The sequence below is a fragment of the Podarcis raffonei genome, chromosome Z, assembly GCF_027172205.1.
Source record: "Podarcis raffonei isolate rPodRaf1 chromosome Z, rPodRaf1.pri, whole genome shotgun sequence".
Taxonomy (NCBI): domain Eukaryota; kingdom Metazoa; phylum Chordata; class Lepidosauria; order Squamata; family Lacertidae; genus Podarcis; species Podarcis raffonei.
The window spans coordinates 10,548,036-10,661,551 of record NC_070621.1 but is presented as its reverse complement, the minus strand read 5'-3'; the positions used below and the strand labels follow the sequence as shown (position 1 = coordinate 10,661,551).

General features: G+C 43.3%; 2 protein-coding genes across 3 annotated transcripts; both read left to right on the top strand.

The window, feature by feature from the left end:
* The first annotated feature begins 525 nt into the window (after window positions 1–525).
* On the top strand, window positions 526–72,066 carry C5 (complement C5). 2 transcript variants are annotated; one of them, XM_053374005.1, is made up of 41 exons: window positions 527–866; window positions 5,702–5,894; window positions 6,802–6,970; window positions 8,162–8,232; window positions 9,317–9,408; window positions 15,150–15,232; window positions 16,552–16,642; window positions 17,615–17,720; window positions 21,664–21,790; window positions 22,495–22,610; window positions 25,062–25,262; window positions 26,012–26,215; window positions 27,438–27,647; window positions 28,188–28,337; window positions 29,617–29,746; window positions 29,900–29,965; window positions 31,163–31,366; window positions 33,356–33,440; window positions 34,035–34,111; window positions 34,935–35,074; window positions 36,335–36,562; window positions 37,567–37,627; window positions 38,970–39,059; window positions 41,215–41,427; window positions 41,682–41,757; window positions 42,647–42,806; window positions 43,152–43,247; window positions 44,468–44,639; window positions 45,916–46,121; window positions 48,962–49,114; window positions 52,749–52,811; window positions 55,443–55,524; window positions 55,951–56,023; window positions 58,123–58,225; window positions 59,084–59,158; window positions 63,250–63,355; window positions 64,941–65,027; window positions 65,905–65,994; window positions 69,363–69,446; window positions 70,567–70,705; window positions 71,685–72,066. In XM_053374005.1, exons 1-41 carry the CDS (start codon window positions 802–804, stop codon window positions 71,812–71,814), a joined length of 5,067 nt encoding a protein of 1,688 aa, XP_053229980.1. In that variant the 5' UTR covers window positions 527–801; the 3' UTR covers window positions 71,815–72,066. The 2 variants fall into 2 exon arrangements, with proteins under 2 accessions (XP_053229981.1, XP_053229980.1); XM_053374006.1 differs by lacking the exons at window positions 45,916–46,121; window positions 52,749–52,811; window positions 55,443–55,524; ... (7 more) ...; window positions 70,567–70,705; window positions 71,685–72,066 and having other exon boundaries at window positions 526–866; window positions 48,962–49,079.
* Window positions 72,067–97,394: 25,328 nt separating this feature from the next.
* TRAF1 (TNF receptor associated factor 1) lies at window positions 97,395–106,558 on the top strand. The gene is made up of 6 exons (XM_053374850.1): window positions 97,395–97,413; window positions 97,676–97,776; window positions 99,336–99,746; window positions 100,303–100,486; window positions 102,448–102,584; window positions 106,340–106,558. The coding sequence occupies exons 1-6, from the start codon at window positions 97,395–97,397 to the stop codon at window positions 106,556–106,558; spliced, it is 1,071 nt and encodes a 356-aa protein (XP_053230825.1).
* The last annotated feature ends 6,958 nt before the right edge of the window (window positions 106,559–113,516 follow it).

Here is a 113,516-nt window from a genome sequence, read left to right as displayed (position 1 = left end):
TCTCCTTTTGATGGATTGAGAAATGAAATAAGGAGGTTATCAAAGTGGCTTTCCTAGTTTTAAATAAACAAGCAAATTCTAAAAAGGCATATACATAAAATAACAATGAATAAAAGATGTTAAGCAACTGTGTTGTTGTTTTAAAAAAACATGTTTAGTGTTTTTAAAAACATATGTCTAGTGTGGTACTATTAGACAGTTCAATAATTGTGTAATCTTTATTTATACAGTGAGTTTATCCTGAGACATATTTTCTAACTTTAAAAAAACACAGTTGTCAACTATTAGACAGTTCAATAATTGTGTAATCTTTATTTATCTTTATTTATACAGTGAGTTTATCCTGAGACATATTTTATAACTTTTAAAAAACGCTGTTGCCTCAACATCAAGCTAGACATAGAAAAGATAAACCAAAATGAAGCATCATGTTCCAGCCAATCTCTGCAAACCTTTCAAAAGAGGAAGGTCTTGCATTACTTCCTAAAAGGTTTGTATTCTCTGGGGAGGAAGGAGTGTCTCCCTTGACAATATCTTCCTCTGTATGCACAAGATTAAAGACATACAGAAATGAAATCTCCGAATTAGGTGCTCCTGTTTGACCCAGCCAACTTAATTTTTTTTCTGGAATAGAGAAGGGGAATTTTTCTGTGATGAAATGAAAATCCTCTTCAGATACCAGAGATCTGATGAATGATTAACTTAGAGAAATTTTGCTAGCAAATTCCATTTACAGACTTGCAGGCAACCAGAACACCAAAAGGCTTGTCTCCCCATCAGTCTCAGCTGCTCAGGGCAAACATGAATCTTCTTGGTATTTTCTTATTTCTGGCCTTTTGTGGAAGAGGTTTGACTCAGGAGCAAACGTAAGTAAGGGTTGCTTGTGTCTGTTGTTGTGTTAAAATGGGGCAGATGCAGAATGGGGCTGTCGGGTTGCTAACTATGACAAGATTGCAAAGAATTCTCCAAGAGTATTGCTGGATTCCATTTACTATTGCTGATGCAAAAGTGGTGCTTTTGATTTTGGAAGCCTTAGGTAATATGGACCCTTTGCACTTCAAAAAGCCTCTTCTTCCATAGCTTTGTACTGATAGTATAAGGCCAACAGTAGGTGGTCAGACGCGGGAGGCGCTGTGGGTTAAACCACAGAGCCTAGGACTTGCTGATCAGAAAGTTGGCGGTTCGAATCCCCACAACAGGGTGAGCTCCAGTTGCTCGGTCCCTGCTCCTGCCCACCTAGCAGTTCGAAAGCATGTCAAAGTGCAAGTAGATAAATAGGTACCACTCTAGTGGGAAGGTAAACGGCATTTCCGTGCACTGCTCTGGTTCGCCAGAAGCGGCTTAGTCATGCTGGCCACATGACCCAGAAGCTGTACGCCGGCTCCCTCGGCCAATAAAGCGAGATGAGCACTGCAACCCCAGAGTCGGTCACGACTGGACCTAATGGTCAGGGGTCCCTTTGCCTTTACCTTTAGGTGGTCAGAGCCAATGGTTGAAAGCAACAAGGCAGGCAAATGGGGGCTGGCTGAGAACAGGCTGAAGGTAGTGTGGCGGTACCCCATTTGTTCTTATGGACTAGTCTCCGCTGCTGCTGCTGCCATAACCTGAGACCCTGCCTCAGGTAAGCAGCACCTTTTGAGTGGTAGCACCCTTATGCCTGAGCTCCTTGCCCAAATATGCCCACCAACTAGCCTGTCATGGTACAAAAAGGCATTTGGAGATGTGACGCTCAAATTATACGCAGTTCTGAGTCCTGGGTAGTTTACTTCTTGCTTGTTTTCTCTTCAGCTGCTTTCTCATCAGACCTCCCTCTCCCTCTCAAGATCCTTCCCCTCCCAGCAAGGGAACAACTATAGGGTCTTGTTTTTTTTCCAGAAGTGGAGAATCCTTTTCCCCACACAGGGCCACATATCCTGATGAGCAACCTTCTGGGTGTCAGAGGCAGAAAAGTGGATGGAGTAATATATGCAATGCTTATGTTTATACTATTGCTTGTTTGTTTTATTTAATTATTAATTAATTTGTATTCTACCCTTCCTCCCAAAAGAAGCCAGGCTGGCAAACACATACACAACTTAAAACAAAGACAGAAATATTTTAAAACAGTTAAAACATTTTAAAAACAATTATAATTTAAAACATCTAAAAGCAGTTTACAGTAACAAACATTCTCCGAAATAGTGTTTCCAGGGTTGCCAGGATCAGGATTATTTGGTTTGCAATTCCCTGGGTGAACAGCAATGTTTTCAAACTCCTCCTGAAAGTTATTAATGATGGAGACTGTTAAGTTGTGGGCGAACATAGCAGACGACACAGCGATTTCTCCAAAGCAGCTCTTTATTTTGTAAGCTGCTACAGAAACTGAACAGCAAACAGCTCAGCCGGCCTGCTTTTATAGGCAGCCAGCTATCAACATTGTAGCAACAACAACCCAGGGTTTCCCGCCTAAAATAACTGACGTGGACCTGAGTGAAAACTATCTACAGTATCCCCCTGCTGGCCCAGGGTGAGAACTTCAGTACATAACAGAGACAGATGCACCTCATCAGGGAGAGCAGTCTACAAATGGGGGGGCCACCACAGAAAAGGCCTGTCAGGGATCAGGGCCTACCAGAAAAGGCCTGTCAGGGATCAGGGCCAACCAATAAGGCCATACCTGCGAATTGTAGGATTTGAGATAGTTGGTAGAGGGGAAGTCACCCTTTTAAGTATTTGGGTCCCAAGCCAATTAGGGTTTTAGAGCTCCCATTGCTTGCTCCCAGCTCCTGCCCACCTAGTAGTTCGAAAGCACGTCAAAGTGCAAGTAGATAAATAGGTACCACTCCGGCAGGAAGGTAAACGGCATTTCCATGCGCTGCTCTGGTTCGCCAGAAGTGGCTTAGTCATGCTGGCCACATGACCCGGAAGCTGTCTGCGGACAAATGCCAGCTCCCTCAGCCTATAGAGTAAGATGAGCGCACAACCCCAGAGTCGTCCACGACTGGATGTAATGGTCAGGGGTACCTTTACCTTTAACTAACACCTTGCATTGTGCCTGGTAGCTCATGCGCAGCCAGTGCAGTGCATTCAGGACAGTGTCACGTGGTCCCATAAGGCTGCTCCACTTATCAATCTAGCATCTGCATTCTGCAGTAGCTGCAGTCTCTGGACCATCTTTAAGGGCAGCACCACATAGTCCAAGTGGGAGTTCACAGGAGTATGGACAACTGACCCTGGGCATAAGCACTCTTAACTGCAGAAGCAATTTGAGAATTGAGTGGCAGCTGGAATCCAAGAGCAGCTTCAGACCACAACCCTGATTCTCCAGGGGGTGATTCAATCCCTCCCTACATTCCAGGCTACATCCCAGCAAGACGAAACTCAGATCTTCACGCAAGCAAGCAAACTAGGCTGTGCCAACGCCATATCTTTAAAGCACCGCCCCCCCGAAAAACCCCATAGGAAGTGTACTTTACCCCCTTCAAAGCTACAGTTTCCTGCACCCATAACAAACAACGGTTCACAGGATTCTTTTTTTTTGGGGGGGTGTATGTGCTTTTAAAGGTATGGTGCATACTGAACCACAAAGGCATTGTTGCAGCTGAAGTCAATTAAATGCATGGAGCAATGCCAGTGATGGCCTAGGGAGAAAGCGTGACCTGGATAGTGTCGCAAGGGCCAGATAGAGTGGTCTGGAGGGGCCACATCCATCCCTAAGGCCTGAAGTTCCCCATCTCTACCACATCTGGGGCTGGGAAAAACAGTAGCTGGAGAGAAAATAGTTAAGAACCCATCTGCACAATATGTTCTCCTTTCTTTGGGTGGGTGGGGGGGAGTTGCTTCAGTCAGCCTTCACAGTTATGTTCCTCTTCCTTTTAACCAACCTCAGGCAGGGGAAACCTGCACAGGACTCTATGTCACTTGTATTTTCAGCTGTGTTTTCAGATACTCTTTCGATCCACCTGTGACATTTTAATATTGCTGTCAGACTGGTTCTGTTTGTCTTATTTATTTAAATGATTATGGGCTGACGGTGTTGTTTACGTGATTTGTGTAATTCACCTTGAGGGCTCCTTTCATGCCAAAAGCCAGGTAAGAAAGAATAATAAAGAGGATAAGGTCAGATACACAGTGGCAGCCAGCCAGCCAGGGTAAGATCAGGAAGACGATATGCTGATTGCAATATGCTGACTTATCTGACAACCCTCATGGAAACAATGGCCATGTGATTTTGGGCAGGAATTCAGCTCTGCAAAGCCTGCAGCACTTAAGGATATGGGGCACCTTATTTCCAATATTTCTTTCTGGTTGTGGATATTCAAGTTTGGTGCAAGTACATTTTGGTGAGAGAACCCCAGCAGAGATTTGAAATCACAAAATATGCAGCAAAGCAAAGTATGGAAATATAGGCTGTAAGACCTTTAAAATATGCACTTCAAATTGAGTTCCAAAGGTTCCCTATTCCCCTAGCATAGAAAAAAAAGACTACATGTTTGGTAAGTTTAAAAATGTGCTTTCCTTTCTTTTTTCGTAATTATTTTTATTAAAGTTTTCACAATACAATAAAATAATATCTAGAACAGATAGAATTGAAAAGACATGAGTGGAGAGAGAGAAAGGGGAAAAGAAAACAAAAGGAAAAAAGAAAGGAAGGAACGGGGAGAGAACAGAGAGATAAGAAACATTAAAGATAAAGAGAGGTGGTTCACTATCATGTTGTGCAGGCATGGCAACTCTAGGGGGCAACTCAGCACCACTGATCACTTCCTTTCGCACCACTTTTCCCAGGCACAGGTCTGTGTCTCAGTGGTTTTTCTTTTGTCCTGCAACTTTCCCCAGGAAAACTCACATTTCACCATTCAGCAGTAAAACACAGTTTCGCCTGGGGAAAGCGGGGAAGCTTGGATACAGAGCTTTAAAGCCCAGCACAAAAGGCAGTCTGGATGAGCCCTAAGTGGCAGTCTGCCCTCTCTTCTGAGCTACAGCTTAGGGTTGGCGTGCCATCCCTGAAGAACCTTTACAATGATCTCCTTGCTATGGATCCAGCCTAATGTCCTTTGTTGTTTAGGATCAGAATAGCGGTTGGGAAGGTACAACCTGAGCCACCTTAAATAGCTCAGTCGTGGAGCAGATTTCCTGTAGCAGCTGTGAGCGTGGTTTTATTTTGAGAGTATTTTCTCAGCTGCTATAAAGTGAGATGTGAATAAACTCAGTGCAGAAGTGAATACCTATAACTAGGATTGCACCTTTTCAACTTGCCTGCATAACTGCTCCTCTATTAGCAGTGGTGGCTGGCAGCATTTGGGATGGAAGGCCTGTGCCCTGCTTGCTCTAAAGTCACCACAGTCAGTTCGGGTTTCTCTAGGGGAGCCAGAAGTTCTTACCTACCCCAATTCAGTAACTAATAGATGCAGAAGAAGAAAAAAGTGCTTGAGGGGTATTCACAAGGATGTGGTGAAGTATTACCTGCCTGGAGAAGAACAGGAAGAGGAAGTTCTGAGCAAAAAGAAGGTGTTTTTATAGGATTTGGTCAGTTTGTTTTACATATGGCAACTGAGCACAGTTTATCCTTATATAAACTGAGTACATGGGCCCCCTGCTGTTGACTGTCATTTAAGTACTTAATAAACCTACCCCACCCCCATTTTTCAGACAGTACTTTATTAGCTTTCCTTGGAATCCATAAAAATAAAATAAAAAATGATGCCCCTTTCTCTTACAGTTATGTCGTTTCTTCACCCAAAATGTTACGCGTTGGGGCCTCTGAGATGGTGGTGATTCAAGCCTTTGGATATGAACAAGAGTTTCCAGTCACAATATCTGTGAAAAGCTTCCCAGATAAGCAAACTACTTTTGCCTCTGGTCGTGTTCAGTTAACACCTGCCAATAAGTTTCAAGGAGCTGTAACCTTAACGGTATGTAGTACAGCATTTCTGATACATGTATGTGCTTGGTTTATAACAATGTTGGGGAACTTCAGGCCCTCCAGGCCTCTCTATGTGGCCTTCAGAACTCACCACAGACCTTACCCACCACTGGCCCTGCTTTGTACTTTAAAGCGTTTTTGTCTGGCTTGAATGTGCCTTTGAACTCTAATAATGCCTCTTGCTTGCCTGGTTGGAGGACAAAGAAGGGTTATTTGTGTATAGAAAGTCACCTACTGTACAAAAATACATCCATTGCTCCATCCACTTTTGCCTCTGGTCATGCCCACCATTGCAGGGGTGGCCCATCCCATAGATTCATAGTTGAGTGGGAATTTGAACCCTGGTCTCCTAGGTCCTGGTGTTATGTATTGAAGTTCTCACCCTGGCCACCAGGAGTATCGTGTATATAGTTTTCACTCAGGTCCATGTCAGTTATTTTAGGCGGGGAAACCCTGGGTTGTTGTTGCTACAATGTTGACAGCCGGCTGCCTATAAAAGCAGGCCGGCTGAGCTGTTTGCTGTTCAGTTCTGTTCCAGCTTACAAATAAAGAGCTGCTTTGCAGAAATCGCTGTGTCGTCTGCTATGTCTACCCACTATTTAACACCTAGTACATCAACCTAATCATAAGTCCATACTAGCTCTCTTATACTCTTTTGATTATTTTTTGTTTGTATTTTTGATTACATGTGCTTGCATGTGTATTTAATATAGTTTCTTTATGTTCGTGTGAAGGCTTTGCCCAAAAACATTTTAAAATGTTTAAATAAATAAATCATGACTTAACATATGCAGGGCAATACCCTTGCAACCACAAAATGCTATCTGTCACTGTTTTCCTCCAATGGGTTACTCTGGCATGCATGTTTTTAAAACTATTCTCTATCACATTTCTAGATTCAGCCAAAAGATTTGTCAAGCAGAGACCAAAAGAATTCAATTGGGCATGTGTATTTGGAAGCCATTTCTCCACACTTTACAAGAGAGAAGAAAATGCCTATTACATATGAGAATGGTTTTCTCTTTATTCAGACTGACAAACCTGTTTACACCCCGGATCAGTCAGGTAAAGTCAGCTTTCCTTTTGCTAAACACTTGGTGGCAATTCACATTATCCTGATCTTGTTTTATTTAAAAGTCCCAAACATTTTTAACCTATAGCACTGAATCAATTAATAATTCAACTTGTGGTCTTCCAAACTTCTTGTGTGTGCTCTGCTATGCGTCATTGACACAATAGCACAATAATAGTGCAGTAGTAGTAGGTCTCTGTTGCAGAAAAGCAAATACTGTAAATTTCCTTCTCTTGAGTTTGTAGTTACTGCATGTGTTACTTTAAACCACACAAGACACTGTTACAGATAGGTAGCCGTGTTGGTCTGCCATAGTCAAAACAAAAATTTTTTTTCCTTCCAGTAGCACCTTAAAGACCAAGTTGGTCTTTAAGGTGCTACTGGAAGGAAATTTTTTTTTTTTGTTTTCACACAAGACACTGTTTGTCCAGTGATCTAGCCAATGATCTCTGTCAAAGTTAACTCCACTCCTACAAGCTTAGCTATTTTGTTGTTTTTTCCAACTTATTGAGACAAGATGTCAGCTACTTTCTCTCTTGCATCTCCTCTCATCCTGTAAGTCGTTCCAACATGAATATATCCTTTGAACTCCAGAAACTGCAAGTGATTATTCCAATATAATTCATCCAAGCTACAAGGTCTGCTAACAGTCCCATATTGTGGCCATTTCCTCCTTATTAGCCTTCCACCAGCAGGCTAAAACCTTCCTATTGAGATAATTGCTGGTTCTAAATGTGTTTTGATGTATTTTAACGATTGCATTTAACTTTCTTTCTTTCTTTCTTTAATTGATGTTTTTAAATTTTGGAAGTTGTCTTGAATCTCATCTTGGGAGTAAGGCAAGATATAAATAAAAAAATAGAATCCACACACAGAAATGCAAAGTTTATGCATGGTGACGTCCTGCTACTTAGGTGATACCTAAGTGTGCACCCTGACTCCCCACCCCCCGAAAATGCCATGAGTGTAATCTGTCTGGTGATTAATTATAGTTAACATTGGTTGCTGTTGATTGCCATTGCACTGCTGCTGTGGCTGTGTGTGTTTCTTTTGCTATTGGTTGATGGTTTTCTTGTGCTTATGATTTTGTCGGTAGCTGCCTTGGGAGGCCCTAATGGGACTGAAAGTGAGGGAAAGATTTCCTTATAAATAAAGTAAGTTAAATAAGCATTTTTACATTACAGTGAAGGTCAGGGTCTATTCTTTGAATGAAGAACTGAAGCCAGCACGAAGATCTGCCACCTTAACATTTGTGGTGAGTCTAACATGCAGCTAGACACATTTTGTGCCGTGTCAAAAAATATTAATTTTTGCAGTGTGAAATTAGCTTTTGTGCACTTGTGCTTATGAGATTTATTAAGGAGCTAGGCAGCTTATTTTTAAAAGGGGCAGATGAGAAAAGATGAAAAAGAAGAAGAAGATGGTAAAACCAGTTCTCTTGAAGTATTTGTAAGCTTTTATTAATATTGTATTATGGAACTAATTACTTGACTAGTCAAAGGAGTTTATTGACTCATATTGAACTCTAAAGCATATATGTAGGTGTTTGATTGTTACAAGCAATTAGAAAACAAGCAGTTATGCCATAGTGCATGTGAAAAATTCTTTCCTCACATTATCCTGTGTGCATGTGAAAAATTCTTCTGTTTCGAATTGAGGCGGGGCTCAGCTTCATCATTATGCCATGTGGAGTATGGGAGTGATTTTAGCAGGCACCAACAAGTGTATGGGGAAGGTGCCTGCTTGATTTCAATAGGCAGGGAGTTCCAAAGTACACACACTGCCACACTTTGCCGTTCAAAGCAGTCAAGGAGCACCAGGAATAGTAAGGAACACCAGGTGTCCTTATGTGGCCTGGAATAATCATTTCCATCAAGACCTTGAATTAGCAGCTTTCACTGAGCAGCTAGGGGAATGCTCAAGCTCTTCATGGAATATAATTGTGCTCTTTCGTTGCTTCATTACAGTCACACCTTGCATTGAAAGCACATGGCTCACCCCAAAGCATCTTGGGAACTGTAGTTTGTTAAGGGTGCTGGGAGCTGCAGCTCTTGTAATAGGTAAGTTACAGTTCCCAGATTCCTTTGTGGGAAGCCATGTGTTTTAAAGTTCATTACAGGTAGTTTAAACATATGGTGTGGGTGTGATAGCCTCGTCCAGTTCAAAAATATCCTAAGTTGGAGATAATTCATTTAAAAAATTGGTAAAAAGATTCAAAAGAGCATACATCCTTTGTGGATTTCTGTACTTGATTATCCTAAGACATATATGCTATCTTACTCATTTGGATAATTAACATTGCGCCATAGCTGTAAAAGCTGTTTTTATTTTCTGTAAAGGATCCTGATGGAGTAGAAGTGGATATTATCGAAGAAGAGGACGTCACTGGGATTTTATCTTTCCCTGACTTCAAAATCCCACCATATCCTAAGTAGATCTGTTCATATTTTAAATGTTATGGGTTGAATGAAACCTTTCCTTTATTTAGTATGAGGGATGTGTGCTCAGTCAGCTTTAAAATCTTTTTAATATAGCCTGAATATAGTGGATTGATCAGGACTTATCCCATGGTGCAGCGAATATTTGTCACTACTGTCAAATAATTTTGGAGCCTTGACATGGTGGAGGGGGATGGGGGTTTCAGTATCATTTTACAAATCCATTCATTAGATAAAACCTCTCAAAACTGGAGATCAAATATTGAGTGGAAGGGAAAGGAAGAAGGCTTGTCTCCACTAGTGGTTGATATGATGGGGCAGAGGCACTTATCTGACCACCTGACAGGTGAGTTGCTGCTCATTTCTGGGAGGGTGAGGGGTAAGGTGGTGACAAGCTCAGCATGGTGCAAACACGATGGCTGAGCCCATCCAGCACTCCTGTTGATACTTCTGCACCCTAAAACCCTCCTGACTGCCTTACTCCATCCCATCCCAAAATTATTATGATTAATAATTTTATTATTTATACGCCGCCCATCTGGCTCAGTTTCCCCAGCCACTCGGGGCAGCTTACAGCATATATAAAACATAGTAAAACATCAAACATTAACAACATCCTGATACAAGGCTGCCTTCAAGGGCTCCCAGTAAGAGACAGTGATCCACCTGCTGGACTGTCAGGCAGGGGTGGACTTTGGTCTTTCAAATCTCAGCAGCACCCTCTGCAAGTCCAGAATTCGATGTTCCATTGCCTCTTGCATTCTGCTCAATTCACTACATCATAGTTGTAGTACCCACCCACCCCCAGGCTCTGTACCCAGGGAGGCAGAACTGGTTAAAGGTAACCACCCCCTGACCATTAGGACCAGTCGTGGCCAACTCTGGGGTTGCGGCGCTCATCTCGCTTTATTGGCCGAGGGAGCCGGTGTACAGCTTCCGGGTCATGTGGCCAGGATGACTAAGCCACTTTTGGCGAACCAGAGCAGCGCACGGAAACGCCGTTTAGCTTCCCGCCAGAGTGGTACCTATTTATCTACTTACACTTTGCCGTTCTTTCGAACTGCTAGGTTGGCAGGAGCAGGGACCAAGCAACAGGAGCTCTTCCCTAAATCTGCCTCTGTGTTAGATAAGAACTTCAGCCCCACCATGACGTCTGCTGCTAGGCTTCTCTGTGGTATAGGCTGAATAAATTTAGTTTCCTGGCTATAAAAATCCGCTTGTGGTGTGGTGATGAGCAACAGTGGAAATGCAATTGTGGGGCAGGGGAGATGGACCATTTCTCCCAACAAAGTCCCAGCAAAATCTCCCCTGAGCCATTCTTTGCACTGCAAGGGGCTTCTGTCCAGTGTCCTGTTCTCTCAATGGTAAACCAGGTGCCTATGGGGAAACCAGGAAGCAGGACCCAAGCACAAGAACACTTTCCCCTCCTCTGGTTTCAAGAAATGGTATTCAGAAGCCCTGCTGCCTTCAGCTGTGGTGTTTACAGAGCAGAGGTTTCCAACCTTTTTGAGTCCATGGCTCCCTTGACCAGCTACATTTTTTCTGTGACGCACCATATGGGGAAACATGCACGAGCCTCAGATGCCCTGTTATGTCACCCCTTGCCTGCAGAGCTGGCACCCCCTCATTCCTTTTTGAACACCCTCCCTTGGGGAGTGTTCCCTCAGCCTCCTCCCTTCTTCTTGCCAGTCTTCCGGGCAGCTCCCACAGCTGCTCCTGGTCTCTGAGCCATGCCCCCTGCCCCAAAGAGAGGTGCCTCCTCACACTGACCCACTTTATTCTGAGGCCACCTCAGCTCCTGGCAACCAGCACCCCCTGACCAGCCCCAGAGGCACCATGTGCCTGGGGAGCTTGTTGCTAGAGCCACTGTAAGCCTCTGGGAGACAGAGAAGCAAGAGGGCATCAGAGGAGGGAGGGAAGGAAAGAGGGATGGAGATCCGTGTTGCTCGCAGCACACCTGACCATCATTCAAGGTGCCCCAGGGTGCTACAACACACTAGTTGAAAACCACTGAGAGCATAGCTATCATGGCTAGTCGCCACTGATAGGCCTCTCCTCTTATGAATTCGTTTAATTCTTTTTAGAAGCCATCTTGTTTGGTGGCCCTTACTACAAGTTCCATAGTTTAACAATGCATAAATAGCAGCTTCAGTGGAGATTGTTCCATTAGGGGAATGGGAACATCAGTCTACCTGCCCTTACCCTGCCTTACCTGTTTACCTTAAAAGTAAAGGTAAAGGGACCCCTGACCGTTAGGTCCAGTCGCGGACAACTCTGGGGTTGTGGCGCTCATCTCGCTTTACTGTCAACCAATCCAGAGAACAGCATTGTCTGTCAGCTCCCTCCTCCTTAGTGTTATCCCTTGAGGAATTCCACATGGAGGAGGATGGAGACAAAACTAGAATTAGTTGACACATTGGCTCTAGCAATACCTACTTTTGCCCCCCCCCTTTCCACCTGCTTTCCACCCTACCAGTCCCACAGAAAAGTTTTAAGGGGAGGGACTCTGGTTGGAACTACAGCTGTGAGGAAAATACAGTGGTACCTCAGGTTACATATGCTTCAGGTTACATACGCTTCAGGTTACAGACTCTGCTAACCCAGAAATAGTGCTTCAGGTTAAGAACTTTGCTTCAGGATGAGAACAGAAATCGTGCAGCAGTGGCACAGTGGCAGCAGGAAGCCCCATTAGCTAAAGTGGTGCTTCAGGTTAAGAACAGTTTCAGGTTAAGTACGGACCTCTGGAACGAATTAAGTACTTAACCTGAGGTACCACTGTACTTTGATTCTTCTTCCCTGACCACTGTGGTCTTCCTGGAACTCCAGCTCCACCTTGATTGCTTTTTAGATTTTTTTTTTAAACCATGCATTTTAATGTCACCTGTGCAGTTAACATCACATCACATCTTGTTCGGCCCTTACAAAATCCCTTAAAGATACAATAAAGGGGATGTGCAGCACTCTCAATGTACAGTGGTACCTCGGGTTAAGTACTTAATTCGTTCTGGAGGTCTGTTCTTAACCTGAAACTGTTCTTAACCTGAAGCACCACTTTAGGTAATGGGCCTCCTGCTGCCGCCGCGCCACCAGAGCACGATTTCTGTTCTCATCCTGAAGCAAAGTTCTTAACTCGAAGTACTATTTCTGGGTTAGAGGAGTCTGTAACCTGAAGCATATGTAACCTGAAGCGTATGTAACCTGAGGTACCACTGTATTTGAAAGGGTGCAAAACATGTTTCCCTTTAGCCCTCTAGGGGGTGCTGGAAACTCATTTGGTGTTTGAAAGCAAGGAGCAACATAACTGGTTTCTTCCTTAAGGAAAAGATGACAGCTCTGTTTTTTTAATGCTGTCCGCCAGCCCTCTCTAGTCGCATGCTACATTGCACTGTTTCAGTGTGGTGGCTCAGACTTGACTGACTGCAGTCATAGAATCATAGAATTGTTGTAAGCTTCATTGTGCAGACCCTCCCAAGTGTCCCTATTTTCCAGGGACGTCCCTGATTTAGAGAAGCTGTCCTGGTTTCTGACTTGATCCCGGAATGTCCCGCTTTTCCTTAGGATGTCCCTATTTTCATTGGAGAAATGTTGGAGGGTATGGAGTTATCTGACCCCTGAGCCGTCTGAAGGCAATCCTGTATAGGGAGGTTTTTTTTTTAAAAAAAGTTTAATGTTTTGTTATTCTTTTATATATGTTGGAAGCTGCCCAGAGTGGCTGGGGCAACCCAGTAAAATGTGCGGGGTATAAATAGTAAAATTATTATTCTGGAATGGGATGTCCCTATTTTCATCGGAGAAATGTTGGCGGGTATGAATGGGCACAATTTCCAAAAGAGAGCTACTAACACTCACAGACCCCATCTATACATTTAAAGCAGTTTCAAAGCACATGACACAGTCATTACCTCCCCTCACACAATCCTGGGAACTGTAGTTTATTCAGGGTGCTGAGACCGCTATCCCCATCAAACAGCTACAATACTCAGAGTGATTTAACTATCAATCTGTTCCCAGCTTTGAGAGGGGATTGGGGTCTCCCAAGAACTCTCTCACACTTAACAACACCAATGTGGTTCGGTGACTAGATCAGGGTTGCTGAGGTTTTTAGGTCCCACAGCACATTTAGATTTTGGAGCGAGTGGTGTGGGTGCCACCCCCCTGGCAAACCTTTTGCTCCCCCATTCTGCCTGCCATTGCCCTTCCCCAAAACAAAAAGAAATGAAATGCGTGCACACAGACTACATTTTCCAAGCAATCAATGCACAAGCCAGGTCCTGTAGAATTAATCCCAGTGCTGAAAAGCACACAGAGTTGAAAGAGGAAGTGGGCAAGAGAGTCACCCTTCTAATTTCCTTCTTAAGCTCTGTGTAAATTTCAAAGGATTAAAAAAAAATAACTTTCACCATCTCAAAGGAGCTGTGTCTCTCAGTGTGTGGTGAATCAGGTTTTGTGAGTGCAAGGTGAAGACCTCAAGGCAGACCCTCCAAGTATTCCTATTTTTCAGGGACAGTCATGGATTTACAGAAGCCATCATCCCAGTTTCTGATTTGATCCCAGAATGCCCTGCTTTTCCTTAGGCTGTCCTAATTTTAATCAGAGAAATGTTGAAGGGTATGGTAGGACTTCCCTATTTTCATCAGAGAAATGTTGAAGGGTATGACAAGGGCGTCGTAGGGTCCATGGTAGGGTTGCCACTTTTGGTTGGGCAAAATAAAGGACAGGTCAGGCAAAATACGGGATGGGTTGGGGGGGGGGAATTGGAGGCTAAAAATTACTTGGTGCAGAAACGACTTCAAAGCAATCCATTACAATGGCACACACAGTTAACAGCGGTTTATTCAATAGAAAAAGCAAAAAACAAAAGCACTATAATTTACAACTATAAGAAAAATATTGCATATTACATGCCATAGTTGAGCTTTGTAATGCTAATTGGTTTGATACAAACCAGCTTGAAACATCACAGTTGCATAGTGTTCAGCCCAATCAATTGCAAGCTATTTGTAACCTCAAACAATACTGGAAGGGAATTAAGCAAAATTAACATCTTGCCAGTCAGCTAGTCATTCTGTTTTGAGAATATAGTCCCCCCCTCTCTCTTTTTCTCTATTTCACCTTCCTTGTCTACTTTCTGTCACTTCTTGCTGCATTAAGCAGTGGTTTGCCTTCAAATATAATAGGGAATGGAGTTGGGATTTTGCCACAAGACAGGGGAACATATAGTTTGTTGGAGTTTTGGCACATAGGGGCATGGCAGGAGAAGCACACTGGCTACTACACGCGCAGCAGAGCTCTGCTTGGTAAAACTTTGTAAAGCTATTTGCTTAGAGGCAAGCCTGGAAGGAACTTCACAGTAACAATTCCCCCAATTTCTTGGAACCGATCTGAAACCACAAACATTTGTAAAACGTTACTGAAAGGAAATAAAGCGAAATTAACATCTTCGTTTCTGTAGGTCACCCTCTGTCTGTGCAGTTTTGCAGAGGAGGAGGAACTAAAATACAGAAAAAAAGGTGTTGAAGTCTAAAACAGCACAGAGGACACTTTTCTGCAAAAAGGAAAAGGAAAAGAAAAAGAAAAAGATGCTCTAGCCTAGCCCATGGGCACAACTTTAGTGGTTAGAGGCTTGACCAGGGAAACTGGGTCCAAATTCCTGCTCAGCCAAGAAGTTCAGTGTGTGGCTTTAAGGCTCCCTTTCCCCACTTTTTTTTTAAAAAAATTCTCTTTTTCCCCATAGATTTGGTTATTGGACAATAAAAGCCAAGTATCAAAAGGATTTCACAACCTCTGCCAAAACAGGGTTTCAAGTTAAAGAATATGGTAATGTGGATATTTATATAGATACTATAAAGCCAATTCACTAATTCTCTTTTTGGGGGAGGTATATTATAATATTCTTTGAACTGGTAATGAGTAAGATGGACATATTTATTTGTTAACTGTTTTTAGATATCCTTAGATGTTTGTAAATGTTTTGTTTTGTTTTTAATTGTATTGTTTTGTTGCTCATGGTTTGCTGCCCTAGGCTCCTTTGGCGGGGGGCGGGGGCGGGAAGAGTGGGATATAAATTTAATGAATTTCATCAGTGGATTAATTTCATGAATGGTTAGGCAGTTGAGGGCTACCATACCTAATTATCTGTTTAAAGTACTAAATGACTTGTGCCCCAAATATCTGAGAGATAACGTCCTACCTTACAATCCCTCTCAGGTGTTAAGATCAGCAGAGGGAGCCATCTTGGTAGTTCTGCTGCCCTCAGAAGTATGGAGGTTGGTGGCCCAAAATAGGGCCTTCTCTGTGACAGCCCCTAAGGCATAGAATTCCCTCCCCACAGAGGTGTATTTGGCACCCTTGTTATGTAGTTTCTGTTTTTTGCTGAAGTCAGACATCTTCACCCTGGCCTTTAACACCGTATAGATATACAAATATATAGATTAGCACCCACCTTATCCCCTTGACTATAATGTGTTTCAAACTGTTTTCATTATGTATTTTTTAATTGCTGTAACCAGCCCTGGGTGAGTAAGAAATCTAATTAATAATAAGCTCATTGGAAGCATGTTCTACAATTATGCAAGGAAAACTTCCAGCTGGTTATTAGCATGGAGAGAACTGAGAGAGGACATGATAGCACCCATTAGGACATGATAGCACCCACTGGGTGCTATCTCTCCTAATATGCACATTTTTATAAGCAGATTTGCCTGATATCCAGATATTTGAAAAGCAGCTTCCCGTATTTTTGTATGTTATGTTCACTAATGACTGCATTAATATGCATACTTTACCCTAATATATGCATCTTTGTATGCATTACTTAATTTGAGAACTGTGTTGCAAAATTCAGAGTAGTGCCAGTTTTTGAAGGGTGATTGTGCTTCAGTTCACATATTGTTTCAAAAAGTGAGAATCAGGCAAGTTTGCTTCTAAATTTGAACTGAATCAAATTTCTCCCCCTTTCCTGCTCTTAAGCAAGGAGCTGGTCTAAGCACATGCCTCCAAACTCTGGAAGGAAGGCTGGTGAAAACAGGTGCTAGCCCTAAGCAGTGAATGTTCTGCAGAAATAGATTTGATCTCTTTTATACAGTACTTAAAAGTAAAAGGGTTTAACTGAGCTTTCTTCCACTTCACATTTCAAGCATTGCCAAGCTTCTCTGTCATGATAGAACCAGAAAAGAATTTTATAAGCTCTCAGCAATTTGAACAATTCAGGATCATTATTAAAGCGAGGTAAGGCGCGCTTGTGCATATTGCATCCTTCTTCTTTGTCTTTGGGTTTGCTTTTTAAAAGCAATTATTTTTAATGGGGAGGGGGGCGGGATTTGCAATGTGAGAGTATTGTTTTGTATCCTCTGCAAAGCTGTAGTGGATTCTGGAATGTAAAACATGGTTTTCTTCCTCTTAATTGTTTGTACTCTTGTTTTCTGCTATAATTGGTTGAAGTTGTTTATCTAACAAAATGTACCGGTATATACCACGTAATTGTAAATAAAAGGTTATGTTCATCTAACTTCTACTTTGAATGGACACATTGAAATTTCTAGATCTAAGTTAGTAACGAGCATTAATTTCAGTGGGTCCTTTTAGAATAGGACTAGCAATGGATACAACATAAAACCTCTTAGCGGTTTACATACAATATAAAATATACATTAAAATTGTCAATAAAAATCAAAGTTAAAGAGCTTACAAACCCCCAAAATAGAACTATAATGAATCGTTAAAACATATATTGAAGCTAAAATTATAGCTCAAAATACATGTTAATCTAACTAAGTTCTACTCAGAGTAGACCCACTGAAATTAATCAACCTAAATTACTCTTCCAGTTAATTTCAGTGGGCCTACTCCAAGTAGGACTAATGTGACAGAACCCAGCGCTTCTGAAATTTAATTCTTTACCTCATTGTGATACATTTTTTAAACAAAGCAACAAAACCCTTCTTGTCTGAAATAAATCAGTTACTGCTATAAGTTTAGCTCATAGTTTTCTGTGAAACAGTGTCAATAACTGGTGGAGTGGTTTTGTTTTGAACTGTTTTTAATATTGTCTTTTAAATTGTAGTATCTCACCCTGTGGTGTTATGATAAAGGGTGGGTACTAAATTGAAATAATAATAATAGTAGTAGTAGTAGTAGTAGTAGCAGCAATAGTAATAGTAGTGATAATAATAATACTTCTACTTTGCTGTTATTTTCAAGATATTTTTACAACAAGAGATTGGCTAATGCTCAAGTTTATGTCCGTTTTGGAATAATTCAAGGAGCTGAAAAAAAGATGCTTCCCAGAGCATTGCAACGCATTGAGGTAAGATTGGATCAAAAATAATTACATCAGGCCTCCTGTCACAGTTCCCAGTGTAGCTTCTGAGGTTTAGATCTGTCTCCAGGTTTACCCTGACAGTTACTGAGTGTCAGCATTCCAATTTTAAACTAGTACTATCAAGGGTATAAGGAAAACATGAACAAACCACAGGCTACTTTGGACTGAAATTGAGCAGACAGTACCTCATCACAGAACGGTTTTATCTTGGCTTGAGAAGCCAGGCCACATCAGTTGATGCCTTGTTGATTTTCCATGAAAGTAAGCCGTACGCTAGCAGGACCATGTAACATTTTAAAACAAAACAAAACACATTCGGACCAGCAGTTTATTAAAAAGTCCAGATCTTACAGCATGGTCCTTTCAAGCAAGGCTTGTCTCCTACAGCAGTGCAGCCGTGGAGTCAAAGGCATCTCTTCCAGTCTTTCTTCTTCCCCATCTTCTTCCTAGCACACCTTGTTCTAAAAGACTCTTCCTGTCACTGTGAACCCACATCCTGTCACCACGGCAACCCCTGCCTTCCCACGCTCAGGCTCTCAGATGGGCTAACATGACATTTCGTCATTTTAATGCCTCGATCCCAGGTGAGGCCCTGGCTTGGAAAGAAAGCTTAGCCTGTATTTTCCCACTGGCCTGCAAGTTTCACTTCAACATTCCAAATAATCAAAATCCTACCATTTATTAATTTCTAGGATTTGGGGTGTGTGTCCCCAAATCTATAATAATTAATATTTGTATTCAGTCAATGCTTTTCATTTTTAAACCTGAAAGAGCACATTTTAGGGCTCTCCCAGAGGACCTATTTATTGAGCATCCATCCTGATTTGCTTGCACAAAGTTTACGTGGTGGTTCGGTGATATTTGGACTTCATTGCGCTTTTGTTCTGATTTGCTTGTGTAGCATTTAAACATCTTCCTGCTAATTATTCATTCATCCTATGCCTTTCAGTGCATTTCCCAGCAAAAACTCTGGATTTGTTGTGCCAGGTGCATCATCATCATCATCATCATCATTATGTAAATTTCAATACTACCCTCCATCAGAGATCACAGGGTGGTTTACAGAAATGCACTTTGTTTGAGCAAACATAGTTCTGGTTTGCTGTCAGCTGTGAATGATGGAAGTGCACTTGAATTTCCCTATAGCGAACATGAAACTGTGTGAGGGGATTTTTGTTGTTGTTGTCATTTTCTGGTTGCCACTTCTGCATGTGTGCATGGAAAAGCTACCGATTCTAACACATATGAGAAGTTCACAGTAGACAGCTCACCAGTATATTTTGCCTGCTTGAACTTGAGCTTTTCCTACATCCATGCTTCAAAAGTAAAGGATAAATTTCACTCTTGATGTAGGATGAGGCTGAGAGGGGAGTCTTGTTATCTGAGCAGCCTAGGAGTTCTATATACAGTGGACATTCGGGTTGCTAACATGATCCATGCGGGATGCATTTTCGCAACCAGCAGTGTTCGCAACCCGCAGAGCTGCGTCTGTGCATGCGCGGATTGCGATTTGGCTCTTCTGTGCATGCGCAAACTGCCATTTAGCTCTTCTGCGCATGCACAAAGCACAATTTAGCACTTCTGTGCATGCACGGCTGTCAAAACCCGGAAGTGACCCGTTCCAGTACGTCCGGGTTTTGGCATGTCCATAACCTGAAAAAACGGGACCTGAAGCGTCTGTAACGCGAGGTAGGACTGTACACTGCCCAGGCTAGCATCCTGGAGAGGTCACTGTGCAGTTTGACTTCATCTCCAGAGGTGCGCTCTCTTGAAACAGACAGATGCAAACTCATCCATCAGGGCGAGTGGGGCACTTCACCAGTCTCAGTCTGGCTTCTTACTGACAAGCAGTCCAAGGGGTGGCACTGCCTCTCAGCTTCCTCCTCTTTAGGTTCAAAGTTGCCCTTGCAGGACTCAGCAGGGACGTAGATGGGGACAAAACTATAATTTGTTGGCTCTGCCTGTCACTAGCTCTGGTGCCAGCTGCTGCTGGGCTCCCTGCCTTATGCTCTACCAGTCCCTAGTAGGCACCAGCCACCATTGGCATCTAGAAATGTTTATGAGGAAGATTGTCTCATAGCAGGAATAGACAACCACTAGCCCATGAGTTGGAACCAACTGCAAAGTCTCTCCCAATGCTCTTTTCAGTAATATGTGCATTTTTTGTGTTATTTTCACTAATATATATATATTATATACAATACATGCATTTTTAATGTGGATATTTTTCACTAACAATACACATTTATGTACATATATGCAATTTGGACACTTTTGAATTGGAGAATTTAAAAACAAAACAAAACCATTTTGGTTGGTGCATTGTTTCAGTGTTAATTAAAATGCAAACCCAACTGAATTTCTCCCCCCATCCCAAATCTCCACTCTTTAAAAATATATAAATGGTTTGACTTGGAAGCCAACCGTTTCCACATTTTAACTAACAGCCCAGTCCACAAGCCACTTAAACATCAGTTACTTGGATTTAAGATGATGCAGACCCGGCTTCCAGCCAGGTCCTCCCTTGAGTGGGTGAGAGTGCATGTCTTTGAACTGCTTCCATTTCCAGCTGCTTCTGGGAACTCAGTTTGAAATATTTGCTATTACTTGGGCAGATGCCAATATATTTTCCAGGCAAGAAAACGTTGGTGTTCTTTAGAATTTTTCATTCTTCAGATCAGCTAAAAATGAGAAACGTACTTCAGAGTTGCCAGGATTTGTAATTCGGCAAACAACTGCCAACTATTTTGGTGCTCCTTTCAGGATTCAGAAGCATTTGTCCCAAAAACTAGGTCAACGCATGAAGTTATTTTTGTTCTTTAGTTTAGTGTCCTGATTTCAAAAGTGAATCAGTCAGCCATCCCACTGATGAACACTTTGGTGCTAGAAATGGGTATCATCGCAATAGTGTGAAATGGCTTATGTTGGTACTGTGTTGCAGAATGCTGTCCAAGTCTAATTGGTTGGCTGTATTGCTTTATGCCAGGGATAAGGAACCCACGGCCCTTTCAGTGTTGTTGTTAAAATTTCTATACCGCCCTTCATCCAAGGATCACAGGGCGGTTTACAATATAGAATATTATTATTATTATTATTATTATTATTATTATTATTATTATTATTATTAACAGCAAACAAAATCAATATCCCTACCCCGTTTAAAAGGCCATAGATTGTTTAATTAGCTAAAAGCCTGGGAGAATAGGAATGTTTTTGCCTAGTGTCTAACAATATATAATGAGGGGTCAGGCAAGTCTCCCTGGTGAGAGCATTTCACAGGCAAGGAACCACTGCAGAAGAGGCCCTTTCTTGTGCTGCCACCCCTCAGGTCTCTCACAGCGAAGGCACATGAAGAAGGGCCTCAGGTGGTGATTGCGAGGTCCAGGTTAGTTTGTAAGGGGAGAGGCAGGCCTGGAGGTATTGTGGTCCTGAGTCTTTTAAGGCTTTGTAAGTCAAAACCAGCACTTGGAATTGTGCCCAGAAAGTGATTGGCAGCCAATGCCATTGGGCCAGGATTGGCAGTATATGCTGCATTCAACTAAGTTATATTCAGATTGGACTCCCTGAAATTAGTGGATCTATTCACCTTACAAGGCTACAGTTCCTAGAGTTCCCTGGGAAGAGGGTTGTACAGTAAAACCACCCTGAAATTGTATATAGATGCGGGGGAAAGGAGGTCTCTCAGCAACTCTCAGCATTTTTTAGCAAACTACAATTCCCAGGATTCTGTGGGGGGGAGCCACGATTGTTTAGAGTGGTATGATACTGCTTTAAATGTATAGTGCAGATGAAACATAACTGTATTTTTTAAAAACCTCTTTGAAATCATTGGATGAAAGGTGGTATAGAATTTTTTTGTAAATAAAATGAATAAAACTGTCTCTGTGCCTGGATAGTTTCTGATACTGTTATGTATCTTGATCATCAGATGGAGAATGGATTAGCAGAGTGCAATTTTAACAGCAAAGTAGCTGTTGGTGAACTAGGTTACGGCAGTCTCCAAGAGCTTGATGGCGCAATACTTTATATTGCCGCTTCAGTGCTGGAATCCACAGGTAATTATCTCTCTCTCTCTCACACACACACACACACACACTATCTCTGGCCCCACTTATGTCATATTGTGTGACCAGTGCTTTTTTTCTAGGGGTACGCAGGGGTACGCATACCCCTAAACATTTTGTGAATCTAAGTTTGGCCTCATTGAGGGGGAGTATTTCAATATGAGCAGGAAAATGAGAGTATCCCTAAACATTTTTTTTTGGGGGGGAGCACTGGGTGTGACCACACTTGGAATACCATGTTCAGTTCTGGTCTCCTCATGTCAAAAAGGATAGTGTAGAGTTGGAAAAGTTTCAGAAAAAAGGCAACCAAAATTAGCAAGGGGGTGGAGCAACTTGCCTATGAAGAAAGGTTGCAATATTTGGAGCATTTTAGTTTAAAGAAAAGTAAGGGGGAACCATGATATAAATTTACTATCTATTTATTGCATTTGTTAATATAGACCACTTGATATATACCACTTTACTTGTAGTAAAACCTCTAAGTTGTTTACAAGAAATATTTAAATTATCAATAAAAGCAATATTTCTTAAACAAACCATGAACGTTCATTTATTTGCCAAAATTCATACTAGAATAGTTATTTATTTTGTTCTAAACAAAGCTTATTTCTGAAAGAAACTCAGGATGGCTAACATGACACAGGTGTTGTTTTTTGTATTCTGTTCTCACAAGAAACATCTAATTTTTTTGCCAGGGGGCCATAGCGAAGACAGTGAACTTTTCAGCGTCCATTATGTTCTGTCACCTTACAAACTCAATTTGGTTGCTACTCCTCTTTTTGTGAAGCCTGGACTCCCCTTCTATATTAAGGTTGGTTAACATGACTAAAGGAAATGCACAGTCAGCGGAATTACCATAATATGTTAATAACAACATCATGAGATCCCTGCTCCCATGCAGCATCTACTCCTTCAAAAGAAAGAATCTTAATTTGTGTCCAGATAAGGGGGCTTAAAGATGTACCGGTAAATTGATTGTTCAGAGATTGCCAGCTGATCACCAGTAACAGGATCAAACAAACACAACTTAATTAGATTTCCCCCAGAAAAATTAATTTCCTTCTTTTCCTCTTCCCTCCCCACCACCTGCCATGTCTTTGTAGATTTTAAGTAAGAGGGCAGGGACTGTTTGTTTTTTTAATCAATTTGTAAGCCACTCTGGGAAGTTTTCCAGCTGAAGCGAGCAGTATAAATGCTTTGAATGAATGAACGAATGAATGAATGAGAATGGGTAAATCCAGATTAAATGAGGAACAAATGCAGGCTGGCATAGTGTTATTTTATAAAGTGCAGCTTTGGCACATTTTCCTTTAAAAGTTAACTAAATAAAATTTCTCCCTCTTTTCCAAATTGGAAAAGTATAAAGCATATGGTAGAACATTATTACTTGGTGTGATAGTGAGGAAGAAATGTTCCCAAATAAATCCACTTAGTTTGTGCAAATATTTGTCATCTCTCTCTCCACCCCGCTCTGTTTGGTGCCAGTGTTTCATCTGGCTGCTGCTCCTTTGGTAGATTTCCCCTCGATGCTGTTTCTTCGTGCTTCCTGGTCACATGGGTTGGTCCTATTCAATCAGGAATCCCACGGCAGTGAACAGGATGGCATCACAGCACCACATAGCCAGTCATATTTGGCTATGTGATAGCATGATTGAGGGCAAGTGATGGCAATTGAAAGTGAAGGCAATATACACAAATAAGCAAACATTTACTCAACAATTATTATTTTATTATTATTTACTAAATTTGTATACCACCCTATATCCATAGGTCTCATGGTGGTTCACAACAATAAATATGCCAAAAAATAATTGAAAATGGATGTTATTTTTGACACTGCTGTCATTGCCTGTGAAAACTGCAGAGGGTTTCAGCTCAGATTTACAACTGAACTGGGGATCCCTTGATTGCTATTGTATATGTGGTAACAGTTACCTTTCTCTGATTCCTAATAATAAAAGAATACAGATATTTTGTACAAAAAAAATGGTTTAAAACGTGGGTGATGTGCCTCAGGCCTGTGTGTGTGTGTGTGTGTGTGTGTGTGTGTGTGTGTGTGTGTAAAAGAGAGAGAGAGAGGGAGAGAGAGAGAGAGGGAAGAGAATTTAGGCCTCTAAGCCTCACTATCTGGCCCTCAGACTCTCCCCAGGTCACACCTTATCTGGCTGTGCTTCATACCCTTTTTGTTTACCTGTACAGAGGGTAGAGTTCAGCAGTAGTAAGAGTATTAACAATTTTATTTGTTTAGCTGTAAGCCATAACATTCCCAGCAAAGCCACAAATTTGGCTCTTACTTTCCTGGCAGCTAAATCAAATAGAGATGCATGCAAGGTAACATAATTTTCCTTGTCCAAAGCAGAATGCACACAAAATCACTTGATGTTATGATCCCCACCCCCTGCTGTGGATATTGTAAAGGTCAAGGGACCCCTGACTGTTAGGTCCAGTCGTGGACGACTCTGGGGTTGCAGCGCTCATCTCGCTATACTGGCCGAGGGAGCCGGTGTACAGCTTTCGGGTCATGTGGCCAGCATGACTAAGCCGCTTCTGGCGAACCAGAGCAGCACACTCAGAAAGATATTTATGTAGAGGACACTGGGTGGTGTAGCGAGCGGAATGAAACACAAAGAAATGGTGCCCCAAGGGCAATTCCTTATAGACACCATTTGGAAACACTGAGGGCATAACAGCAAGTCTTAATTTTGTAAGACTCATTTTGCCTGAAGCGAAAGTAATTAACTCCAGATAACTTTCGGGTGGCTTGTCTTAATACATGGGCACAGCCTAGAAAATCTCAAGGATAGCTTAGTTGGTTAGAGCATGGTGCTGATGACTCCAAGGTTGCAGGTTCGTTCCCCGTATGGGACAGCTGCATATTCCTTCATTGCAGGGGCTGGGCTAGATAATCGTTAGGGTCCCTTTCCAACTCTACAGTGCTATGATTCTGTGATTCTGTGGATAGAAGCTTTCTCTCTCACACAAAAATCTTTAGATTTAGACATTGACTGCATCCTAATCAGTATCAAGTTTTCTAGCAAGTGTATGTAGAACAGCTAACTTGTTTTTTGGGCGTTATGTGTCTGTGTTGTAAACTACTCAACAGTGCAAAGGTAAAAATTACACCTGTTGCTCTGCTCACTTTTGCCCCTAGCTGGCCCATGGCTCATGAAAGGTGGCACTCAGGTTGAAAAGAACTTCCCCATCCCTTCTTTAAAAGAAGATTGTATATTATAGTGAAATGATTTTGTTTCTGTGCTAATAGGTGCAGGTGAAGGATACAGCAGATGCCCCTGCTAGAAACATACCCATTGTCTTCACGGCTACTGCTTTCAATGAGCAAATGGAAGAGAACGTGTTAGTTCAAGAAGGTGCAGAATCTGGGAGAAGGCAAACAAGCCAGAACGACGGGACAGCTTTATTTGTGGTTAATATTCCTTCTGACTGCAAAGTGCTGGAGTTTCGAGTGAGTTAAATTCTTTTCGGGTTTCCGTTCTTGTACAGGCTGTACTTTGAGACTGTATATTTTGGCCTGTGTGCAGCGCATTTGGAACATTCCCCGCCCCGCTTTCTAGTTCAGATGGGTGACCTTGAAAACTGGATTTTTATATTTAAACACAGTGCATTACAACAAAAAATACTATTAAAAAGTATACTGTGTGTGTGCCCCCCTCAAAGGGAGGGGGAGTGCCTGTCTTAAACCAAATTTAGAAACTTGACAGCAAGAGGTGTTGGGAAAATGAGATGTGTTTAATGTTAAGACTTGAACTACAACATTTAATTGATTCATCTGTTATATTGATCATTGGTCTACCTTGTTCGGTATTGTCAGTGCTGACCTGTCAGTGGCTCTCAAGGCACCCTCAGGTTCCCAGAGTGTGGGGGAAGGAATGGCAGTCATGACAAAATAAGTGGACCCTCAGCTGATAGGAGGTTATAGGAACAAAGGAAGCTGCACTATGCTGAGTCAGACTATTGGTCCACCTAGCTCAACATTGCCTACACTGGCTGGTAGGGGCTCATCAGAGTTTCATGTAGCCGGAACTCTAAGCCCTACATGGAGTTGCTGGGGTTTGAACCAGGGACCTGCTGCATGCAGTGCTTATCCTCTGAGCGACTGATGTTTCCTAGACCTTCCGGCTTGTTGACTTGTACTTTTTTAGACTCTTATTGCCCCTGTGGACTTAAATTCATTTTGTTTCCCATCATTTTCAGATAAAAACTGCAGATACCAGTTTACCAGAAGAAAATCAGGCCAGTGAAAGCTACGAGGCAAAGTCATATGCTTCCCTCAGTGGAAGTTACCTGTACATCGACTGGGCTTCAAACCACCAATTGCTACGTGTGGGTGATACCCTTCACATCAACATACACCCATCAAGCCACTATCTGGATAAAATACATCACTATAGCTATGTGGTACGCACAGAAGAAAACAACCCACTTGCCTCTTAATGTCTTGAATTGCATTGAATTGTCCCTCAAGCTTCCAGGTCTCATCCTGCCATTGCATGCCATGAAGCGGCCACCTCAGCCAGGAGATTTCGGGCGACACAAAAGACCAGCAAATTCACAAGTATTTAAGTCTGTCTCTCACTATGCTTTCTTCAGTGTTATGTATACTAAAGCAGAGGCACCAGTGTTGCTTACATATACCTCCTATGGCGCCTACAAAGGGTCTCAGTCACTCATAATGTGCATGAGACCTTCATAATGTGCATGTTCCTGCTCAGGTCTGCACTGGCTCATTTTCTCCTACGTTGAAACCTCCCCCCCCCCCCCGCTTAAACATGCCAACATCTCATTTGCTGCCAGGATTGGACACCCACCTACCCTTCCATTCTGAATGAGAAGAGAAGTGCAAAGGCTTCTTCTAAGCAGTGGATACGGGGTTGTATCCAGTACCAGTCTTACTGAGAGTGGATTTGTTCAAGTTAATGACCATGATTAACTTAGGCCAAATAATTTCCATGGGTCTACTCTGAGTAGGACTAACATTGGATACAGCCCAATAGACTTGCCACAAAACATGTTGTCCGGTAAATCACCTCCTGCAATGATATGTCCCAGAAAGATACGACAACTTAATCATTGTAGCTCTAGAGCACGTTACACTCTGCTAACTCTTTGAAATAGCCTTCTTCAATTTCACTGCCAATTACTCTGGCATTTTTAGGGTTTCATCAAGCAAAGCACGTTGTTGATTCTCAGTGTCAGTTTTGTAGGAAGCTGCCTTATGCTGAGTCCAGTGGTGGAGCTTCATGTTCCGGCACCGGGGGGTGGGAAGCGGGCAGGGGCGGGGTTGGCGTGCGTCCCGGGTGCATGGCGCGCTGCTCGCAGGGGTGTGGTGCATGTCCTGGGGGCATGGCACGCCATTTGTGGGGGCATGGCACCCAGCGCGGGTAGGGGGCAGCCACGATGGCACCCCACTGGGATTGCTCTGCCAGGGGTGGTGCGCTCCCCCTGCACTCCTCTTCCTCTGCCAGTGGCTGAGTCAGGGCCAAGTCCAGTATGGTCTGCACTGACTGGAAGCAGCTCTCCATGTTTCAAGCAGAGTTCTCTCCCAGCCTTCCCTGGATCTCTCTCTCTCTCATCCAAAGCCCATTGTTTATAACTTAGTTCCTTTCCTCCTTTCCTTTAGATCTTATCCAAAGGGAAAATAAAAGCCCACGGGACTCAGGAGAGAGTTAAAGACTCCACTTATCAAAGTCTAAGATTTCAGCTAACGAAGGAAATGGTCCCTTCAGCCCGCCTACTTGTCTACTACATAGTTACAGGAGAGGGAGCTGCAGAGTTGGTAGCTGATTCAGTCTGGTTAAATGTAGAACAGAAATGTGGAAACAGCCTTGAGGTGAGTAACATGTAAGGGCTTGGTGACACTGACCAGTTTGGTTTCTCCCATTTTTCTTCTCATTTTTCTGAACACTTCCCCACATCACTCTGCAATTTATTTCATTGCATCTTTAAAAAAGATTAAAATTGTCCACATGAAAACTTTTATGAGAACACCTTTTTCTAAAGCAACATTGTCTAAAAGCAAATTTTTGCAAAGTAATCTTGCAAAAAACAACAATGCATTTTTAATTCCCCGCCTCCAACTAATATATGGATTTATATGTATGCTGAACCCCAGTTATGTATGTATGTATGTATGTATGTATGTATGTATGTATGTATTACCTTTCTCCCAGAACTAGGACTCAAGGTTTGCTACCTGGGGGGAAAACTGAATTTCATACCTTAGAGAAGTGTGAATTTCTCCATTGTGTGTGTGTATTTTTTTTTTTTAAATATGCACACACTTTAGAGAAAACTGGGACCCAGTTAGGTACCATTGAAATAATGGATTTCCTTTAGTGAATCCTCTTTTTCCCTCTCTTCTCCTATATAGGTTAAATTATCAACAAGTGAAAGGTCGCACAGCCCAGGAGATTCCATTTTGCTTTCTTTGAAAACCCAGTTTGACTCTTTGGTTGCTTTGTCATCTATGGATGTGGCAATTTACGGCATCACAAGATCGAAGACAAGGCCCATGGAAAGAGTTGCGTACTTGTATTCCAAACAAACAAAACAAAACAAAAATCTGTTTGCATTGTGTTACACCGGGGGCAGGGAACCTTTCTCAGCCCAAGGGCCTCAATCCTTCTGGGGCCACCCTCGGGGGCACACATGCCCATCGTGGGCAGAACTGTGAATATACCGTATTTTTCGCTCTATAAGATGCATCAGACCACAAGATGCACCTAGTTTTTGCAGGAGGAAAACAAGAAAAAAATATATTCTGAATCTCAGAAACCAGAACAGCAAGAGGGATCCCTGCGCAGTGAAAGCAGCGATCCCTCTTGCTGTTCTGGCTTCTGGAATAGCTGCGCAGCCTGCATTCGCTCCATAAGACGCACACACATTTCTCCTTACTTTTTAGGAGGGAAAAAGTGAGTCTTATAGAGCAAAAAATACGGTAAATGTTAACTTCATGCAGTAGTCTAGTTACTACACACATTCACATACCTCTCTCTAGCTAGACTACTGCATGAAGTTCCCAGAGCTCAAGGAAACATTCTGGCCAGGCAAAAACACTCAAGGAGGGTGCAAAGCAGGGCCAGTGAGTAATCTGACCTTGGGAGAGGGTCACATTCGGCTCCTGGGCCTGAGTTTCCCTACATCTATGTTTCATATTTACAGCATGCAAATATTGGCAATATATAATATTAAATGAACTTATTCAAATATATAATATTTGAATAAGTTCATTTAAATATACAGAATGTAATATTGTTTGACTCCAACTCTCATTATCTCTGACCATTGGCCATGCTGGCTGGGGCAGGTGCAAGTTGAAGTCCAATGGTAGTAGATGATGTGAGTTGTAGTCCAGTGACATGTGGAAGGTCGCAGGTTCCTCATCCTTGTTTTAAATTACAGTGGTACAGTGGTTTTAAATTACAGGTTACATACGGTTCAGGTTACAGACTCCGCTAACCCAGAAATAGTAGCTTGTGTTAAGAACTTTGCTTCAGGATGAGAACAGAAATCAGGCTTCGGCAGCGCGGCCACAGCGGGAGGCCCCATTAGCTAAAGTGGTGCTTCAGGTTAAGAACAGTTTCAGGTTAAGAATGGACCTCCGAAACGAATTAAGTATGTAACCAGAGGTACCACTGTATATGGTGTTTCCTAGGCCCTCCCACTCCCATTATCCCTAGCCAGCATGACCAATGGTCAGGGAAGGTGGGAATGGCATTTGGAGGCTCACAGATTTCTTACCCCTGATAATATAAGCTGAAAATAGTCCTCCCCTCTTGTCCTTTTCCTCCCCCCCATAGGCACTTTTGCAGTTGGAAACAAGTGACCTTGGTTGTGGTGCTGGTGGGGGACAAAGCAATGTTGACGTGTTTCGAAGGGCTGGACTCACCTTCCTGACCAATGCAAATGCTGATGATTCAACAGAAACAGGTGCCACCCACCCCTTTTAACCACAAAGTGACACCTTTTCGCAAGTCCTCCCTAAATATCTGGGGTGTCAAAGCTTTTTCATTTCGCTGCCAGCTTTATAAAATCACGTTTCTCTCCATTGCCACTGGTTTTATCTTCGATTTGTTTCCACAGATGAAGCTTGTCAATCTGTTGTAAGATCCTCACGGTCCACCATTGAAGAGGAAATTGACAAACTGGGTACAGCATATGCCAGATGTTTTACTCAATAGCATTTTTTTTGTGTTGAAGAGGGGAACCAAGCGATTTGTGGGAAATATATTTGGTTTTGTTAATCATATCTATAATTTAATAGATCTAAGGGCTAGGGCATTGCATTATGGGTAACTTAAGATAGGGAGTGGCTGCCACAGATGGGAGCCAAGCTTAACACTTTGCCCAGAGGACAGGGACAGATAGATCTGTCTATTTCATCTTCTCTTGGTTTCTCATTTTTCCAAACTTATATTCAGTTCTCTACATTTCTGCATCAATCTGCAATTTTAAAAAATGCTCATGGAAATATTAGTGAACATTTCTCCCATTATACAAAATTTTGTATAAAGCTTTCACTAATATGCACACTTTTGAAATCCATTTTCCCTGCTAATGACTTTTAATGTTGCTTCCACATATATGTCTCTATTATATGCATTTTTATATACATTATTTGGTTGGAGAACTGCATCACAAACTTTGATGAAGTATGAATTGCAAAGGAAAGCTGCTTTTCAGCTCATAATTGGTTTGAGAAGCATAAATTAGGAAGTTTCTCATAAAAATGCAAACAAAATTAAATTTCTCCCTGTTGAGTAACTGTTGTATTTATTTTTATAGCCATGTTTTTCACAATGACTTGTAAACTGCCTTGTAAATTAGGGATGGAAGGATCCATCAGTTTTGGTTTTTCAATCTTAAATTCAGTTCTTCACATTCTATAGGGGATTTGGGAATATTAAAAATCCTCTTTTAAATCCATCATTCTTGGAAGCAATATCCCCTAATATAATGCATTTCTGTATGTTATTTTTCACTTATATTTTCATTTTTATGCGCACTTCCATCTAATATATGCATTCTTGTAAGCATTTTTTCATTGGAGTATTGCATTGCAAAACTCAGATGATTTCAAAGGCCAGCTTGTGTTTCATTGCACATCTTGTTTCAGAAAGTCTGAATTTGATAAGATTTAGCTTTAAATGCATACAGATTCCCTCCATCCCTAACAGCAATGTAGGAAGGCAGTACACAAATTCAAAAAGAAATGAAAATGGGGAAAGGGGACTCCCATAATAAATTTTATCCACATCCCTAACAGGGAGACGCCCCAAACCTGAAACTGGTACTGATTTTACTATGCCATGAGAAAGAGACTAGCATTATGTATTGTCATTTCAGTAACCTACTTTAAAAGACAAGACCTTCAGAACTGCTGTAGAACTGGAGCAGAACTGTATCCCATCATGCAAACTTGTGCCGAGAGAGCCAACCGCATTAAGTCTGGCAGTCGCCTTTGCATAGCAGCTTTTAAGCGCTGCTGCGAAACTGCAGAAAACCTGCGGCGGAATGAAACTCACAAGGTTTTAATACTGGCGAGAAAAGGTAACATTACCACATGACGCCATTTGGAGGCATGCTGCTGTTTCACAGGGGATTTTAAACAAAGGAGATGAATGGAACGAACAGGTGTTTTGGTCAGCCAACCAAATTGGGGTCTGATGCTCAAGCAGTCATTCTGATCTGCTTGCAGAAAGCTTGTGTGGATGTTAGATGTTGCATGCCATCCTAAGCAGTGGATATGGGGTTGTACGCTTATCCAGGGCTCGGTTCCTCTGTTAAGAAGGTCAACAGAGACTGTGGAGTCTTTAGGATATACAGTTTGATTCACACACACACACACACACACACACACACCTAGGGCATAGGATGGAGGGGCTCACTGTATCAACACTCCAAAATATATTGCTTTTCCATTCGTCACAGCTCTAGATCCCGCACAGAGCAAGTCATGTCTCTATCCCCAGTTCCTGCAACATCAATCTCTTCCAGCTCACTCACATGCAACTCCTTAGCCTGGTCCCACTTGTTACACCTTTGATTCTTTCTCACTTAGAGGCAGCTAATTGCAGCCCAGCTCATTCCTTTAAAGTGGAGTACTAAAGTGACCATCTAGTCTTCATCCACAGATGAACATTCTTGACTGGTTCCCCAACCTTCCCCAAACTCATAACAGATTATATCCTGTCTTTACTGATTTGTTCATGCGAAGATTGTATGGCAATGAGCATTCATACTGCCTTCATCCTGATTTGCTTTTGGGGTGTTTACACATCTTCCAGTGAGACATTCATTCATCTCACACTTTTTAATGCACTTCCCCAATTGCAATTCCTCATTATTAAGCAAATTTGTTGAGTACTTTAACTACATAAACACAGGGTTCTAGCCGATTCTAGTCCTCCAAGTAGTACTACTGAATTTAACAAGCATGATGAACTTAGGTCCATTCATTTCAATGTGTCCACTTAGGGTAAACCTTAGTTGGATACAACCCCTAAAGTTTTGATCGAATCCCTATTGCAAAATGTTGACAGTGTGGAGATGCTGATGGAACTACAAAATTTCCTCAAGATTTCCCATTAGATTCTCCTAAACGTGCAAGTTTCCTACTATAGTTATAAATGTTTAGTACGTAAATAGTATTTGCTGTAATGGCAATCAACCAGTCAATCGTTTTATTTCTATTCTGCCTTTCCAAAGTTAAAACTCAATGCTCAAGGTGGCTCACAAAATATAAAAAATTACATAACGAACATAACAGAAGTAGACATACACAACAAAACATCAAAAAGAACACAATCAAATCGAACAATTTCCACATTTAACATCAACAACATTAGCAACCCCCCCCCAAAAAAAAACAACACCCACTGACTAAACCTTCCCTCAGCTCAAGAGTCTGCTCAGCAGCCTCAGCTTTTGTAGCTGGAGTTAGCCAGGGTGCTGTTCTCCTAGGATAGGTAGAAAAGGCCTGAAAGGTCTTCCACAACCTTTAGCCAAGGTGCACCTATTAAAAACTAGCCTCCACTGCCAAAAAGGGGCGGGGCGGGGGGCGGGAGAGAAAATGCAATACAGTGGTACCTCAGGTTACATACGCTTCAGGTTACGTACGCTTCAGGTTACGTACGCTTCAGGTTACAGACTCCGTTAACCCAGAAATAGTACCTCGGGTTAAGAACTTTGCTTCAGGATGAGAACAGAAATCGTGCTCCAGCGGCACGGCAGCAGCAGGAGGCCCCATTAGCTAAAGTGGTGCTTCAGGTTAAGAACAGTTTCAAGTTAAGAACGGACCTCCAGAACGAATTAAGTTCTTAACCCAAGGTACCACTGTACACACTATATGGAAACTGATCCATACAAATGAGCATGTCACCCTTGATCATTGGCCATGGTGACTAGGGCTGATGTGAGCTGGAGTCCAACAGCACCTCTAAGTACTACAGGTTCCACATCCCTGTGCTGGTCCTAGCAGTTCCTGACTACTGGCTGACTTTTCTAGTTTTCTGAAATTCCTTTAAAAATATTTTCCAGCCCTTGATGCCATGTTGAATTTGGATCCAGAGATCCGAAGCTATTTTCCTGAAAGCTGGCTTTGGGAGGTTCACCCAGTTCACAGGTACAGTACTCTGGGAGAGACTCGGTCATTTTGACTTTAGCTGTGGCCTAGAATGAAACTGCTTTCTTGAATGAGCTGAAGTATCTACTGAGAACATTTTCACAGCTAAACCCAGGAGAACTTCTGCCAGCCAGTATAGACAGGATTGAACTAGATGGATCAGTCTGGGTCTGATAGTTGTCTGGTAGCTTCTTTATAGTGGATTGAGCACTGTCTCAGTGCATACGACTTACATGCAGAAGGTCCCAGGTTCAATTTTTATTATTTATTGAATTTATATACCGCCCTATACCTGGAGGTTTCACAGTCCCCAGCTATTCAAATAAGGATGGACAGATCTGTGAGTTTTGATTCTCTTAGTTCCTCATTTTTCAGTTCTTCAGATTTCTGCCACAATCTGTGATTTTATTTTTTATTTTTTTAAAAAAAAACTGCTGAAAATTCACCAGCATTTTAGTGCAAATTTCTAATATACACATTTTTTTGCTATAAGATAATGCATTTTTGTAGTATATTTTTTAAAAATTTTGACTGATGCTTGTTAGCTACATTTTTTTTTGATGTGTTTGCATTTCCCCCTCCTAATAAATGCAGTTCAAAGGCTCTTCCTGTGACATTGCCAGATTCTATCACCACCTGGGAAATACAAGGAGTTAGCATTTCAGACAAAGGTATGTATAAAATGTCTCATTTTGTTGTAGCCCTTCTTAGTGAGCAAGTGAAATTTTATATGAAAAATGAGACAACTGGGGACCTCTGAGATTCCAGCTTTGCTTAACCAACATGTCCAATACACAGAGGAGAATTGGGATGTCTCCCAGGAGGTGTGTGTGTGTGAGAGAGAGAGAGAGAGAGAGAGAGAGCGAGAGCGAGAGCGAGACAGAGAGAATGGTGGGAGATTCAGGATGAAAAAAGGAAGTCCTTCTTTGTATTGTGCATAGTTAAAGCATGGAATATTTTTGCACAAGATGGCTGCCCACCTGAACAACTTTAAGCCTGTCTTCCCTTGCACTGCCTGGTAAGGGCATTAAGATCAGAAAATGGGTTTTATATACTTCTTACATGCCAATATGGCCTTCTAAGTTGTTTGTAACATCAATGATAAAATCCATACATAATTAAAAAAACAAAACAAAGCAATTCCATCAAAGCATTAAAAACATCCACGATGTTAACCATCATCATAAGGAATGGATAAACTTCCACGTGTTTGACTCATAATTCCATTCTGTTCCATTTCCTACATCAATCTGCAGATTTAAAACAAAAAGGCCTTCCTTCCCAAAAAGCATTTTAATGGTATTTTAATAAACATGTTAAGCTATTAATTCTGTTAGCACTAACCATATTGCTCACCCATATGTATAAAGTGCATCAGTAGTTTAAAAAAAGCATTAGTAAATGCTATTAAATACTGACTGGTTAATTAATTACTAAATACTAAATACTACTTACAAATGGTGTTGCTTGTTTGCCTGTTTGATTTTCACACAGGTATCTGTGTTGCTGATGCACTTCAGGTGCAGGTAATGAAAAACGTCTTCATAGATGTGCATGTTCCCTACTCTGTTGTCCGTGGAGAACAGATAGAATTGAGAGGATCTGTTTACAATTACAAAGGTTCCAGAACCAGGGTAAGGCTCTGACAGAAAATTTTGCTAACAGTTAGGGATGCGGGAAATGTTGGATTCAGTTCACATTAAAAAAAATTTAAAATCTATCAGATTCGCACTTTCCAAAACAATATCAGAACCTAAGCATAGCCGTCCTTTGAAATTCACACTTATATCAATTTTATGATATGGTTCTCCAACCAATGTTTTGTTAAAAACTGCACATAAAAATTTAAAGTGTGCATTAAAATGAATATATTAATGAAAATAACACATAAAAATGCATTTTTTGCAAGCAATTTCTTTTAATACATTAATCAAAACTGCTTACAAAAAAGTGCTTATGAAGGAGAAATTAGCACTAAAATGCTGAGTAATTTTCATTAGGTTTTTTTTTTAAAAAAAAATGATTCCTGCAGAAATGTGGAGAACTAAATTTAATACAGTCATACCTCATGTTACGTTTGCTTCACATTGCGGCTTTTCAGGTTATGAATGTGGCAAACCCAGAAGTGTTTACTTCTGGGTTCGCTGTGCGCGCATGCGCAGAAGCGATCTGCACACTTCACGCATGTGCAGAAGCGCTCTATTGCACTTTGCACACATGCAGTAGCGGCACTCTACTTACAGAATTTTCGGGGTGCAAACGGCACCCTGAAACGGATCATGATTGTAAGTAGAGGTACCACTGTATTGGAGAAATGAGAAACTGAGAGAACCAAAACTGAGAGATCCTTTCATCCCTACAAAGAGCATATTGTTCCCTGTAAGTGATGAGACTTAACACTGGAAGATCAAGTGAAACAAAATTTCACAGCAGTCAAAAATTACTAAAATTTCAATTGTTCCATTGAGATTATGAATGCAAAATTTCTATTTAAAAAATCACTTTATAATGTGAATCCCTGTGGGTGCCTCTGGCACATCCAATAAGTCTAATTAAGTAGCCTCACAAAACTCTGTAATGTGTGTGAGATAATTTGCACTTCCTGCTTAGTTGCTATTAGTCAATCTCTGCTATGTTGAATACATTCACAAACATATCCACATTTCATCGGATGCCAGGACTGGGCACGCACCTTCCTTTCCATTCTGAATCAGAAAGGAGGTGCAGACACTAGAACTGTCATAACTCTAGAACTAAGCAACATCCAATGAAGCTCAATGTTGGAAGATTCAGGGCAAACGAAAGAAAATACCTCTTTGCACATGCTTATAAGCTACATGTTACTGAGTCAGCTGATGGAAACCTCTTCTAACCCTTTTTGACACATGCTTTAGTACTGCACTAAGGTATCTGTGGGTGAAGGCATTTGCCTTTTTGGAGGCACGAGCACTGGGCAGCACGGTATCCAAGAAACCATTTGCAGGCGTCGGGATCTCCAGGGATCATCAGTTGCCTTAGCAACATTCAAGATTCTCCCTCTGGAGACAGGCCTCCACACCATCAACTTTACACTGAAGGGTGATTCTGTCAATGAAGTCCTTGTGAGAACATTAAGAGTTGTGGTAAGATCAAGCTATTTTTCTTGAAAAGCCTTCCCACCCCTGCAAATCAGAAATGAATGATTGTTTATAAAGCACACGTGATTTTAATCCCTCTCACAACATATTAAAGGGACAAGGGATGAGGAGGGGAGAAAGCAAACCCAGGACGACAAGTTCTTAGTTGCAAAATTCAACAGAATGTGAGTCACGTAGCTGAGTCTAAGGACAGTGGAAAGGCTGCTGCTTCCTCTCCTTCTGGTAACCTTAGTGGGAGGGCATTGGTAGGTGGAGTTAAAAACTGAGCTGTACCTATACCTGTGGGATGTGGGTGGTGTTGTGGGTTAAACCACAGAGCCTAGGACTTGCCGATCAGAAGGTTGGCGGTTTGAATCCCTGCGACGGGGTGAGCTCCCGTTTCTCGGTCCCTGCTCCTGCCAACCTAGCAGTTCGAAAGCACATCAAAGTGCAAGTAGATAAATAGGTGCCGCTCCGGCGGGAAGGTAAACAGTGTTTCCGTGCGCTGCTCTGGTTCTCCAGAAGTGGCTTAGTCCTGCTGGCCACATGACCCGGAAGCTGTACGCCGGCTCCCTCGGCCAATAAAGCGAGATGAACGCCACAGTCCCAGAGTCAGCCACGACTGGACCTAATGGTCAGGGGTCCCCTTACCCTTTACCTTTACCTATACCTGTACCTGTACCTGGAATGATGGAGGGTGCCTGATTACCATATCCTTTCCTCCTGGTGGCTTCTCAGTCCCCTTTTGCAGGGAACGTTTGTAAATTCTGTTGTTAGTTGTAATTTAATATTTCACTGTGTTGATTCAGTTTTAAATGAACTGTAGCCACCACTAGCAGGGACTTCAGTCCCCAAATAAAGTTGTTGGTGTGTTCGTGTGTGTTGCATGTACAACTGTGATATCTTTTTAAAAACTAGTTTTTGCTAGAGATTCTTGGGGTGGGGGAATGAATAAGCAAATGTTGCTTGACAGGCCTGCATAATGTTATCTCCCTATTCTTTGGTTTTAGCCTGAAGGGATAAGAAAGGAAATTCACGAAGGTCACACGCTGGACCCACAGGGTGTTTATGGTATGGCAAATTACCCTTTCCCCCCTCCCTTCCATTCAGTTTTCCTGATCCATTCTTTCTCTTTCAGATAAGCATTTATCATGCTCATGTGATTTGCTGTTAGAACAGTCACTTGGGCATGAGTTCTGTACACACATACCTGGGAATAAGTACCTTTGATCTCAGAAGAGTCTCCTAAGGAGTAGACATGTAAAGGATTGCACTGTATGGATTACACTATTTATTTTGGAAGATTCACTCGGCATTTGGGCACCTCTTCAGATATAGCAAAATTTTACATGAATGTTCCTTAGATTAAGGAGTGGGTTTTTGTCTATATTCAGATACAATTGGATGCCGTTTTAAATCAAGGCAGCAGGATGAAACTTTTAAAAATGCATTGATTTCAAAACTGCAGTGATTTATTTTTTATTTGGTTTCTTAGACTTCATGAGCAATGCCAGGCAGGACCCTGCTGGTATTTTACAAAGGGAACTAGCATGTGGGTTATTATTTTTAAGTCACTGCATAGCGTGCCTCCTGCTTCCCAAACTCTGCTGTGATCCTTTCCTTATAAGCCAGTCCCAATCCTAACTATGTCTGTGCAGAAGTGAGACCCATTGAATTAAATGGAGCTCATTCCCATGTAAGTTAGCATCATTATAGCATTGACATCAGATATGAGCACAGTCTGAAGTAAGGGTGGGTGAATTTGCCAGTTTCGTAATCTAAAGTTCACTTCTTCACATTTCCACGTCATTTTGCAATTTTATAGAAGTCCTTATGAAAATTCATCAGAATTTTAGTGTGTGTTTCTCCTAATATACACGTTTTGTATGCAGTCTTACCCTAACACATACATTTTTGTGGAGCAATTTGTTTTCATGACTAGCTGCACTTTACTTAGTACAGTATATGCATTTTCTGTACACATTGCTTGGTTGGCAAACTGCATTGAAAAGTTCATATGAATGTGAATTCAGGCATTTCCAACTTTCAAGAGACTGAGATCTACTCCCACTATAAAAAATACTGGCAGTGATCTACAAAAGTTGTTGAGCTAGTAGATCACAATATATGTACCTGTTGGACATCTCTGATGTAATTGTTTCAGGAAGTCTGATTTATGTAGATTTAGCTTTAAATGTGAATCAAACAAAATTACTCCCCCAACCCTAGTCTGCAGGCACACCACATTGTTGAAGATCTAGGTCTGATCATTGCAAATGTCTACCTTTGAAAGGCAGGATAGAAATGTGAAATAAATAAGGCTAATATAGTACACAAATTTTTTTAGCACTAGTAATGGGATATGTAACACAATAAATTTCCATGGTTTCTCCACATATATTTTCAACAACAGGGACAGTGGAAAGAGAGCAAGTATTTCGTTACAGGATACCATCAAACATGGTCCCTAAGACAAAAGTTGAGAGGACTCTGAATATAAAAGGTAAAATGGAGTGGGTGGAACACAGTTATTTTAATCATGTTTTCTTGCTGCTTTTAAGCCTCTAAATATTACAAGCATTTTTAGCCTTGTCATTCAAGTCATTTATTTGTAATGGAGGATAAGCTTATTGGTGGCTGCTGATAATGGTGGCGTTCTACTCATATTGGGATCAGTGGCAGGATGCCTTTGACAATTCCAGTTGCTGGGGTATATGATTGAGAGATGTCTCTTGCCCTCATGCCCTGTTCTTTAGTCGTTTAGTCGTGTCCGACTCTTCGTGACCCCATGGACCAGAGCACACCAGGCACTCCTGTCTCCACTGCCTCCCACAGTTTGGTCAAACTCATGTTGGTAGCTTCGAGAACACCATCCAACCATCTCGTCCTCTGTCGTCCCCTTCTCCTTGTGCCCTCCATCTTTCCCAACATCAGGGTCTTTTCCAGGGAGTCTTCTCTTCTCATCAGGTGGCCAAAGTCTTGGAGCCTCAGCTTCAGGATCTGTCCTTCCAGGGAGCACTCAGGGCTGATTTCCTTAAGAATGGATAGGTTTGATCTTCTTGCAGTCCATGGGACTCTCAAGAGTCTCCTCCAGCACCATAATTCAAAAGCATCAATTCTTCGGTGATCAGCCTTCTTTATGGTCCAGCTCTTACTTCCATACATCACTATCACTTCCATAAATCACTATCACTTCCATATATCACTAATCCATACATACATCATCATGCCCTGGTTGTGGGCTTTTCATAAGCATCTGGCTGGCCACTAGTCCCATCAGAATACTGGATTAGTGGCATGATCTGGCAAGCCTTGTCTTATGTTCCTATCTTTTCTGAAGCCCTCTGTTTACAAATCCTGCTTCTCTATTGGTGATGATTGAAGCCGCTTATAAGTTGTAACTCTATTGGTGATGATTGAAGCCGCTTATAAGTTGTAACTGTGGTGACATTTAGATGAGTAGGGAGTAAGGCAAGGGCCCCAACAGTAGGTGGTGCCAGAGCCAATGACAAGCAGAGCCAACTAATTCTAGTTTCCTCCCCTTCCTCCTCCCTGCTAAGTTTTACAAGGGCAACCCTGAGAGTAAGAAGTAAAATGCACAAGGAACACCAGACAAATCATAATCTTCTCAACAGCAATGCTTGTTGAAATATTTATTTGCATTTATTAATTAAAGGATTTTAAAACAATCTTTTACCTGTCACAAGGCAGCAGACGACAGAGTTAATACTATAATATTTCAAAAAGAGCAGTAATAAAGCGCATCTAAGCGGGGACATGAATTAAAAGTGGATTGAAACAAAAGCTGCTTTTAAAAGGTTGACAGTCTTGAGGAAGAAGAGCACAAGTGAGGAAGGCATAAACATCAACAGAACCTGCTCCCTCCCTGCCCATTCAACTTTGTTTCTGTGTTTCAGTTTGGTGCCTTGGCAGAAAAAGCAGTGTATAAATGCAATGAATAAATGAACACACACACACACACACAAACACATGATAGGGTCATATACATTTCCTGGGGAAAGAAAGTCCACAGATACTGGGCCACCACTATGAAGGCTCTGTATCTGGTATCTAACTTGGGGACAGGGAACCCTTTGCAGCCTGAGTGCCACATTTCCATGTGGGCAACCTTCTGAGGGCCCCTGGCTAGTGGTGAGCAGGCCCAGAGACAAAAGTGAGTGGAGCAACAAATGTAAATTTTAGCCTTGTACAGCAGGTTATTCTCCACACACACTCACACATGCCTCTCTTTCCTCTAACCTAGTAAGCAAGAGTTTAAGGACACATTCCAGCCAGGCAAAAACATTATGGGTTCAAACCAGGGCCAGTGAGGCATATGGCTTGGGAAGAGGAGTGTATGGTCTGGCGAGAGTTCCAAGGGCAAGATAGAGATCTGGAGGGCCACATTTGCCCCCTGGGCCTGAGGTTCCCCACCCTTGGTGTAATCTAACCTGTTACTCAGAGAATAGGAACAAAGTGAGTGTTAACTGCCTTGTGAGAAGTAGCTAACAGTAGAGCTCTCCTAGGAGAGTGTTCCAGTATCTGGGTCTCACCTCCATAAAGGCCCCGTATTTTATACCAACTCAGCAGCATGGACAACCTCCACCTGCCCACCAACAAAAAGGACAGAATTTCATGGTACCATTTTTCTTTTGCAGGAATTCTTCTAGGTGAAGTGATTAATGTAGCTGTCAGCCCAGAAGGGCTAAATCTTCTTGTCAACCTCCCAAAGGGGAGTGCAGAAACTGAGCTTATGAATGTTGTGCCGGTCTTTTATGCATATGACTACCTAGAAAGGACAGACAGCTGGGACATACTTGGCCCAGGGACTATCACTCCAAAAGTTAACCTGAGGAAGAAGATGAAAGAAGGTAAATTAGTATTCCCTTGTGCTCTTTCAAGGTAAGGTAGACCTGAAGTCCTTGCATGATCACCAAAACAACGTACCTTGTGATGATAATTTAGCCAGAGGCTTATGACTGGCATAATATCAGGGAACTTTGGCATTATCGAGATGTTGTTTGCTCTTTCTGGAGATAATAGTCAATGTGAATGATCTCCTAATGTTTGAAGTAGTAGCATGAGTGGAATAAACGTTGAATATGCTGCTTTATGTACTTTATAGGACTTGTCAGCATCCTGTCATTCCAGAAGAAAGATTTCTCATACAGTATGTGGCAGAACGGAGAGCCCAGTGCCTGGTGAGTTCTCCATATATATTAACAAATATAGTTCTTATTATATAGTAACACAATTTGACACAATGGGTTCTAAGGTTGAGGAGCAGGTTTCTGTTTGTGTTTGGATACCGTAGGATCCCATTTTGAATCAAGATGGCAGACTCAACTTTTCAAATCTACACTGAGTTAGACATCTCTCAAGATATTGTAAAACATTTTGCAAGAGGGTTCCTGAGATCAATGAGCAGGCTTCCATCTATGTTTGGATACTATTGGGCACCATTTTGCTTCAAGGTGGCAGACACAATCTTCCAGAGCTGCACCAATTGTCACTCAGGGTTGCTGTTGGCTTCTTAGAATTCCCAAGCAACATCAAGCACTTCTTGCTAGTTTGTTCACAGGTAGCAGCAGCACTTTGCCATCTGCTGTCATCTTTCTACCTTAAGTTCACACTAAAAGTTGTGGCAAAATCATGCACTTCCTACCTCTGGAGCTCCTGGTATAAGCAAAAGAGTGATTCACAGCAGCTGAAGTCCATGGGTTATAAGTCCATGGGCTGGAAAGGTCACACATTTACAGTGCAATCCTAGACAAATCTACCAAGAAGTAAGATCTGCTGGGTTCTCTGGACTTGCTCCCTGGTAATTGCATATCGGATTGCTGCCTTAGTGAATGAGTGAAACATTTAAAGCCATAGAGCAGCACAGTATAAATACAGCAGTCATCAAGTTTGATGCTCAGTCAGAAAATTAACCTTAAATACTTGCCATGGAATACTTTATTTGTTTGCTCAGAATTGCAGAACCCAAATGTGCGTGTGCAGGCTGTGGGTAGGAGTTCATTTCAAAATTAGCGGCCAGCTCAGATTTTCCTCAGGAAATATATTTGTTTTATTTTGTTGTTGGGGCAGGCTGACAGCTTTTGCCTTAAGGATTTTGGGACAAGTGAGCCAATATGTGGCTGTTGATAAGAATTCTGTGTGCAATTCTCTGACGTGGATGATTGACAACTGTCAAATGGCAGATGGTTCTTTCAGGGAGATTTCAAGCTACCAACCTGTAAAACTACAGGTAAGGAAACTGGGTTGTTTTGTTTTTTTGTTTTTTTTGCAATTTTAAGTTTTAATTATTTGCAGTTCTGAAAATTGCTTTGTTTTAATTTACGCTCAGATTTGTCTTGTGTGTTGCTTTTGTGAAGTATATCATAAAGACCATTGACTACACACAATATCTTTGACACCCGAGGTCTGTGTTTTCAGGGACTGGCCTTGGTAATCTGTTTTAACTTCTGAATATTAAATAGTTGCAACCTGCCTTGGGACCTGCTGATAAAGGGTGGGTAATCATTATTTTTATTATTACTATCAGCATCAGCATCTGTCTGACTGCATGTTTGTATATGTTGCTTTTTAAAAGGGTACACTACCTAAGGAACAGAAAGAAAAGACTTTGTATCTCACCGCTTTCTCTCTGATTGGATTTGAAAAATCAATTCATATCTGCCCGTTGCAGGTGCGTGTGGTGTGATTACTTCCTTCTTCCCACAGGCTGCATTTTTGTACTCCAAGCCAACAGTCAGATTCCAAGAATGCTAGAGATCTAGGGGCGTCGCAACGGGGGTGACAAGAAGGCACCCCACGGAGGCTTGCGGCGGTGCGAGCAGCCACTGCACTGTATCAGCCGCATGTGGAGGATCCTCTGTTTGTGGCTACAGCCGCGAGCAGAGGATCCCGGCGCCGGTGGCAAACCGCTATGTACAGTGCATGTGTGGCGTCGCACGCATGCACTGTACGTAATGGTGCTGCACATGTGCTGCATATAGCGGTTTGCCACCGGCGCCACTCGAGCGTCATGGGATCTCAGCTGCGAGGATACCAGCAGCATCTGTATGGCACTGGAGCAGCACTGCCGGCAAACCCCTATGTACAGCACATGTGCGGTGTCGCTATGTACGGTGCATGCATTGTACATAGTGATGCCGCACATGCACCCTATGTAGTGACGCTGCACCCCGGGTGTCACAACGCCTTCGTTCGCCCCTGTAGAGATCAGCAGGATTTTTAAAGGAAGGACTGGGGAAGGGCCATAGCTTGGTGGTAGAGCATCAACTTTACATGCAAAAGGCCCGAGGTTCAATTCTTGATGTCGGTAGACAGGGTTGAGAAACCCCAGAGAACTACTGCTATTTATTGCAGAAACTGAGCTACATAGACCAAAGGCCATTGAGGAAGGGTCGTAACTCAGTGGTCTGCTTTGCATTCATAAGGCTCCATGTTCAACCCTTGGCATCTCCAGGTAAGACTGGTAATGCCCCCTGCCTGAAACTCTGGAGAGCCACAGCCAATCAGTGTAGATCATACTGACTTAGTTGGACCAATGGTCTGACTTAGTCTAAAGCAGCTTCATGTGTTCCTTAAAGGGCTCAGCTTTGGCTAGTTCATGCCCTGGATAGTTTGATGCTGAGGTTTCGTAGCAGAACAGAAAAGCACCAGACACATTTCCAATACAATGTCTTATTACGTAAGGTTAGAGTATTATTCACAAAGCTCACTGGGCCAGTCACTATTTCTTAGCCTAACCTGCCCCACAGAGTGGTTGTGATGATAAGATGAGGGTGGGGGAGAACCATGTTTGCTGCTGCCTCCTTCGTGGAGGAAGCGCATGGTACAAATGTAACCAGAAGCAAGGAAAAAATAAAATAAAATAAGAACATTTGGTTCTTGTCTTCACAGAGAATTGAAGATGCAAAAAACAAAGCTAAAGATTACTTGCTACAAAATTTTCATTCTGTACAAAGCACGTTTCCCTTGGCAATAGTTACTTATGCCCTCACTCTGACAAGATCCAGGCAGCCTGGCACACGCGCAGCCTACCATGCACTGAAGAGGGAAGCCCTTGTGAAAGGTAAAAACTCAAGTAACGTCCATTTCCCCAACTTATAGCGATTTCCCGTAGTGATGGTGGCACTAGACTTCAGCTGGTGAAAAATGCAGCAGCCTGGAGTTACTTGCTGGGGTTGCATTTAAATCTCATATAACCCGTTTTAAAACAGCTGTGTTGGTTGTCAGCTTGTTTCCGAACCTAATTCACGGGGCTCACATTAGTGTTTAAAGCCCTTAAATGATTCTGATCTCAATCAAATATCTGAAAGGCAGCTTCCTTCTCTACAGCCTCCTTGGGTGCTGAGAGCAGCAGAGGGTGCCCTCTTGGTGGTTCCAGCACCTTCAGAAGTATGGAAAATGATTACCAAGGAGAGGAGACTTTTTCTGTGGCAGCCCCTAAATTATTGAACTCTATCCCCACAGAGGTGTGTCTGGCACCTTCACTATACAGTTTTCACCTAATGCTGAAGGTGCACTTCTTTTCACTCTGTCCTTTGACACTTGAGATGCGTATTCTTGTGATTGTAATTTGTTTTACAGTCATACCTTGGATTGAAGTTGCTTCAGGTTGAGCATTTTCGGGTTGCGCTCCGCCGCGACCTGGAAGTAACGGAACATGTTACTTCTGGGTTTCGCTGCTCGCGCATGCGCAGACACTCAAAATGACGTCATGTGCATGCGCAGAAGTGGCAAATCGCAACCTGCGCAGACATGGGTTGCGTTCTACTCTGGATGCAAACGAGGCTCTGGAACGGATCCTGTTTGCATCCAGAGGTACCACTGTATATGGTTTTCAATGTTGCTTTGCATGCAGAAGGTCCCAGGTTCAATCCCCGCCATCTCCAGCAAGGGCTGGGAATATGCCCTCCCTGAAACCCCAGAGAGCCCTTGCAAACAATACTGGATTAAAATGGATCAATTGGTATAAAGCAGCTTCCTATGTCTGTATGGAAGGCAGTCTATAAATGTAAATACAGTAAGCCAGCAACTTGCACACATTTAACTTGTGCACATTCAGCTTGGGGTGGATGGGCAGTAAACATTAAAAAGGGGTGGCAAGGGAGTGGGATTCCAGGAAAAATGACTTTGGTAATCCCTCCCCCCCTGCCATTGAACCCAATGTGTTTTAGCTGTACACAATTTGGCTTTAGGAATAATCCCTAGAATGTTACCCCTGGATAAGTTACTGGCTTACTGTAATACATATGTACATACATCCAGGTGATTTTTTTTCTGGCACCGTCCCTTACTCTGCCCCTCCCCGCTGTGACTTATCTTCATTAGCCTTCCTTTAATAGCAGGCCCACCTATGTATCGCTATTGGAAAGAAACCTTCAACAAATTAGATCCAAACGCTCCGTCAGAGGACACTGCCAGGATGGTTGAAACTACAGCTTATGCCTTGCTTGCCGCTCTAATGCTAGGAGACCAAAACTACGCTACTCCAATCATCAGGTGGTTGTCAGAACAACAGAGATATGGCGGTGGATTTTACTCCACACAGGTACTTCTCTGCAATCAATCAATATCAATAAAATAAAATAAAATAAATCCCCCAACACAGGGTGGTCATTATTCAAAGAACTGTCTTCTTCCATGAGTCTGCAAACCATTTATGAATGTCGTTGGAGGCCTTGCAACAAGCCTTTTTGCCTTCAGAAGCACAATTGGTTGGTGAAGAAAGTCCTTCTTCACATAGAGCATAGTTAAACTATGGAACCCACTCCCACTGGAGGCAGTGATGGCTACCAGTGCAGATGGCTTTATAAGAGGATTAGACAAATTCTTGAAGGAGAAAGCTATCCGTGGCTACTAAACATGATGGTTATTCTCTGCTCCCATGGCTAGATGCAATAATGCTCCTGAATATCAGTTGCTGGAAACCACAGTAAAAGGAGAGCGCTGTTGTGCTCAGGTCTTGCTTGCAGGTTTCCCACAGGCATTTGGTTGGCCACTGTGAAAATCAGAAGCTAGATCAGATGACCGAGCAGACTCAACTTATGTTCATATGTGTTTTCAGTAGCAGCGCTAAGGCTGTGGTGTGCTCCATTACTTTTCAGCCAGAATATATAAAAAAATGAAAAAAATTGTCCAGTAGCACCTTAGGTAAATGTAAACATACCCCTGACTGTTAGGTCCAGTTGCGGACGACTCTGGGGTTTCGGTGCTCATCTCGCTTTATAGGCTGAGGGAGCCGGTGTTTGTCCACAGACAGCTTCCGGGTCATGTGGCCAGCATGACTAAGCCGCTTCTGGCGAACCAGAGCAGCGCACGGAAATGCCGTTTACCTTCCCACCTATTTATCTGCTTGCACTTTGACGTGCTTTCGAACTGCTAGGTTGGCAGGAGCAGGGACCAAACAACAGGAGCTCACCCCGTTGTGGGGATTTGAACCTCCAACCTTCTGACCGGCAAGCCCTAGGCTCTGTGGTTTAGACCACAGCGCCACCCTCATTCCTTAGCACCTTAGAGACCAACTAAGTTTGTTCTGGGTATAAGCTTTCGTGTGCATGCAAACTTCTTCAGATACCTGAAGAAGTGTGCATGCACACGAAAAGTATCTGAAGAAGTGTGCATGCACATGAAAGCTTATACCCAGAACAAAGTTAGTTGGTCTCTAAGGTGCTACTGGACATTTTTTTCATATATTCTGACTGTGTCAGACCAACATGGCTACCTACCTGAATCTTTTCAACCAGAGATGGGGAAACTTATGGCCCTCCAGACATTGATTCAACTCCCATCTTCCCTAAGCTTTGGCCATGCTAGATAGGGATGAAAACCCATTTTCTGCCCAGGGTTGATCCCAGGCTGCCCACATCCAAGCTCAGCAACATCTGGAAGGCTACACACTCCCTACCCCTGCCTTAGACACTAGTACTGGACTTGAATGTGGGCAGCCTAGCTGTGGTGAAGATCACCATGTGAGCTTGGGCAAGCCAAAGCAATCTCCCAAACTCAGCCCCATTTTTATTCTCCATTTGAGAAGAACAGTCATGGTGATCTACTTTCAGGATTGTTGTAAGCATTGCTGAGATAATATATGGGTAGCATCCCAAATGTCCCTTGCCAAACACCCTTATGGTTGGTTTCGTTGCGTATGCATGTTGTGCATGGTATCTACAACTTGTTCTTAAAAAGAAAAGAAAAGTTGTGAGGTGTGGGAAAGACCCTTCTCCCCCTGTGACCCTGCTGATCTGCTCCTACACCTGGGCCAGATGTACAATTAGCCTGATGGATTATAAAATATCCTACTTTTTGAGGCGGACATAGTGTTTTGTACCTGTTTTGTTCCCTATCATCCCCCATCATCAGGACCGCCTCTCCTCGTATGCCCTGTGGAGGACCTTACGGTCCACAAATAATAATATCTTGGAGGTCCCAGGCCTCAAGGAGGTTAAACTGACCTCAACCCAGGCCAAGGCCTTTTTGGCTTTGGCCCCAGCCTGGTGGAACGCTCTATCACAGGAGACCAGGGCCCTGCGGGACTTGACATCCTTCCACAGGGCCTGGTCCAGGCCCAGTTTGACCCCCCTATATGGGACCCTGTAAGTTACCTCTTTGGCTCTTTTATTGGCTCATGTGGGACCAACATGGATAGCTGGCCCTGATGAATACTTGAGGTTCCCGACCCCTATGGTTGTAATTCGTGGGCAATCATTTAATTTTATCCTGATTCTAATTTTTAAGCTGTATTTTAATCAACTGTTTGATTGTGTTTTAATATATTTGATATTTGATGCTAGCCGCCCTGAGCCCAGTCTTGGCCAGGGAGGGAGGGGTATAAATAAAAATTTAGTTAGTTACTTACTATCCCTCAGCTTCCTAGTAAAATCCTCCTTCCTGTTGCAGTTTATTATGTTCTGCTTTTGTTACACTTTAGTGCCAGAATTATTCTATAAGCAGTAATAATGTAGCAATGTTGGGACAGCATCACAGAACTACTAAAAAAGGGGAAGAATGTATGGACAGTCCAGTATAAATCCATGGCTAGTACACAATACTTACATCAACGACATGTTGCAGACTGCTCCCGTGAAACTCCACCACCTGCCTGGACTGGCCCAAAGACAGCTTTCCTTTTAGCCCATGCAATTGTCTGGCTAAAAATGCCTTGTGCTCCCAAGCTTTTAATGAACAATAAGTGTTTTTATTGCCTTTATAGTTTTGCTGATTTTTCACATTGTGTTGCTGTTTCCTCCTTGTTAGTATGGTAGCACTGTGCTGTTTTTAATTGTATGTCGCCGCGGGAATATTTGGAAAGGCAGGACATAAATGTCTTAGTTAAATAAAACCTGGCTATGGTTCAGCTCCTAATTCCTAACCCCTTGCTATATTTGACAGGACACAATCACTGCTCTTGAAGCCCTGACCGAATATTCCATCCTCGTTAAGCGGATGACACTGTTCATGAACATCAAAGTGGCCTACAAGAACCATGGGGATTTTCATCAGTACAGGCTTACAAAAAACAATTATGTTGGCAGGTCTGTGGAAGTAAGTGTATGAATTATAAATAATAAGAAACCAGGACCCAAGGTACTTGCAAGAACCAACCTGTGGTAATCCGTGGTCCAGGAATAGCTAGCCTTCCTTTTAGAAAGCGCCATAACATGTGTTCTCCACTGGTTAATAGTTAGATGTTATTTTCTATAGTAACCTGCAGTTCCAATGAGCAGTCATCTTAAGTCTTGACTATGGAATATTTATTTATTTCATAAAATTTATAAACCACTTAATTGTAAAGAAAAACCTAGAGCAATTTACAAATCAAATAAAACAATAACATTGCCTATTGTTATTAGACCATAATAATAAATGGCTGTTTAAAAACAGCTATTTAAAACTTTCAAATAACAATTAAAATCAGTGATGCTAAAAAAACACAACAGATTAAAATACTTGTAAACATTCTTCATATCTGGTTAGGCTTGTCTAAGCAAAAATGTTCTTAGCAGGTTTTAGCAAAAGAGTATAGGGAAGGTCCTTGCCTGGTGTCAATTGGCAGGGAGTTCCAAAGTATGAGTGCTGCCACACTACACGATGGATTTCTTACAGCATTATGATGGAATCATTGATCCTTAGGGACCCTTTTGAGTGCCTTCCTTGAAAGGGTCTAATAGATCCATTACTGAACAGGCGGTAGCATATCTGAATGTTGTAATATTTCTTAGACCTGCTACCTGCTATAACTGTTAACTCTTAACTTTGTTCCCTTTGTTCTTCTGAGGCTATGATTTAGTATTTTTAATGGGTTGTATTCAATATCCATGCGGAGGCTGCTGTTGGGCCAATACACCAGGCAGGGCACACTCTTGATGTGATCTTTGCTGCAAGTGAGTGGCTCCCATGTCTGAGAAATTGATCCATTGCCTACCTGGATGGGGTTGCACTCCCCTTGATGGAGGAGGTTTGCTGTTTGCTGTGCTTCTGGATCCAGCTCTGTCACTGGAGACTTGGTAGCCTCAGTGGCTAGAAGTGTCTTTAACCAACTGCAACTAGTTCATAAGCTACAGGCATTCCTGGACTGGGAAAACCCTTGCCACAGTACAGTGGTACCTCAGGTTAAGAACTTAATTCGTTCTGGAGGTCCGTTCTTAACCTGAAACTGTTCTTAACCTGAAGCACCACTTTAGCTAATGGGGCCTCCCACTGCTGCTGCACCGCCAGAGCACGATTTCTGTTCTCATCCTGAAGCAAAGTTCTTAACCCGAGGTACAATTTCTGGGTTAGCGGAGTCTGTAACCTGAAGCGAATGTAACCTGAAGTGTATGTACCACTGTAGTTTATGTGTTGGCTACTTCAAAACTGGACTGCTGCAATGTGCTCTGTGTGGAGCTTCCCTCGCGCTTGATCTGGAGTTAGTGCAGAATGTTGCACGTGATTCTTGACAGGAGTGAGGCCTTGTCAGTGTATAACACCTGTGCTCAGAGATCTGCACAGGCTGCCAATTTGCTACCAGGCCATGTTCAAGGTGTTACTATTAGCATATACAGTTCTTAACAACTTGGAATCAATATACCTACAAGATCATGTCATCCCTCATGTGCCCATTTGACAACCTTGATTAGCAGAAATGACACTTCTTCTTTTTTAAAAAAATAATATTTATTAAGTTTTCCAAATTAACAATCCAATAAAGACCACATTAAAAACATTCCAAATTATACAGTAATCAAGCAGTCCAAATATTAAGCCAAATTATAAATCTTTGTTTGACTTCCCAGGCTCTTAGGTCAGAGGATTGCGATCATCTCTCATTTGCACTGCTTTCTTAATTAGTCCACGTGGTTCCCATAAATCAATCCAATGTCAATCCTTCGTTCGTTTTCACAGCCTCTGAGTTCATCCAGCAAGCAAGTTATATCAAAACGATATGTTTCTGTGTGGGTGATTATTTTCATCTGTGTCTTTCGCTTTTGATTCTTTATCGTACCTGTAATTATCCCTGTGACACGTCCCAAAATGGTGGAAATCTGGTTTTCTGCCAATTATTTCAGGCATATGTCTAAACCTCTCCGTTTCATCTCATACCAGAAAAGATAAGCCTGTACTTTGGTTAGAAGCCTCAGTTCCCATCTTCTACTCTTGACACCCCCCTTTCTGTTCCGACATACCAGTCCATAATTAAGATTAAGAATCCTTTAACTCCTCAGTGGCTGATCAGTTAGCAGAGCAGTTTAAATCCCCTCGCTAAGAGCATGGCCTTTAATTAAGTTCGAATTATCATCTTAAAAACAGGAGTTCGTTCGCTCAAGTGGCGACTTTGAAGAGTTGCCAAAGAGAGACAAGGTGCCCAGTGCCACCTGCCCCCTCATAATGGAGGCAGGTGTTGGGCAATCTGCAGGTGAAGCTGCCCCCACATCCCGGGGGGGGGTGTGGTTGGAAGGATGATTACTCCCATCTCATCCTCAAAATATCCTGTGCGAAATGGCTCAGATGTAATCAACACCCTCCACCATGGCAAGCCAAACCAGAAGTCAGAACTGACACTTCTACAGGTGCCACATTATACCCGTCCCACATTTATAAGACCTTGATTGTTTTGAATGGCAGCACCTGCACTTTGGAACCCCCTGCAACATTCTTCTTTAGACAAGCCTACTCAGATGCTTAGATAGTTGAGGTAATTTAAATCTGTTTTAGTATTTTAACTTTTGTATGTTTTTAAGTAGGGTTGTAAATTTCTCTCAATGTTTTTTTTAATCTTTTTGTAAACCTCTTTGAGTTTGTTTGCTGTTGTTGGTTTTTTTTTTACAACCAAGTAGCATATAAATTTTATGAAATAAATAAAAATGTTAATCCTGCTCAGAGCAGACCCATTGAAACTGATGGGCATTACTAATTTGGCTACATTGATTTCAGTTGGTCTGCTCTGAGCAGAATTTAGTTGGACACAGTACTGCAATTTGTACTTTCTTTAATGGTTGGCTGACTGTAATACAGTGGTACCTCAGGTTAAGTACTTAATTCGTTCCGGAGGTCCATTCTTAACCTGAAACTGTTCTTAACCTGAAGCACCAATTTAGCTAATGGGGCCACTGCACCGCCACTGCAAGATTTCTGAAGCAAAGTTCTTAACCCGAGGTACTATTTCTGGGTTAGCAGAGTCTGTAACCTGAAGTGTATGTAACCCAAGGTACCACTGTAGATGTTTGGCTGGATTTTAATCTTTTTCAAAATGGCTTTGAAATGCCTTTTGAATCACCATCCCTTCTATTTCCAATGTTAAAATGCTGCATTGCTGCTGCTGCTGTGGCTAAAACAGCACCACTAGGACTGGGGGAGAAATTTGGTTTGGTTTGCATTTAAAGGCAAGCCTACCTAATTTGCCCTTTCTGAGAATGCATGAAGTGAAGCACAGCCAAATGCATGTACTGGGGTCAAGTATGCATAAAAATGGCATATATTAGTTCAATGCATTTTTGTATGTTATTTTATTTAGGAAAACTGCTTTGCAAAAATGTGTGGATATTAGGCAGAACCAGATACAAATATGTGTCTGTTAGAAGTAATTTGCATTAAAATTTCCTGATGAATTATCATAAGGACTTTTTTTTAAATCCCACAAATTTAATGAGGATCTAATTTACACTAACATCACTTTCTGCATTTTTTTTTACGTATCCAGGCTCCCTTGAATGATGACTTAGAGGTTCGCACAGGCAGCAACACCGGCTTAGCAACAGTGAATGTACGTGAATTAATCATTTTGGGTCACTTCCAGGTGACCTGTTTGCTGAGGACTCATCCTGATTTGTTTGCAGGGAGAATGGATGACGTTGGCTATTTAATGAACATGTGTTCTGATTTGTTTTGGGTGGGGGAGGTTAGATTACCATGTGCCAAATCATGTGTAATCCCAACTTTCCAAGTCCATTTCCCAATGTCTTGTTGAAAAAAGTCTGATATTTTGTTTTTTATTATTTTTTTATAAAATGATATTTATTAAGATTTTTCCATTTTAATACAACAGAAAATAAAAAAAATGAAACAAAATTTTTAAAAAACACATAGAATTCACAGTCCTTATTTTCAATAACATATTTCCCTGACTTCCCCACACCTCCCCCTCTTGTATTCCAATTCAAATTGTTGGTTCAACAAATTCTTGTCCCCCATTTTTAACCTTTTTATATTTAATTCATTTTAGAAAAACCAATTTTAACTTATAAACATCAATATTTAAACAACAGTTCAACAAGTTCTTGTCCCTAATTTTTAACCTTTATATGTTTTATATTTTATATTTAGTTCATTTTGAAAAACCAATTTTGCCTTATAAACATCAATAATTATACATCCGTGCTTATTCTTAAAGCCTTTTTCTAAAGTCGACCTAAATTCCCTTCCACGATTTCCTCAATTCTCATACAAATAACAAAACAAAATAAAAGCAAAACAAATTATAATTATACACCCTTTGGATTCCCAAGTTCCACCCCCCCCTTTCCCGGTTCCAATCCCCAATAATCGTCCATCAGTCAATCTACTATCAGCCTGGAGACCTCACGTCCGAGGCTCTTAATTCTCTCTCAATTCCTCTCTGCCGGCTTTTTTGATAGTCCTTAGTATTAAACACCAAATCTCGGAGAAGCTCTAGTCCAATAGGGTCCATGTTTCTTCCAGCCAGACCTCCATACTTAAAAGTGGAGCCTAAATCTTGTTTCTTACTCCTTTCAAATCCAAATGTCTCCAAAGCTCCAACTTCCACCTTAATCAGATTTGTAATCCTTGGGTCTTCAGATCTCCACACAAGGAGATCTCTCCATTCTTCAGTCTCCAATTCAAACCAAATTTTCACCATCAAGTTCTTATTTTCCTTTGCAGCCATCATGTCAGGCCTCTGGCTCTCCTTTATCATCTGTAAAATTACAGCTCCTCCTTCCTTTTTCTCAGGAACAACATAAATCTCTTTCTTCACTCTCAAAGCTCTCAAGTTTCTCTTCTTGTTCAGCTACATGGGCTTCCTGAGACAATTCCTTATCAGATTCAATGAGTTTGTTTACTGTTAAGTCCAGAGTTGTAACATTTGTAGCCAAAACATCAATTTGGCCTTGTAGCTTTCCCAAGAGAACAAAAACTCTGTCCAATTCAGCTTGAATTTCCCCTCCTTCAGCCATTCTTGTAATGTCCCAAAACCCCCTCTAGAGGGATTTTGGTTACTCAGTGTTCTTTCCAGTTCAAATCCAAAAATCAAAGTAGTTTGTATCAGTTCTTCCTTGTTTTTAACAAAATATAGTCAGATTGTAACAAATATAGCCAGCAGAAGCAACAGAAACAAAGTTCTCTTTTTCCGTCTTGACAGCTAATTTGACAGCTGTCAAACTCTTCAATACCTTCAACAGGCTCTCTCGCGGATCACTCCCGGGTCCGGGGGGGTGGCACTTCAGCTCCCAAAATTAGCTCTTATCCTCCAGTAAGGTTTCTTCTAGTGCCAAATCGTGAAATTAATGTCTTTTGCCCAATAATAAAAGAAAAAATTCTCTCGACCTTAGTTAGCAGGTCCTTGCTTTAGATTGTTTACAGGAGGAGGAGGCAGACTTCCTGTTTACACCTCCCCCGATCGTACCTAATTCACCAAAAAATTTTCTTTAAAAATCCAATTTCCGTACTACTCACGGGTTGTTATTTTGAAGTCCAAATCACAAGAAGAAGTCAGCACTCTCCGGCCATGGCAGCGCGGCTTCACTCCACAGGAGAAGCAGTCGACTCTCAGCACCGCGCCGCTCACCCCGTCCCCCGTTCCGAAGCCTTTAAAAAGGCTCCTTCGCAGGTCGGGGGCGTGCTAATGGTGCCCGCCGAGTCACCAGGTTCACAGGCTTCACCGCCTGTGATTTTTAAGGGTCTCCGCGTCACCGCAGCGGTACGACCCTGATCCTGTGGAGCCGATTCCCTCCGGAGCTCGGAGGGAATCCGCCATTAGCCACTGGCGCTAACCCGGAAGTCCTAAAAAAAAAAAGTCTGATATTTTGGAGGAAGTAGGTTTGTGATGGAAGGCCTCTCCCTCAACTATAATTGTGAAACATGAATTTGCTGGTAATTTATTTGAACCCCATCTGAAAACAATGAGAGTCTGGAAGCACCTATAGAAAGTGGGCTCCAGAGAGCAACCTATTGGACCTAAATACTGTAAATGAACTGAATTTATTTAGGTAAGACTCGCTTCCATGAATAGATTGCCTTAGAAGTTCACTCTTCATTGGGTCTGAGATTTTCACACAAATTATGGATAGATATGGATGTCAAATACTTGGCTAGTGAGTTCAAACTCTCTTAAAATGTAATTTGAGTTCTGTTTTGTTTTTAATCTGGACTTGTACAGGTGAGGAGCGTATATTATAAGATCAGCACCTCTGAAGATATTTGTAACTTTGAGCTGAAGATTGCTATCAAGTCACCATCTGGTGAGAAAGTAATAATTTCTGTTTTAAAGTGTTTTGGATTATGCTTTTATCGTAAGCTACCCGGACAACTTTTGTCTATAAGCATCATAAATAAATGAAGGTATGGTGGAAATAAAATAATTCATGAAGAGACGGGAGACATTTCAGAGTTTGGACCTGGTAGCCCTGTACTTTAAGGTGGTCGGTTGCAAGCAAGGTCTTCTGGATTTTGAATTGAATTTTAAAATTTGTATCTCACCCTTTATCTGAAGATCTCAGGGTGGTTCTTCTGTACTCTTTCATCAAACTGCTCAGACTTTGGAACTAATTAGTTTCCTCCAGTTGTACAGAACCAGCACTCAGGTTGTTGTAACCATTTAGGAATCTGTGTACTGGACAATGGGTTTGGAAAGCTTGGGTAAACACATCCTGCTGTTGCATTTGCAGAAATGAATATCGACGGGAGGAGCTCTTCCTCCAGCTACTTGGATGAAACAAAGCACTTGACGGCCTGTGCAAAGTAAGTCCAGATGAGCCAAGAGAGAGCCTGTCACTCTGTGTGCCAGTTGTCAGAAATGCCAGGGTAGGGATGTTGGGAAACAAGTGTCTCATTTTGGATTTGTTTATGTACTTCTGAGTTTTGCAAGGGCAATGCTGAGGCTAGAAAGGAAGAGGCTAACAGGCAGTGCGACCCTCTGAACTGGTTATACATCTTGGCTGTGAGTCCTAGAAGACCTGATCCTTTCCTTGCAGGCCTTTTCCCACCTTGCCTGGGAGGGAGGGGCCCTGACTGACTCCAGCTACAAAGGCTGAGGCTGTCAAACAGACTCTTGGGCTGGGGGTTTTCATGTGGAAGGGGGCTGTTGCTGTTATTGATATTACTTTTTATGTATCTTTATTTTAGAGGTTATGGTTTATGTGAAAATGTTTGATGTGGCTGTGTACTTTTTGCTGTTTTATTTATTGCTTACGGCTATTTTTGTTATATTTGTAATTACATAATTCCACCCCAACACCCATGTTGTAAGCTGCCTTGAGCATGGTTTGAACTATGGAAAGGTGGCATACAAATAAAATGTATGTGTGCATGTATATAAGAAGGCATGAAGGTGGGGGGTGGCTGAGGACTGGTCCTACTACTAGTCTCCATGTCAAAGGAGAACACATGGAAGAATGTTTGGCAGCTGTGGTGTGTGGTGAAATAGTGAGTGGAGCAAAGAATGCATGACTTTTGCAGGGGGTGGGGTGGGGGGGTCTGTTGAGAAAGACAGGCAGTTAAACAGGAGTTGAAGAGGTGAAAAGATGGATTAATTATAATGTTGGTGGTCAGAATAGCTGTTACAGAAGGGTTAGGGATATTAGATCGATCCATTCTTTTTCAGTCTTAAAGGTAAAGGGACGCCTGACCATTAGGTCTAGTCGTGGCCGACTCTGGGGTTGCAGCGCTCATCTCGCTTTATTGGTCGAGGGAGCCGGCGTACAGCTTCTGGGTCATGTGGCCAGAATGACTAAGCCGCTTCTGGCGAACCAGAGCAGCGCATGGAAACACTGTGTACCTTCCTGCCGGAGTGGTACCTATTTATCTACTTGCACTTTGACGTGTTTTCGAACTGCTAGGTTGGCAGGAGCAGGGACCGAGCAACGGGAGCCCACCCCGTTGCGGGGATTCGAACCGCCGACCTTCTGATCTTATATGATTGCTTATTCTGGTTTTCATTTTCCATTTAGATATATTTTTACTGTGCTACATCCATATAAGTCTTACTCAGATTGAAATCAATGGGCATGACTAACTTCGTTCCATTCATTTCATGGCTTCTAGTCTAAAACTTGTTTGGATACAACACCACTGATTTTTGAATTCATAGATTTGTTCTAGTCTGGGGAACCTTTAGGGCTTTCTGCCACCCTCCATGAATTGGAAACACATCCATTAATGTGCCCAGTGTTGGACCTTGGCACACCTGTCAAGAACCAGCTCAGCAGGAAAAGTATGTGTGCCTCCCAAATGCAGCAGGGCTGGCTAGCCATATTTTTTAAGTCAGTGTAACCGTTAAACCAGAGAGGATGTAGCAGAGATCATTATATCTCAAGGGTTACATCCACTGTTAGTCCTACATGGAGTGAACTTGTTGAACTTAATGGTCATGACTGATTTGGGCCCATTTCAGTAGGTCTACTCTAAGTAGAAACTTAGTTGGATACATCCCAAATCATCTAAGCCAGGGGGCCATGAACCTTTTTGAGTGAGTGGGTACATTTAGAATTTTAGTGAGTGTTATGGCAGCAGTCACAAAATGGCTGCAATGGGGAGCATGGCATAATAGCTGCCACAGAAAAAAGACAGGACCACAACATAGTGCAGGTATACTCCCTTTGCCCCTGCACATACACCTGTCATCTATGTGCTTCTCTATTTAGAATGAAAGAAGAGGGGTAAGTATCTGATTCTGGCATGAAAGCTGGGTGTGTTTAAGTGGGTGTATTCAATGGAAGGAATAGCTGGTATTCAGAGGCATATTAGTAATGAATAGGTAGAGGATGCATGTTGGAGCCAGAGTGGGAGAAGGTTGTTCTCTTTATGGAATCGGGGTCTTGTTCTGCTTTTACCCTGTGTAGGTACAAGCCTATCAGAGGAGAACCCCAGTCTGCCTCCTCCCATGCCGTGATGGATATATCTCTTATCAGTGGATTGGAAGCAAACACGGAAGACTTATCTATTGTAAGGAAGATGGTGACCCCTGTTAAATAAATAACAACATCAGAACAGCTCTGCTGGATCAGGCCCAAGGCCCGTCTGGTCCAGCACTCTGTTCTCACAACAGCCAACCAGATGTCCCAGTGGAAAGTCCCCAAGCAGGACCTGAGATCTCTCCCCACTTGTGATTCCTGATCCTCTGACTCTAGAGGGAGAACAAGGCCATCGTGGCTGGTAGCTCTGCAGTCCTATGCACCATGTTGTCCTGGGGCATTGTGAAAAAATTAAAATGGCGGCATGTTGTCACTTTCCACTGCCACCGGGTAACCCCAAGTCTGGGGATCCTCCAGTGTAAGAGGCGGTCCATCAGGCAACCTCTTGACAAGGCCTCCCTCAAGCTGAAACCAGCCCAGTTCAGGTTAGATTACCAGTTTAACATGACAGCCATTTTATGAAAACATGCAACCCAATTCCACTCGCACCATCATAGCCTATTTTTATGGTTTTCTGCTATAGATTCTGTGCTTTTTTTCCTGGTAGTATGCTCCAGTATGCACTACCGACACCTTTTCCTGCCAGGGCCCAGTTGCTGCCCCTGCGCCCCAGGGCTGGCTGGAGTGCAAGTGTCCCACTCCCCGAGGAGTGTGAGGGTGGGAGACACAGCATGTGTCAGACTGCCCTGCCCTGGCTGCTGGCCGCATGTGCCCTGGTTGCCACTCTAGCAGAGCTCATGATGGTTGTGGCGGGCCGGGTGCAGGCGCTGCCAGTGAGTACTGGAACCGTTTTTCCCTACAAAGAAGGCACTGTATATGTTAATATAGTTCTTGTGGTCACAACCAAAACTAGTTGCTGAATTCTCTCTCTCTCCCTCTCCCTGCTCAGCTTGCGAATAACATTGACCAGTTGATTGCAAGCTATGAGATAACCAATGGACATGTTCTGGTGCAAATAGACTCGGTAGGTTCTCTATGGCTTCTCTGTCCTTTTCATTAAAATAAAATGTTTCATCGGTTATAGTCATTTTCCAGTTCTTCTGTGTCAGGGCTGGATCTTCTCCTAGTTCTTATAATCAACCAGTATCTCAGAATTATCCACCAAGTTGTGCAACTGATGTAGGGGGACACTGATTTGGGCAAAAACATAAGTTTTTGACTTTTTAAAGTGGTTTTTTTTTTGGATAAGGCCAGTCCACTTCCCAGTGGGTGGTATTGCAGGCAGGCTACGTGACCTCCGCACTCAGCGGGGGCTGGGCTAAGCCCCCTAGTCATTAGGGAGCCCCGGCCGCGTCATGGCCCCCGGCCAGCCAATCCGGTTGGCTGGGGGGCGTGGCTTACCCCTTTAAGCAGCCACGTGGCTGAGGGATCCCACTTCCGGTACCGGCTTCCGCGGATCTCCCGCCCTCACACCCTCTTTTCATGTGTTCGTCATATTGGCCTTGCTATGGACCTCAGTTGGTCGCTGTTGAGGGGCTGGTAGGAATTTTTCCACTTGGCAAATTGACACTGGCCATTTGGTTTTCGCCCACCTTGTAGCAATCGTCACAACTTTTGTAAGGTTTTAGGCATTGGTAAAAACCTGGTTTGGGGGAGGAGAGGTGTGGCCATCACCTGCCCCTCCATTTTAAAGGGTATTCCGTTAAAGGAAGCTGGGGGTCATGGTTCCTGTCCGAAGCCCAGGTGGAAACTAGGGCCATGGCATGACCTTCCGGTGACCCTGGGGGGAGCTCTGAGTTGATGTACATCAGGGATGGACAACTCCCAAGAGACTGTGATCTACTCACAGAATTAAAAACTGGCAGAATTAAAAACCTTTTGGGGGGTTCAGGTCAGTCAAAGTTGTTGAGCTTTCTTAGGTAGGAGGAAAGCACAGATTTTTGTGAATTCAAGCCTAAGCTCAAGGGAAAAAGAGCTTACTCGCTGAGTAAACTCCATCTTCTGTTCTGCAGCTCATGCAACAATGGAGGGCAGGGCTAGATTCTACTTTACCAACGCTAAGGAAAGGGACCCAGCGATCGACCACGATCTACCAAGACCTCCCGGGGATCTACCAGTAGATCATGATCGACCTGTTGGACGTCCCTGATGTACATCAACAGGGCTCCCCCTACTGGTGGTTAACCCTTGTGAGACTTCCTGCATGGCGTGCAGGAGTCAGATATAGTCGGTTCAGTTCTAGTGCCTAAGCCAATACCACTCACATTCTGCAACCAATAAAGTTGTGGCCTAAATTTTGCCCATTAACCCAATATACAGTGTCCACATGTTATTATTCAACATAAGGGAAAGGCCTTGGGGTCTTGACATGCAACATTGTTTTACCAGTCTGGTGTTTGTTGCTTGGGAGGGAGGGTAGGATTGACTTGTACATCATTGTTATGTACCTTTATTATTATTATTATTATTTATCATTGTTATGTTACCTTTCCCGCCCCGACCTGGCCACAGTGATCCATGCAACGGTCACCTCCAGGCTTGACTACTGTAATTCGCTCTACGCGGGGCTGCCCTTGAAGCTGTCCCAGAAACTCCAGTGGATGCAGAATGCTGCAGCGAGGCTCCTCACGGGGTCCCTGCCATGGGAGCATATTCACCCAGTGCTTTTCCAGCTGCACTGGCTCCCGGTGGAGTACAGGGTCAGATTTAAGGTGCTGCTTTTGACCTTTAAAGCCCTTCACGGCCTAGGACCCTCGTACCTACAGGACCGCCTCTCCCGGTATGCCCCAAGGAGAGCCTCAAGGTCCATAAATAGCAACACCCTAGTGGTCCCAGGCCCTAAGGAAGTTAGATTGGCTTCAACCAGAGCCAGGGCCTTTTCAACTCTGGCTCTGGCTTGGTGGAACGCTCTGCCTCATGAGACCAGGGCCCTGCAGGATCTGATTTCTTTCCACAGGGCCTGTAAGACAGAGTTGTTCTGTCTGGCCTTTGGCTTGGAGCCAATTTGATTCCCTCCCTCCCTCCCTTTCTTTCTTTTTTACTTTCCTTCTCCTCCTGTGATGAGGCTACATTTTAATATTTTAATGTTTCCATATTTTAATGTTGTATTTTAATTTTGTTTTTAAGTTGTAATCATTCAATTTGTTTTTATTATTGCTTGTAAGCCGCTCTGAGCCTGGCCTTGGCTGGGGAGGGCGGGGTATAAATAAAAATTATTATTATTATTATTATTATTATTATTATTATTATTATTATTATTATCATCATCATTATCATAACCATCATGCAGTGTATTATTAATAATTAATTATGATCTGTTATGCCAGGTTTCCAAATCTGCATAGAGCATTCTTTCAGGTATCAAAGACAGGGTATTGAGGAATGAGTTTTTCAGGGCACTGAGGCATCTTTCCTAACCAGTGAAAACCAATGGCTAGAAACTTTAAAAATAAATTAAAAATATGCCAATGACTGAGATACTTGAGGCCAGACTACAATGTGATGCAAGCTGGCTATGACCGGATATCCCAATATTTTCCACCTTTTACTCAAATACAGTTGCAGTTTGTGTTCCAAATTGCAGTGGCCGGGGGAGAGGTGCTTAGCTCTGCCTGATTTGCACATAAGTCAGACCATGGCTTAGTGCAAAATGTGTAGGCTCTAGAAGAGAAGATCCTGGCCACTTTGCTTCTCCCTGGTCATTTTGCTGCTTGCACTATTATGCTGAGCTGAGCCATGGGAAGGTCCATAGCTCAGAGGCAGAACCACCCAGAGTGGTTGGGGCAACCCAGTCAGGTGGGTGGGGTACAAATAAAAGTAATAATAATAATAATAATAATAATAATAATAATAATAATAATAATTTTTTTATTTATATCCCGCTCTCCCCAGCCGAAGCCGGGCTCAGGGCGGCTAACAACAATAAAATAGTACAACATTCTAAAATCATTTCATTATAAAATTAATTCAATTCAAATTGATGGCAACCATTAGGCTAAAGTTCTGTGAAGATTGCCAAAGGAGGGAGTCAAAGGCCTGGTGGAACAGCTCTGTCTTGCAGGCCCTGTGGAAAGTCCCGCAGGGCCCTAGTCTCTTGTGACAGAGCGTTCCACCAGATTGGAGCCAACAGCCAAGAAAGCCCTGGCTCTACTTGAGGCCAGCCTAACCTCTCTGTGGCCTGGGACCTTCAGGATGTTTTTGTTTGTAGACCATAAGTTCCTCTGTGGGACATATCAGGAGAGGCGGTCCCGTAGGTACGAGGGTCCTAGGCCGTATAGGGCTTTAAAGGTTAAAACCAGCACCTTAAACCTGATCCTGTACTCCACTGGGAGCCAGTGCAGCTGGTATAGCACCAGGTGATCTCGCAGCGAGGACCCCGTAAGGAGTCTCGCCGTGGCATTCTGCACCCACTGGAGTTTCTGGGTCAGTCTCTGGATCAGTAAGATGATGATGATGATGCAGAAGGTCCAGGCTCTATCACTGGTGTCTCCAGATAGGGCTCAGAAACACACGTGCCTGATTTCCAGGGGATCCACTCTCAGGCAGTGTGGGCAGTATTGGGCTAGATGGACCAGCTATCTGACTCTGTATAAGGCAGTTTCCTGCGGTTGCAGTTTAGCTGTCCCATACAAACCACATGCCATAAATCATAAGACAAACCTTGGCTACAGCATGTGGTTAGTTTGGAGAGAGCTAAACCATGAACCTGGGTTTGGACAACACACCAAGCCATTGCTTAGCTCAGCACTAACCATTCAGAGCAGATTTGGGGAGGGCGCTATGATGAGGTTTCATTGTACGAATGGAAATCCTTATACTAATGGAAAGAGTGGTTTGGATACCGCCCTGTGCTTGTAGGGAGGATGTTTGTGTGGAATTTGGGGGGGGGTACATTGCCCTGCATGGTGCCACCTTTTTGCCACACACCACAAGTAGATTTCATTGAATTTTTTTTCCTGGGGCTAAATTTACATTTCTTCCCCATGACTGTTTTGCGTGAATGAACTTGGGCTCTCTGGACTTACAATGCAAGGAGATTGGGGGAAAATAGGCCCCATGGCTGGGGGGAAATTCCTCAAGTCAATCCATCCTAACTTGTATTCTGTTTCCAATAAGATTCCAGCAAATGAATTTCTGTGCATTGGGTTCCGAGTAACAGAAGTATTCCGTGTTGGAATGGCAAGCCCAGGAAGCTTCACAGTGTATGAATATCACACCCCTGGTAAGGAGACAGTTCCTCTAAGCCAGAGCTTTCCAAACTGTGTGTCACGACACATTAGTGTGTCGGCTGCAGTGTGTAGGTGTGTCGTGCGAATGCTCCCTGCTCTTCTCCCGGGGCTGGAAAGGGATTAGTTTGTGAAATATATTTGGAGTCGAGTGTGGATTTCATGCTCTTTATTCAGCTCATAGTAGCGAGGAATGGAAGTTCCCCCAAAATGCCTGCTTTATATACATTATTTACACAATGGGCCCCACATGATTGGCTAATTCCGGGATTCTCCTGTAGGCCAATCAGGTTGCGGATTCACTTTCACCTGGAGCTGGATTGGGTGGCTCCTGCGGACCAATCAGACTGCTGCATTCTGGATCCTATTGTTCTAGGACCAATCAGACTGCTGCATTTTGGATCCTATTCAACTCAGTACATAACAGTTTGGTTTGCTAGTAAAACTGAATTACTGTGTCGCGAAATGATGCATGCCTAAAAAGTGTGTCACCAGCATGAAAAGTTTTGAGAACTCTGCCCTAAGCAATGGCAGTATATAGCAGGCTTTGGGTGCAAGAGGTCCAAATTTCAATCCAGGCAGGTCTTAGAAGGACCTCTTTCTGAAGATCTGGAAAACCACTGCCATTGAGTGTTGACAGTGCTGGGCTAGATGGAGCAGTGGTTTGACAGGCGATAAGGCAGGCTCCCTCTGTTCCCTTTCCCCACTTGATCTTCACAGTTGGACTTGCGCTAGTGCTTGCATCCTTGAGCAGCTGCCAGGACTCTGGCATCTCAGGAGGGTCCATCATTGATCCCTGCCCAGAAATAAATTTGCCTGGCCCAGCCCTCCAAGCAGCACCAGGTGACTGGGCTTAGCTGCCATTTTAATTTCCCACAATACCCTGGAGCAACACTATATAGAGGATATTACCGGGAATGGGGGCTGCCCCTAGCCACCTGGTCCTGCTTACACCAGTGCTGCCTCTGCTGGGTAAGACCATCAGAGGACCAGCCCAAGGGCACGTGAGCCACACCTCTGTCATGTCTGAAGCCAGTCATGCACCAGTCAGAGTGGCGTGATTTCCAGGACCAAATGTGACATTACATTAATTGCATGAGTGCAATTAATTACACAGGGTTCTTGGTTATGGAAAGAGTTGCTATGAAGAAGTCGGAGTAGCCAAGGAGCTGTGGGGTGGGGGAGTTGAATTCTTTCCCTCTTTGTCATGATTGCAACAAAAATCTCCTCTCTGTAGTTGTTTGCTTTTCATGGGAAGCAACTCCCTTTGGTGTCAAGAGGAGTTTCCCTTGAAATGCAAACAGTAGCTTTGAAGACGTGAGAGAAAAACTCCCCTATTAGAAAAACTCACACTATTCCAAAGCTGCTCAGGCTTTTCATCTGCTGCTGTTTACATAACAAAAGACACGTGTGCTAATTGCAGTCATGTCCATAATTTCACATCTTACTTGGTCCTCATTAGGGCTCCGAATTCTTTCTGAGTTTCTTAGTAGAATTGCTCTGTATTCTTGTTTACATCTTGGCTCGTGGGACTTTGACACCCACCACTCTCTGTCTTTCTGAAACTTTGATTTCCCACAGATAAACAGTGCTCTGTATTTTACGATCCTTATGGAGAAGACTCACTCGTAAGACTCTGTGAAGGGGTAGAGTGCAAATGTATGGAAGGTAAAAATGTTTTCCTGCAAATGGGGATAGAATAATTTGCCAGCTTTTTTTCTCTTTGCTTGATTTATCCAATCTTCAATTCAGTTCTCCACATTTCTGTAGCAATTTGCAAATTTTCCTTAAAAAAAACCCTAATAAAATTTCTTCAACATTTCTTCCAATAAACAATTTTTTTGTAATCAGTTTTGACTAATATATTAGGAGAACTGGCTTGCAGAATGCCTTTTGTATTTTCACTAATATATTCATATTTGTGCACATGTTCCCCTAATACATAAAAATATTGTTTGGATGTAGAACAGCATAGCAAATTTCAGATAAGTGCACATTTTGAGGGTGGTCATGTTTTGGTTCTCATATTGTTTTGGAAAGTGCCAATTTGATAAATTTGGCTTTAAATAAGAATGGAATCAAATCTCCCCCTCACTCTACATGCAAGTAAATTCCTACTGACTTCAATGGAACTCACTTCCCAAGTGACATTGCTGCCAGCGTTTAAATTGCTAATATATTACAGGATCGTGTAGTGTGACTCATTGCATTGAAGGCCTTAGTGTGACAGTGTTTCCTGCTGTTAATAGGAATTTATAAGTGTGAGCTACAACAAAATGTTCCAGCCAGCCACACCAACCTTCAAGCCATTCCATTCTGTTCCCCTCCCACAACAGTAATTCAGAATTCCATGGCTGCTGAGGTCGCTCAGCCTTATTGGGCTGTTTTTTGAGTCCCCTGCCCTTTGCTTTGTAGGAAGAATTAAAGGATTCTCTTGGTTCACTGAACTGGAACAATTTAAGCAGATATTGGGGCGGGGGGAAGGAAGTTGGAACAAGGCAAAAAGTTTCTGCTTGTGCTGTTTCTCTGTTTTGCTGAAATATAGCGGAATGTGGCCGCATGCAGAAAAGACTGGATGGGTCTATAAGTTTCAATTCTCGGAATGAAGTGGCATGCCAGAAGGACATTGCATATGGTAAGATTTTGAGGGTTGGTGCATGCTATTTGTCCCCCCCCCCCATATTTACTTTCAGCATTTTTACTCTGCCTTTTAACTCAGAAGGGTTTCAGAAAGGCATAATAATAATAATAATAATAATAATAATAATAATAATAATAATAATAAATTATTATTTATATCCCGCCCTCCCCACCCGAAGCGCGGCTCAGGGCGGCTAACAACAATAAAATAATACATTCTAAAATCATTTCATTATAAAATTAATTCAAATCAAATTGATGGCAACCATTGGGCTAGAGTTCTGTGAAGATTGCCAAAGGAGGGAGTCAGGCTGTGCCCTTTAAAAATAGTATGAAGGTAGCCCCTCCTGTCAGGCTCACAGTCTAAAAAGACACGACACACAAGGAGAAAGGAGTGGGAGGGAGGAGGGGAAAGCAAGCACAAGCACAAGTTCTTCCAAGTTATAGTTATTAAAGTTACAGCCAATGTCAGTGGTGGTTATTGTGATCTTGGCCTTGATAAAGAACAGTCTCTTCCCTGAAAGCACCCTTCCTCCATCAGATCCAGGAACAGAACTGGTGCTGATGAGCAAGCCAGGAGCACAGGGCAGTTCGTCCCTCAGACAGCTGACTTGATGACAGTTAGAATCTGACCAGCAGGGCAGTGTTTTAAAAGCCGTCCAGGAAGCTGGAATACAGGATTAGACAAATTCATGGAGGAGAAGGCCATCAATGTCTCCAAGCCATGATGGATATATTCTCCCTCAAGAGTCGGAGGCAATATGGGTTGCTGGGAAGTACAAGTAGGGAGAATTCTGTTGCAATCAAGTCCTGATTGTGTGTTTCCCGTTGAGACTTGTGTGCTTGCCATCATGTCATCCACTGTGAGAACAGGGTTGTGGACTAGGGGAGAATAGGATTGTGGTCTAGATGGGCCTACAACCAGATCTTCTTATGTTTGTGTAATCATGGTGCCATGAAGCAGAAGAGGTACAGGCTGTATCACAAAGAGACACAGTACCCTTAAGCACTTCCCCTTGTGATCTCCCAGTCTGAGGATGTGGGCCTTCTTACTTGACTCAAAGGCTGAAGGCTCCAGGTAGCTCCAGCTCTCTGCTAGACAACATCCCCAACAGGAGTGAATCCTTGAGCTGGTAGGGCCCACTGGGAACTGTCCATGGTCCTGACTGATCCAACCTCTGTTTAAAGAGACCTGACCAGTCTTAGCTCAGAAGAGGTTCAGCCTCTGTCTGCATCCTTTCCAAGCTTCAAGACCCATGGAAAAGTATATCCTGCACTCCAGAGCTGGTGTAAGATTCTAGGTGGTAGTGTCTGGGTCAGCTTGATCTAGGAGACCTTCCAGCCTGATCTAGCAAGATAAGAATAATTATCAACTGAATTATTTTATCTCTCAGTTAGGGCCTAATGATGCTCAGAACACCCCCCCATCAAAGATGGGGGGGGAATGTAAAGGAGCAACACTGTGGTTTGGAGACGGGTACTATAGTATGATACAGTGGCCTCAGATTGTGCCTGAGAATGTTTAAGAGCAAATTATGAGCATGTTCAGTTCTCCAGGGCTGTTGCCAGCTGTAGTCTAGTATCTTGAGGGCAACATATTGGCTGCCTCCATTTTACTGTGTTCTGGCAAGCATGCAACATGGAAATCAGGTTCAGATATTGTATAATCTTACTGGCCAGTGATTTTGGGACCCTCAGGTGCAGCCTCCCTCCCATGTGAAAAAGGCAGGGTATTAAAAGTACACATTTTCTTGTATTGCATTTGATTATCTTGGATACTCTGAAAAATATAGAAATGGTTGCACTCTTAGGGTTTCAGGCTCCTCTGCCATTCTTGGTATTCTAGCAAATGCCAAAACTTTCCACCCTCTGGAGATGATCTTTAATTTTATATTTATATATGTCACCTGGTGTAATATTAAACTCAGAACAGTTTGTAATTCCAATTAAAACAATAAGATGTCTGGACTTCCAGGAGAGAGGAATAGTGATTCGGCTGTCTCTCTGTTAGCTCCTGCTGACAGAAGATAATTATTTAGTGATTGATAACAGTGAGACAGATAGTCTGACTACTAAATCACTCTGTAGTTAAGGGTGACCTGGGAGTTAACCAATAATTACTTTTAAGAGAGGACTCCATATTCCATTTATTTGATTTTTGTAGTTGTTATTTTACAGTAATATGGGGAAATCTTAATTTTACAGTAATATGGGGAAATCTGAGATCCAGCGCTGAGGGCCTTCTGGCGGTTCCCTCATTGCGAGAAGTGAGGCTACAGGGAACCAGACAGAGGGCCTTCTCGGTAGTGGCGCCCGCCCTGTGGAACACCCTCCCACCAGATGTCAAAGAGATAAATAATTACCTGACATTCAGAAGACATCTTAAGGCAGCCCTGTTCAGGGAAGTTTTTAATATGTAACGCTGTACTGTTTCTAACACTGATTGGGAGCCGCCCAGAGTGGCTGGGGAAACTCAGCCAGATGGGCGGGGTATAAATAATAAATTATTATTATTATTATTATTATTATTATTATTATTATTATTATTATTATTTTAAAAAATCCCAATAAGATGTGCAATAAAGCAAATTAAATCCTGTAAGCAAATGGCCCAAATACCAACTAAACCAACAGTGAAAATTTAATGTCTAGTGTTTAAAATTCAGCAACCTTCCATCCCTTTAAATTTTTTATTTAGAATACTTATATCCTGCTTTATAGCCCCAGGAGGCTCTCAGACAACTTACAAAAGACCCCCACAGCAAAAGTTGTGCTCAAATCTGGTTCAGGAATATAAGTAACAAGGTGCCAGGATTATTTAGGGGGCATTTCCTGCCCTAAGGCTGGTCTTCAGACTATAAAAAGAGCCCTGCTGGGTCAGTTCAAAGATCCCATCTAGTCCCTTCTCACAGTGGCAGCCAGATGCCCCAAAGGGAAGCTTGCAAGAAGTCCATGGGGGAGTCCTGGTGTTACCCTTTGAGCTTTCCCTACTATGCACCAGAGCCTGCTCCTGTGGCAGTGGAGTGGAGCTGAACAACTGGATCCTGCTCAGCCCACAGTGGAGGTAGTCCTCTTGTGACTTTGAATACAAAACTTAAAATACAACATTTTAAAATACAAACACTTATTTAAAATTAAAATTCCCAGGAGAACAAAAATGACTTAACTGGACTTCCATCATCAGGATGTCACAGGTGAAAACATGCTGCCTGCTGTTGATAGTGGGAATTGGTGATAGCAGCTCTGCTCAGAGAAAATGCAGAGATTCTTACTGTCGCTTTTAATGAACACACTCAAGAATGAACCTTTGTCCAGCATTGTTGTTGTTACTGGTTTTTTATTATTATTATTTCTTCTCTGTAGTCTATAAAGTGAATATCCTGTCCTCCAAGCCAGAAGGAAGCTTTGTTAAATACACTGCAACTGTCCTAGATCTCTATAAAAGAGGTGAGATCATTTGTTATCATGAGCTGAAATGATTCCATTAAGATACAACAGGAGCAGCGAACCCTGCGGCTTTCCAGTTACTGTTGGAGTCCCAATCCCCATCAAGCCAATGGCCATTTGTTTGTTTGTTTGATTAAATTTCTATACCGCCCTTCATCCAAGGACCACAGAGTGGTTTACAATATAAAAACACAAAAACACATAACATAGTAACAACACCCTACCACCGTTTAGAAGGCCATAGATTGTTTAACTAGCCAAAGGAATGGTGGGAGTTGTCATCCAGTAATCTCAGGAACACAGAGCCTAGGGCTTGCAGATCGGAAGGTTGGCAGTTTGAATCCCGCGACGGGGTGAGCTCCCATTGCTCGGTCCCTGCTCCTGCCAACCTAGCAGTTCGAAAGCACGTCAAAGTGCAAGTAGATAAATAGGTACCGCTCCGGCAGGAAGGTAAATGGCATTTCCGTGCACTGCTCTGGCTCACCAAAAGCAGCTTAGTCCTGCTGGCCACATGACCCAGAAGCCGTACGCCAGCTTCCTCGGCCAGTTAAGCAAAATGAGCTCCGCAACCCCAGAGTTGGCCACGACTGGACCTAATGGTCAGGGGTCCCTTAACCTTTACCTTTAACCAGTTCTGCCACTCCAGCGGGAAGGTAAACGGCATTTCTGTGCGCTGCTCTGGTTCACCAAAAGCAGCTTAGTCATGCTGGTCATATGACCTGGAAGCTGTATGCCGGCTCCCTCAGCCAGTAAAGCGAGATGAGCACCGCAACCCCAGAGTCGTCCGCGACTGGACTTAACGGTCAGGGGTCCCTTTACCTTTACTAATCTCAGGAAGATCCCTGCCCCTCCCAAAGTGTTCCTTGAGGAGAGCATGAAGTCATGGCCATTTCCTTGTCTTTTGCCCCCAGCAGGCGTGGGAAAGATTTTTCACCCCAAGGGCCACCTTCCCATCTGGGCAGCCTTCTGAGGGCTGCATGCCAGTGTTGGGCAGGGTCAGAGGCAAACATGAGCAGAACAACAAATATAAATTTTATCTTTGTGGTTCTGTCTTGCAGAAATGACAGAACTACTAGCTGGCCTTTGGGCTCCTTCTAACCTCCTTCTATTTTTACTCCAGGAGAGGCTTTTGCTCAGAAGAACTCAGAAGTCATCTTTATTAAAAAGAATTCATGTGTCGATGTTCAGCTTAATCCAGGAGAGAATTACTTGATCATGGGGAAAGAGGCCTTGAAGATAGGAGATGGTGCCACTGCCAAGTAAGTAAGCTTGGATTTACAGTGCATGGTATGTAAAGAATATGTTCGGGGCTTTTTTAATTTAGAGAAAAGTCGAGGGTATCTTATGTAGGTGGGGGCAGGGAGAAACCTAAGTAGGGATCCCAATAAATAGCCCAATGAAGAGGGGGTGGGGAATGGAGTATTCAGGAAGAGAACAGGGCTAGCTGCTTAGAAACCTGAACAGGATACTCCATTCTACACATTAGGATTGTAGCAGCAATATTTGGGATGATGGGGAAGAGGTGAGGTGGTAATAGTGTTATTTTGGAGATTACCCAAATGTATTCTTCACCTCTGCATTGCAAGAGAAAGAGTTGAACCCAATGTCAGACTATTTCCATTATTTTCAAAAGGTCTACAGTTCAGTACAGTACAGTTCAGTTGGCCACAACCCAAAGTATTTCAGGGAGCAGTTGAAAGTTGAGTTGTTGTTTTTTGGGCAGACTGGGGTGAAGAGAGGAGGTGGAGAGAGCAACCATTCATTTCAATGGGTCTTCTCTGAGTAGAACTTAATTGGTGACAGCCTTTAAAATGTATAAAGTTAAATGTTCAATGGACATCTCTCCTTCCATAATGTATAGTACAGTTTTCGCACTGTGCCCTGAGCACTACCTACAGTAGAAAATAGACATGCAGGTTTTTATTTATTTAGTTAGTTATGATAATATTTTTAGACGGCCTTTTGATGCAAAGAAGGCCCCCTACATGGTGTATGACCACCCTTGGAAACCAATGAAATTGCTAGAACAAATTAAGCATTAAAACAGAATGAATTTTTTTGCACCCGCTGAGTATCTGAACACTCTTCAAAGACAGTCCCATATAGCGCATCTTGCAGTAGCGTAAACTGTAAGACACGCATCATTGGCCAGATCCATTAAATTTACTTTAGCAGTTTGCATTCCTTCCACTATTTCATGTACTTTAAAATGCCCCTTTCCTTCTCCCTTTTCTGTAGATACCAGTATCCATTAGATGCCATGACCTGGATTGAATGGTGGCCTACTGACTCATCTTGTGCTTTGTGCCACGACTTTGTAGAATCAATGGAGGATTTTGTGGAAGATCTCTTTCTCAATGGTTGTTAAACTACTAAAAAACTTTTGTGAACAGTCTTCAGACTGATCAAAGCTTCCCGGGACATGTTTTTTCCTATGGTTCTTCCCAGCCTTTTAAACAAGGAGAGCTGTATCTGCCTACATATAAAATAGCACTTATTTTTCTAGGAAGTATCTGAGAATTCAGTTTTTGTGTGTTTATAATACAATGAGCTTAATATAAGTGGGCGGGGGGGGGAGGTGTTGCATGCTTCAGTACTGTGGACAATGTATAATATCCAATACATAGGGAAAAGCTGCTTTTTACCACTAAATCAGAGCAAACGACAATCTGGAGAAAACAAGGTTTGCCATTTGTTCCGACTGAGTGCTAAAGAGCAGTTTTCTCAGGGGAAAGCAGTGGGACAAGAGAAAATGTGGGTGACCCTAACAATCCTAGTAATTATACTAATAATTCACCAAGAGTCCATCTCTATTCCACATGTTTTCCTTCTGCATTCAAAAGTTATCACCATTCATATTTTGTATTTTGCTCTTTTGTTGTTGTTGCTAGGAATATGCATTGCAGCAGCTGTATGGAGACATTCTAAGCCATTGTTGGTGTTTAGAAAATAAATGGGACTTAAATCATAACGATCTTGTCTCCTTGATTTCAATGGATCTAACCTCAGCTAAGCAGCAGAGCAACCCTAATTATAGAAAGCTGGTGTCATTTATGCCCTACTTAAGGTACCTTTTTTGTTGGCTAAGTTCCACCAAGCTGCTAGATTATATGAGTTTGCTCACTCATATAAAGTCAACTGGTGTAGGTCTCCTTACCCTGTTCTGCCCCTGCTATACCCCCAGAATGCCTCTTTCAGGGGGACTTACACTGGTTTAAGTTCAGCTGGATAAGCCGGGGTGAGTGGCTTCCACCAGCCTATCTTCAGTTCAGCTGAGGTAAGTGACTTACACCAGTGTAGCCCTGGCTGAGTCAGGGCTCAGTCAGGGAAGCCCAAGAACCACCAACAATCCAAACTCACTTATCCCAGTGGATCTTGCTTTTGGACTGAGCTCCTGGTTGAGATCCAGTCCTGTAAGACAGGGATGGAGAAGATTTGGTTCTCCAGATCCCAATTCCCAGCACCCCACCCAGCATAGGTAATGATCAGGGACTTACAGGAGATGGATTCCATCAATTACATGGAGAGCCAAAGTTTTCCCATCCTTGCTGCATGGTCTACAAACTATGGTTTCTAGTTCAGGGCCAATAACCCAGCAAGTGCTCCAAGCTCGTTTGGTCAGATTTGTTTATATGGAAACAAGCAAATTTGAAAAGATTGCCCTCCCAAAACGCCTAATACTAGTCCTTGAAGGCTAATGTGTGGCAAGCCACTTATTTCTCTTTATTTTTTTAAATTGGCTATTAAACCAAGATTACCCTTCTGGAAATGAATTGGTTTCCTATCTAGCTTTGTGTAACCAGAAAAAAACCCCAGTGGACTATTAAATGGTTGACCGCATTCCATTTGGGCACCGTGAAGTAGAAAACTGTATGCACTTCAGGCTTTTACCAGGAAACTTCCCCCCTGGCAGATCATACTGTTGTGTGTCTTAATTTGTAGTGGCTAATCTGCTTGCTGTGTGACTAATGTGAGATGAATGCGGCAGCACAGCTCTGTGTGTGAGGCTCCACAGTCCCTATTCACAAATTGAGCTGGTGGGCCACACTAGCATAGGAGCCAACTCCTAGGGGCTGAGGTCCCTTCAGCCCCCCTCCCAATAAAATATTTGAGGGGGCCAGCCCCTCTCAAGTTGATGGGTATTGCCATTCAAATGGTGTGCATGCACTGCATCTTCAGACAGATTATGCAGGGCGGGGCTTACCTAGCTCCCAAATATTTTATTCAAGTTGGCACCCCTGCATACTAGTGTCTTGCAAGAGAACTTTCAGTGTGCTACAATAAATAAAGAATGATCAAAGCATCCACTTCCTGCTGCAGTTCTGCATGACTGATTGCATGGGTCTGCCTGCAGTAAGAACTGCATGTTTGATCGCTTGAGGTTTTCTGCCTTCTAGTCACTCTCCACAAGTTGCTGCATTTTTGCACGGGTTTAATTAATAAATAAATAATTGCCTTTCACATAAATCCCAAGGTGATCTATAATCACACAACTAATAGTTGGTTTTAAAACAATACAATTAAGCAGCCAAGGCAGATACGGTACTTCCTTCCCCTCCACCAACCCAACTGGAAATGCTTGAAGAGACTCCTTGCACAAGTGTGATACAGACACAACCCTTTTTTTAAAAAAATGTAACTATTAAAGAAGTCACATAACCATCTCCCCCTTGCGGGGTATCATTGCTATCTTGTTATACATAATTTCTAGTCTTCAAAAGACCAAAATAACATCAAAGTTGGTGGGTGGGGAAATAAAAAGATTTCCAGGTTACCGGTATGTTTGCTCATTAATGGCCCTTCTGATCCTCCGTAAACTCATGATGGGCAGTTGGTTTTACCCTAATAATAATAATAATAATTTATTATTTATACCCCGCCCATCTGGCTGAGTTTCCCCAGCCACTCTGGGCAGCTCCCAATCAAGTGTTAAAAACAATACAGCTTTAAATATTAAAAACTTCCCCAAACAGGGCTGCCTTCAGATTTCTTTTAAAGATAGGATAGCTGCTTATTTCCTTCACATCTGAAGGGAGGGCGTTCCACAGGGCGGGCGCCACTACTGAGAAGGCCCTCTTCTCGCAATGAGGGAACCGCCAGAAGGCCCTCGACGCTGGATCTCAGTGTCCGGGCTGAACGATGGGGGTGGAGACAATAAGATGCACCAACTGTGTAGACTGAGCATTTACAACTGACATTTTCCCAAGACATATGGAAGTGGTTCTGTGTGTGATTCTCAAGGTACCTAACTAAGAGCAACAGCAACACTTAGCATTCACAGAACATATCCCAACTGTTCAATGTGCTTTGCATACATTAGCTTGGCAATACTTACAACAGCCCTGTAAGGTAGGCTGGCATTAAATTGGCACAGGCAAAGTAAATCAGTACTACTGACTCTGGGCAGTAAAGGCTTCATAGCCATGTAGTGAGGAGCAGGAGCAAGGGAAAGGGCAGTGGTAGCTAGTGAAAGTTCCCAGGCTCAGTGTCTGGCATTTCTCGGAAGGGCTGGGGGAACCCCTCATCTGAAATCCTGGAGAGCCACTACCAGTCAGTGCAGACAATACTCAGCTAGTGGACCAGTTCATGTGTCTTAAAGGAAAGACTGTTGGCATCCAGTGGTCTTGAGAGATAATGGTGTACACTTCTGGGGAGAAGCCAACCTGCTGCATTAGCAGCACCAAAGAGACCTCTATAGGGCACAAGCACTGGCAGTGTGTATGGGGGCTGCCCAGATGGCAAGACTCCCTCTCAGCCTTGCTGATGTGGTTTAAAGGAAAGCAGAGCAATATGCTTGGCACCAGCTTGGCTGCAGGAGTTGCCAGAAGGCGGAGTACAAGGCACCATCCAGCTGTCTTAGGTTCTACGTTCCAGATATTCACTGGGTTTACTCCTTAGCCTTTTCTTCTCCCAAAGATACCCCACAACGCAGCAGAGCTTTAGGAGCAGAGTTGTCCTCCAAGAAGGGATACCTTCCCAAGTTGATGAGCCCCATCTGCCCATGCAGAAACCTCTTTCTTGACAGCTGGACCCACTATTGGTCTCACCTGTTCAGTCCACCAGAACCTGTCTTTGCATGCAGAGAAGACCCTAATTGACCGAGGGTTTGAGACCCATCAGCTACTTTCAGCAGGTTTAACTGGCCAATCGAAGCCATTCCTGGGTTGTGGTTGCTGCCGCATGCTGACAGCTTCTAGGAGCCCCAGGTCCCAGGTGCAAATCCTGGGCATTGTAAGGATTACGTAGCAGGCAGTTGCGGCCGATGCTCGTTAGGACTGGTGGGGCAGAAGGCAGGGAGGGCAACAGTAGGTGGTATCAGTCAATGACAGGATGGACTAATCATAGCCTTGCCCTTATTCTCCTTCCTGCCTAGTTCTGCAAGGGCAACCCTGAGACTAAGGAGGGGGAAGCAGATAGCCAGGGTCACACCCCTGGAATGGTTATAAGTAAAAAGGCAGTCAGGTGGGCAGACTGAGGTTGGTGGGCTGTGTATCACTTGCCAGCCTCTGTTGAACAAGAGATTTGTAATAGCCTCGGTTACAAGTAGGAATGTTACAAGTGTGTTCCTATTTTCAAATATTATGAGCTCCTTCTGATGATCAGTTGATTGAACATTCATCCTGCTTTGCTTGCTGATGTGGGGAATTAGATTGTAGCAGGTCTTTGTTGAGCATTTATTCTGATCTTCAATGCATTTCCCCATCACTTTTCTAACCACACAAAGTATGTTTTTTTATATAAAGTGGGTTTCCTGCAGTAGGGCAAAGGATGGGGGATAAATTTGATTCAATTTGCACTTCAACTCACCAGATTTGTCAACCAAAACCCAGCCATCCTTTAAAATTCATGCCTCTCTGAATTTTTCAGTGCAGTTATCTAGCCAAGTAATGTGTACAAAACTGCACATACTAAGGTAAAGTGCATATAGAAATGTATATATTAGTGAAAATAACATGCAAAAATACATTATATTAGTGAAAAATGCTTGGCAGAAAATGTCTATACAGTGGTACCTCGGTTTAAGTACTTAATTCATTCCGGAGGTCCGTTCTTAACCTGAAACTGTTCTTAACCTGAAGCACCACTTTAGCTAATGGGGCCTCCTGCTGCCACTGCGCCACCGGAGCACGATTTCTGTTCTCATCCTAAAGCAAAGTTCTTAACCCAAGGTACTATTTCTAGGTTAGTGGAGTCTGTAACCTGAAGCGTATGCAACCTGAAGCGTATGTAACCCGAGGTACCACTGTATTGGGAAACACTGCGTATAAAAATGTAGAAAGCAGGCAAAATTCGCACATAAATGCTGACAAATTTCCACAAGGATTTTTTTTTAATCACATGTGGAGACTGGAAAATTGAGAAAGTGAGAGAAACCAAAAAATATTCATTTTATCTTCACCTATTTCTATACATAGTTCTCTCTCCCCCCCCCCATTTGAACAACCCTCAGAACAACACTGTGATGTAGGCTAGGCTAAGAGTGATTGTTCAAAGCTCACCCAGTGAGCTCCATGAGCAAATGAGGATTCAAACCCTGGTCTTCCATGTCTTAGTGCAACACCTTAACCACTATACCACACTGGCTTAAATAGGGTAACAAGTGTGATTTTATCCACTTTAATTCCACAAACCTAAATTCTCAGTATGGTCTTGGATCTCTTCTGCAAAACTCTTGACAGTCTGGATGCACTATAGATCGTGTATCAAAACCATTTCCCATGTTTCAGCCTTTACTGCCATCACTTCCGAAAGAAAAACAGAAAGAAAAAGTGACAGCAGTGAATCAAATGTTAACTTTTTGGTGCTTTCCGCTTATTTCCTCTGGTAAATCCCCTGAACCCATCCTCTGACGAGCTCAGATAATATCTAACAACAGGATGTGGCTGGCACAGAAATAGAGGCTCAACCCTTCGATTCCAGGCTAAAATAGCATTCCCTAGGCAAACTCAGCCTTCCAGATGTCTTGGGACTACAACTCCCATCATCCCTAGCTAAGAGGACCAGTGGTCAGGGATGATGGGAGTTGAAGTCCCAAAACATCTGGAGGGCCGAGTTTGCCTATGCCTGCCCTAGGGCCATTCAGAGGGACGTGTTTTGCAATTTGGAAGCATCCTGCAACTGAAGGAGATAGACTGTGTACAGTTCCATGCAAAATTACTCTGTACAGTTCTGGTCACCTCACTTTGAGAAGGATATCGTCATTCGAAAAGGTTCTGAAAAGGGAAGCCGAAATGTTCACAGGAATGCAGTGACTCCCCTATGAATGAAGGCTGCAGCATTTGGGACGTTTTAAGTTTAGAGGAAAGGAGAGCAAGGGGTAACATGACAGTTTCCCACAGGCATCTATCTGGCCGACAATTGGGAGAAGAGAATGCTGGACTAGTTGGGCCACTGGCCTGATCTAGCAGACTATTCTCATGTGTTTATCACTGCAGGACCCACATTGCTTAGATGAGGCTGACCAGTGCAACTAGCGGCTAGCCACTTACGGGCTTCAGTTTCGTCTTAAGTCTTTGATTTGATAAACAGATAGAGACTTGGGCTTAAATCGCTCCATACAAGTATTGCCAAGAGATTATTGATTTTAATTAAAGCCATTTATTCACCAACTGGCCTTAGGCCTAGAGTGGGTTGAAACGGCCACCCTTCCATAAAACAGGGGTACATGTTAGCACCCCACTTTTTTTACTCCATTTCTATATGAATTGCCTAGACCCTCCAAGGGCTTTCCCCCCTACAATTCCTGGCTGTCAGCTTTTGATATTGTTCTATGCAGATGAAACGTCCATTGTTTTTCCACTTCTGTGACAGGCAGGATGCAACTTCTCAGAGACCTTGGATAAGCCAGTGTGGTGTAGTGGTCAAAGTGATGGAGTAGGACCTGGGAGAGCAGGATTTGAATGTCACACTCAGCTGTGAAGCTCATTGGTTGAGCTTGGGCCAGTCGCTGCCTGGCAGCCTAACCAACCTGACAGGGTTGTGGGGATTAAATTAAGGGGGAGGGGGAAGCTAGGCACACCACCTTGAGCTCTTTGGATAAAAGGGTGGGCTGTATGGCAATGCGATGGAAAAAGCAGTAGTAACATCCCAAAAAGCTTACAATCACGATATTTGGCTTAGGTTATCCTCCCTAAAAGCTCAACAATTTGGGTTTGTTCCCCCAAAAAGCTGAATAATTTTGGTGCTTTCCTAAAAAGAGCTCAACAACTTTGCCATTTTGAAATACCCCTCTCACTCTTCCATCCAGACAAGCAGGGAGCATGACCAGAGTTCAAGGAAACATCCAAGCCTGCCAAGAAACACTCAGGGAGGGTGCATAGCAGAACTAGGAATGGGGGGCTGGGAAAGTAGTGCAGCCTGAGGTAAATTCCAAGGGGCAAATAGAGAGCCTGGGGGTGGGGTGGGGGCGGAGGCTCCCTGTCCCATTGACTAGACGGAGCTATAATCTGATCCAGTGAGGCTCATTTTATCATAACACTTTTCATTAAAATTAAAATAAAATATTGTTGTTGTCGTTGCTGTTGTTGTTGTTTAGTCATTTAGTCGTGTCCGACTCTTCATGACCCCATGGACCAGAGCACGCCAGGCACTCCTGTCTTCCACTGCCTCCCGCAGTTTGGTCAAACTCATGCTGGTAGCTTTGAGAACACTGTCCAACCATCTCGTCCTCTGTCGTCCCCTTCTCCTTGTGCCCTCCATCTTTCCCAACATCAGGGTCTTTTCCAGAGAGTCTTCTCATGAGGAGGCCAAAGTATTGGAGCCTCAGCTTCAGGATCTGTCCTTCCAGTGAGCACTCAGGGCTGATTTCCTTAAGAATGGATGCGTTTGATCTTCTTGCAGTCCATGGGACTCTCAAGAGTCTCCTCCAGCACCATAATTCAAAAGCATCAATTCTTTGGCGATCAGCCTTCTTTATGGTCCAGCTCTCACTTCCATACATCACTACTGGGAAAACCATAGCTTTAACTATACGGACCTTTGTTGGCAAGGTGATGTCTCGGCTTTTTAAGATGAGATATTAAGAGACAGTTATTGCAGCTACTCTATGAAACTTTCCCTATCTTAATGAATTGGCGGTAGCCAAGAGAACCAGCCTCTATTTCCCTTCCCTCCTCCATTTCCTCCACAATTAAATGGCTTTGAACTCAGAGTTAGCATTGGAAAGATCCCAAGAACACCTGCTAAAAAATCAGAGACAAATCTAACATCCTGGGTCCTTATCGCTGAAATCCCAGAGCCTTGTGGCCAACGGGACAGGGAACGAGACCTGATTGCCTGGGATTTGTCTCACTTGGCTCAAGGTGGATTATCAGGCAGCTGCAATCCGAAAGGCCTTCTCGGGCTAATTAGACAAAATAAACTGATATGTTTTCTGCTCTAGATATGAGAAACCTTGAAACGATAAAGGACAGAGAGCAAAGGGGGAAAAGAACAGGACAGATGGCACACCAAACAGTGATAATATAAAAACGAAGAGACAATTACCTCTTAGTGTACATGGTGCATTTTCTTAGTATCATGCAGATACCTTAACCTCCACCTGCATCCAGAACAGATGGATCCTGAACCATTGGAGCCTCTGTAAATCAAAGGTTTTCGCAGGGTAGGGTTTTGGGGCAGATGCCCAAGCCCTGAAACTGCAGACTGAGCAGGAGAGAGGTTTACTAGTACCACATTTTGAAGCAAGTGAAGTGATACCTATGAGCACGTAAAAGACCTCCCCCATAAGGCCATTAATTGTGAGGGTATAACATTTCCTAACCACTGCTACAACACATGCATTTAGAGAATGTGATATAAGGATAAGGTGCATCTAATCCCTACTCAGAGAGTAATTGGGTTAATGAGGCAAAGTCAGTCATGCCCATCAATTTCAATCTGCCTATTCTGAGTAGGACAAACATTGGAAACAACCGTGTATGTCTAGAGACTGTAGGGCAGTAGAGGGCAACTCAGGCTCAGGGAGCAAAAGGGGCTCCCAGGCCTCTCTGTTTGGCCCTTGGAACTGTCCCCAAAGGAGGACCCCTCACTGGTCCTCCTTCATACTCTCCTTGAGTGTTTTTGCCTGGCTGGAATATGCCCTTGAACTCTGATCATGCCTTTCGCTTGCCTGGGTTGAGGATGGAGAGGAGTGCATATGTAGAAACTAGCTTACTGTACAAAGGAAAATAAATAAATAAAATTTCTTCACCACAGCTTGCCACTGGTTTGTGGACCACAAAGGGTTACCCAGAAGGAAATGTGGCCCTTGGGCTGAAAAGGGTTCCCTGCACCAGCTATACAGAATTGAATCCCAAATAATTACAACACTAGCAACTCATGCTAATACTATTTTAATGAGGCATCTCCAAAAGCCAAAAGGGGTCAGTGGTTTTTCAGTCAAAGAAGAACTGCAACCACTTCTAAACTTCTATTGCAACAGCTGTAGGAGGGATTTTCCAGATCAAAGAGCCCTTGATGGCCATCTATCTTGATGGCTCTCACATTCTTCCTGTTGAACCCCCCCATCCCTCTGTCCATTTATACATGGGGAGAAAAATGGAAAGCCTTTCAGATTGTGATAAAAGAACCAAGCAACTTTCTTCTTGATTCATCCTTATCCTCTGTGTTTTCCGGGGGAATTTGAATCCTGGCCAGTGATTTCCTGTTACAGACACCTCTTCAAAAGTTCTTGTCATGCTCTCTCTCTCTCTCTCTCTCTCTCTCTCTCTCTCTCTCTCTCTCACACACACACACACACACACCCATGTTAAGGGCAAGTTTGAATGAAACAGATCGCTAGCAGCAGATGACAATGGTGCCAGGCGATGGGGTTTTTGGCACTGCAGCAGGAAGTGGCATGCCTGTGTGCTTAAGTTAAAAAAAGAAGAAGCTTTCTGCACATCGCTGCAGATGGCAGAGAGAAGCAGCAGCAGCATTTCTGGCAGGGCTGCTGCCAGCTCCTCTTCCAATACAACTAAGTCACCCTCTCGGTACCCTCTGAGCATCTGCAAGGATGCTCCTGACTCCAAATATCTTTGCAGCTGGTGCTTGAATCTGCTGAAGGATGCCCTGCAAACCCTCTGCGGACATCACTATTGCTTGGTCTGGAATTGTACGGTGAGAGCTCCTTTAAAAACAAAAACAAAAAACATAGGAAGGAGTCTTGTGGCATGAGAGGAGAGAGGGAGAACGGAAAGGGCAGCATGAAAATTCAGCTGCGAAGCAGAAAGGAGGAGGCTTGGGTGCAAGTGGAAAGATGCATAGTATAGGAGAGGCACCCTGGCTGTCAAGATGCATGGACCTTCCAGCCAGGCATTCAGAGCACATAGAGATGGCCACATAGAGATGGCTATTTGGCCATCCAGCTCAGTGCTGTAGGGGAGGACCATAGCTCAGTGTCAGAGAATATGCTTAGCATGCAGAAGGTCCTAGGTTCAATCCCTGTCTTCTCCAGGCAGGGCTGGGAAAGATTTCCTGCTTGAAATCCTGGAGAACTTGTTGCCAGTCAGTATAGACAATGCTGAACTACTGTATGGATGAATGAACCTGTTCGTTTCAGTTTTTGTCCGTTTCTCATTTTTTCAGTCACAGTTATCCAGATTTCCACAGAGGTCTGCATTATTATTATTATTATTATTATTATTATTATTATTATTCAGCATCTGAGTGCAAATTTCTCCAGAGATACACATTTTTGTATGTAGTTTTGACTCATTCCCATTTTTGCAAGCAATTTTGCCCCTTTTAATGCATTTTGTGCCTTGTTTTCACTGGTATATGCAATTTTATATACACTTCTAATATGTAGGTTTTCCCCAAACACACCTTGGTTGATTGGGGAATTGCATTGCCAAATTCAGATAAGTGTGGCTTTCAAAGATAGCTGTGTTTTGGTTTGCAAAACAAAACAAAACCATCAAAATTAATCTGCATTTAGTGCAAATTTATCCCAATACAGTGGTACCTCGGGTTACATATGCTTCAGGTTACAGACTCCACTAACCCAGAAATAGTACCTCGGGTTAAGAACTTTGCTTCAGGATGAGAACAGAAATCGTGCTCCAGTGGCACTGCAGCAGCGGGAGGCCCCATTAGCTAAAGTGGTGCTTCAGATTAAGAACAGTTTCAGGTTAAGAATGGACCTCCGGAACGAATTAAGTACGTAACCAGAGGTACCACTATATATACATATATCTCCCCCCCCCATATATTCATAAGGCTCTACCCAAATATTATGATTTTTTTTGGTATGTTATTTTCAGTAATGTATGCATTTCTTACGCATACTTTCCACACATTTTTGTACACATTACTTGTCTGGAGAACGGCATTGCAAAACTCAGAGAAGGCTAAAATTCATAGGATGTCTGTTTTCCAGTTTACATACTGTTTTGCAAAGTGTGAATTAGGTAGGTTCTTTGTTTAGTGTGAACTAAATTAAATTTCTCCTCCAATCCTAGCCTTAATCAAACCTCCATGAATCCTCTAATTGGGTTCTCTCCCCAGCTAAAGAAACTATGCAGCAGAAGTAGGCAACAGTCAACCTGGCATCCTGAACTACAGTTTGCCTCAGTCACAGCCAGTATGGCCAATGGCCAGGGGTGATGGGAGAACTTTTCCAGGGCCCAGGCTGCCTTTCCTTGTTACCGGGTAACTTGGCCTTCAACAGGTAGAAATTAAGAGTCACCTGAAACCCTTTGATTAATCTCCCCACCCCCCCACCCCAGAAACAATAGCGACCATGTTTGTCAGAGTTGTAAGGAGGTAGGTCCTGGCAGCACAAATGAAGAAAGTTTACAATTAGTAGGAAAGGTATGTCTGGTCTTCATTCATCTGGATTTAAACATTTCTCAGAAGCTATATATCTGTTTGTTAGCATAAAATGCAAAGCATTCTTAATTTCTGGAAATACATACAGGCACTCAGAGGAAACCAAGAACATCTGGGCAAAACGCTATGCTGCTCATAGATCCATTCATTTTACTTTCTGTTTATTGTTCTGGACCTGATCTTTTAGGGCTTTGGCATAGCTGTCAAGCATCCCTTATTTGGCGGGACAGTCCCTTATCCCAGCACCATGTCCTGCTGCTGTCCCTTATTGATGATGTCCCTTAAATAAGCTACTGAAGGTAATGGGGCCCTTTCTATGTCCAGCTGTCCTTTATCAACAACAAATTGTTGCTTTTTTGTGTTGAATATATGCTATATGGTAATTTATGGACCTAATAGGTATCTAAAGCCATTTGCACGCAACAAAATATGTATTTCATCAAAGTAATTGTTGATCCCTTATTTTGGCTGGTGATCCCTTATTTTCAAGGCTGCTGGTCCCTTATTTTCAAATCTGTAAGTTGACAGCTATGGGCTTTGGGATTTTGAATTTGGGGAGCAGGGAGTGTGGATCTGGATGTTCATCACCTAATCCCAGGAAATAAAAGCTATTTTTGCCCTAGCATCAAGGAAGGCCAAACATTAGATCAGTAATTCGGGGATGAAACAATATAGCCACGTAGTACAGTCCTTCTGCCACTGGGTTACTTCTAAGGCTGGACAAATCTGTCCATTTCTCTCAATTTTTCATTTTCTTCCAATTGTGAGTTTAGTTCTTCACTTTTCCACATCAGTCTGTGAATTCTTATTTTTTTAGCCACAAAAGTCAGAGAAGTGCAATTTTTTTAGGGACTACTGTATTTTTAGTTCATATACTATTTATGTATTTATTGCATTTATAGCCACCCTTTTCTCCAAGGAGCTCAGTGTGGCATATTTGGTTCCCCCTAGTTCCTATCTATCCTTACAATAACCCTGTGAGGTAGGTTAGGCTGAGAGGCAGGGACTGCCTCAAGTGAACTTGAACTTGGCTGAGGGGGGAGTTGAAGCCTGGTCTTGGTCCAACACATCATCATCATCGCCATTGATTTACTAATCCCCTTCTAAACAGCCATCTCAAGGTGATTTACAGACAAGATAATTTTTAAAATATTAAAAACACAAGAACAACGAATACATTTAAAACAATAGTAAATCCATAACAAGTGGACACTTGTGGTAAAGATCTATTTAATCCAGCTGGGAAAACCTATTAGAACAAAAATGTCTGCAATTCCCACCCCCTCCGCCCCCAGAAAGTGCAGAAAGCAGGTGTCTGTTGTATCTTTATGAGAATGCTATTCAACAGAACAGGGATGCGGGTGGTACTGTGGGTTAAACCACAGAGCCTAGGACTTGCTGATCAGAAGGTTGGCGGTTCGAATCCCCACGACAGGGTGAGCTCCCATTGCTCAGTCCCTGCTCCTGCCAACCTAGCAGTTCGAAAGCACGTCAAAGTGCAAGTAGATAAAGGTAAAGCGGGAAGGTAAATGGTGTTTCCGTGTGCTGCTCTAGTTCACCAGAAGCGGCTTAGTCATGCTGGCCACATGACCCAGAAGCTGTACGCCGGCTCCCTCGGCCAGTAAAGCGAGATGAGCTCCACAACCCCAGAGTCGGGCATGACTGGACCTAACGAGCAGAGGTCCCTTTACCTTTATTCAACAGAACAGGGGCAGCTACATTAACCCTGACACCACATAGATTCACCTTTAAGTGTGAACCGGAACAAATTTTCCACCCACTCCATGCCGCTTCAGAAGGAAAATGTGTGTGTGGTGGGTGGGTGAAGGTTGGCTTGAAGGTACAAGTGTGTATGAAGCCTTATTGTGGAATCCCTTACCAGAAAGAAAAGGACTCGCCTAACCTTCTCGCTGGTCCATTTCACATGTGTACTGAACTATGCATTCACAAATTGCACACATATTGGCTTTGTTCATAAATTCACCTAGAGCTGGGAAAAGGTTCAGGAAAGGGCAACCAAAATGATGAAGGGCGTGGAGCAACTCCCCTGTGACGAAAGGTTGCACGATTTGGAGATTTCAAGTTCAGAGAAAATGCAGGTAAGAGGTGACATGACAGAAGGTCATAAAATTATGCCTGGCACAGAGGAGAGTTTTTACTTCCCTCTCTCATAGGGCTAGAACTCATGGGCATCCAACAAAGCTGAATGTTGGAAGACTCAGGGCAGAGAAAAGGACTTCTTCACATAGCACATAGTTAAACTATGGATCTCACCCCCCCCCCAAGGAGGCAATGATGGTTGCCAGCTTGGATGGGTTTGAAAGAGGAATGCATAAATTCCTGGAGGATAAGGCTGTCAGTGGCTTCCAGCCAAAATGGCTATGCTTAGCCTCCACTCTCTCTTTTTTCTTTTCCCATTTTTTAAAATTAATTTTCCAAAATTCTAAACTAACAAACAAACCTAGATCATAACTGTACTTAATCCAATCTTACTAACATTGTTAAGTGACTTCCTCAAATGCCCTTGACTGAATTTCAATATATATCATTGTAACGGTTTTCCAAAACAGAATCTCATAAAATTTACTTAATCCTCTTAACATCTTTGCTTCTTTTCATCTTTGCTTTAAACATAATAGTCTATAACTTCACATATTTAAATCCATAGCCTGTCTATTTTTTGCAAGTATTTCTGATTAATTTATCTTAGCATATTTAAGTAAATAATCTTTGAAGTTCTTCCATTCTTCCTGGTGCTCCTCCTCCTTCTGGTCACGGACTCTTCCGGTCAGGTCGGCTAGCTCCGAAAAGTCCATCATCTTCATCTGCCATTCCTCCACTGTTGGTACTTCTTGTGTTTTCCAGTTCTTGGCCTGTAAAATTCGAGCTGCAGTTGGGGTATACAAAAACAATCTAACATCTTTTTGGGGCAATTCCGAACCTGTTATTCCAAGAAGAAAAGCCTCTGGTTTCTTAACAAGTGTATATTTCAACATTTTTTTCAATTCATTATAAATCTTCTCCCAGAAGTCTTTCACCTTGGGACAGGTCCACCACATATGGTAAAAGGTACCCTCCTTTTCTTTACATTTCCAGCATAGATTATCACTGTTGTGATAAATATTTGCTAATTTTACAGGGGTTAAGTACCATCTATACATCATTTTCGTAGTATTTTCCTTTAACACCGTACATGCAGTGAACTTGACCCCTTTCCTCCACAGCCTTTCCCAATCCTCAAACAATATGTTATGTCCCACATCTCTTGCCCAATCTATCATCACAGATTTAACTTGTTCATCCTTTGTATGCCACTCCAACAATAAATTATACATTTAGGCAAATTTTTAACTTTAGAATCCAACAACTCCGTTTCCAGTTTGGTTTTTTCTGATGCAAAACCATTTTTCTTATCTAATTTATTAGCCTCCACTCTCAGAGGCAGCAACGCTTCTGGAAACCCAAGGAGGGCAGAGTGGCAAGGAGAGCCAGTGTGGTGTAGTGGTTAAGAGCGGTAGACTTGTAATCTGGGGAACCGGGTTCGCTTCCCCGCTCCTCCACATGCAGCTGCTGGGTGACCTTGGGCCAGTCACACTTCTTTGAAGTCTCTCAGCCCCACTCACCTCACAGAGTGTTTGTTGTGGGAGAGGAAGGGAAAGGAGAATGTTAGCCGCTTTGAGACTCCTTTGGGTAGTGATAAAGCGCGATATCAAATCCAAATCCAAACTCTTCTGCTCTTGTGCATGGGTTGTCCTTTGAGGGTTTCCCAGAGGCATCTTGTTGGTCACTGTGAGAATGAGATACTGGACCAGATGAGCCATTGGTCTCATTCAGCCAACCCTTCTTATGTGGAGGTCAGGGTTTGGCCAGTGGTGTGATTCCATTCTCCCCGCCGCCCCCCGCTGATTTGCCATCTTTCTATGTGTGTGGATAATTGTGACACAGGGACCTCATCTGCAGCTTGCTTCAGAATGCTTTGCATCTAATATTACCTACTGCAATTAGTCAGAGTGGAGAATGTTGACGACAGCAGGCCTTGCTCAAATGTCTGGCTTGGCTAAGGCACTGGACTTAGCTTTGCATTAACTGTCATTTTCTTCCAAAAATATAAACAGGCTTTTAAGCCGACTGGAAAATTACCTTAACTTTACAATCCGCAGACAAAGGTAGAAGTGTTCTAGCTGAACTCTCTCCCTCTCTCTCTCCCTCTCTCTCTCTCTCTCTCTCTCACTGTGTTTTTCTCTTTTTTAATGGAGTGGAGTCAACATTTATTTTCAGTTCTGTTTCCAAGCAATGGTTAAGTTCTCTATACCTTTCCAGAACAATTTATGACATCAAACACACACTGCATCCAAGTGCCTCTTTAGCCTGAAAGCGACATGCATGTAAGAACATCCAGCCTGCAATTAAGTTCGTTGTAAACAGCCTGAATTGTGTATTAAATTGGAGCATGTCGGTGTGGGAGGAATCCAACCGTAGACTCAGAGTACAGATGAGCTTTGCTTTACTGGAACTCATGTATGTTTCAAAGAAAGATGCTATTTGTTGCCTGTTGAAAGCCTGTTTCCTGGGAATAAATAAGGAGCAAAGACCAGACATAATATTTGTAGATCCACGGGGGCCATTTAAGAACATAAGAATATATCTGCTAATCATATTACATCCCCAACCAAGTACGCCACATAACCTCATATATCCTACAAGACAAGACGAAACAGTGGGTACACCTGGAGAAAGACATAATCGAAAATACCCCCACCACAGCATACCCATTCCTCCCAAAGAAACTAAGGAAAATCCCTATAACACAGGTTCACAGAGAACATGTTTAAAGCATGGAAGGAAGAAGCAGGAAAACTGTCCCCAACCCCATCCCCACTAATCCCCTGGCACACCACCCATTATTCCACTACACAGCACAAAACCTCCAGATAAAAACCTGGCAAGCCAAAGGCTTATATCACCTAGCAGACTTCTACAAAAATAACAAACCCATATCAACACAAGAAATACAAGAGAAACTAGGGGACACCCAAATGCCATGGCTTAACACACCACCAATTACATGCCGTCTTAAACAACCCAGTAGTAAAATCAGCAGCAACTAGGCCCTTGAGCACCTTCGAAAACCTCCTCCTAACAACAAGGGACATGGCAAAGGGATGGTATGCACAATACAGTGGTACCTCGGGTTACAGACGCTTCAGGTTACAGACGCTTCAGGTTACAGACTCCGCTAACCCAGAAAAATTACCTCGGGTTAAGAACTTTACTTCAGGATGAGAACAGAAATTGCGTGCTGGTAGCGCAGCAGCAGCGGGAGGCCCCATTAGCTAAAGTGGTACCTTAGGTTAAGAACAGTTTCAGGTTAAGAACGGACCTCCGGAACGAATTAAGTTCTTACCCCGAGGTACCACTGTATACAAAATACTGCTCCAAAATCCCACAAACCCCCTTGACATAATAAAAAAACAATGGGAGCATGACATAGGCTATGAGATTAACCCCACTCAATGGACCAGAATGTGGTCTAAACCTCCCTTTAAATCCATATCAGTGAAAAGAAAATAACTTACTCTGAAACTCACTTACAGATGGTACCTGTATACCATCTGCATACCATGGAAACTAGTCCTAATATGCCTAGGAACATCACCAAAATGCTGGAGAGGATGCACCTCCACAGGCACATACCTCCACATGTGGTGGGAATGTCCCAAAATCCAACTGTTCTGGACAACAATCATACAAGAAATATTCAAAATAACTAAGCAATTATTAGAAGTTACCCCAGAACTGACCCTACTAAACATCTTCCAATATAATAATGCTCACTCACATTAGAGAGCTCATAACCCACCTATTCTCACCAGCCAGAAGCATCATAGCCAGACGCTGGAGAGACCTGTCAGGAGGAAACATGGACCAATTGTATCAAATAGTATGGGGAACAGCCTTACTAGAAAAACTAACCAATAAACTGAAACTGACACGGTGACAATAGAAGAGGATGCCTTCACCCCAGTATGGTTCCCCTTTATCACATACGCAGCCCAACAAGACAACAGTAAGAATCTTCCAACAGCATATGAATCAATCTGGCTGATTGAAAAATACACACATGCACACACCCTACTCACACACAAAAACAAATCTCACTACCGCCAACCAAAGACAACCAACCACACCCTAAGCCACTCCCAACATCTCTCACCACTGAGGAAATACAACAAGTGAATAGGAAGAGAACCCACACAAGTGACACTGACACAAAACCCCACACATACACTAAGTAGAAGAATAGAAGCATAACCACCTGACCCCACCCCACTCACCATTCCCCACTCCCCTCTTCCTCCTCTCTTCTTCCCAACCTAATACAGCATGCAACGCTAATGCCACACAACAAATGAAACTGATCTGTAGAAAACACAACTTGAAAAAAGAGACAATGCATGAATTTTTGTAAACTAAAAAATATTTAATAAAAATATATTTTAAAAAGAAGATACCTGCTAGATAAGGCCAAAGGACCAGCCAATACAACTTCCTGTTTGTCCACAGTAGCCAATCAGATACATCTGGCCCCAGCAACTTGTATTTAAAGGCAGAATGCCTCTGAGCCTGGAGGTTCCATACAGCCACCATGACCAACTTTTACCTATTGCCTATGAGTAAGAGCAAGTTAAAAGATGCCTGCTTCTTGGGAGAAAAGCAATGACAAACCTAGACAGCATCTTAAAAAGCAGAGATATCACCTTGCCAACAAAGGTCCGTATAGTAAAAGCTATGGTTTTCCCAGTAGTGATGTATGGAAGTGAGAGCTGGACCATAAAGAAGGCTGATGGTCGAATAATTGATGCTTTTGAATTATGGTGCTGGAGGAGACTCTTGAGAGTCCCATGGACTGCAAGAAGATCAAACCTATCCATTCTGAAGGAAATCAGCCCTGAGGGCTCACTGGAAGGACAGATCGTGAAGCTGAGGCTCCAATACTTTGGCCACCTGATGAGAAGAGAAGACTCCCTGGAAAAGACCCTGATGTTGGGAAAGATGGAGGCCACAAGGAGAAGGGGACGACAGAGGACGAGATGGTTGGATAATGTTCTCGAAGCTACCAGCATGAGTTTGACCAAACTGCGGGAGGCAGTGGAAGACAGGAGTGCCTGGCGTGCTCTGGTCCATGGGGTCATGAAGAGTCGGACACGACTAAACGACTAAACAACAACAACAACAATATTACTTTTGTAATACAATTCGGTATGAAAAACAAAAATAAAAAATATGAAGGGAGTGATGCAAGGTCCATGAAGTATGACACAAAACCATTCCAATCTGCACACAAGAACTTCCAAACAGGTGGGTGACAGGTGTAATCTCAGAAATAGGCTTTCCCTCGGTTCTTTTTCTCACATAAGAGGCAATACATTTTCTCTGAGGATGCCTTTCCCTAAGATGTGGATAACCTAAGAAATGAAGAAGCATTGGCTTTATTTTTCTGCACACTTATGCCTATCCCTCTTCGAAAGTACGTCAAAGTGCAAGTAGATAAATAGGTACCACTCTGGCAGGAAGGTAAACGGTATTTCTGTGCACTGCTCTAGTTCACCAAAAGCAGCTTAGTCATGCTGGCCACATGACCCAGAAGCTGTACACCGGCTCCCTCGGCCAATAAAGTAAGATGAGCACCGCAACCCCAGAGTCATCTGCGACTGGACCTAATGGTCAGGGGTCCCTTTACCTTTACCTAAATAGAGTACAGTGAAGGGACCTGCTTGATATCAATAAACAGGGAGATCCAAAGTGTAGGTGCTGCCATACCAAAGATTGGTTTCTTACAAGTGTAGAATGAGTATTACTTGGCACCTGTAATAATCCCAGTTCTGCAGAACTAAGTGGTCAAGTGGGCACATATGGGATAAGGCAATCTTGCAGGTAAAGTGGTTGCTTTGCATGCTAATAGCAACACCTTGGACCTGGCTTGCTGGCCTCAGCAACCAGCGCAGGTCATTGAGCAGAGGAGTTATATGCAGACAGGGTATCCCTCCTATCAGCAACTATTCTGCAGCATTCTGCACTAACTGCAGCTTCCAAATCAATCACAAATGAAACACCACACAGAGAGTACTTCAGTAAACTACTTCATTATGACAGAAAGGTGGAATATATATATTAAACTCTGCTAAATCGAACTAAGCTATTAAAAACAAACCATGTGGAATGCTTTCAATTTGGGGTTCTACCCCCCCCCCCATGTTGTCTGGTGAGCTGTTTGCTCCACTTACCTGATAGCAGGGGCTGGAGAGCATGGAGGATGAAGATCACCCTCTGTACGTCCCACCCCCTGGCGCACCAGTGCTCTCCCATCCGGGGGGGGGGGGGGGCTGGATGAGCACCTCCCATAATGGGAACAAGACTTTCCCCCTCTTCTGTGGTTTCCAGGGGGAAACCATGACTGTTTAAAGTGGCATGATAGTGCTTAAAATTTATAGTGCAGGTGGGGCTGTCATCTCTAGCCAAGGTGTGAACACCTTTAATAAGGTTAAAGCAGAGTTACAGTTGTACTCCATGGAATAAGAAGATTGTGAGTCGAGACCCCGCCCCCGCATGGAGATAAAATAAGACACATGGACACAAGTATTTTAGGTTAATGGGCTAAAAAGGCCACAACTTTATTGCTTACAGAATGTGAGTGGTAATGGCTTAGGCATTGGATTGAACAGACTATACTTGACTCCTGCCCACTCTGCCGGGAGTCACACAAGGGTTAACAACCTGTAGAGAGAGCTTGTTGATGCAAATCAACTGGAAGCTTTCCCCTAGAGCAGGGGTGGCCAACTCCCAAGAGACTGCGATCTACTCACAGACTTAAAAACTAGCAGTGTTGAGCCTGTTTTTTAGGGGTGCAGGGCAATCTTGTTGAGCTTTTATTGGGGGAGCCAAAGTTGTTGAGCTTCTTTGAGCCTTCATCACATTGATACCTAAGTCAGAATCTGAAAAGACTCAGCTTAAAAACTACCGTCCCATTTCACTCCTAAATGTGGATTACAAAATATTTGCAGACATTTTGGCAAATAGACTTAAAAAAGTCTTAAATGAAGTAATTCATAAAGACCAAGCTGGCTTTCTCCCTGGTAGACATTTATATGAGAACACTAGAAACATCATTGACATTTTAGAACTTTTGCAGACTAACAGGAACACAAGGGCGGTGTTAATCTTTATTGATGCGGAGAAAGCATTTGACAATATATCTTGGATGTTTATGAAGAAGAACTTGGAGGGGATGGGAGTGGGACGGGGGTTTGAGAATGGATTATATGCAATCTATTCAGAACAAAAAGCTAAATTAATAGTGAACAATGTGGTGACGGAGGAATTTAAAATTGAAAAAGGGACACGACAAGGGTGCCCTCTATCCCCTCTGTTATTTATTTCAGTCCTGGAGGTGCTATTGAATATGATCAGAGAGGACCGGTTGGTACAAGGGATAGAGGTCGGAGTGAAACAATATAAACTGAAAGCTTTTGCAGATGATCTAGTTTTGACACTGCAGGAGCCAGAATCCAGTACAAAAAGAGTTCTCGAACTTATATCTGAATTTGGTCGGGTGGCGGGATTTAGGTTGAATAAACAAAAAACTAAGGTTCTGACCAAAAATTTAACAATTACAGAAACAGAGGGGTTTCAGAGAGAAACAGAACTGAATGTGGTTAAAAAAGTGAAATACCTTGGGATCTATTTGTCCTCGAAGAATTTGAATTTATTTAAGGATAATTATGAGAAATGTTGGTTGGAAGTTAAAAAGGATTTAGAAATTTGGTCAAGATTGAAACTTTCCTTGTTGGGAAGAATTGCAGCTATAAAAATGAATGTGTTGCCGAAAATGTTATTTTTGTTTCAAACCTTACAGATCGTGGACAGAGTGGATTGCTTTGGAAAATGGCAGAAGGATATATCTAGATTTATCTGGCAGGGCAAAAAGCCCCGAATAAAGTTTAAAATATTAACAGATTCGAAAGAAAGAGGGGGGTTTGCCCTGCCGGACTTGAGGTTGTATTATGAAGCTGCAGCCTTCTGCTGGCTGAAAGATTGGTTTTTGTTGGAAAACACCGATGTCCTAGATCTGGAAGGTTTTAATAATGCTTTTGGATGGCACGCATACCTATGGTACGACAAGGTTAAAGCACATAAATTGTTTAAAAGCCACATTGTCAGAAAAGCAATTTTTGCAGTCTGGATGAAATATAAAGACTTACTAGAGAGTAAAACTCCGAGGTGGCTATCACCAGTGGAGGCCAAGGCCCGAAAAAGACCCAATATGGAGGCCTATTGGCCGAAATATTGGGAATTGACTGAAAAAATTGGAGACAATTGGAAGTTGCAGAGCCAGGATAAACTAAAAAATAAGGTGCGAGATTGGCTACATTATGCTCAAATTCAAGAGGTTTTCAAAATGGACAAAAAAGTTGGTTTCCAGGTGGAGAAGTCGAAACTAGAGACAGAATTGTTAGAACCAAAAACAAAGCTGTTATCTAGAATGTATAACTTGCTGCTTATGTGGAATTTACAGGATGAGACAGTTAAATCTGCTATGATTAAATGGGCACAGGATGTTGGACACAACATTATGTTTGAAGACTGGGAAAGGTTATGGAACACCGGAATGAAATTCACGGCCAGTACGGCCTTGAAGGAAAACATTATGAAAATGATATACCGGTGGTACATGACCCCAGTCAAGTTAGCTAAGATACATCACCTGTCTGACAATAAATGTTGGAAGTGTAAGGAAGCAGAGGGGACTTTCTTTCACCTCTGGTGGACATGCCCAAAGGTTAAGGCTTTCTGGGAAATGATTTACAATGAGTTGAAAAAGGTATTTAGGTATACCTTTCCCAAGAAACCAGAGGCCTTCCTGTTGGGCATGGTAGACCAGAAAGTGTTAAAGAAGGACAGAACTTTGTTTATGTATGCCAGTACAGCAGCAAGAATACTCATCGCAAAGAACTGGAAGACACAAGATCTACCCACGCTGGAGGAATGGCAGATGCAGCTGATGGACTACATGGAGATAGCTGAACTGACCGGCAGAATCCGAGATTTGGATGTAGATACAATTGAGGTGGACTGGAAAAAGTTTAAAGACTACTTGCAAAAGTATTACAAACTGTATGAATCTTAAGACGGTGCATGATTTGGAAATGATACGCTTTAGCAATTATGATTAAGTAAATAGTAAACTAAGTGATAAAAGAGAAAAGGAGATAATATGAAATTGAACATGTTACGTTTATTTTAAAGGTATAAAAATCGTGACATAATACATTGAATATAGATACATAACATGTAAAAGTTACAATAAGGTATGACATAAGGTAACAAATTGCTGACATTGTTAATATAAAGAACGCAGAATCGGAAGGGGTGGGGAAGTCCAAGTTGGGATTTTTGTTAAAAAAAAAAAAAAATGGTTTCTTGTAAACTCCTTATTTGTTTGTAATGTATAAAATTTGGAAAGAAACGTAATAAAAAATATTATAAAAAAAAAAAAACAAAGTTGTTGAGCTTCTTTGGTGGGGGGGAGCCACTGATCTACCAGTGATCTACCACAGGCGTCCAGTGATCTACCAGTAGATCACGATCTACCTGTTGGATGTGCCTGCCCTAGAGTCACCGGGGGGTCGTGCCATGGCCCTAGCCACCACCTGGGCAGGAACAGGAACCATGACTGCCGGATTGCTGTAATGGAATACCCTTCAAAGGGAGGGGTAGATGATGGCCACAACCTCCCCTCCGACACGCAATGCATCCTGGGGAGAAAGCAGTAAAGACCTGATGAAGAGAGCACAGCAGAGGTTATATTTTCTGGGAATCCTCCAGAAAAATAATGTCTCAAAGGACTTGTTGGTGACATTTTACCATTGTACTGTGGAGAGCATATTAATTTATGGTCTGTGTGTGTGGTTTGGGAGCTGCGCGGTCAGGGGAAAAACAATGTGGTCCAGGGTTGTAAAGACTGCAGAGAGAATAATTGGGTGCCCTCTTCCCACCTTGGGTCAAATCTATGCTTTCAGGTGCTATAAGAAAGCTGCAGAGATAGTGCAGGATAGTATGCACCCCGGAAATGATCTCTTTCAGCTTCTGCCTTCTGGAAGAAGGTACAGGGTTATAAAGACTAAGACTAGCCATCTGAGAAACAATTTTTATCCAAATGTGATTAGGTTTTAAAGGCAGTGTAAGGTAGTCTCTGTGGGAGTATATTGTATTTAATTATGGAGGATCAGAGTTTTTAGGGGCTAACCAGGCTGGGATAGCTGGGATAGAGAGCCAGTGTGGTGTAGTGGTTAAGAGTGGTAGATTCGTAATCTGGGGAACTTGGTTCGCGTCTCCGCTCCTCCACATGCAGCTGCTGGGTGACCTTGGGCCGGTCACATTTCTCTGAAGTCTCTCAGCCCCACTCACCTCACAGAGTGTTTGTTGTGGGAGAGGAAGGGAAAGGAGAATGTTAGCCGCTTTGAGACTCCTTCGGGTAGTGATAAAGCGGGACATCAAATCTAAATCCAAACACTTGTTGGTTTTGAATGTCTGATGTAGATTTTTTCAATTTCGTTGTTCTGTATGGGACAATGACAACAAAGATTATCGTATTGTATTGTATCCTGTTCTTACAGCTAAATATCTCAGTGGGAAACCTGCAAGCAGGCCTGAGCACAAGAGCACTCTCCCTCTCAAAGGCTTCCAGCACCTGGTATTCAGAAGCATTACTGCCTCTGACAATGGGGGCAGAACACAGCCATCATGGCTTGTGGCCAAGGATAGCCTTGTCTTCCATGAATTTGTTCAGTCCTCCTTTTAAGCCATCCAAGTTGGTGGCCATCACTGCCTCCAGTGGGAGTGAGTTGCACAGTTTACCTGTGCAAAGGAGTGCTTTCTTTTACCCATCCCGAATCTTCCAATATCCAGCTTCATCAGATGTCCATAAGTTCTAGTGTCATGAGAGAAGAGGAGAACTTCTTTGTCAACTTTTCTGTGTCATTTATAATTTTATAAACTTCTATCATGCCACTAGTTACTTTCCTTTTCTCTAAAGGAAAAAGTCCCAAAATGCTGCAACCTTTCCTCACAGGAGAGTCAATTTGGTTGCCCTCTTCTGAATCTTTTCCAACTCTACAATAACATTTTTTGTTTCTTACACATTTTTATTGGTTTTTTTAACATATCGTTTCCAACAATCATTTAACATAACTTCTTATCTTATACAATATTTTAGACTTCCGTCAACCACTTCTGAAGATTTTCCGTTCTTTATCACTTGTTCTGCATTTCTTAATTTCTCTATTACTTTTAATTATCCTTAACCAATAATTCTCATCATAGTCTTTCTTGCAATATTTCAAATAGTTCTCCTTACGGAACTTCTTGCAGCCCTACTAGCGTAATCCGTTTATTACAATTGCTTTTCAAATAGTTCAAATATTTACTCCAGTCTTCTAAGAATCTCTAATTCCGCAGATTTCGAATCCTTCCTGCTAATTTGTCTAATTCTGCAAAGTCCATTAATTTTATTTGCCATTCTTCTTTCGTTGGTCATTCTTCTTGCTTCCATTTTTGTGCCATACAATAATGTTTTTGAGGCAAGGTAACCACAACTGTACGCAGTACTCCAAATGTTGTCATAGCATAGATTTGTATAAAGGCAAGTGGAACCAGTGAGCAATGGTACAAAAGGCTACTGAGCCCGATTATTACATTCTGTCTTCACAGTCAGAAGCAGTAATGCTCCTGAATGCCAGTAGCTGGAACCCGTAACATGGGACATTGCTCTTAGTACTCTTCTCACCTGTCACTTGCAGCAACTGGTATTCCCTGTTTAAGGAAGCTTTTAATATTTAATAAACTATTGTATTTTAATATTTTGTTGGAAGCCACCCAGAGTGGCTGGGTAAACCCAGCCAGATGGGCGGTGTATAAATAATAAATTATTATTATTATTATTATTATTATTATTATTATTATTTCTTTCTTGCTATGTAGGGCCCATCAGGGTACTTGTTAAAAACCTGTATTTTAAACATTATTTTGTTGATGCTCTTCTACACAGAACCCTTCAGCGCTTTCTGTAGGCCATGAAGGATGTGGACGCCTGTTCAAGGTAATGCTGCCATCCAGATGCTTTAATGGAATGTTTCAGGTTTGGTTGCAATCACACAATTGTAGATTTGTATAACATTTGCATAGTCTAATTTATATAGATGTACATTTAGATGTCATGACTAAATAAAAATGCAGTGCAGCTCCCTCTAGTGGGGAAGGCTGTGACCAGGTGACCTGTATGCCTGCCCAGTCTCTACCACTGCCCAGGTGCTCATTGCAATTGTTCAGCTCCAGTGCCCCCTTCTGCTCCCCCTTTGTAGGGTTCTTTATCTTTAAACTGGACTTGAACTGGAGACCTTTCAAACAGGGGGCTGTACACTGTGGGTTGGTGGACCCACTTGACCACTTGAAAGTGGTCAAGGTCAGAGCCAAAAATTAGTGGGCAGCCCTTCCCCCCTCTCTTCCCCCCCGTCTTTGACACCCCCTTCTCTTTCTCCAACATGCCAAAGAGGTATGTCTTTTTTAGGCAAAGTAGTGGCCAAGGGACGCAGGTGGCGCTGTGGGTTAAACCACAGAGCCTAGGACTTGCCGATCAGAAGGTTGGCGGTTCGAATCCCCGTGATGGGGTGAGCTCCCGTTACTCGGTCCCTGCTCCTGCCAACCTCACAGTTCAAAAGCACATCAAAGTGCAAGTAGATAAATAGGTACCGCTCCGGCGGGAAGGTAAATGGTGTTTCTGTGTGCTGCTCTGGTTCGCCAAAAGCGGCTTAATCATGCTGGCCACATGACCCGGAAGCTGTACGCCGGCTCCCTTGGCCAATAAAGCAAGATGAGCACTGCAACCCCAGAGTCAGCCACGACTGGACCTAATTGTCAGGGGTCCCCTTTACCCTTTACCTAGTGGCCAAGTACAATTCCTTCAGTGAAGGAGATATATTTATGCGGCTGAACTCTCCTGGAAGGAGAAAGCTGGTTGGGAAGTAAACCTTAACTTTCCCCCTTCCTGTGGGAGATTACTCCAACACTGTCACTGTCCATAGCTCTGAATGCTGGAGGAGAGCAAAGCTCCAATGTTGTTTCAGCAACAGTCAACCTTAGAAGCAAGCAGTTATGCCTCAATTGTATACTCTGCTTTTGCTGAAAGGTGCCTTTTCAGTTAAAGAGCATCTCTGCTGCAACAGTCTTTTACTCTGATGTAGCTGAGGAGACTCTGGTTGTATTACACCTTCTGTGATGGGAGTCCTCTGAGTCGGACGACTCCAGCACCATGGTCTCATCCTGCAGACTTGTCTCTAGGACTAGCCCTGTGTGCAGTTCTCTTCTGACTCCAGAGTCCTCAAACTCATCCTTAAGAGAAGGGAAATTGACTTCAGTCCAGTGTCATGACAACCAAGCCTTCTTACAAAGAAGCTGCAACTTCACTTCGGGAGGCAGTCTGAAGAAATGATCAGAGTTAGGAGGGGGGAGAAATTTGATTCAATTTGCATATAAAGGCAAAATTATCTAATTTATACTCATTGAAACAATCCATGAACTGGATCTTTGTATCCTCTGAATTTTGCAATTTACTTCTCCAGCCAAGTCATGCATACAGCAGAAAGCATGCACAAAATATAGACATTAGTACAAAACTGCATCGAATTATGGGAAATTGCTTGCAAAAATCTGTATGTTAGGATAAATTTGCATTAAAATTCTGACAAATATTTGCAATGCTCCCCCCCCCTTTTTAAACACCACTGAAAATATGGTGCAGGAATCTGGTAAATTGAACCTAAGATTGGTAAAATGAGAGGCTGTGAAAAACAAAAATGGACAGATTTGTCCATCCCTAGGTGCTCTGGGGTCCTGCCAGGGTTGTGTGGCCTTGGCAGCTGCCCTAGCAGGCTGGATGCTGGTTCCAGGCCTAATCAGCTGAGTGATTTCATCATTGTGGCTTTGTCATGGTGGCGTTGATGGTGCTCTGTTCCTTCCCAACAGGGGAATGCAGAAGATAGAAAAGAGCATGAGAAGTATACTGAGGGGACACACTTGATGCTATTGCTCCAGCATGTGAAACAGCTGAAGGCAAGCTTGCACCCTTCCTACTGCACACTTGATACGCACTTGATTGATTCCAATGTTCTGATGAGGTTCTTCTTGAGCATGAAACTGCAGGGGGCTTTGGCCACGGACTGTTCCTCCAGGCTCCCTCTGTGTGAGAGGGGGACGAAGGCTCGCAGGCACTCATGGACAGCCAATGGGGACTCCTTGCTGGAAGGCAAGCTGCAGGTCTTTGAGAACATTGAGTCTGTGCTGAGCAAGGAGATGGTTGCCTCTTGGCAGAAGATTGTGGCATTCCGGAGCCAGAGCAGCCTTGACCAGGATATGATCCGTGGCTTGGAGCTGAAGGTGAGTGGGTAGGGAAGGACTGTGGCTGGGTAGTGGGGAGCAGGGGCTCTGAATGCTTGGAAGAGGTCATAGGTTTGATCTGGGATTGAACCAGGGATCTTCAACATGCAAAGCTTTTCTGGGGATTCTGCAGCTGGGGTGCCACTTCTGAGAAGCCCCACTCTCCCCTTGCCTCAGATGGTGGAGGCAACCAAATGCATCCTCCACTGATCATCTTAACATATGGATAGGAACATATGGGAGCTTTATAAGTGGTCCTTCAAGTGCCCCAGTCCTGTGGAGAAGGCCTTTAAAGGTCAAGAGCAGCAGTTTGAACTGGGCCCAGAAAGGTGTGATATAATCGTAGAACTCATTGCTTGAGTGATGGCATCCTGCTTTGGCTTCAGTTTCCGAACATTGACTGACCTCTCCCAAACATAACCTACTGGATGATGTCTCCTGTGTTTGACAGGTGCAATGGGTGGGGAATGGGACAACAACCAGCAGCCTACCTGCACCTATTTAGCCTCTGGTACTCACATCCTCCATTCTCCCCCCTCCTTGCCCTGCTCAATAGGCTTGCATCTCTCAACCCAAAATAATAGTCTTATTTTCTCCAGCGATGCCTTCTGCAGAAAGATGCAGCTTTGAGCTGGTTGGAGCAGAGACTTCTGTCACCAGAGCAAGTGTCCTAGGATGGTGTCTTTCTGTGGAAGGCTATGGATGTGCATCAGAGGTGCTACGAAGATGTGTGCGGGAAGGTGTGTGGATTCATTCTCCCAGTAAGAATTTAACTTGTTGTGTGTGTTTGTGCAAATCCACACTGTACTTAAAGCACATCCTACATGCATTTGAAGCATCTGACTTCCCCCAAAGAATCCTGGGAACTATTTTAAGCTTTGTGCCCATTCTTCAGAGCTGTCTTTGTGGTGCTGCTGGAATTGTGCAGCAACCACCCTTGTATCCAGGCAGCTGGATCTCCCACTCTGGCTTGCTGTGTTTCCCTGCTTTGGCAGCCCTGTTTCTAGGCTGCTTCTGTGAGGGCTGGTTAAGTAGTGGCAGGAGGCATGGATAGGAAAAGTGGCTGCTCACTTGCCAGCAAAACTCTCTGGAGGGTCCCTAAGCAGGGGAACCCCAAACCACCCTGGTCTGAGCAAAAATGCAGGTGCTGTGAACAAAATTAGCAAGGCAGAAGACAGAGTGATTGGGTTAAGCAGCTGTTCAGCTTGGCTTCATAGCTCTGCCCCCCTGAATCCTAACAACTGTAGTTTAAGGGTGCTGGGCATTGTAGCTCTGTGCAGGGGGAAACTACAACTCCCAGGATTCTTTGCCTTAAATGTGTATTTGTATGCCATTTACAAGTATGATTAACAAGAAGAGACAACTGTTCCATCCATGATGTCACTTGCCCTTTGCAATTTTGGCATGTATTAAATACAGTGGTACCTCGGGTTAAGTCCTTAATTCGTTCCGGAGGTCCGTTCTTAACCTGAAACTGTTCTTAACCTGAGGTACCACTCCTGCTGCTGCCGCGCCGCCGGAGCATGATTTCTGTTCTCATCCTGAAGAAAAGATCTTAACCCGAGGTACTATTTCTGGGTTAGCAGAGTCTGTAACCTGAAGCATCTGTAACCTGAAGCGTATGTAACCCAAGGCACCACTGTACAAGATTTAAAACCATGTTGGAATATGCTACCTATTTACCATATTTATGCAAATCTAATGCACCACCAAATCTAATGCACACCCTAATTTTCATGACGTAATTCGACCACAAAAGGTGCACATTACATTTGCGTAAATATGGTAACCAGGGGCTACAGATAGTAGAGAAATTTGGTTTGATGTGCATTTTATTCAGAACCTATCTAATTTGCACACTTCCCAAAACAAATTTTAAACTGAAACGATGATCCCCTTCAAAATTCACACTTGTGAGTTTTGCAATGCAGTTCTCCAACTAAACATTTACACAAAAGCATATATTAGGAGAAAGTGTGCATTAAGATGCATGTAGTAGTGAAGATAACTGCAGAAATGCATCACCTTAGGAAATATTCCTTGCCCCCTCAACCCCCCCCAAAAACCCCCAACGCACCATGTGCATTATTAGGATATATCCACACTAAAAAAACCCAATCAGTTTTCATGAGGGCTTCACACATTGCCACCTGTGGCAGAAATGTGGAGAACTGAATTAAAAAGAGAGAGAAATAAATGAGAAAGTGAGAGAAGCTGAAACGGACAGATTCATCTATCCCTGCTTAGGGATGCTTTTTAGTTCATTGCACCCCCCCCCTTCTGCATTTCCCCCCAAGGAATTCAAAGTGGCACACATGGTTTTGCCCTCCTCATTTAATCCGCACAAAAACCCTGTTAGGAGGGTGAGGCTGAGGTGCAGTGACTGGCCCAGGGTCACCCAGTGATCTTCATGGGCAAATGGGGGATTTGAACCCTGGTCTCCGAGGTCCTGGTCTGACACTCTAGCCACTATGCCACACTGGCTCTGGGCTGTGGCCAATGCCAGTAGACCCACTGAATTTAATGGACACTAGTAACTTAGGGTTATTAATTTCAATGGGTCTACTCCAACTTAATTGGATTCAACTCAATGAGATCCGGAATAGGTGAGCTCTGGTTGCAGCCTGTCTCTATTTTTCATCTGAAGATGATATGTGTGACTTTTTGGTTGGTGCTTAACTCCCAACTTCTCCATCTTCAGCATTCTACACTTTGCAATATGGCGGCAAGCTCTGCATGAGGATTTACCTGAATGGTGAAGGGAGAAACACACCTCTCACTCTTTCTGGTGCTACTGCGGAACATGATGCTGTTCTGCAGTGGCCTTTTGTCCACAAGGTAAGGCTCCTTCCCTACCCCACCCCTGGACAACCTGACCCTACAGGGCACAGCTGGCACCAGGGATCAACATCATCTCCTGTTAGCCTGCTGCTGGTCCACAGAGCCTCCTGGCCCATATCACCTTCCGCCCTGTTGTTGAGGGTTAGAGGGAGGGTAGTAGGGGGCTGATACCCAGCGGAACTGGTACTGCAGAAGGCAGGGAGCACATTAGTAGGTGGTGCCAGAGCCACTGACAGACCAAGCAGAATAATCCTGGTCTTGCCCCCATCCTCTTCCTCTGGGTCTATAAGGGTAGAATCCAGTGGCAGACTTATTTAAGCAACAACAGAACAAGCAATTTGAGTCAAATCAATGCAACTCAAAATTGTGTTTACTAGACCCATTTTTAATAATAATAATAATTATTATTATAATTATAATTTTATTCATACCCCACCCTCCCCAGCCAAGGCCGGGCTCAGGGCGGCTAACAACCAATAATAATAATGAGTTGAATGAATACAACTTAAAAACAAGATTAAAATACAACATTAAAACATTAAAACAATTAAAATGCAGCCTCATCACAGGAGGAGAAAGGAAAAAGAAAGATGAGGAGGGAATCAAATTGACTCCAAGCCAAGGGCCTGGTGGAACAACTCTGCCTTACAGGCCCTGCGGAAAGAAATCAGATCCTGCAGGGCCCTGGTCTCATGAGGCAGAGCGTTCCATCAGGCCGGAGCCAGTGTTGAGAAGGCCCTGCCTCTGGTTGAGGTTAATCTAACTTCCTTAGGGCCTGGGACCTCTAGGGTGTTGCTATTTATGGACCTTAAGGTCCTCCGTGGGGTATACCGGGAGAGGTGGTCCCGTAGGTACGAGGGTCCTAGGCCATGAAGGGCTTTAAAGGTCAAAACCAGCACCTTAAATCTGACCCTGTACTCCACTGGGAGCCAGTGCAGCTGGAAAAGCACGGGGTGAATATGCTCCCATGGCAGGGATCCCGTGAGGAGCCTCGCTGCAGCATTCTGCACCCACTGGAGTTTCTGGGACAGCTTCAAGGGCAGCCCCGCGTAGAGCGAATTACAGTAGTCAAGCCTGGAGGTGACCGTCGCATGGATCACTGTGGCCAGGTCGCAATTTGCCCCTCCAGGATTAGGAGCCCTGAAGCTGAAGCTTCATTAGTTTTGTAGTAGACCCACCCCTGTCAATATCAAGACTAGGAGGAAGCTGATACCCAAGGCCACCCCTTGGACTGGTTGCAAGAAGCCATGCAGGTGGAGTCTGGCTGAGGGCAGGCTGAGATTGGTGAGACAGCACTGCTCTTACCCATATGAGGTAGTCGCTACTGAGTGGAGTACGATAATGGTCCTTAGCCCTTTGTCCCCTTTGTGCACAGAGGCAAATCTATCAATGTTGGTTCCTCACTTCCTTCCTGTTCAGCTTGTCACATCTTTGCACCAGTTTGCAATATTTTCCCCAAAAGAAATAAAGTTGTTACAGAAACCCTTCACATTTTAGAGCATTTTTTCCCTGCTAATATACACAAATCCCAGAGTGGTTTAACAATCAATCCCTTGTCCCAGGGAACTCTCTGAATTTCTAGCTAACAGTGCTTAACACCCTTAACAAACTACAGTTCTCAGGATTCTGTTGGAAGAGAGGCCATGGCTATTAATGCGATATCATAATGCTTTAAAAGCATAGCAGATGTGGCCCTGATAGCTGTTTACTAGCTCCAGGATCAGAGACAGCGTGGCTTTGAATACCGGCTGCTGCAGATCGTGAACACAAGAAGGTCATTCAGGTGTGGGTAGAAATCCAATTCACTTCGCATTATAATGCACTTTCCAGTACAATACCTGAACTGAAATACAGCTGTCCTTTGAACTCACATATCTCTGGATCATGTACAGCAGACCAATTGATGTGTACAAAAAAGAATATATGGGATGGAGGAGAGTGCATTAAAATGCACATATAAATGAAAAAAACAACCAAAAATGCATTATAGAAATTGCTCATGTTAGACAACATTGCCTGTATAAAAATGCATATGTTAGGAGAGATTGGTGTTAAAATGAGGACAGGTTTTCACAAGGTTTCCTTTCTTAAATTTACTTATTTATTACATTTACATGCTTCCTTTATCTTTCAAGGATCTCAGGGTGACTTACATGGTTCTTTCATCCACACAACAACCCTGTGATGTAGGTTAGGCTAAGAGACAGTGACTGGCCCAAGGGCACCCCATGAGCTTCATGGCTGAGTGGGGACTCAGGTCTTGATCTCCCAGGTCCTAGTCCAACACTCTAACCATTACACCACCACAAACTGTTGAAGGAATGTGGAGAACTGAATTTAGGACTAGATAGACGATAAATTGCAAGAAACTGAAATTGGCAGGTTCGTTATGCTTGAGTGCTGTTGCTCTCAGGTGCTGATTGCAGACTTGCCTGAGGCTTATTGTTAGCCTGAGAACAGGATGCTAGACTAGATAAATGGGTCTTAGGTCAGATCCAGCAGGGCTCTTCTTATGTTCCAGCTTCAATTGGACTGGATCATGTCCATAGTCCAGTACATTGCTTGAATAATCAATTTGAGTGTGATCTTGCTACAGCTTCCCTTGCCCCCCCCCCTTTTGCAGGAAAGTGTTCAGATGGGTTGTATTTAGCTTTAAAATGTTTCGTGCAGTCCTCCCCCACCTACTACCCAGCCTGCTTATCTTTCCATTTGCTGACCTTGAGATGTGTGGGAAAGGCGTCTTGTGCTTCTTGAATGAACACCTGATCATTGCATGCATTTACTTATCAACAAGTTTCTGTTTTGCCAGCCTCCCGTAATGGGGACCTAAATGGGCTCTGTGGGAACAGGAAACTAGGCTAGATGAGCGTTTGGCCTGATCTTTCAGGGCTCTTCTTATGCTCTCATTGTTACTTTATTAAAGGTGAGGAAACATTTGCAGAATTCATAGTTTAGAGAAAAGGGTAATCATATGAGGAGTACAAAATTATGCATGGTGTGGAGAAAATAGAGCAATATTTAATTCCTCTGTCATAACACTAAAAGGTAAAGGGACCCCGGACTATTAGGTCCAGTCGTGGCCGACTCTGGGGTCGCGGCGCTCATCTCGCTTTATTGGCCGAGGGAGCCAGCGTACAGCTTCCGGGTCATGTGGCCAGCATGACTAAGCCGCTTCTGGAGAACCAGAGCAGTGCACAAAAATCCCGTCGCGGGGATTCGAACCGCCGACCTTCGGATCGGCAAGTCCTAGGCTCTGTGGTTTAACCCACATAGACATCCAATGAAGCTGAGTGTTGGAGAATTCAGGACAGATGCAATAAAATATTTCTTCACACAGCACTATCAAATTCACTTGCACAAAAAGGCAGTGATGGCCACTAACCTGGACAGCTTTAAAAGAAGGTTAAGCAAATTCATTGAAGATAATGCTATCAGTGGCTACTAGCCATGTCTGATATGTTCTTCCCCCACTAACTGAGGCACTATGCCTCTGAAAAACAGTTGCTGTGCATCCCAAGTGGGGAGGATGCTCTTGCTTTCAGGTCCTGCTGTGAGCTCCTCATGAGTATCTGGGTGACCACTGTGAGATGAGAACAGAATGCTGGAGGAGATGGGACACTGGCCTGATCCAGAAGGCTTTTCTAAAGTAATTATATATCCCCGATCTAGCAGGGCTCCCCCCTCCCATTCCTATGATCTTACATTTGAGTTTGTTTTCCTTCCAACCTAACCTGTTCTTTGCTGTTTCACAGGTAACCTTTACATTACTTGGTCAGAATGATGGAGACCATCTTGTCAATACTCTCCACCCAGATCTAGAGTCTTCTTCCTTACAGAAGCCTGTGGCTGATATGAATGAGTCAGTTGGCTTCCCCAGGTTTGGTCCTTTGGCCAAACTACATTCTGTGAAACATGCCTATTTAAGAGAGGGCACTCTGTTCCTCAAGTGTGCTACAGAAGCCAGATCATGAAAAGTTCCTGAAAGCAGAGGCAGATGACAAAACCCATGGCTGGGGGACTGCATCAGAAACATATCAGGAGCTTAGGACTGATTTGCAACTGCAGTGGAGCTGATTTGCATGGCAAGAGAGCAGATTTGAGCACTGCAGTTACACTAACAGGGATGGTAGCAATGTGAAGCAATGTGCTTTGGGTTTCAAATAAAGTCGCTCAGATTCAGAAAGAGGTAGACTTCACCGTGGGAGCACGGCCAGGATAGGAGAGTGCTGGAGTCCTGTCTAGTCAAGTTGCATGGGATCAATTCCAATCTGTTACCTCCGAGGATGTGGACAGGCTGCTTGAACAAATGAAACCAACCACCTGTTTCCTTGATCCTAGCCTTATGGGAAGGGCTGGGGGATGCCTTATTGACCCTAATGGACCAGCCTCCACTGCTTACCTCAATCTCATACAGGGCTTCCAAGTGGCTTCCCATAAAAGAAACTGACCTCTTCTATGCCTTAAACAATGCTGGATGTCCACCCTAAGTTTACCTTATACAATTTCATACAGCTGAAGTTAAAGATGAAAGCTGAGAAAAGATGAAAGCAGAAATAATAACAACTTTTAAATTTCTTATTAAACCTCTGAATCACCAAAACAATTTATAGTGATTTTTATCTCATTCTTTCTAAAAAAATTTTTCTAGCCCAGTGAATAGAGGGGCCACTCAGGGTGTTATACAGCTTTATTGTTACTCAAAAGAAACTAAACCACTTCTGCTGGCGTGTGCCTGCTTGCTTTTGCTAACAAATGTTCCAAAAAGTGATCTCTTAGTTCTCTAGATAAAGAGCAGGCTAACAGATAATGAATGATGTCTTCCAGCTGAGCTTAACCACAAAAACAAAGTCAGTCTGTGTTATGGAACCTGGTTGTATTGGCCATCCAAGGCATTTCTTAAGGAAACTGATGAGAGTTTGGTTAGATAACTAGTTCTAAAACACTCTGTTCTCAAGATATATAATAATTGCTAATGAATTGTTAATAAATTGGCTGTCTCCAATTCAGTCCTACTCAAAGCAGATCCATTAAAATGAATTTATTAGTTTCAGTTGGTCTATTCCGAGTACGACTGACATTGGCTACATCCTTTTCTCTCTCCAGCCTATCTTCTACCTTGCTCTGGATATAAAAAAAGAACTTATATCTGTTTTGTTCAGAATAATTGAATAAACCTTATAAACCAAGGTTGGGAGGTAAACAAACCCTAGCTGGGAAATGAATGCTATCTATAAATTAAGAAGCACTGGGGGCAAGTAAATTAAAAAGCTATACCAGAACATTTCTACTTATTATCAGTGATGGCCAAGATAGGCTGCCATGGAAACTGAGTGACTCTAACTCTCAGGACAACCTTGTGGAGCCCAGCTGCTAGAATAACAACTGGCGAACCAAAAATCCAATTTGCTGTCTTTTTTGTCTTCTTCAATCTTTCAATCATCGGAGCCACAATTGAACTTGTGGGGGTGGGCACAGGAATTAATAGGCAGCAGGCTGAAGTATTTACATGGCTCTGTTGAGTAGAATAAGAACATCAGAAGGGCCGTGCTGAATCGGACCAAAGGTCCGTGTAGTCCAGCATCTTCTTCTAATTGGGACACAGGTGTCCCAATCAGAAGCCTGAGAGCTGATCTTGAGTGCAAAAGCAACTCTTCCCATTTGTGATTTCCAGCAGTTGCCTCTGAAATTGGAGGTAGAACATAGCCTTTGTGGCTGGGAGCCACTAATAACCTAGGCAAAGGTAAAGGGACCCCTGACCATTAGGTCCAGTCGTGACCGACTCTGGGGTTGCGGCGCTCATCTTGCTTTATTGGCCGAGGGAGCCGGCGTACATGTGGCCGGGTCATGTGGCCAGCATAACTAAGCCGCTTCTGGTGAACCAGAGCAGTGAACGGAAATGCCGTTTACCTTCCCGCTGGAGCAGTACCTATTTATCTACTTGCACTTTGACGTGCTTTCGAACTGCTAGGTTGGCAGGAGCAGGGACCGAGCAACGGGAGCTCACCCCGTCGCGGGGATTCGAACCGCCGACCTTCTGATCGGCAAGTCCTAGGTTCTGTGGTTTAACCCACAGCGCCACCCGAGTCCCTTTACTAATAACCTAATCCCCCACAAACTTGTATAATCTGCTTTTAAAACCACCCAGGACAGTGGTCTTCACAGCCTCTTGTGGAACTGAATTCCGTAGCCGAACTTTCTTCCCAGGGAACTCTGGGAATTGTAGCTCTGTGAGGCAAATTGTGGTCTCCTATCAACTCTTGACACCCTGAATAAACTACATTTCCCAATAATCTTTGGAGGAAGTAATGTCTGTTTAAAGTGATATAATACTGTTTTAAATGTACTGTGCAAATGGGGCCTTGGACAAATCACCTTGTTAGCTTTGTGCAAAGTCATCTTGAGGACCCCCAACTCTCTGCCATTTGCTCCTTCCTCACAAGTAAGGTGACCTTGTATGTAGCTTCCTAGCTCCCAGGGAAAGCGCCAGACCATGATAATTGCCCGTGTCAGGTTTATGCACAAGCAAGGTAAGCTATATTTTAGGGCCTTGGGTTACGAGGGTCCTCTTAAATAAATAAATAAATAAATAAATAAATAAATAAATAAATAAATAAATAAAATCCTTCATTTTTAGTTCTATAACACTAGTTACAAAAAAATAATGGAAAGGTGGGGAAACAGACTCTGAAACAGGCATTATCATTTTGGTACGACAAAAAGAACTCCTAATGGCTACACAATTATTGGTCATATCTGTGCAGAAATATCAAAATTGCATTAGGCTGGGGGGTCCACAAGCTGTCAAACAACACCAACGGCCGGTTCAGGCTAAGGGGCTCTTTCAGCCTGGTGTGCCTTGGGGCCTCAGCATGTCTCAATCTGCTCCTGACCAATAAAAGGTAAAGAGACCCCTGACTGTTACAGTCCAGTCGCAGACAACTTGGGTTGCAGCACTCATCTCGCTCTATAGGCCGAGGGAGCCAGCATTTGTCCGCGGACAGCTTCCAAGTCATGTGGCCAGCATGACTAAGCTGCTTCCGGTGAACCAGAGCAGTGCATGGAAACGCCGTTTACCTTCCTGCCAGAATGGTACCTATTTATCTACTTGCACTTTAACGTGTTCGACGTTAAAGTAGTTTGAACGACTACAGACCAGTTGCACTGACTCCAATCATCATGAAGTGTTTTGAGAAACTGATGCGCCGTCATATTATTTCCTGTCTTCCATCAACTTTTGACAACTACCAGTTTGCATACAGGGCAAATAGATCCACAGAGGACGCTATCACCACCACTCTCCATGCTGCTCTGTCCCATCTGGAGCAGCCGGGGAGTTATGTGAGGCTGCTGTTTGTGGACTTTAGCTCAGCTTTTAACACTATCCTCCCCCATAGACTGGTGTCCAAGCTAGAGGCGATTGGACTCTCCAACTCCACCTGTCTCTGGGTTTTGGATTTTTTGTCAGAACGTTCTCAGAGGGTTAGAGTAGGGTCACATATGTCCACAGCCCTTAGCCTTAACACCGGCTCACCACAGGGTTGTGTGTTGAGTCCCCTGCTCTATGCTCTCTATACGTATGACTGTACAGCCACCTATTCCAGCAACAAAATCATCAAGTTTGCTGATGACACTACGGTGGTAGGGCTCATTTCAGGAGGGGATGAGTCCGCCTATCGGGACGAGGTGGAGCGGCTCTGTGTTTGGTGTGGAGAGAACAATCTGGCTCTTAATACGGCTAAGACCAAGGAATTAGTGGTGGATTACAGGAAAAAAAAGGCGGACATTCAGCCCTTGCATATCAATGGGGAACGGGTGGAGAGGGTGGCGGAATTCAGGTTTTTGGGAGTAACTATCGATCAGGGCATGACTTGGAGCGCAAATACCACTGCTCTGGTGAAGAAGGCCCAGCAGAGAATTTATTTCCTCAGACTTTTAAAGAAGAACAATCTGAGTGAGAGACTGCTGGTGTCCTTCTACCGAGGCTCCATAGAGAGCATTCTTACATACTGTATTTGTGCTTGGTTCTCCAGTTGTACAGCTAGGGAGAGGAAGGTGCTCCAGAAGGTCATAACCACAGCACAAAGGATTATTGGTCAACCTCTCCCATCTTTGGAAGAATTGTACGGTTCCCGTTGTCTTAGGAAAGCAAACAACATCCTGCAGGATTCATCTCACCCGGGATACAGTCTGTTTGCACTACTGCCTTCTGGCAGGAGATATAGAAACATCAAGTCAAGGACAAATAGACTGAAAAACAGTTTTTACCCGAGAGCTGTGGCCCTTTTGAATGCTGTAACTCGATAGTGTGACCTGGGAGATTGATGGGTGTGGGTGTGGCTGGAATGTGGTTTGTTGGTTGTTGTTGTTGTTTTGCTTTTGTTGTTTTTAAGGGATGGCATCCAATTTCGTTGCACTTGTGCAATGTTGCACGTGTGTAATGACAATAAAGAATCTATCTATCTATCATTTGTCCGCGGACAGCTTCCAAGTCATGTGGCCAGCATGACTAAGCTGCTTCCGGTGAACCAGAGCAGTGCATGGAAACGCCGTTTACCTTCCTGCCAGAATGGTACCTATTTATCTACTTGCACTTTAACGTGTTCGACCTGCTAGGTTGGCAGGAGCAGGGACTGAGCAATGGGAGCTCACCCCGTTGCGGGGATTCAAACCGCCAACCTTCTGAACAGCAAGTCCTAGGCTCTGTGGTTTAGACCACAGCGCCACCCGCGTCCTGACTAATGTTCATCTGTAAATAGCTGCAGTAGCAGCTGGTGCTCACTGAAGCTGGTAGGGCAGAAGGCAGGGAGCCCAATAGTAGGTGACACCAGAACCAATGGCAGGTAGAACCTACTCATTCTAGATCTGTCCCCATCTTCTTCCCTGTTGAGTTCTACAAGGGCAATACTGGGACCAATTTAGAGGAAGCTGACAGGCAAGGCCAATCCCTAGACTGTTTTGCAAGTTGGTGGGGGCTTGCAGAGTGCAAGCTGAGGTTCGTGAGGCAATGTCCCATTTGCCATACTGGATTAGCCCACAGTGAGTCTACCAGGCCAAAGCTCGCTCCCCATCCATCTATTGCATTTTCTATGTCCCTGTCTTGTGCAACTGCCGAAAAGCATGCACAGAAAGTTCCCTTCCAAGGAAACAGAACCAAACTGGGGGGTGGATTGCATTTGCGTTAAATAAACACTCAAAAGGGCATGTCGAAATGATCTCCTTTAAGCAGGGCCTGGTTGGCAGCTGCAAGTGGAATATCTCCATTTGACGACCTAGGATCTAATCCGAACCACCATTCATTGGGTTCATTGCGCCTTTGTGGTCTTTAATAGGCTCTGAAAGAGGAAGTTGTGACTGGCAGAGTGCTGTTTTCGCAGTGCTTCTGCTGGGCCCATCTGGAATGCATTGGATGGTGGCACATTCCAAACACACACTTTTCACATCGAAAGCTCTTGCTTCCATGGACCTACTTGGATGATGGACTCATCTGGGAGAGCTTGGTTTTCTCAGCTGGGCTGTGGATGGACAATGGTTTGGGTTGAGACAGATCTCCTGGGGTTCACATGCTGAGATTCAGGATAGAGTCTGACAGGTCAAGGGATGGTGCTCAGTATGCAGGAGCAGAGTCAGGTGGCACCTGGAGAGGAGTTGGGGAGGATCTGTCTGTACCTACTGGTTTGGGTGGAGAGCAGTGGTTCCCAAATGTTTTCAGGCTACTGCCCCCCAGCTTCCATAAACTAATCCCATGTGACTCCCACCCATATCCTATAAAAAGCATTATTCAGAATTGCCATTTGCACAACCCATTAAGAAAGATGATAACACAATAAAATTCAAAATACAAAGCACATTTATTCAAAATCCAATTAAAACAATTTAGTTTAATTACAGTGGCTAATTCGTTCCGGAGGTCCGTACTTAACCTGAAACTGTTCTTAACCTGAAGCACCACTTTAGCTAATAGGGCCTCCTGCTGCTGCCGCGCCGCTGGAGCACGATTTCTGTTCTCATCCTGAAGCAAAGTTCTTAACCTGAAGCACTATTTCTGAGCTAGCAGAGTCTGTAACCTGAAGCATATGTAACCTGAAGCGTATGTAACCCGAGGTACCACTGTAATTCACCAAGACTGATGGAATTGATAAAGTGACGCCAGCTTTTCAAAGTAAGATAGTCATTTTCATCTCCAGAGTCCAACAGCTTCCCCCTTGCCTCTTAGAGCCCTCCTGGGTAATCCCACTGGCCCCCAGGGGCAGCACCACCCACTCTGGGAACTGCTTGTGGGCATGGAAGGTGTCAGGGACCAGGAGCTGGACTCCTCTTCATCAGGTGATGGAGGAAAGGACTGGAAACCAAGCCTTATGAGGAGGAACAGTTTAAAGATCTGGGTATGTTTTTCCTGGAAATGAGGAGACTGAGAGGAGAAGTGACAGCTGTCTTCCAATGTCTCAAGGGCTTTCACATGGAAGATGGAGCAAGCTTGTTTTCTCCTGCTCTGGAGGGTAGGACTCAAACCAATGGCGTCAAGTTACAAGGAAGGAGATTCCAACTAAACATCAGGAAAAGGTTTCTGACAATAAGGAACGGACTTCCTCCCTCGGGAGGTTGTGGACTCTCCTTCCTTGGAGGTTTCTAAGCAGAGGTCAGATGGCCATCTGTCATGGATGCTTTAGCTGAGATTCCTGCACTGCAGGGGGTTCGACTAGATGACCCTCAGGGTCCCTTCCAACTCTACATTTCTGATTCTATGATCTGTGACTCTGAAGAAGAAAGGTATGCAGAGCCAGATCCCGAGCTCCTGCTGCAGATGAACCTAGAGAATTAGTGCCCACCCCCACCCAGCCTGGGTATATGGTACTGCTGTCATCTGACCCTGAGGGCTCCACTGTAGAAGACCTTGGAAGACCTGAGCACCACCCACCCCCACTCTGATGC

Coding starts and splice junctions, on each gene's coding strand:
- C5 (XM_053374005.1), top strand. CDS start 802: ATGAATCTTCTTGGTATTTTCTTATTTCTGGCCTTTTGTGGAAGAGGT. Junction 22,611..25,061: donor GACTCCCCTTCTATATTAAG/GTTGGTTAACAT, acceptor CTGTGCTAATAG/GTGCAGGTGAAGGATACAGC. Junction 29,747..29,899: donor TGATGATTCAACAGAAACAG/GTGCCACCCACC, acceptor TTGTTTCCACAG/ATGAAGCTTGTCAATCTGTT.
- TRAF1 (XM_053374850.1), top strand. Junction 97,777..99,335: donor ACCACTTGAAAGTGGTCAAG/GTCAGAGCCAAA, acceptor CCTTCCCAACAG/GGGAATGCAGAAGATAGAAA. Junction 100,487..102,447: donor ACGAAGATGTGTGCGGGAAG/GTGTGTGGATTC, acceptor CTCCATCTTCAG/CATTCTACACTTTGCAATAT.